Raw genomic sequence first — 141,839 nt, 5'->3', positions numbered from 1 at the left:
GGACACAAAGTTGCAAGGAAGACATATATAAAGTATACCAAACATTTATCCTATTGCTCCTTCTTAACAAAGTATTTACATACAAGGAATCAAGCATCCATGTTCTTCCTTCTGAAATAGAAGAATATGGAGATGAGGTATGATTGCCCATGAAACAACTATCCACCAGAGTTTAAATGATGTTGATGTAAGCAATTATAGGCAACTGTACTGCCTTCAACCATGAGAAAACCCATACTGTATGGTTGGCTTTACAAGAACCCTACTTGAAAAATATGAACAAATTTAAATGAGAAAAATTAACTTCTTAACTTATAACTATGCAATTTACGGACATGAACCCACAATAACCACTCAACTACATGCTCCTATAAAGCTTTATACGTTTGGTTTAAACGGAAGCCATACAGTCATCACTGTCTTGCATACTGCAACTTTCATCACAGGTGAATGAAATAAACTGTTATCATAGAGACAAATACATGTCAAATAAGCAAAAGTTTCAAAGTCAATAGACCATGACTGACAAGTCTGCACCAAATATTTTCCATGAAAATGAGGTGCACTTATACTTATACATGTACAACTGAATACCAACATTTGCCTAACACTAATGGTTTCATTTGAAATTAACTGACCTAATCACAAACTAATACATGTAAACTAAGAAAAAAAAAATTAAAGTCAAGACCAGGACTAAGAGGGCGGAGCCAAAAGAAATTCCATGGAAATGAGTTATTCCAATGCTTATACAACTGCATACAAAATATTATTGATCTACCACTTGATGTTCTCCCTATACTGACCTTATCACAAACAAGTACATGAAAACTAAGCAATGTTTTTGAAAAGTCAATAGACCATAACTGAGAGGGCAGGGTCAAATAATCTCCATGGAAATTACATGTGCCAATCTAATACTACTACATACCAAATATCAACGACCTAACACTTGTGGTTCACCATAAGCTAGACCTAATCACAAAATAATACATTGTTGCCCCTGTCGTGGGAAACAGCATACCTATGTCTTGCTTTTTGACTCAAGGAGAGATAAACTAAGCATTATCCCATGAACCAGGAAAACAGTCAAGGACAAGGTCAGACAACACCTGCCATTTAGCCTTTACACCTAATAACCATTACATACACCAAATATAGTAGTCCTATAGGTCATAGTATCTCAAGATGAGGACTTGACCACAAAAATCTTGTTCACTGATATATAACATGAGGTTGATCAAAATGCAAATGTATACCCATGGTTGATAACAATTCCAATACAAATGTATACCCATGGTTGATAACAATTCCAATACAAATGGATACCCATGGTTGATAACAATTCCAATACAAATGGATACCCATGGTTGATAACAATTCCAATACAAATGTAAACCCATGGTTGATAACAATTCCAATACAAATGGATACCCATGGTTGATAACAATTCCAATACATGTACAAATGGATACCCATGGTCGATAACAATTCCAATACAAATGGAAACCCATGGTTGATAACAATTCCAATACAAATGGATACCCATGGTTGATAACAATTCCAATACAAATGGATACCCATGGTTGATAACAATTCCAATACAAATGGAAACCCATGGTTGATAACAATTCCAATGCAAATGTAAACCCATGGTTGATAACAATTCCAATACAAATGGATACCCATGGTTGATAACAATTCCAATACAAATGTAAACCCATGGTTGATAACAATTCCAATACAAATGGAAACCCATGGTTGATAACAATTCAAATACAAATGGATACCCATGGTTGATAACAATTCCAATACAAATGGATACCCATGGTTGATAACAATTCCAATACAAATGTAAACCCATGCTTGATAACAATTCCAATACAAATGTATACCCATGGTTGATACAATTCCAATACAAATGTATACCCATGGTAGATAACAATTGCAATACAAATGGATACCCATGGTTGATAACAATTGCAATACAAATGGATACCCATGGTCGATAACAATTCCAATACAAATGTATACCCATGGTCGATAACAATTCCAATACAAATGGATACCCATGGTTGATAACAATTCCAATACAAATGGATACCCATGGTTGATAACAATTCCAATACAAATGTAAACCCATGGTTGATAACAATTCCAATACAAATTTATACCCATGGTTGATACAATTCCAATACAAATGTATACCCATGGTTGATAACAATTCCAATACAAATGGATACCCATGGTAGATAACAATTCCAATACAAATGTATACCCATGGTTGATAACAATTCCAATACAAATGGATACCCATGGTTGATAACAATTCCAATACAAATGTATACCCATGGTTGATAACAATTCCAATACAAATGTAAACCCATGGTTGATAACAATTCCAATACAAATGTATACCCATGGTTGATAACTATTCCAACACAAATGTAAACCCATGGTTGATAACTATTCCAATACAAATGGATACCCATGGTTGATAACAATTCCAATACAAATGGATACCCATGGTTGATAACAATTCCAATACAAATGGATACCCATGGTTGATAACAATTCCAATACAAATGGATACCCATGGTTGATAACAATTCCAATACATGTACAAATGGATACCCATGGTCGATAACAATTCCAATACAAATGGAAACCCATGGTTGATAACAATTCCAATACAAATGGATACCCATGGTTGATAACAATTCCAATACAAATGGATACCCATGGTTGATAACAATTCCAATACAAATGGAAACCCATGGTTGATAACAATTCCAATGCAAATGTAAACCCATGGTTGATAACAATTCCAATACAAATGGATACCCATGGTTGATAACAATTCCAATACAAATGTAAACCCATGGTTGATAACAATTCCAATACAAATGGAAACCCATGGTTGATAACAATTCAAATACAAATGGATACCCATGGTTGATAACAATTCCAATACAAATGGATACCCATGGTTGATAACAATTCCAATACAAATGTAAACCCATGCTTGATAACAATTCCAATACAAATGTATACCCATGGTTGATACAATTCCAATACAAATGTATACCCATGGTAGATAACAATTGCAATACAAATGGATACCCATGGTTGATAACAATTGCAATACAAATGGATACCCATGGTCGATAACAATTCCAATACAAATGTATACCCATGGTCGATAACAATTCCAATACAAATGGATACCCATGGTTGATAACAATTCCAATACAAATGGATACCCATGGTTGATAACAATTCCAATACAAATGTAAACCCATGGTTGATAACAATTCCAATACAAATTTATACCCATGGTTGATACAATTCCAATACAAATGTATACCCATGGTTGATAACAATTCCAATACAAATGGATACCCATGGTAGATAACAATTCCAATACAAATGTATACCCATGGTTGATAACAATTCCAATACAAATGGATACCCATGGTTGATAACAATTCCAATACAAATGTATACCCATGGTTGATAACAATTCCAATACAAATGTAAACCCATGGTTGATAACAATTCCAATACAAATGTATACCCATGGTTGATAACTATTCCAACACAAATGTAAACCCATGGTTGATAACTATTCCAATACAAATGGATACCCATGGTTGATAACAATTCCAATACAAATGGATACCCATGGTTGATAACAATTCCAATACAAATGTATACCCATGGTTGATAACTATTCCAACACAAATGTAAACCCATGGTTGATAACTATTCCAATACAAATGGATACCCATGGTTGATAACAATTCCAATACAAATGTAAACCCATGGTTGATAACAATTCCAATACAAATGTGAACTCATGGTTGATAACTATTCCAACACAAATGGAAACCCATGGTTGATAACAATTGCAATACAAATGTAAACCCATGGTTGATAACAATTCCAATACAAATGTATACCCATGGTTGATAACTATTCCAACACAAATGTAAACCCATGGTTGATAACTATTCCAATACAAATGGATACCCATGGTTGATAACAATTCCAATACAAATGTAAACCCATGGTTGATAACAATTCCAATACAAATGTAAACCCATGGTTGATAACAATTCCAATACAAATGTATACCCATGGTTGATAACAATTCCAATACAAATGAGGTGACTAATGTCACTGCGCTAAAAAATAACAAATTGTACATTTGAAACACATTACCAGTGTTTCTGGGCAGAAATAACAAATATATGTTTTTGCATAACTTTATTGTCAAAATTTTATTTAACCTAGAACATGATATGCGAAAAATGCTGTTTATCTGGCAAATGTGTCTTTTACATAGACATGTATGAAAACAACATGAAATAAATAGAGTCTCCTCTTAAACCATTCAAAAAGCAAACAAACATATCAAATACTGATCCACTGCCTCACCATCAAAGCTTTATATTAACCCACTAACAAGTGAGTGTTACATAGTTATACACTAGTCAATATACACTAACAGGTTGTGCCCCATTACCATGACATATAAGTGAGAAATATATATGGTAACAACAGTAAACAGTCAGTAAAAACATAATTAGTATCAATATAATCAAATTATTATAAAATGTCAGAAAGCTACAAAAATTAAACAATTTTCTAGATCTGCATTCTGAGTTTTTTTACAACAAGATTAAATCCTTCATTTTGATGAGGGCCAAGCAATATGTTCACGTCTTATATCCTATACTGTCAAACTTTTTTATGCTTGAGTGACTACACAATTAGTTTATGTATTTGGCTAATTATATGAAGCAGACAGTTTTTATAAGTTTCATTATTGTGACTGCTAAATACAAACTTGGCAATTCTGTAAAAAAATTCATCAGCTGTGGACAAACATTTTTGGCCCATTTGCAATTTGAAAAGTTAGGGAATCTTGCACAGTTAATGTCCTGTTCTATTTTTAATTTAGATTATTAAACTAACAATGTGTAAAGGATGTACAATAATTAAGTAAGTATTGAATATAAGAGTAGTTTGGAATTTACAATACTACATGTAATGAAACAATAATATTAAACAATAGTTAACAGCAAATAACATAGTGGATTAGGCTAAATACTAGCTAACTAAAATAATATCAATATATTTTTGGTTTTCAATACACTACTGGATTTTTTTTTTTTACAAAATTGTAGTCACTATGATGTGTCCAATTTGTGTTCAGTAAAAAGGGCTAAACAGATTAACTAAAGGTGTATAATACATAAGTGATGAATGTTAATTATGTAAAAACACAAGTCAAACAACTGTCTGATACATTATGGAATCTCATTATCCATATGAGCATGTCTCAGGATAATCTGTTTTACAGATCAGTACAAATTTTATACATTTGGTTCTATGAAGACAAGCTCTTTTACGATTTAGACTATTTTCTAATTTGTCATCCCAGAGTAAAATGAATGATTCAACAATTTAGAACACATTTTTAAAATAACTAAATTTTGCTTTATTAGTTCTATATAAGAATAAAACTATTTTGCATCAGAAAACACAAGCTATTATTTCAAATTAAATGCTGATGCGACCACACCTTGATTGTAAATTACCTGCTTGTATTTTATATCTATGTTCAGTGACATGAAATCATGGTCAAATCCTTATTTAGCATATAATTTGAAACGTTCACATAATAATGAAATGCAAACAATAATGTCATCTACTATCATAGGTGGGGGTATGAAAAAAGAAAATGGTGCATCTTGAGCTTATTGTGCAGCTGTTTATTCAACTACTAATACATGTAATAGTCAATGGACCTGAAATAATCACAATAACAGTTTATGGTCATATAAACCTGTTGTAAACCATGCAAGGTTTAAAGTTTTATATATTACACTGTACCAATACATTATTGCATGGTAATAACAGAAAGTCAACACTATATCAAACAATACTTGAAATAAAACTATTGCCATTTCAGTGGTGTGTATTATCTAAAATTCATTCAAATTTATAATGACAATAACTACCAACAACAAAAAATAATGGAAAAATATTCTGGCATTATGGAATGGAAAAAATTAAACACAGTTTCAATGAGACAAAAACTAAACCAGTTATTGGCAAGATTACATTATTGTTATTGCTATCAAGTATGATTCTGAAAAAATAATTCTGAGGGCATTCCCTGCCTTGCCAATTCAAAATAATTAACAAGAAATAGTAGCAAGTTTTTTTGCAGTTGGACAGTAATGATTGGGCACCATTCTGAGTACAACGTATGACAGTATGTGCATTTTGTTTAAATGATTGTTGAGAAGAGGTCTTAAAAATCATAATTCTAAACAGGAATGAATGGAGTTTCATATAGTCTAGCTTAGGTTTATTTATAAAAAAAAATATTGAAACATTTAGATAAGAAAGCCAGATAACGAGAATAGCAACATAAATGTAGTTTGCTATACAAAAAATTTGCAGCAAAAAAACTAACTGTCATCTACATGTACTTAAGTTAACTACCTAAGGTCTAGAAAATGAAATATGAAAATAAAGCACTTCAATACCTATACATTTTTTATCAAACTGTTCTTTGTCCAAATTCTTTCATATGTTTATTTAATTGTGAATGAACATCTAAACGATTGCTCTAACCTTCCACTATACATATTCTAGATAGGTAATATTTCCTGTTCTTAATTCTTAACAGGACTCAAAGCTGAATGTTGCATACCCCCAAAACAATTTGAGATATGCATTTACCTAAATTATTTAAGAGTAAAAGTCGTTCAAACTTAACAATATTTTCATGAATCAAAATCATATTTTACCATAATTGTATAGTTATAATTCAGTTAGCTGATATCAATACCCTACTGAACTTTAAAAACTCACTAAAAGCATTATTTTTCTCTCTAAATTTTCATTTTTGTATCATATATATGTCTTTGTTCTCATCAGCAAATTTATTGGTTGAGAGAAGATTTGTTTTTAATTCAAAATATGGATTTAAACTTTGTTATTAAAGAGTAAAATAAAGTAGAAACTTAAAGCATTTAGAACTTTCCATTGATGAAATTTGCAGAGAGCAAAAAATTAAAATTGAACAATGCAAAAAGAAGAATTCTAATGTAATGTATACCAGTTGATAACAATGAAAATCTTAACAACAAATCACTTATTACTATATATAAATTTAGTAAACAATAACAAGCCACTATATAAGGTATACATGGCACATTTCTCTACTATATTAATCATGGATGGGGCACACGTTTGATTTCAATGTTTTTTCTTTCTTCGTCTTGTTTTCTTGCCTGGAGCTGAGGAAGGCTGGCTTGGTTGTGAAGGCTGTGGGGGTTGCCATTGTGTATTGCCCTCTGTATGCATTGCTTGTTGGAACAGATTATTGATAAAGTCCTCCAAGTCTGCTTCACTGTAAATACATTACCAAATAATTAGTATAAAAGTTTAGTTTATTGGTATTTCTTACTTGTACATTCTAAAATCAAACCAAAGTATTTAAAAATCTCTCCATCTATAATTTGAAATTCACCACATTACTGAATGCACATGTATATAAATATTTCCTGTTTGAATGGTTTTACAATAGCTTACTTTTGGTGCCCTTTATAGCTTGTTGTTTGGTATGAGCCAAGGCCCTGTGTTGAAGACTGTACTTCGACCGTTATAGATTACTTTGACAAATTGTGACTTGGATTGAGAGTTATCTCATTGGCACTCATCTTTTATATCTATATAATACATACCCAGTCCTGCCTTGCTGTGCACCTCCTCTGTTTCCTTCTGTGGCTATTCTATAGAACACATGGTGGGCACTAGCCTGCATATGTTTAAAGAAATCTTTCTACAAAATAAAATTAAACAAAACAATTAAGCACATTTTTACATTTTTCCAACATAAGAATAAGTGTAGACAAAATTTTAATGATTCTTTCTACATATAATTTTGTACAAAATTAACATATGAATTCTCATAACAAATAACACTTAGTTCTATCATTTACTGGACTTATTTTTTTAAGAAATTTCATAACATAAGAAGTTTATCAAATAATTACCTTACAGGCCACCCATTCAGTTATATCATATATTTTTCCTTCCATACATGCATAGTAATGCCATAGGAAACCAAACATTGTTGTCTCAGCCCAAACATCACCCTGTGAAAATAAAACATGCATCTTCTTTAATATTGACATGATTACTTTGGTATATATATTAAATCACTTGACATGAAATTTAGCTAAGATGATGTTACATTCTAGCCTCTTAAAGAAGATGACGTACAAATATCTTTCTTTATCCTCTGGCTGATAATTTTGTTCACAGGGTCTTAAATTTGGAGAGGCAGAATTTCTGAAGAGCAATTTTATTTGCCTTTTGTGCACATGTTTTATCAGTGTCTACGTAGCTATGTTATAGAAATCAACGTTAGATGAAACCTGTCCCATAGCCTGTATAGAGAGTGACAAGCTATCTGCACATTGAAGAACCATTGCAACTGATTTTTTTAGGAGTCTAGTTCTGTAGCTTATCTGAGGCACTGCAAATTTTTGTCCCCTGCCAAAATGTATTTATTTTTAGTAGCTGCCCGAAGTTTTTTCCATTCTTTATTTCATATATCTTGAATTCTCAGACATTTAAAAACCGTGAAAAACTACTTATATGAAAATAGATGTTACCTCTTTGGCAGAATGTCTAACATTACACCTTTTACAAAATCTGGAGCTATACCATGGTCGATCTATAAACACTCTCTTATGTTTTCCTCCACAATTATCACAACGCATCATATTGGCAGCCTAAAATAAAAACTTTCTACTTTAAAGACTTGAAAATATAATAGCTTAGTAAAATATCCTTCCTTATTTAGATTTTTTTATCCTGATAATTATTAAGGTTAATAAGAACTCGGTCTTTAAATGATCCCTTGAAAATGAACTGTCTTCAACCTTTACTAGCAGTCATATCAAGACAGATGGACAAGGATAAATCTGTATAACAGGAGTTTTTCTGTACAGTACATTTATAATGAAATGTTTTAAGTAACATAGGTAATGAACCATTCTTACCTCTTGCATTTTGTCTTGCAGTTTGGTCAACAGATCATTAAATTCCTTCTGTAAACAATAAATGATTCAGATTATAATTAAATGTTAAAGTCACATGTCAGGACAATATATCATACAAGCCTTTCTGATCATAACTATGTTATAGTCATAAGTTTTTCAAACTATAATCAATTAGTTGTAAGATGTTGAAAATTTTACTAATCATGTATGTGAAAATTTATCCTATTTATTTGTTGCTATGACCCTTACATTAATAATTTTTCAACTACTTTTGTTTAGCCATACGAAACTAAATATTTGATATTTTTAAAAAAGCATCATCCAAAACTGGTTTTTTTTGGAAGTGATTAAATAGTGACATTAACAGCAATAATAATTACTTATCTGTACAAAACACCTTGTTCATTACAATACACCTTATCACTATTTGGAAATATGAAATCTACCCCAGTTGACCAGAGAATCTGTTCCGCTTGAACTATTGACGTCATACAACAATCATTTTTCCATTGCAGTGAAAAGAAATTATGTATTTAGTAGCAAAATTTTATGGGACCTTTGTGATGTCCAGCAATGGCAGACAAATAGAGATAAGGTGTATATATTTCATCACTTTAACTTATTGATGTAGTCACTTACCATAGCAGCTTCAGCTTCATCTGCCTGTCTGAATTCTGTGTCATACTTTATTCTAAGATCCTACAAAAAAATAAAATCATCATATTTTTGTTTTACTGAAATTAAAAATTTCAACATCTTTATGTATACTGTCCTTTTTCATAGGCAAAGTAGATTCCACCAAAATTATAATAAAATATATCTGGCGTTGTGTGCTTGTTTTTCATTATAAAAATGCTTTACTTTATCACTTTGTGATTGCTAGATTTGACTGTCATTGTATTTTTCTACAGCAGATAGTTAAAATTTCAGACCAGTGGAAGTTTGGTTTGAAAAAGCAAACTGCAACTCATTCAGAATTTTAAATGCACTGCAATCAGGGTTCATACACCTTTTTAGTTCCATTTTTCCATGACTTTTCAAGGATGTTTTATGAAATTTCCATACCCCAAAACTATAGACCAAAAAGTCATCCCTAATGCTATAAACATGCTTTTGTGTCCTTTCCATGCAACTAAATAAACAATATTTTTAACATCCAATAATGACACAATTGCACTGAAACACAATGAGAAATACCAACATATTTATGAATGACAATACTGAGTTAAGTTTGCTAACAATGATGTAGAACTACTTGTTATCAAAGATTCTATGAAAGAGTATGACCTACACACTCATTTGAATGTCCCCTTTGGTATATGTTCTGCCTCTTTTTACAGTATAAAAGAATATATACAAATTTTGAAATATTTTAATAAACAAAGTATTAGAAAAGGTTATTTGGCATAATCCTCTTGACTGGTTGGACTCAAACAGATAATACATTGTAGACAAAAAAACTATCACCTTCCTACTTAGAGGCATCATTGCCATTTCAGAAGTGACATTTGTCCACTATTCAGAAACATATTCTTAAATACCGAGACGATATCCTCACAACTTTTGTATGAAAAATTGCTCTTTACTATATGTAGGACTCTTATCATTTCAGCTCCTCTATCCATACATTATCATTAAAAGTGTTTTTCAACGGCTGTTTGGTAGCAATAACTTCGTTTTCGAATATTCCGATAGCTGGTTTCTTATAAGCAAATTGCACTATGAAGGGAACCAGATGCGGTTGCATATTTTTATAAACAATTTTGAAGAAACGAATTTTAAATTCTCATTTTACACTTACCACAACTGGGGCCTTGTTTCTAGCATTCGAAAAAGAAACAGTTTCGACAAAAACTACGGGGATCATTTAATTTTAAATGTTTGAAGACATGCAATAAAGATTACAGTGCAAATAATCATTTTCCATGACTATTCAAGGACTTGTCACTAAAATATAGCTTTCCATGACTTTTAAAGGCCTTTCCCCCCCCCCCCCCCCCTAAATAAAAATCCATGACTTTTCCAGGATTCCATGCCCCGTACGAACCCTGTGCAATAGGTGGAGTGGAACACTTACAGTCAAGTCACAGTAACAAAGATCATCACCAGATTAGCCATAACATTATGGAAGAAAAGAATCATTTACATATTCTACATAATTATAAATGATATTTATCATTGTTAATTAAAGTGACATCTAAGAATTTTTGAAACAATCAAAGGTGATTGTAACAACATCATCAATACAATAACATGTAGCATAGTATCATTAATTTGAATAAATCTTTTTTGTAGGAATACTATAATGTTTAGTAACTTACAGTAGATCCTATTAATTTGAAAGCCCGTCCTAATATCTTAAAAGCTTCTTCTGCACCAGGCTGCTTGTTCTGTAATAAATTTGATTAAAGAATATAAAAGTAGTGACATTTTTTTATTTCAACATTACAGTATTTCATGTATTAAACCACCATCTGTAACCGTATGCAATTTAATATATTTGATAAAATTTTAAAAGACAGATTCTTGCAAGATTAAAATAAACAAGAGGCTCTCAAGAGCCTGAATCGCTCACCTGAATTTTTTTGGTTTAATCTCTCATCAATGATTATTTTGGCTTTTCAATTTATTTAAATGTTCTTTGAATCGTCCTATTTTCTTCAAAAGCAAAAAAAAATCATTTTCTCCTATGTTCTATTTTAGCCATAGGAGCTATGTTTCTTGACATACAAGGAAATGAAATATAAAATTTATACTAGATACTCTGAAACTCTGAAACTCATTTAGCCTAAGTTTGGCTGAAATTGATACAGCAGTTTCATAAGAGAAGATTTTTTAAAGTAAGTCAACATGGTGAACAAATTGTGAAAAAAAGTCTTTAAAGGGCAATAACTCCTAAAGAGGTCAATTGACAATTTTGGTCAAATTGACTTATTTGTAGATCTTACTTTGCTGATCATATTTGCTGTTTACAGTTTATCTTTATCTATAATAATATTCAAGATAATGACCAAAAACTGCAAAATTTCCTTAAAATTACCAATTAAGTGGCAGCAACCCAACAATTGGATGTTTGATTCATCTGAAAATTTCAGGGCTGATAGATATTGACCTAATGAACATTTTTACTCCATGTCAGATTTGCTCTAAATGCTTTCGTTTTTGAGATATAAGCCAAAAACTGCATTTGACCCCTATGTTCTATTTTAAGTAACAGCGGCCATGTTTTTTGACGGATCAAAAATCAAAGCACACACTTTGTGCAGGATAATCTAAGGAACAATCATGCTAAGTTTTAACCAAATCCATTCAGTAGTTTCAGAGGAGAAGATTTTTAAAGTTAGCAAATATGATGAACAAATTGTGAAAAATTGTCATTAAAGGACAATAACCCCTTAAGGGGTCAATTGACAATTTTGGTCATATTAACTTATTTGTAGATCTTACTTTGCTGATCTTTTTTGCTGTTTACAGTTTATCTTTATCTATAATAATATTCAAGATAATGACCAAAAACTGCAAAATTTCCTTAAAATTACCAATTAAGTGGCAGCAACCCAACAATGGTTTGTTTGATTCATCTGAAAATTTCAGGGCTGATAGATCTTGACCTAATGAACATTTTTACCCCATGTCAGATTTGCTCTAAATGCTTTCGTTTTTGAGATATAAGCCAAAAACTGCATTTGACCCCTATGTTCTATTTTAAGTAACGGCGGCCATGTTTTTTGACGGATCAAAAATCGAAGCGCACATTTTGTGCAGGATATACTAAGGAACAATCATGTTAAGTTTCATTCAAATCCATTCAGTAGTTTCAGAGGAGAAGATGTTTAAAAAATTGTTAACGACGACGACGGACGCCAAGTGATGAGAAAAGCTCACATGGCCTTTTAGGCCAGGTGAGCTAAAAACAAGAATAGATCAAGTTACTCAACAGAACTTTATATGTTGTTGATGTTTACATCAAAACTGAAGCTATGCATAAAAAGATGACCATTTGACTAAACATACGGATTACCACTAAAAAATGTAATTATTTCAGTACACAGTACCTGAGGAAAAAACCTCAAATGTTAAAACATTTTGATCAGTAAAAGAGTAAGAAATCAGGCCTTTTACTCACTGTCAAGCCAGAATCTATATAGCCATACAGAGGGTAGGAAGATTGCTCATTGTTGAGGGTCATTCAGTGACAGATGGTTGTCTCATTAGCAATCATACCAAATCTCCCAATTTATATATAATTAAAGATGAAATGCATATATCTAGGCATCAGTGAATACCCATCTTGATTTCCTGACATTATTAAGTTAAACATGGGAGAAGACTAACCCTAATGACATGAAGGTCAATATTTCATTTATCAAGGTCATTATAGTTGAAGATTCAAACAATGTATTCTCTTTCCAACATCAGATAACATCCATGTCTTGTATTGAGAAAAAATGATCCTTAAATAATATACATATTCAGGCACTTAAAGGGTGAAAATATCTGCATCCAGACAAATAATAATTTTTTGAATGCTCTTGTTTGAGTGTTCCAGGATTTTGTTTGGCATAGTTTTATTGTGACTTACTTTATCAGGATGTACCAAAATAGCTTGTTTTCTGTAATATTTCCTGATATCATCATCACAACAATCAAACCGTAAGCCTAAAATACTGAAAACAACAAAATTAATATTGTTAAAACAAACAGATGGTTATGCTAATTATGATGCAAAATATTTCAAAGTTAATATGTTGAAACAGAATTTACATTATGTTTACACAACTGATTCCCTTTTCAAAAATTTCCTTTTTGTCCACTTGTAAATAGATTCTGAACTATCTTCTTATATTTAATTGTTTATAAAGGTGATTGACAAATATTTTCATTCACCAAATTCTATGATCAATATACATGGAATAGAACATGTTATCAAACAATTTGTCAGTCTTTCTAATGACTGGCTGTCTTATATGGAAAATATAGAGTCAATTTGACAAAAAAGGAATTTTTCTAAATCAAACTTATTTTAGATGCATGATTTTAGATTAAACATTTTCATTTGTAGTGGATTGGGGAAACAACTTATATGAATTCCTTTCCACTTTGCGGGTGCGAGTACTGCCTTATAGCAGCATTAGCCTGCTCTTTTTTCAAAATCTTACAAGGATGTCTTTTATTGTCCCCTTCTGACCAACTATCATAGTTTCCTCAAGACCATACTCGTAAATGGTGTCAAAGGTAAATTAATTAACTCACCTGTAAGGGTCTTTTCCTTTACAAGCTAGAAGTCTCTGCATGGCCTCTGAACCTGAATATTAATGTAAAACTTATAATATAGCTTGAGGTCAAATATTCAGATTTTACCTTGAACAAAAACTAACAACAGTAAAGATAGTATATCTTTGAGGGTTGAGATCTAAAAAAAAAACCTGTTTAACCCCACCTCATGTGTGCACCTGTCTCAAGTCAGGAGCCTCTGGCCTTTGATAGTCTTGTATGTTTTTTTTTAATTTTAGGTCATTTATATGTTGTGGAGTTTAGTGTGACATCAATTTTTTCATTGAACTTGTACACATTTTGTTTATGGACCAGCTGAATAACGCCTCCATTTGTGGGATTTTCTCGCTGTGTTGTTGACATTTAACTATTTTCTGCTATTTGATTGGGTTGTCAGAACCATTGTCTTTATGACTCTTTCCTAATTTCAATAATTTTTGTTATTTTTTTTTTTTATCATGCTTATTATTGTGCATTTTAGTACTGTCTAATGTCAAATTTCAATACTCTGTACTTGCAAAGTAAAAAGTCCATCAACAAAAATAGCCATTCAGATTTCTTACTGAACATTCACGGACTAGGCATTCCCATTGAACATTACGCAAACAATCTACCTTTGTCCTACTCCAACAATCATCTAGAGGGAGAAATCTTACCTGTTGAGGGTAAAGCTATATTTTCATCTACTCCAAGTTTTCTCCTTTCCAATTCAGATTGTTTAAAAAACCGTTTGAAATATTTGTTCAGTATTCTTGTCTTAACAAAATGTGATACTTTCCCCCAAGTCCATATCACATAAAGCACTATATTACTGACTCTGCAAATTGAAAAAAAAAATATATAGGTTTTAATTAAACATATTTTCTAATTTAACAAATTGATCTAAATTGTTTTGTGGTATAAAAAATGATAGCAAGCTCATTGCTAGGACAATTTCTGACAGCTTTAGGATAATCTTCATTTATATGACAGGATTCTGTTTAAACCAGAAGTCCATCTAGTACTTTAATATACAATGTAAAGGTATGCAGTTAGCTCAAATAGAAGTACTAACACAGTTATGCTACAAAACCTAACAGTTATCATGGTAACTAAAGGTATGCTTTAAGCCACATATACTTGTAAGTGCCTATCAGTAGGCTACCAGTATATGAGTCTAAATTTACAGGTAGACCCCAAGTAGTTGAACTTTCATGTATGTTTTGGATTTCAATAGAAGTTAAATGTAGATGTAAACTATAGGTTTGCTGAAAGTCCAAATACATGTTACAAAAGTACTTACAGTTATACTAAATCTCTCAATATAAATACTGATTATCATGTGCAGGTATTATATGTATATATATTCATGTCAAACTACAAAAGTACTTACAGGTATGCTATTATTCCAAATAGAAGTAACAACACTGTGATAAAGCCTGACCAAATGAAAGACACAAACGCTTTGGACTTCTCAAACAGAAAATTGATCCATTCATCTGAAAAGAAATAATAACGTTAACAGTGTCACATGTGGAGTTCCACCTGATCTATGATATTTTTTTCTAATCCAGTCCTTTTCAAATTTTGATTGCAGTTGGCTGGTAATTTCAGATGTATGACGGGGTTTAAGCTAGCTTATTGAGGGCTATAGTCACTTCATTTTCAATAGAAGTGAACACAATCAATGGCCCCCATATATAAAAAGTGTTCACATTCAAAATAACAGAATTTAATTATATATATATAAGCAGAACTCTTTAAAAATATTTTTCTTTATAATACAAATGCAAGTATCAAATTGATCAGAAATGCTTTTGTTATTTTGAAAAATTGTTGCCTAAATGGCGAAAATTAAGAGCATTGACAAAAACACTGCTTAGAATGATGTTCTCCTATATCATGTTCACACATGCATGTACATTTTATAGAATATAATTAATGTTTGATTTCATACATTTATTTTTCCAAATATTTACCTATATATTCTTGATCAAATGGAGATTGCAAAGGCAAATGCCCTTTGTTGTCTTTACTGCTTTCGTCTGATTTGGACTTCTTATCAATTTTACCATTCTGTACATAGTTATCATGTTTCCTACTTTCACCATCTCTATTTTGAGCACTGTTTCTTTTGTAAGAATCACTTAGATCATTGTTAATATAAATATTGTCTGTTGATTTTTTGTGAGCTGATGATGACGCTTTGCTTCCTACTTTTCCATTATTAAGAACGGTTGCATTGTCATGAGAAGGCTTGCCTGATGTGGATTTTTTGGATGTCTTTGATTGAAATATTCTTCTTGCATCAAAAAACGGTTTGTTAGGGTGTAGTGTTTCTGCTGGTCTAGTAGGCAGTTTGAAGTCATCAGTTGTGTCTGTTTTTGTTGAATAACTCTGTGGGGCAGGTTTGGTCAAATGTATCTCTTCGATTCCACTTGTTCCACTACTAACACTACTTGTGCTCCCCTTTCTACTCAAAACACGTGGTATACTTTCTGTACTATCACTACGTTGGTCCTGACTAACAGCAAACTCTTCAAACTGGTCAAGACCATACTTAGAATCTGGTGTGACATTGGATGCCATATCATCTGAATGTTTATTATTTATAAGGCCTTTCGACCCTTGTCTCGTATAATATGGCTTTCGGATAGGCTTGAATGGCTTTGCAGATAGAAATGGTGAGGAAGTTTTCTTCTTTGAGGAATCTGTCTCTTCCTTGTCCTTTGGTGCTTGCATAGGTTTTCCTTTTAATGTTTTTGCAACGTCTGAATAAGTCATTTTGTTACTAGACTGTTGGTCTCCGGAACTAAAGGTACTAGACACATCACCATTAGATTTAGAAATGACTGTAGGGGATCCAAAGGGGTCATAACTTTGAGAAAATGAATTCCAATTATTATATGTGTCTGCATAAATGTCTCTTCCATCATTGCTTGCATCAGACATGCTTAAGTTTCTGTGTGGTGATGGATCTGTTGCACGTAAATCATGTTCAAAAGATGCAGTTGTGGGATTGACAGACAGTAAATTTTGAATGTTTGCTAATAGATCTTTGTTTATCTGTGTACTGTCTATTGCTTGATCATATGTTGATGGACTACTTGGAGGGGTGAAGGCATCCCAGTTGAACATTCCAGCTTGCTCATTAACATTTTGATTATGTATAGGCATTCCACTAAACTGTGTCCAAGTACTGTACATTGGAGCTGCTTGACCTCCAAGGTCAAATCCTCCTGATACTGGCGGAAGTTCATCTGTTTTTATCTTCCTGGCCTCTGCCATAATTCAACTACAACCTGTTAGTTAGAAATTAAAGAAAAAATATTATAGGGTATTATTACATATTACATGTATTATAAAACATAATAATCATCTTTTATAAGTTTTGAAAATAATACTTTCTTTTCGTTTCAACTTTAAATTGAACTTTGCCAAGTACTGATCAGATAGTATATATTTTTTCTTGTCCACGGGCAACCCAGACAAAAATAGTCTGGTTGTTCAAATGTACAAGTAAGGCGAGTCAGGCATTTTTATTAAAATTTGATGGGTGTTGGTTCCATTGCTTGAACATCTAAAAGAAATGTCTAATCAAAAATGTATGCATGGTGCCTGGTGGGGTCAGCTACAACAGGAAAACCAAAGGTCTTATATCTATATAACAAACAAGAAACATGAAACACTTATGAAACACATCAACAACAACCACTACTGAACATCAGATTCATGACTTAGGACAATGGGACAGGTGCAAACAATTGCAGCAGGTTTAAACATTTTAATGGTACCAAACCTTCACCCTTATCTGAAACAATAGTGTAACATCACATTGAACATAGAAAGACACACTATAAAATATCAATTGAAATGGCATAACTCAATCACAAGACAATTGAAGACATATGAACACAGGTAAAGTGAATTAGACCGTTGGTTCTCCCGTTTGAATGGTTTTACACTAGTCCTTTATAGCTTGTTAATCGGTGTGAGCCAAGGCTCCGTGTTGAAGGCTGTACACTGACCTATAATGGTTTACTTTTATTAATTGTTATTTGGAAGGAGAGTTGTCTCATTGGCACTCACACCACATCTTATATCTATGTTCTTTTGATCAACCAAGTTTCCTGAAATTCTGTTGTGTGGTTTCAGTGTAGTCAAAGCGACAAGAACAGAACTGATAGGAGGGTGAAAAAACATTATGTGTGGGGTTAGCTACCTAACCGTAGCTCTATAATGAGCAGTATTACATGTACACTATGTAAAAATAGAGATTCTGGGTAATCGCTATAAGATCGCTCAAGTTTTTTTATTAGTTTTTTGGTGAGTTTTCTGGATATTGGTATACTCTGCATATTAAATATAAAAATCAGCTAAAAAGGGCTTAACTCATCAGATGGATACAAAGCAGAAAACGTGTATAACAAACACATACCGGACGTGGCAGGGTATTAAAACATCCTTGGGCTACAACAAAAAGAGACAAAGTACAGTACACAAAGTAATGACAAATCAAAGAGCTGATAGCTCTGAGGTGGAAGAAGGTGAATAAAAGGTAACTTGAATTACCATAAAAGCAGCCCCACTAACCCAGCCTGCTTTGTTCCATTATCGTTATGACATTTTTTTTCTTATAACAAGAATGTGTCATAAGTACATGGATTTCCCATCCGTACAATCATTTTCTATGTTCAGTGGACCGTGAAAATTAGGTCAAATCTTTAATTTGGCAGAAAAATTAGAAAGATCATATCATAAGGAACACATGTGTACAAAGTTTCAAGCTGATTGAATTTCAACTTCATCAAAAACTACCTCGACCATAAACTTTAACCTGAAGCAGGACGGACTGACAGACCAAAAAACATAATGCCCATTAATGGGACATAAAAATAGTAAAACTTCTTAAGTCTGTTTGCATGATTCTAGTTATTAAATCAGTAGAAAAGATGAACATGTAGCTAGCAGACCAGGGTTTATTTTCTTGTGTAAGAATATATGATGCTTGTTGAAATTTCCAATTTTGAATTATGCACAAAGATGGACATTCTACAGGTTGGTCCTAACCTGTTTGTTGGTCTTTGTGAAAAAAAGAGTAGTACATTGTGCTTTTAATGATTTAATTGAATACAAAAATAACGTATTATGTCAATAAATTAGTGAAAAAAACTACTATTCAGTATTATCTTTATGGTAGTAATGCATCATTGAATTTTGTCAATCAGCCATGCTTTTATCCTTAAGCTGTGTAAGAACCCACTTTGTAGATGAAAATTCACCTGGGGCAGTGCCATGTTCACGATTTTACAAGATGAAAACAACAAAGTTCAAAATCTAGCATGTTAGAATAATCATCAGAGAAAACGTTTTAGATTGGCTTATTAATTTGCTCATGAGAAACACAGAATTTGATTGGCTGAACACAATTTTTTTACCTTGGGAACAATATAAGGAACAGATGATTTTCACTAAATCGTGTTTGATAGTTTTTTTAACGCTTTTTAATATTTTTTAATAAATGCAAGGACGTATTATAAACGTCCTTGATAAGAGTGAAGAGAATGAACATTGGGTGAACGTACTATAAGGTCGAAAGAACTCAGGACGAACGGACCAAGTGCGAACATATAAACAGGGCGAGTCGACCTGATCCAAATTCACGCATGCATACTACAAATATCTACATTAAAAACATCCGGTTACAAGTAAACAAACCATGTTCATGTAGATGAGATGAAATCTTATAATTTACATAAATAAAAGAGTACATATTTACGATAGTGATTGTTTTTCAATCCTAATTTACAAATAAAAAGATTCAAATGCTTAATCATGTGTAAAAATCGGTGTCAATAATCAGAAGTTGTTATGAAATTGTAATGCACAGAAACGTATGCGGCATAAGGAGGTTGTAACGGTTGTAAAGTCAACACCATATGTCTTCAGAAGACTTGAAGTCTTCTTCAACCATAACATAAAAATGAAATATATCTATATAAAACATTGAAGGGGTTGCATAAATTTGCAGTTCTCCTTGTCAAAAATTATTCATGAACATAAAATCAAACTCATGTCTATTCTCTGCTTAAGTGTTACAACAAAAATACTTCAATCTTCACTGAAACGAAACTGCTTCCCTAAAATGATGTACAGAGTGTTATTTCATTTTTCCGCGAAATGTCAAAAATTATTCTTTCGTTTTTACAAGAAATACATGTTTTATATTGATTCATGTCAGATTTTTCTATAATTTTGTATGTGTGACATTATGCAACACCAATGGGAGTGGCTGAACAAACTAGTAAATGTGAATAAGGAAATGAAATATGATCGTACGACAAAATAAATTCAGTTGTTTTCCTTCTTTTTCTCTCGGCCATCGGCATGGAGTTAATCTCGCCCTGGTCACGTGATAGGAAACCGATGCGAGATTCAAATATAGTAGCTTTTCAAAACGCTTGTTCTACTTAGCACTGTGACAATACGCACGATATAATATCCGATGTTTATATTGCGTCTGGATTCGATGATCGGTAAACACGAAATTTTATGTTTTACGCCGATAGAAATAGGCATTTTATTTGCAAAGTTTTTGTAGTTAAAGAAATAGACACAATTAAGCATCCATGATCTCGGCTGAATCATTTAATTTCACATTCAAATGTATTGATGCTGTTCTTTCTATTATCAAACTATTGACAATTCTGATTGGGTACCATTAATATACCCTCCAGAAATCAAAGTAAAGAAATAGAAAAGGCTTCTCCCACTTCTTTTTTCGACTTAAGCGAATTTGACATAATTAAGCGGTCACATCTCAGTGCCACAACTTCTATGACAAACGATACAACTATAATTTTGAAAAATTCCAACCTGTATATGGGATATACTTTTCCCCAACTCATTCTGTATTCAAGAGCTTGCAGTTGATCAATATACTCAAACTGATGTAAAAGAACGTTTCTTCCATATTCTAAAAAAAAAAGGTTACAGGAAGCTTATTAAAGATACCAAGCCGACCTTGTTGATAGATATTCAGTATCAACTTCACAATTAATAAATGATATGGTCTTAATATATAAGTTATTGATTCTAGGTACTGACGTTGTCTATCATCTTTATATCAAAGTGCCATTTCGTTTTTCTTTGTTGACATAGTTATATGTTTTTATATAAATATACACAATGTTGTTTGCTGTTTCCCATTTTTTTTAATATCTAGTCAATATGTAGGACTCTAATCTATGGTGGGTTCCAAATCTATGGCAGATTCCTAATCTATGGTAAATATTACATCGTGTTATCCCAAATCCATGGCATATTTTTTAGAATTCTAATCTAGGGCATTTTTTAGTTTCCTAATCAATGGTAGTTTTGTAGTTTCATAATCTACGGTATTTTTTAGTTTCATATATACGGCATGGACATTCATTGAATAGTTTTTGTGAATTTCAGTGCTAATCCATTTCTCATTATTTAAAACAAAATATTAATATTGGACTTTTTTGTCACGTCTTTGTCAGACAGTACAAAAAATCGAGAAGACACGTCAAGTTATTATCGCTGATCTTTAATAAGCCACACATATAAGTATCGTCAATTCAAATTTATAAAAAGCTGTTTAACATAGTTCGAAAATGTATAATCAAGGATTTGTATAGTACTATACAAATCCTTGGTATAATACAATTTGAATGAAACTTCAGTGGCGGATCCAGCCATTTTAAAAGGGGGGGGGGGGGGGGGGGTTCCCAACCCACAGTAAAAGGGGGGGGGTTCCAACTATATGCTCCCATTCAAATGCATTGATCGGCCAAAAAAAAGGGGGTTCCCACCCCGGACCCCCCCCCCCCCCCCCCCCCTGGATCCACCACTGAACTTGAAATCTCTCGATAATTTTTCATTTCACTCTACTGGGTGGGGGGAAGAAATTATTAGTCAGTAAGACCAAGAACATATATATTAGATATACTGTTCCCAGGTAAGATCAAAGAAAAAATTCGTAAAAAAACGATACATTGATGTATCAGTCGAAGCTGTTTTGTATAATAAAAATGGTATATGATGTATATGCGGACCGAGAAACAGTTCCAATTTTGCATTTAAAAAAAATGCTATAAACATAAACATGGTCAAAACAGGCTATCATCAGAAATACGCTATTGAAACTTACAATTTTTGTTTACCATACAGACATGATAAATTATTATTCCTCACTTAAGGTGGCTCACCCCAATAGTGACCCCCGGTAGAATTTTTTTATTTTCACATATTCTGTAGATTTTTTTATGCTGAATCCAAAAATGCAAAGAAAAAAGGGGGTCACCAGGCTTGTTTTCTCCTCAAATTGAAGCGAAATGTGCGATTTTGACCCTATTTCCAAACATGCCCACCCTTCCAACAATAACTGTTACATCAAATTCAAAGACTTTTAAAACCAAGTCAGTATGATTTTTATGTGAAAAAACATTAGAATTTGAAATGTAAACCTTTCCCTTGGTTGTTTTTGACTTAAAAATCCTTTTATTTTCAGATTAATGTCTAAATTTTGCATTTTCTAATTTTAGTTTAAGGCAAAAATATTGGTTTAATCGATTTTTCGTAAAATTTCCCCGGTAGATTTTTTTTTAAAAACAGATATGTCAAAGCTATGAACTTTTCGAACATTTTAAGGTAAAATAAAATGGGGGTCGCCAGGCTTTTAAAAAAGTTACGAGCTTTTGTTTAACCCCTCTACCCCATAAGGTCTGATTTCATTGCACTCCATTAATTACTTAATTGTGAATTCTTTATTGATGGCTTTAATAAAATAATGTTTGTAATTATATCAATAAACGACCCTTTTGTGTCAACCAATCAAAATCTACCATTTGAGGAATTGAATTTATATTTAAAAGACAATAATGACAGAAATAATAGTATAGAAAATTAAATAACACATAGCTGAGAGGGTGATACAGCTGAATGAACCCGAATAAACATAGTCAACCATGGCTTAGCTTGTTTTTTCTCGGGTTAAGAATCTGCTCTATCATCTATATGAAAATTTAAGATATATAACCACGATAACGTATCGCCCGTGAGTTCAGACACAATCATATCGTATTGGTCAACCAAGATCTTATTACAGTAGAAATATTGTGATGAGATTTATCCAACGAGAGTGATGTCAATCAGATGTCTACTTAGTAATCAAAATGATTATTAAAAAAATTCCATTAAAACCTTTACAACTTTGCAGTAATATAAAAATAAAAATGGATTGCCCTCCGTTCTTTACTATTTCCCATGCTCAAATTAAAGATCGACAAAAATTTCTCAAAAAGAAAGCTTTTTATGATTAAATATATGTCATGTAATGCCATTTTGGGGGTATATTTAACATTGCCATAAAGCGCAAGGTTTTGCTAGCAGGTTTTAACCCACAATTGTTTCTTAAAATATCCTGTACCGAGTCAGGAATATGGCAGTTGTTAACTTATATAGTTCGTTTCTACGTATGTTGCATTGTCGTTTGTTTTTGTTGCACTTCGAATTCAAGGTTTCTGTTGTTTCGTTGTTTTCCTTTTGTACTTTGTGTATTTCTCTCAGTTTTATAGTTTGTTACCCGGATTTGTTTTATCTCAATCGATTCATGACTTTTGAATAACGGTAAACTACTGTTGCCTTTATTTATACACAAACTGGAAATCGTAGATCTATACAATAAACTTCCTTCTTTTAAGTGACGTGAAGAACCTAGCTGATTTTAACAACAAATTCGCCGGAGATGTTATCATAGATATTTAGGACGTTATGATTGACAAAACATTCTCGAGATGGGTCAATTGCTTTTTTTCAGCAGACAGTCGGTTTATCGATAGGTATTTATTGTGCAACCTATTCGCTGACTTGCCTTTTGTACTATAAATACGAAGTAGATTTCAGACAAGGCCTTCTCAACGACAAACCAAAACGTTTTGCAAATAAACTCATCATAGATACCAGGATTACATTTTGTATTTACGCCAGACGCGCGTTTGGTCTACAAAAGACTCATCATTGACGCTCGAATCCAAAAAAGTTAAAAAGGCCAAATAAAGTACAAAGTTGAAGTGCATTGAGGACCAAAACTTCTATATTTTGCCAAATACAACTAAGGTTATCTATTCCCGAGGTAGAAAAGCCTTAGTATTTTAGAAATTCAAAAGTTTTGTAAACAGTTAATTTATAAATATGACCATATCAATGATAATTCATGTATGTCAGCACAGAAGTGCAATATTCTTAATTTCAAGTTTACAAGGATGTAATAGAAGCAAGCACTAAGTAATACTAAACTCTTGTTAATGAATGACAGGACATACTCAGTATATCTTCATCAGTATATCTGAAGATATACTGAGCAGGTCCTGTCATTCATTAACTTCTATTACATCCTTGTGAACTTGAAATTAAGAATATTGCAGAATCAAAGGTCTGTTTAACCTCTCTATCTTTTCCTCGATATTTACACAGAGGGACGAATTTTAACTTATACCAAACCAAATCTTGAAATTATAACGCTAAGAAAATGATTGAACCGATTTATTTTTTGCATTTATCACGGATAATTGACAAAACCTATTTTATTAGTGAGAGGTTTGCCTACTAATCAACTTTCGTGCTTTATTGCCAAAGTTTACCGAACGTTATCTTAATTACAATCAACATAGAATTATTTGGAGCAAGTGAAAATTAAGGGTGATGATAGGCATGATGCAATGGAGCGATTTTTTTGATTTTTTTTTCTATATGTATTTTTTTATTTATTTTTCTATGTTAAAACAACTTTTATATAACAGTTGTCAAATGGTTGGGTCAAATATTTGTAACTTTATATACGTCCTTGATTTGGTGTATTAAGATTAGTCTAACTTCTACGTGTGTTTATTTTTTCTTTCACCACGGTTGTTCTCTCGCATTTGTATTGTACGGTTTTACAGCATACCGAAAAGCTGTCGGCGAATACAATGACAGTACATTTCTGAAGATTTTGATAATATAAATGATTATCTATGACACACATGATGATATCAACTTTCCATTTCACAGCATCAACATATCATATGGCGTATACATTTATAACTTCATTATCATTCTTTCGGGCACCATCACAAATTGGTTTATTGATACTATGGGTCTGTGTTTGAACTCACTAGTGACATGTTTTCCTTAGGTTACAGAAAATTGTCTCTTTGTTTCTGTAAATTTATCTTTAGTGTCTTATCTCCGATTGTGACATTCAGTTGACTGAATAAATATCCGCGTTGCTAGCAATGCGCGCAGTGTTGACGCATCCTGTCTCGCTACTTTTATAGTTATTGTGACTTCCTCAGTTTTTTGTTGTTGTTTTTCTCTGAATCTGATTTGTACTGTACCAAGTCAGAAAAATGGCCATTGTTATATTATAGTTCGTTTCTGTGTGTGTTACATTTTAATGATGTGTTTTTGTTGTGTCGTAGTTCTCCTCTTAGATTTGATGTGTTTCCCCCAGTTTTAGTTTGTAACCTGGATTTGTTTTTTCTCAATCGATTCATGAATTTCGAACAGCGGTTTACTAATGTTGCCTTTATTTTTTGTACTAGTATCCTTTTTATGGATTTATGAAACTTGAGCATCTGTAAAAAGTAAAATAACTAAAATACTGAACTCCGAGGAAAAATTCAAAAGGGAAAGTCCATAAACTACTGTTGTTTTTAATTTGTTAGCTTGACACTCACTATATGAGCTTACATCTACTACATATGAACTTTGGTTGATAATTCTATCATTGACAATCACATCACATCTCCTTATTTTCATTCCTTAACTTTCGCACATGCTTTACTCATTACTAAAACAAACAGTCAAGACGTTTATTTTTACTGGTATGTTCATCACCTTTCCTCTGTGTATACTCTGGTAACTTGATAAGAATCATAACTTAAAACCGTCTAACATTAAAAACTCTTTGAAGGGAAAATTAGGAATAAAATGTAAGAACATTACCAGAACTTACTAAATGAGGGACGAAAGATACCTAAGGAACAGTCAAACTCATAAATCTAAAACAAACTGACAACGCCATGGCTAAAAATGAAAAAGACAAACAGACAGACAATAGTACACATGACACAACATAGAAAACCAAAGAATAAACAACACGAACCCCACCAAAAACCAGGGGCGATCTCCAGAAGGGTAAGCAGATCCTGCTCCACAAGTCGTGTTATCATAATGTATGTGATAACAAATCCGGTAAATAGTCTAATTCGGTAGGTATCATTCATGAAAGGAAAGGGAATTGTAGTTACGACGTAAGGAACATATCCGATATCATTTGTGAAACGGTTATTCCATATAACGGCCAACCAACTACCTGCATAATATGGACACTGCGACAATAAATATATCTTCAGTGATTGTCGAAAACCAAAACATTTAAAACTCTAAAGCTTATTGAAAAGATGAAGAGCAAGCATCCAAAAAAGAACCAAAAAAAGTGTAGCCGTAGCCGGACAAGGAATCACCAGAGCTTTTCACGAGGGAGATGTATTCCTTATATACGTAAGACGTTTTTAAAGGAAAAACTATTTCTGGAATCTAGATATTCTCGCTTATATTGTGATATAATTTTAGTGTGTCGGTTAGTCACTACAACTTATTTATTTTAAATATTAGAATTGAGAATAAAACGGAAAATGTGTTAAAGGGACAACAACCCGACCAAAGATAAAAAAACCCAGATCAAAACCACAAAATTTAATGGGTCTTCAACACACAGAGAAAATGCCGCACACGGAAGCGGTCTTCAACTGACCCATAAACAATAATGTATACTAGTTCAGCAAATGAACACCGCACTCAACTCTCAAACTTATAAATGAACCAAAAATATATATATATAACACAAGAGTAAGAAAGGTAATAAGTTCTTTTCTTGGGACAGGCACTTGTTTATTCTGTAAACTTGAAACGTTTATTGTTTACTGAAATTCGTAGCGGTTATCGGTAAAAAATAATCTAAACTATTACTCGCGTTCACTCAAGATATAGTTTTTCACATTCCATTCATAAATCGCAAAAAGAAAAACCAATACTGACCTGTATTTTAAGTGATCGCACTGTAATAATCCTGACCTTCACATTTTCCAGAATGTTTTCCATTGTAATTCCGCCATCTTCGTTTCTATGAGGATCATTTGTTTACATATGACATTCGTCATTTACGCAGTTTCCTGAAATGTTCTTTTCATTAATGTGATAAGGTTTCCCGCGCTTTATGCAAATTTTATGAAATTGAACTCCACGGAAACACTTCCGGTAAAAACAATGGCGGATTCCACCATTCAAAATCGTCTATGAAAATGTGAAGGTCAGGATTATTACAGTGCGATCACTTAAAATGTAGGTCAGTAGTGGTTTTTCTTTTTGCGATTTATGAATGGAATGTTAAAAACTATATCTCGAGTGAACGTGATTGATAGTTTAGATTATTTTTACCGATAACCGCTACGAATTTCAGCTGACGGCGACTATAGTATTGTGATTCTCAATCCGGTGCTCACACGAGAAAAAAATATATAGAAAACATTAATTGTGGATTTTGCAGACAGTTTACAATGAGAAATTGTATCACACATTTTGTTGTTTCAAAGAATTAATAGAAAATATAAATTTGGGAGAATTGTATAAGTGCATGAACAAAATCACACTTTCATGTGATGAATATGCGGGAGATACAATTTTATATAAGTCTGCTAAACAACTATTTGATAAAAGAATGATTTCTTTTCGTCATCTTTCGAATGCGATTTTATTGTGGAATGTCAAAAACTATTTAACATGTACTGTAATCGTATTCTGAACCCTGGACATTGGAACAGTGATTTCTCCAACCATACCTGAAAAAACAGACATCCAAGATGAGAAATTCATGCAGCATTGCAATCAATAGACAAGCATGTAACATAACAAATATATCGATGGAAACGTATTGTATTGGTTATAAAGTTATTGTAGTTCTAAAACACAATTGTATCTCTGCGTGCATTACATCTACATTATGATTGGAAAGCCCTTAATTATTTTTAAATGTATTTTGATAATAGATTAACGTTGAAAATGTTTGATTAAAATAAAATTGAATACTAGTACGTGATAATAAAAAGAAAAGACAAATACAAACAGAATTGTTTTCGTGGCGCATGTAATATAAGACATCGAACAGATCCAATTTGAAATTCGCGATCAGGCCGAGTATATTTCATAAATCAGGATCACTATATGAAAAGTTAAGTACACAGTTTTATTACCACCTCAAAGTAAAGTATATACCCAAACTTACCATTTTCCAAAACCACCACAATTTTTAACCCTAACAGCACAATTTGCATCGTTTGATATGTCCGAGTTAGTGAATGCTGCAACGAGAAACAAAAAACACATACATTCCTGGATCTGTACTGCTGGTGGTGGACTATCAATCCCCAATGGTATCATCAGCTCAGTAGTCAATACTTCAGTACTGACATGATTTACAACTAAGCTTTCTAAAAAAATCTCCAATTATAAATTATCAACTATCATTTAACTGAGGTTTAATCTACCGTAGGTGAAGTTGATCGTTGATGGATTCGAGTAATTGATTCGGCTTTCATTTTTAGGTTCTTTTGGTCATATATATTTTTTACTCATATGTCTTAAATGTTCAATTTTGTATACAGGGTTTAAATGCAAACAGCACTGTATGAATTTTATACGGCAGGTGCGCTTCAACCCTTTCGATTCTTATACATCAACGCCTTCAAAATATTCGGCTTTGATAGTTCCTGGGTAAGGAAAATATAAAAAAAAAGCGCTTCGATTGCTTAAAAATAATATAGTGCTGTTTTCTTTATACCCGTTATATCAAATTGAAAATTTAAGAAATATATGCACATATAGGTATAAAAAGATGTATCCAACTAACAATCTACAAAAGTGCTTTGCATATTATGACGTTAGTTACAACGAATTTGATATAGTTATTCATATATTAAAGTTCCGACCAAAATTCGATATACATTCAACAGATATGTGTTTACACAAGATATGATTAAGGCCGCAAATTATTCTTTTGTCATTTATTTCATATGGGAAAAATAATATAATAATGGGAGAGTTCACTGATGCTTTCCATAGATTATATAGCTAGCAGAAATCAAGGTGAACTTACAGGTGCAAGAGTCGGCACAGCCGTAGGTATTAACTCGCCAACATGTGGAGGAACTAGTGCCGCTTGGCCTTCCGCAAAAGTAGTTACTGTTCATCTGGAAAATACCATAATCTTTCGAACCATTAGAATTTGTACCTACTACGTCATATCTGTAGTTACTTTCGTGTTTAACTAAACACAGCCCTGAAAGGAATTATAAAATATATTTGTCAGTACAGCAGACCGCACCACTTATTAATACCTTAATATCTCCTTCGATAAACAGATATACCAACATCAACATCATCGACAAATACATTAGCCAAATTGTCTGCTGTTTGTTTGGTGTGAGCCAATGCTCCGTGTTAAAGACCGTACTTTGACCTGTAATGGTTTACTTTTATAAATTGGAGTGTTGTCTAATTGGCATTCATACCACATCTTCTTATATCTACTTGGTACATACACACAATGCAATTGGGTTGAGCCATTCCAATAACATACTGCCAGACAAATTGAATGTTTAAATATGTTTTAAAACAACATGTCCTACTAGAAACATGAGTGGTTCAAACTGAAAATATATTTTTTAGATTGCATATATTATTATTAATTTTGATCCACTCTTAGTCATGATTTAACGTTTTTTGTTGTTGTATATGCTGCATTTTGTATTCTCGTTTTCATTGCAAATCTTTCCAAGAGTAAACAGTTTGAAATTCTATGGCGGCATATATATCAAAATCAGAAACTTTAATCAAACCAGTATCAAATTGTGTGCAAAATTGTAGTAAATAAGGAAGTACATCTTTTCATGGTGTGAAAATCGTTTTCAGGAAGAAACTGTACTGGTTCTGCTTTTTATGGAATGATCACAATATTATTCCAAAAGGTAATGCATTGTCATATGATCTGCAATGCATCAAAATATCGATATATATATCATTAACCTATAACCGACTAGGTTTAATCCACCATTATTAACATAAGTAAATAACTATACCAAGTTATGAATATAGCAGTTGTTTCTTAATGCATTTGATGTATTCGAGCTTTTGATTTTGTTATTTGATAAGACTTTCCGTTTTGAATTATCCCTTCAGTTTTGTTTTTTTTCATTTTACTTCGGATTCCAAACAAGCGTGAACTTGCAGTGAATAAGCAAACATATTTTTGATATTGTGAAAATCGTTCTCGACAAGAAACTATTTTGCCTCTGTTTCAAAAAATAAATTATGGATTCAAAATTTTCAAAACCGATACATTGTAATACGATCTGCAAAGACTATTAACAGCTGATCATACTTACAGTCTCTTAGATCACTGTCTGGTACATTCTGATTGCGTAGTGCTTGTACAACTTGGCACTTCGTTTTAGTAGCTCCATAGGAATACCCCACAAGTGCCAAGACAAGTAAGATTGGATACGAAAAATGCATCTTGAATTCACTGACCTCAGGCTACAAAAAAGGGCTATTGTAAAAAAAACCGTAGTAAATGAATCCCAGATTCTTATTCGTTGCTACAAAAAAACTTTAAAAAATAATGTTCCTATTTTCCTTATTTTGCCAAAATGGTACTTAGAAAAAATCTAATTATATATTTTCAAAAAAGTTTGATGATACTCTAAAACGTTTTAATAGTTGTATAAAGGCAGCATCATATAACCGAATCGTTTTTCCTAAGAACATAAAATTGTTAAACGAAATGTATTTGTATGCATTATTATAACATGATGGATGCAGTCAATTTGCAATTTTGTTTTTAATATTAAGCCATGATAGATGTAATCAAATTGTACATTTGTCCTTATAATATTAAGCCATGATAGTTGCACATCTGAAATTAATGACACTCTTTATTTAGAATTTTTTTTATCTAAAACGAGTTTTTATAATAAAAAAAATTATCTAAAAATTAAAACATTTAGCTTACCTTTAAGATTCTATAAGTATAAAAGCAAATAATTCTTCCCGACTATATATAGTAAAATTATATCCGGCAGTAGATTTCCATAAAAAATAAAAATGACAAAAATAACAAAAATACCGAGCGCCAACCACGTACACAGCATCGCAGTTACAACTTTGTTGTTGGAGGTCAAGGGAAAAGGTTTAAATAGATCGACAGATAGAGGTACTAAAAACAAATGTACGCAAAACACTTCATGTTCTATTTATATTAGTTTAAAAAAATAAAAACTGTCATAATTTATTTTCTGTAAATGCCTTTATAATTGCACCCAGTGTGGTGACCATTAATAATAAACCAAAACTTTTCACAGTTTGTTTCGCATTTCTCTCTGAGAGACTCAATGTCGCTTAGTCACCTTTGCTACTTTTTTTATTTTGATAAACATCTACATCCTGTTGATTCATTCAAATAGTAAGTACAATAAATAAGCAAACAAAGTTTAAACGAAAAGAATGATCACGAGAAACTTATAAAGCTTTATTTGTCATTTCAAATCGAGACATGCTTCAAGAACACATAGTTACATTGTGTATGCATATGTAACGGTGTGTTATTACCCAGTTCATTTATAAGATTATTGTTTGGGGCAACTACTCTTACACGATGTATCTGGTTTACAGTTTGATTTAGAAGAAATGCCGACATAGCTAGATAATACAATTAAATATCTAATTATATGCACAATTTTATATTAATAGTATTCTTATTTTCATTATTATCAAATACATCGAGTATCATAATAACTTAACTAATCTTGAATTATATTTTATTTTTTGGATTTTATTTTCGAAATTTACCATTTTCTACATTTGAAAATGCATGCACCAATTTAGGAATATGACGCTTGTTGTCCATTTGTTTGGTGTGTTTTCTTATTTGACTTTGCCGTTTTAACATGTTTAAATTTTCCTCGGAGTTCAGTATTTTTTTTATTTTACTTTTTACCTGTGCCTTTTGTTCGTCTATCTAGTCGGGTGAAATACAATACGTGGTTCGGCTGGGCTGTTTATGGGCTGACCTAGGTTGTTTCAGGGGTTCGTTTTTATTCTGTAGTTAGTAACCACTTCGGTGTTGACATGCATATCAATTATATTTTTATAAATTTACTGTTTGAAATGTTATATTAGCTAAATACGAAGGTTTTTTTTTTTTATCCCAGGCAGATAACCGTAGCCGTACTTGGCACAACTTTTTTGAATTTTGGGTCATCAATGCTCTTCATCTTTGTTTAGCTTTCTTTACTATTTTGAACTGAGCGTCACTGATGAATGTTATGTAGACAAAACACGTGACTGGCGTATTAAACCATAAGCCTGGTACCTTTAGTAACTATTAGCATGTCGTATTGTTTTATTGTTACAGTATTGTTTATTTGTGTATTTCTCTGTCCTGTATGTTCTTCCATTTATTTGTATTTTAGTCCTGTCATGTTATGTTGTCATTTTAGTGTTATATTTTACTTTGCAATAAAAGCATGACGTTTGGCCAGCCAAAAATCCAGGTTCAACCCAATATCTATTTTTCTTAAAATGTCCTGTACCAAGTTAGAAAAATGCCGTGTATTATTTTATAGTCCGTTTTTATGTGTGTTGCATTGTCGTTTGGTTTTTTGTTGCACTTTAGTGTTTCTGTTGTTTCGTTGTTTTCCTCTTATATTTGATGCGTTTCCCGGATTAGTTATTTCTCAATCGATTTATGACTTTCGAACTGCGATATACTACTATTGCCTTTATTTATTTCTATTTATTTTGGGAAATAGGTGTATGTTAGTATTATTTATAGCTCCGTAATTCTTTCTCCCGAGACCGGCAATGTAATTATTCTTGTCCGGACAGTCTACCGCTGAGGATTTTAAATGTGCAGACGCTGATACTTTGGCTTGCAGATATGGAACCTTAGTTATACAACAAGTAGACTAGCTGCCCTTTATATTATATTAATTGTATGGAAACTTGTGTTCTGAAACCATATATAGATATAAGAAGATGTGGTATGAGTGTTAATGACACAACTCTCTATTAAAGTCACAATTTATAAAAGTAAACCATTATAGGTCAAATATATATGTTTTTTAAATAAACATCTTTTTTATATACGTAGTTACTTGTCCAATAACCCAGAACGTAGTTAGACAACGGGAAGACAAGGAAGTCATAAGGAAAACGAACTCCCGTTACACATATGGTACGTAACTGAACGCGTGGCTATAATCCATTTATAGATTTTTGACATTGAAATAATACACTGATTAATGTCCACTGTATGACGAAATTAGACAATAATAAGTGTTCATCCTTGAAATATAAGACTCAGACATTTAAATTTTGTCAGTGCAGTAACAACTCATTTGAAACCCCTTCCGTCACAAATAATTGGTAAACAGTTTGCTAGACCATGTTAAGCTTTAAATCTTTTAGTTTCTGTGCATACATCATTGTCTTGTCTGATCAACCGTCAGTTTTTTAGTTTAGATTTAAGACGGTTTCGTTTGTGTGATTCCCTCTGAGGATTTGTATTTTTAGTTAGCTGATTCATCTACTGGCTGTGCGATTCTTTCATATGTTACAATGTCACACTAAATCTAAAAGGAGAGCGTAAGAGAAAATGTTTAAAATAAAAAAAGAATAAAAAATGGAAAATCAAAATTACAATTTATAATTAAGGTGTGTATGAAATTTGTTTCTGGATGAACATTCATTATGAACTGTTTAGATTATTATTTCATGTAAAATGTATATTCCGAACGAAAAGAAGTTATAAATATTGATGAATGTGGTTGAACTTAACAGAGGATGTCGATTTTTTTTACCAATACTAAAGTACGATAAGTATTTGGTAGGGTACGAAATTAAGCCTCATAAAAGGTTATTCAAAGAATTCTCCAAATAGTAAAGTTTGTTTTCTGTTGGTGCTTTGAATCAAATGGCAATACTTATCAAAGGTACCAGGATTATAATTAATACGCCAGACGCGCGTTTCTTTTACATAAGACTCATCAGTGACGCTTAGATCAAAATTTGTATAAAGCCAAACAAGTACAAATTTGAAGAGCATTGATGACCCAAAATTCCAAAAAGTTGTGCCAAATACGGCTAAGGTAATATATTCCTGGGAAAAGAAAATACTTATTTTTTTCTAAAAATTCAAAGTTTTGTCACAGGAAATTTATAAAAATGACCATATAATTGGGATTTAATGGCAAATGGCAAATCACATGATATCTCACAAAGTCATCAGGTCTCCAATTGTAAAATTAATTCAAAACCATTCTAAATGGAAAACTAATGTCAACTATGGATGAAAACTAGGTCATATTAAAAATATAATATGATAAGGATTTCAAAAGAAACATTTCATAATGAATAAAGGTAACAGTAGTATATCGCTGTTCAAAAGTCATAATTCGATTGAGAGAAAACGAATCCGAGTTACCGAGGGAAACACACCAAGCGTAAGAGGAAAACAGAGGAACAACAGGAACACAGAGGTGCAACAAAAACAAACACTAAAATGCATAGAAACGAACAATTTGGCAGCAACTGCGATATTCAACAAAAACACCGCGCGTTTTGACCGACAATATATGTTTGAGATATATGAACATACAGTCGGATTTACAATTTGTACTAATTTTCCACCAATCTCGCTGACATTTTTTTGTACTCGTATGAAATATTAAGCAAGATGTGATTGGATTTTTTTTTAAGAGTATGTGGTTTTTAGCGTTTTTTTTTGCGTAAACATATATTCTGATCTTCCCAATAGTTGATGATTTGTTTCGATTTTGTTCCAATATTCTATAGGATATAATGATTGCATGTTGGAATACTGATGAGAAAAAAAACCAGTGGTGTAACTAGGTTTCAGTGATCAATTTATCAAACATAACATCATGCGTGTATATTACCACTTTAAATCATTTCAATTTCTTGCGATGTTATTTTGTACGCAACTGTTACCTGCAAATCATTTCACATATAGTTTTAGAGTAAATTAGAAATGAATTTGACTTTATGAGCATCGATAATAGAGACATTATCAACAAATACACCGGACGTTTTGATCGACAATATATGTTTTAGATGGTCAAATGATATTTCAACAGACAGTCGATTTTACATTATGTGTTAATTGTGCACCCTTCTAGTTGACATTTTTTTGTACTGATATGAAATAGAAGGCATATAGAGCTTTCTCAAAAGACAAAAGTCCATCTTGTTTAATATTTTCACCAAGTCGGAAAGACGAGAGTTGTTTTCCATTCATTTGATGTGTTTGGGCTTTTGATTGTGCTATTTGATAAAGGACTTTTGTTTTAAATTTTCCTTGGAGTTCGTCATTTTTGTTATTTTACTTACCTTATTTAAATATACTTATTTAGTGTTTAGTTTTCTATGTTGTTTCTTGTGTACTATTATTTGTCTGTTCATCTGTTTTTTTTTTTTTTAATTTTAGCCATGGCGTTGTCAGTTTATTTTCGATTTATGAGTTTGACTGTTCCTCTGGTATCGTTCGCCCCTCTTTTATAATGTACTTTCACAAAATGAACACATTTACGTGAGATATTGCATCTCATACATCCAGTGAATTTGAGATTAAAGAAAATACCAAAACCAGAAGGTTATTTTATATCTTGATCTTTTCTTCGATATTGACACAGAGGGACGAAAGTAAAATCACAATAATACAGAACTCCGAGGAGGAAAATTCAAAAAGGAAAGTCTCTAATCAAATGGCAAAATCAAAGCTCAAACACATCAAACGAATGGATAACACCCTTCTATCTATGAATACGTTATTATTGAAACTTTCCATTTTTCAAATTCCCATATCCTTTGGTGTAAACATATTTCATTTTATTCAAGACTATACGGACTTTACATTAACAGCGGGTGGTCTACTAACAAAAAACCATATACTCAAACAAAGTTATCGAGGAACGAATGAAATCGACATTTTTGTTAATTTTCCGTTTTTTTTTTAAATGGTGATGTTCCTTTGGTGTTTATACATGACAATTCGTTCACTTTGATCGTGTTTGTAGTGAGTTTTTGGATTTTAATTAGCGCAGCCTATGTTTTCATGGCTAATATCAAATTATTAATATTAATCATTTTTCAATTGTTTTTTTTTATAGTTTGTTCGTATGTTGTATTGTTACACCAAGGTCCCAGGTTAGGGGAAGGTTATGGTGCCACTATACCAGTTTGAACCCCCGCCACATTCTATATGTGCTTGTCCCAAGTCATGAGCCTGTAGTTCAGTTCAGTTTAATTTTCAAAATTGAATTGTTTCATATTTTTCATGTAGTAGCCTTAGATAGCCAACGATACGGTATGACGAACTTTCATTGTTGAAGTCCGTACGGTTTTCGATAATGGCTTAGGTCTACTTTATTTGAATCTTGATTGATGGTTGTCTCATTGGCAATCATACCCACATCTCCTTATTGTTATATTACACCAATGTTATAGTCACCATCACATATATGTCTGTGTCTCAACTCTCTTGTGACATAAACATCTTTAGATTTCAAAATGTAGTCTAATCCATAACTTTCTTATTGTGTCGAATTTCTAATTGTGACACGCTTACAGTGTTTTAAAAAGTAAAATCACAAAATACTGAACTCAGAGAAAAATTCAATCGGAAAGTCCCTAATCACATGGCAAAATCAAATGACAAAACACATCAACATCGAAAAGACAACAAATGTCATACTCCTTACTTGGTACAGGCAAAATCAAATGTAGAAAATGGTGGATTAATCCTGGTTTTAAATCGCTAAACCTCTCAATTTGTACGACAGTCTCATCAAATTCCGTTATATTTACAACGATGCGATAATTTATTGGTGGATGATACATGCATGGCAGGAGACGCTTGTCCATGCTAATATACATTCGGCCCCCGTACTTTTGGAGTTCATGCAATTCCCTCAGGTTGTTTGGTTTTACCTTGATATGATGCTCATTATTAATTAATAAAATTAACCTAAACATATCAATCATTTCATTTCATTACATTAAATCGTCATTTTCCAAAATACATTCTTTTACTGCATCAAATAAGGAAAGGTCTATTATTTGTCATGTTATCTTTACAGAACAGGATCAGAAGAAGTAGTGACTGATTTTCTCATATTAAGTATAATGATATAATGAGAAACTTCGGTCAAACTTGATACTCATTGTTAAGCATTTTACCTCAGATAGTTTTGGTTATCTTATATTTCGTTAGCCGGTGGTGCATACACGGGAGAAAAATATCAAATGTTGGTAAAGACCGTCAACAATACGAAATCGTACCTCACATTCGGTTTGTTCAAAGGACTTAAACATATCAATTAGGAATCAGTGATGTCAAGTGCAAAAGTCAATTCCTTGCGATGAATATTCAGGAGATATAATGTTTATATAATTCTTTGTGAAAATAATTATTGGCAAAATAACATTATTTGTTTCAGTCTTTATATGAACTTTATTTTATTATGAAATGCAAGAACTAGCATGAGCTGTAGTCGTATTCTGAACCTTGGACATTAGAACAGTGGTCTTTCCAACCATACCTAAAAAATAGACCTCAAGATAAAAAATGTATGCATCATTGATATTTTATTTGAATAGACAACATGTCACATTACAAATAAATAAGTGAAAGGATATAATATTAGCTTTATACACTTGATTACAAAATATCAATAGCAATGGTTCTTAACAGTACATATATAGAGGAATGCCCCCTTATAAGATCGTCTTTCCTATTACATTGTATTACACGTTTCAGACTCTATTTTAAATAACAGTTCTAATATGACGACCTATATATCGTCATCCAGTATATTCATAGTACATGCATATCTACTTTTAGTGCAGACACATTAATTCAGGAAATAAACTATTTCGCGTTACGGCTATATTACTAAAACGACACGGGTCACTCAATTTTTGACAATAAAAGTTAATAAAAACGTAATAAAATCAGATGAAAATAACACTTGTATTTGAAAATGAGAGATATCTAAACTTTTTGTCCATGTCCATCAATACAGCTCACTTCAATTATTACCTGTGGGGAAGTTCTTAAACCTATTTCCAAACTTAGTTTATTTTGGCACCTTCTGGAGAAATGCAAAAAAGTGCACTGCAAAATCCTGTTAAGTTTTTATTTATCTAAAACATAAAACATATTTGAATCTTATTTATCTAGGGCATGCTACTCATAAATAAAAAATAAACTGACAACGCCTGGCTAAAAATGAAAGAAAACAAACAGACAAACAATAGAACACATGACACAACATAGAAAACAAAAGAATAAGCAACACAAACCCCACCAAAAACTAGCGGTGATCTCATGTGCTCCGAAAGGGTGCGCATATCCTGCTCCACGTGTGGCACCCGTCGTGTTGCTTATGTTATTACAAATCCGGTAAATAGTATATTTCGGTAGGTCACATTTATTAAAAGGAAGTGATTATATTTACGACGTAAGGAACATTACATATCCGATATAAACTTATTACACTATAAACATAAACTTACCATCTGCTAAAACCTGCACAATTTTTAACCCTTACGGCACAATTTGCATCGTTTGATATGTCTGCGTTCTTGAATGCTACAAAGAAAAAAGAAGTATATAAACGTTTACATAAACTGGTCTAAATCATCTAAATCTTCATCATTGTCAACTCTGTATTATTATGATATTACTGATTTGCAACAAAAGTAGTCCGTGTACTGTCAAAACATTGCAATACAATCATATTCAAGAGAAAAAAAAATCAATGCTCAAATGAATAAATCAACGATTGATAAGCATGTTACTGCACTTTAATATTTTAGACATATATTTGTATATCGGTATGAAATGTTATTAACTATCAATCTACAAGAGTACTTTCAATATTAAGTCATCACTATAAAAAATTTAAAAAAACGGATATATCATATGGTAATTCAGTTATAAAGGTTCCGACCAATATGCAATGCATGTAAACTCTCCTAGATATCTTTTTACACAAGATATAAGGTTTATATAACTGGATTGTATTGTTGTACTTACAGGTGCAAGAGTCGGCACAGCCGAAGGTATTAACTCTCCAACAGATAGAGGAACTAGTACCCTTTGGATTTCCACAAGAGTATTTACTGTTCATCTGAAAAATACCATAATCTTTCGAATCAGAATTTGTACCTTCTGCATCATATTTGTAGTTACTTTCGTGTTTTACCAAACACAGCCCTGAAAGAGTAAACATTGATTACATTACTATTTGTACTGTTAAGGTGGTATGGGTGTCTTCCGCCATCTTAGATTGTAAAAAACCGAGAACCTAACGTCCAGATTTTCTATCAAGTTAGCAAAATTTGATGCAGGAATGCAGATATTCAATGTCAATTTTTATTTAAAAGAACCAATTTATAAGAATATAACTTATACATATTAATATTTTACATGTGTAGATTATTTTTGGTTGTTTTCAATATTCCTATTTTGTATTTTAGCCGGAAAAAAATGTACGGTGAAACTATGTTTTCTTTTGATATTCTCAAAGCATTGTCTGAAAGCTATCTTTTCCTAATTCATTTTACAATTCTATCATTTTATTTAGTTTCTAATCACAAAATGTTTTTTTCCTGTATAATCCTTACAAAATATGTTCTTTTGTTACAACCTGTAGTTTGAGAAATTGCACGGTGACCTATCATTTTTAATATATTTTTGAACATACATCAATAGATACTATGAACATATTCTATAATTTTTATGTTAGACTCCCATACCACCTTAACTTAATTGTAAAGTGTTGTAATATTAAACATAGAGAAATATCACAGTAATTATAATAATTGACAGTCCAACAGACCACAACAGCGACTAACACCCGTATCCTTCAGAAAAAAGACGCATAACGTCACAAAACTACATATGAGCTAAGCAGTACTGGCGTTGATATATGCAAACAATGTGATTGGGATAAGCCAGTTTTACACAAAGACAGACAATGTATACAGCATGACCTCCATATGTTATAAAAGAAACGAAATGTCTTATTGCATGAAAACTTGTGGTTCAGACTGAAATATACTGCGTTTGCAAATTCCATGTTTCAGTCATTATACATGTGTCCATGTTTATTTGTAGATGCTGCATTTTGTATGCAATTTTGAATGCAAAATTATTTCAGGAGTAAAAATTCTGAAATTCTATGTCAGCACTTTTTTTGACAGTTTAACCTATTATTCTTTTGAATTTGCTCACACGTCGTCGTCAATATTATGGCATTTTACGCGATGTAATAGTGAGAGGTTTAGTTAGCTATGAAACCAGGTTTAATCCACCATAATCTACAGAAGTAAATAACTACACCAAATTATGAATATAGCAGTTGTTTCTTAATGCATTTGATGTGTTTGAGCTCTTGATTCTGTTATTTGATAAGGGACTTTCCGTTTTGAATTATCCCTTGCGATTGTTATTTTTTGTTATTTTACTTCTTATTAAAAAAAATTGTTAAATTGCAGTGAATAGGGAATATGTTTTTGATATTGTGAAAATGGGTCTCGACAAGAAACTATTTTGCTTGTGTTTAAAAAAATAAATTATGGATTCAAAATTTTTCAAAACTGATACATTGTAATAAGATTTGCAATGACTTTTAACAGTTGATCATACTCACAGTCTCTAAGATCACTGTCTGGTACATTCTGATTGCGTAGTGCTTGTACAACTTGGCACTTCGTTTTGGTAGCTCCATAGGAATACCCAACCAGTGCAAAGGCAATTAAAATTGGACACAAACAATGCATCTTGTATTCACTGACCTGTAAAAACCCATGTAATAACAAAAATAATCTAGATTGTTATTTCTCGTCTCGATTTGTTAAGAGCCACATCAAAATTTGATTTTAATTTCTGGCTTATTTCTTTATTTTGCTTGAAGTTATTCGCAAAAACGGTAAAAACAATATGTTCAAAATAGTCTGCGTAGAATTTTGATTTTTTTTCAATTAGCACATATAGGCAGAATCATGTAATCGACTCTTGTTTTCGTTAAGAAAATAAAATTAATATACAAAATATATCTTTATGCGGCAGTTTTACATTATAAATGCACTTGATTTGTACATTTTTTTTAAATATTTAGGCATGTTTAAAATAACATCGTTTCGCTTACCTTGATGATTCTTTTAGATATAAAATCAAAGATTTTTCCAGACTATATATATTGTAAATATATTCGGTAGTGGAATTCCCCTAAACCTTTTACACCGGATCACAATTGCCTTAAAGTCCCATTGGTATGTAATTTTCTTGAACAACATGATGTTGATGTAATTGATTGTTTCACTTTATCGTAGGGGTTGGGGAGGGGGTAATCCTTACTGTGATGTAACCTTTTTTCTGTCTTCTTAAGTATTTAATTTCGTATTATTTTGGATAGTATCAGAAATGTTTACCACTATGGTAAATATATGTATATTCTTGTAAGATCGTAATTTATATAAGATAAGTTCAGTTTAAGATCAAATTAACTCCACAAATCAATCCTAGGTTTCCAAACTATATAACACTACATTATAGTTACATTATAGTTACATTTATAATATAGTAAGCACTACTTGTAATAATTACAAAGGCATAATTTTGGACCTTAATTGCGAATTAATTTGACTTGTTCCATGCAGTCACAATTACATACAAGTTATATACCGACAATATAAAAATGTATGATAAAGTTATGAAAGAATTAAGTGTAAGTGGTGAAGTGATGTGACGTGTTTTTACCACTTCAACTTCGTAAAATAAAAAGAACAATAAGATATACTGTGAACAGTATTTCAAATATATGTTCCTGGATATACTAATAACATTTTGAAAAACTAAAAATGTGGATTACGCCTCATTTCAACAAGTGCCGTTAAAATACAAATAAAAATAAAAGCAAAAACAAAACATCTAAAATCAACTTAATCTGATAGATTTAGTACCTTTTTTTAAAAATAATTTCTTAATTTTTTTCTCAAAATTTAGACAAGAGTGCACACCCTGAAATAATTCGCCTCCTTTACTAACCATTGATATTATATTGATAGCTCTAAAAATAAAGCTTTATTACAACTATCAAATTCAATTAACATGATCCAAACCCAGACTGAAGTATGTGTATACACCTTACAATCATTCCTTACACCAAATATGGTTGAAATAAAGTCGAGCTTTTGCAAATCGAAGAAACCAACTTAACCAGGAAAACTTAACATTGATCAATGAACCAAAAATATGAGGCTAAAGTCGAATGAACACTGCCAGACAGACATATACACCTTACAATCATTCAATACCCCAAAAATAGTGAACCTATTACTTTAAAAAAATTAACATTGACTCAATAAACCGTAAAAAATGAGGTCGAGGTCGAATAAAACCTGCCAGACTAACATTTACACTGTCAAATATTTTCATACAACACATATAGTTAACCTATGTAGACCTTACAATTATTCAATACACCATATATAGTACACTTATTGGCTACAGTATAAGAAAAACAGACCAATACATAAAATCTTAACCAAATCTACTGAACCACGAAAATGACGTCAATAGTTATCAAAGGTACCATGCTTATAATTTAATACGCCAGACACGCGTTTAGTCTACATAAGACTCATCAGTGACACCTAGATCAAATTGGTTATAAAGCCAAACAAGTAAAAAGTTGAAGAGTATTTCGGATCAAAAATTCCCCCAAAAATGTGCCAAATACGGCTAAGGTAATCTACATATGGGATAAGAAACTTACTTATGTAAACAGGAAATTTATAAAAATGACCATATAATTGATATGCATGTCAACATCGAATGGCTGAATATTGGGCTGGTGATACCATCGGGAACGTACACCAACAATGGCAACGACCCAGTCAGATGACGCCAGCCAGTTGGACATGTAAACCTTACAACCTTTCCATACACCAAATATATTGCTTATACTAGTAGTATCTGAGATATGAACTTGACCACCAAAACTTAACCTTGTTCACTGATCTATGAAATGAGGTCGGGGACAAGTGAAAACATTCTGACGGGCATTGATACCTTGCAAAGTACGCACATACCAATTATCCTATTACTGATGATAAGAGAGAAATTACAAACATGTTTAACCTTTTTATTTAAGTAGTCACTGAAACATGAAAATGAGGTTATGAACAATTGGACATGTGACGGATACTTCATAACGCAAGGCATCTTTATTTAAAGTATGAAGCATCCAGGTCTTCCACCTTCTAAAAAATAAAGCTTTTAATAAATTTCTAAACGCCGCCGCCGGATCACTAATACTATGGCGAGCTTTCTGTGACAAAAGTGGACCGCTCGACAAAAGTTATGCGATAACCCCTTTCAGTGTCTGACTACTGATATGACGAAACTGCTTAGAACTTACAGTCCATCATTAGTAGTTTTGACCCTATGGTTAACTTAGTAAACACTACTATATAAAAAGAACAGAACCCTTCCTATTCGAAAAAGAAAAGTATATCATACCTTGTCTTAATGCTTAAATTTATAAAAAAAAAAAGACCACATCTTTTCGAACTTATATATCAACGCTTAAGTTATAATTGTAAGGTTGTTTACCCCTAGAACCATACAGTTATACACAATATCGATATAACAACTGTATCGCCCGAGGGAAATGCAGGGCTTTTACTTGAAAATAATTATGTAATGTTGACCATCAAAAGAAACCAAAGATAATGTAGTATATAATTACCAAAACAAACATATTTGTTACTTAAATACTAATGTAACGGTAACCACCAACAGAAACCACAGCTGATGTAGTATGTATTTATTTAGACAAATATTGTTTGTTTTGTATAAAATTCTTAACGAACTTAATGTACTCTCTTTTTCACATGCTGAAAGTCATAAACACATGTTTTTTCATAAGAAATCCATCATTTGAATACAATTAAATGATCACGCGGTTGTTATGTCCGAACAAAACGTTAAATCAGTACCACACATATTCATTGTAAGAAAGTTTTAACAATGCATATAGTGAAAATTGGTCTACCCTAATTCATCATTAAAATAACAAACTGATATAATACCGAAATGTAATTCTTCGGTTACAAAAACTGTTCTGTAATTTCTTATTCCACATGTGGAGCAGGATCTGCTTACCCTTCCAGAGCACCTGAGATCACCCCTAGTTTTGGTGGGGTTCGTGTTGTTTATTCTTTAGTTTTCTATGTTGTGTCATGTGTACTATAGTTTTTCTGTTTGTCTTTTTCATTTTTAGCCATGGCGTTGTCAGTTTGTTTTAGATTTATGAGTTTGACTGTCCCTTTGGTATCTTTCGTCCCTCTTTTTCTAACAAGGTATTAAATAAAACTGGAAATTAACATCAAGTTTAGAGAACCTCCATTTATTTTTACCGCCTAATTTCATGATGTTAGTGCATTTTTTTTTTAATTCGATGTAACTATCTTTTTTTTCTTTTTAGTTGATTTTTTCATATTCAACCTTTTTATTATGATTTAAAGACATATTGTGCATTGTAACTTATCTTAAGAAATAAATTGCAAACACTTTATGTAAACATGAAAACTTAGGAACTAAGCTTACTCCATGCATGCATGGACGAAGGCAACTAGATTATTTCTTAAGGTAAGTTCTAATGCACAATATGTCTTTAAATCATAGTAGATAGGTTGAATATGAAAAAATCAACTAAGAGGAAAAAAGCCTTGTTTTCTGTACATATATGTATATGAAACATACGAATTGTAATGTTATGTTGGTTAGTTGTCTCATTGGCAATCATACCACATCTTCTCTTTTTATATAGTCCTATCATAATAGAGCCTTTTGACAACTTTTATTACTTATAGCCGAACAAACCACTATGTCTAATATCAACGGTGTTTTCAATAAGATCATTATTTAATCCGGTTATGCTTTATTTTGTAGCAGAATTTGAGCAGCGGACTGTTTGAACATGTAAATCGTCGAAAAGACCATTTTCAAGCCATTGGATTTGTCAAATGATAAGGTCCTATTGTGTAAGCATACTAACAGAAAGTATGTAGTCGGTTTGATTTTTTTCTTTTTTTTTACAGAGATTTTCGTTGTGAAGTGATAAGATTATAACACATTATTGACTGCTGTACCTCAATTTTTCGACAATGCTACCTATGATGGGTTTTTTTCCTGATCACATATTGTTGTCAATATCATGGAAGTATATGCGACTGTCAAACAATTGAGGGGTTAAGGTAGCACAATACAAAGATTTTTTTTCTCCCAATCTCAGATTTCCAAAAACATCAATAGAACAAATTTTATACCCAATTGAATTTAGTGGTCTCGTATGAATTGATGTTGAAAACTTCATTGAAGATTTATGAGAGAATGAAATGCAATAGGAAAAATCTGAGACAGAGTTTTGCAGGTCAAACTGTGTTGTGCAAGAATCTATAAAATATTTTGGGATGCTATGAATAACAAAGAAGCTAAATTCATTCAAGTATGGACATCACAATATGGCAACTAATTACATAACAATTAATTATGTAATAATTATGTCATAATGAAATTATCACAATTTGAAAGATTAATCCCTCTTCTTTCTTTTGGTACCTCATTTATAAAATTTAAAGAAAGATGAGTGGAATTACATCAGTTTAAAGATGTCTGATTAGGGATGAAAACTCTTTGTGTTGTGCTACCTTAAGCAAGCTATAATAACATAATTGAGCTATCACTTTCTACATATGGACATGCCTGTACCAACTTAGGACAGTGTTTTTCTTTCTTTTGATATGCTTATAGATTTTCAACCTTGAAATCTGGTACTTATACGCGTCTATTGTATGACAAAATTAGAAATCAACAATTTTTTAATCTTGAAACCAAGGACTTAAACATGTACAATCTGGTCAGTGAAGTAACAACTCATTTTGAAGGCCAATATATCGTGACAGGATATTTGAGGTGCTTTTAAGTTCATGTAATTTTCTCTGATTTCTTTTAAATAACAGCTAGATCTCGTGGCTGTGTGATCATTTATGTGTAACCATGCCACACTAAGTTTAAAAGCCGTGAGTAACACTAAATGTGTAAAATCATAAAGCAAAAGATGAAAAATGAAAAATTGTCATATATAATTTTGGTGCGTATGATACGATTTTTCGGGATAAACCATTTTTAAAAACTATGTGGAGCATTATTTCATGTATATTCAGTATAGAAAGATGTTATGAAATATTGGTAATTGTGGTTGACTGGGCAGAGGGAGCATTTATTGACTTCAACTTAAGTACGAGAAATATTTTTAGGGTACGAATTTTAGGCTTATAAAAGGTCATTCATCGAATTCTCCAAATAGTTCTGGTATTTAATGATGTCGTGTTGGCGCTTTGAATTTAATCAAATCGCAAATTACATAGGAACCAACCGTCCCCTTCTTGCTGACTTGTCCATTTACTTTCCGCTATATAGCTGCTGAATAACCAGATAATTCAAAAATTGTGACTTTGTTGAATACATCTACATCTATCACTTCAAAATTGAGATAAAGAATACAATAGATGCAGATGAGTCGGCCTCATATCTTGACTTACATATATAAGTTTACAACGAGGGTCGGTTCATAACAAATCTATTTTTCGTTAACCTCTCGTTTCACAGAAAGTTCTGACTCTTAATCGTAAAATTGATTAAAATCTAGGCCAAACGGATAATTAATGTCAAATAGGGGCTCTTTTTTTTTTTTATTGAAATGAGATCATATATAAATCGTTCTCAGAATATCATTTGGAAATAAAAGAAACATTTGTATTATATAACAATATGGGTTTGTTTTAAGAAATAAGCTCCTATCGTTTGATTTTGCCATTCGATTAAGGATTTTCCGTTTTGAATTTTCATCAGAATCTGAGTGATATTACTTTTTTCCTACGGATAGTTTGCAATTGAAATCCCAATGAATGTCTTTTCAGCAAAACATTACATTTTTTTTGCTACAGCAATTATGACATGGATATACACACAATTGTGTAAAAAAAAAACAACAAAGAAACAAAAATTAAAAAACCAAACAAGAAACAAAAGTCATACCTTCCAGAAGTATTGGTCACCATCATTTAGTTTCATCAACAACAATTTACTTTTTATAACAAAAATGTATAAGCAAATGTTTTATCCGTTAAACATGTGTCGTTTCTAACATTCTGTTAAAATAGGATTTATATTTTTGTTTTGTTTTGTTATGCATTTGTAATCGCTTGCAGTTTGAACATGACGTTTTGTATAATTGTTCTATTATTTCATGTTGTATCAAATATGTTGTGTAAGTCTTAAGAGGATTAGCTTCGAGCATCTGCTTTAAATGTAGTTACCACAGATTCTTGCATAATATATCAACGCTATAATCTAAGAATAAATTGAATAAAAATGCAGTACACTAAACGTTGAAAAGAGAAAAAGATCCCAAAGAGTCAAAAACAAGCTGACAGTGCCATAACAAAATGCGAAAAACCACATAACGATAAACAATAGTACACAAAACACAACATAGATTACTAAAGAATTATTTTGTTGTTTTTTGGAGAATAGAACGCGATTCTGATAACAACGATTGGAACGTATCAATCGTCATCTGTAAAACAGATATTCAATAACGCTCAACTAACTCGTTATGTTGTCCGTATAATTTGCAGAAGGATAGAGTTACCTTCACCTCTTGGAATCGTGTTTCAATAGCTGCCCTGTTTTTATTACAACAGTTTTTTTTGGACTATTGTTTTATATTCATTTTTATTTCATCATGAATGTTCAGATGAATATGTAGCATCAACAGTATGATCGTTTTCTGAACCATGGACATTGAAACAGCGGTTTTTCTATTCATTTCTAAAACTATACATACGAAATAATCAGCGTCTTATTAGAATGACAAAGTGATGTATCAATAAAATGTTATATTAGTGACCCCCTGACGTTATCGGGGTAAAATGTTAATTTCAACGGAAAAGAGGGTGCAAATATTTATGCAACTGTTAACCAAATATCACGACCTAATCACAAATTAAATATGTAAACAAAGCAAAATACCATGATGGGACACGATCAAATAATCTTCATAACTTAGAAATGACACATACAAATACTGAAACAACTGCGTACCAAATATCATTGACTAAATGCAACTGAGTGGTTCTACATAAACTGACCTGAAACTTAACTACACCAACGGGAGCAGCATGCTTTCATCTTTTTTTGAATTATTGTTTCAATAGTATTTATACCGGGTGCGGGAATTTCTCGCTACATTGAAGACCTGTTGGTGACCTTCTGCTGTTGTGTTTTTTTTATTTTGGTCGGGTTGTTGTCTCTTTGACACATTCCCCATTTCCATTCTCAATTTTATCCATAGATCAAGACAACAATCAATTTTATTATGTGTATAGTTTGTTATCGTGCAAGGTCAAATGTCAGTAAAGAAAAACCGAGCGTCGCATTATAATATCCTCTTCAAAAGAGATGATAGACCTTAACTTATCATTGCCGAAAATTAATGCAAATATGAATTCTGACAGCACTGTTTGATCGTTTGATATATTTAAGTCTTCGAATGCCGCAACTAAAAAAACCGAGCCATGTATTCAATCAACGATCGATGTAAAACAGTCTGATATGGTTAATCTTACTAGCCTTACTAAAGCCATATATTGTTTTAGGTACCGTCATTTGGCTATGTATACAATTCCAGAGTATAGCAAAAGTAAAAAAAAAAAGAGAATATGCCAGAATATATTTTTATTTCACATAATCGTTTGTTACGAACCAAATCTAATGTGCAATATATTATGGATTTGTGGCCTCAAAGTTTAAATTGAATCTCCTAAAGACTCGCGTAAAACGAATGATTTAGAAGAGCTGTTGAAAATTCTACATGTTCAAGAGAAATACAACCATAAACAAATGACTTGGTGGGTGCCACAGCTGCTGAAGATTTTCTTCATAGGGCACCACTAGCCTAGTAGTAAGAATTCTGTGTGGACTTGAATTATCATTGATATGGTCATAATTCATAATAAATCTTCAATTTCGAACTTTATGTTTCAGTTTCCCGATTCTAACGCCTTTTGGTGAGTAGTCAAAACCTGAGACTACTATAACACGTTATAGTAGTCTCAGTCAAAACGTACAAAATGTTAATCATGGAGTATATGGAAGCAGGACAAGTCGCCCCACTGGCAAGTCGCCCCACACCTAATCGCCCCACTTTTTCACCAACTCGCCCCACTTTAAAAAAAACCGCCCCAAACTGGATCACAAACTCGCCCCACTTTTTAAAAAATCGCCCAAAATGTGAAATTGGTTAAATCATGTTTAATATTACTCCTGCCAACTCGCCCCACTTAATGGAAAACGGTAATATTTAGATTAATATAAAATTAAAAATTAAAACTCGCCCCACTTAAATGAAAACTATTAAACACGTCACAAAAATGCTGTTCCTAACCTTCTATCTGCTTTATTTCAACTATGCAGAAGAAAAGAACAAAAAAAAGGAAGCATTTCAAACATTCTCATAAGTGGGACCAATTGGAAAGCCAACACACATTTCAGTTTAATTATTCTATTCATAAGTGGGGCTAGTTGGTAGCCTTTAACTCTATTCATACTTGTACTATTCATAAGTGGGGCTAGTTGACATTCACATTACCGAAATATTAATACTCACTTCTTACTGCTATATTGAAAAAAAGGAATAATATAAGAAGTTTCTATAAGGTTTTCAATGGGATAGCATCTTTTTCCATAAGTGGGGCGAGTTGGCAGGAGTAATATTCACAGAATTTAACTTATATACAACGGGATAACATCTTTTCCATAAGTGGGGCGAGTTGGTATTACTACATTCATCCTGGTTAATAATATAATATAAATCTAGATATTATCGTTTTCTTTTAAGTGGGGCGAGTTGGCAGGAGTTGGCAGGAGTAATATTCACGGAATAACATCTTTTTCCATAAGTGGGGCGAGTTGGCATTACTACACTCATCCTGGTTAATAATATATTAATCTAGATATTATCGTTTTCCATAAGTGGGGACAGTTGGCAGGAGTAATATTCACGGAATTTAAGTTATATACAACGGGATAACATCTTTTTCCATGAGTGGGGCGAGTTGGCTTTACTAAATTCATCCTGGTTAATAATATGTTAATCTAGATTTTATCGTTTTCCATTCAGTGGGGCGAGTTTTCAGGAGCAATATTAACGGGATTTAACACATTTCACAAGTGGGGCGATTTTTTAAAAAGTGGGGCGATTTGGTAATCCAGGTTGGGGCGTTTTTTTTTAAAGTGGGGCGAGTTGGTGAAAAAGTGGGGCGATTAGGTGTGGGGCGACTTGCCAGTGGGGCGACTTGTCATGGATTCGAGTATATGATGTGTTAATTAAAATAAACTAAACGTTGGCACGTTTAACAAAGAAACAACACTGTCGAAAGGGGGGAGGGGGTGAAATATACCTGAGGGACATTCAAACTCGTATAATGCATTTTTTATTCTCCGTTGAAGCATCTACTGGCTATGTTTTTGAAAACTTTTAAATTAAGAAATAATTCATGGAAGCTTGAATTTATACTTTTTTACCATGGGTTGATTATTTATGCTTAATAGTTTACTAAGAGCGTTAGTGAGGTATGAAGTGTCGATATATAGATCCAATTCATGGGGAAATCAGTACAAATTCAAGCCCGAATATTTTATTCATTCTAATAAGAAGATCGGCATTTTTTGCATTCTAGGTGGCGGCAAATATTTTCTATTCCTTACTTAAACACGCTAGGGCGAAAAAAAACCTTATTAAACTACGTACATACTCATTCTATTCACAACTACAATATAAGAAAATGCATGGGTATCCAACAAATTCTTGACTTCGTTTGATTATCTTTTCATGTTTTGATGACCTTCCAATTCGTGTTTTTCTTGTACAATATCCATGTTATTATACGTCATAGTTCGAGCCGATCGTCCAAAGGCGTCATTTGACATCGGATAACTCGTCCATTTGAAAAGGCAAACAATGTGGTAGGAGAGTGATTGGAATTGCCAAAAGACATCACGACGATGCCGATCAGCTGGCAACCAATGTATTCGTATTTACAAAGAGTGTGTACTCTGACACGACATTTAAAGAACGTCATTTCATAATTTAAGTGTGTAGTGTGTGAGGTAGTGTGTGACGACCACGAGGACCTTGCAAGGTACGCACATACCAAATACTAGTATAGTTATCCTCATGATGTGAGAGAAATATAGATTAAGGCAATTAAATTGTTATACTCATTAAAATAAAAAAAAAAAAACTGAATGTTTCTTTGAACATATATGCTGCATATATCTTAAAAGACCTTAATGTTGCTGTCCGAATACATGACAAATACGTAATTTTCCATCGTGTAATTACCATAACAATATATACCAATCTAACTGCACCAGATGCACATTTTTATAATTTTGTCTCTTCATTGAGGCCATAATAGTTGAAATTCAAAACTTAAAACAAACAATGGAGAGCTATATTAAAACTATAAGGGATCAAAAGGGTAACATATATATTACTGGATTGAAATTGCTTTTCAAAATTTTATCAACAGCAATTTCAATAAAACAATATACAATGTTGATGCCAGTGCAAAAGTAATGACTTTTTGGCTGGTGATAGTCTTGAACCAACAGTCTCCCAGCAGAGGTATCGACCCAGTGGTAGTAATAACGATAACGGTACCAGTTTTCACGTACAACATCCGAATTTCAAAAATCAATCTCCCCTCAGTGATGCTCGAGGCCAGACCATTTGAAATCCGAAAAACTTAACTTAAACGATGAAGAGCTAATAGAACTATTTAAGGGACCAAAAAGTGTCAGGCTAAATTCGGATTAGTAATCGGAGCTATGAATGAGGAACATAAATAAAAATACATAAACTGCTTGATAACGGAATTATATCATGATTGAAAATTTCATTTTGAAACTCAACATATACTCTTGCATTATTTACAAAAACGAAATTCAGAACAACCATAGGTCCTTTACATGTTCCTTCGTATTTTCAACCAATGATAAAAAAAAATATGTCTCCATTCATGTAGTTGTAAGTGAAATTGAATCAGTCCTGTTCTGGCATAAACAATTCTAATCCTGGTATCTGGAATGAGTTTATTTGTCAACTTTTTCATTTCTTAAGAGGCACCTTCGTATCAGAGCTTTTGAAGAGAATGAAAAGAAACAGGTCCTTCTGATATACTAATGTAGATGATGCCCTTTACTGAAATAGTCAAAATTTGGCAATGACTATTGATCCTACTAACCCCATTGAATTTGAAATAAATAAAACATCAGAAAAATATAAGGTCTGCTTCTAACTTGCACATATAAAAAAAAAATTGAATTTTCATATTAACAGTTACATTTTCTTTGCAATGACTTTTAAGCACAGCATATAAATTATAAATCTATCAGTTGATACAATATTTCATGATTTAGTTAACTGTTATGGAACATATGTAAAACAGTTGACCACTCGTCATACCTACAAATTGGTTCCCAAATTATGACTAAACTTGATTTGACTTGTCACTTATCAGTTACAAGCAATGAGTATAAATAACTAGAGGTACAGTTACTACTTATACTTACAGAATATCAGATTGAACCAGGTTTTTTTTGTGTAAACTTTTATTCTTTAATGCTTGTGATTGAAATGAAATACATGTGTTAGCCAATGTGAATAGTAGTAAATGCTAGTTGTTCGATTAACCCACCATTTTCTACATAAGGCAATACTTGTACCAAGTCAGGTATATGACAGTTGGTTTCCATTCATTTGACATGTATAAGCTTTTGAATTGTATTGAATTTTGGTATTTTTATAATGTTATTTTTACTTTCTGATATCAAATATCAAGAAAATATAATTTGTATTTTAATGCATTATAATTTCTTACATACATGTTTAGTGTATGTAACCATTTAAACAAATGATTAGACATAAGAAAGCAAGAAGATCAGTGACATATCTGAAATCGTGTCACAGCTACAAACAAATATAATGTCTCGAACCAATTAGCTTACAAATATGAAGCTTTGAACCAAATATCAAGTACCTTTGAATTGAGGTAAAGCAAGTTGTAAAGAAACGTCTTCTATATTAAGCAATGCAAATTACATATATATACATTATTTGGCCTTTTCAACTTTTTTGGATTCGAGCGTCACTGGTGAGTCTTTTGTAGACGAAACGTGTGTCTGGCGTATATACTAAATTTAGTCCTGGTATCTAAGATGAGTTTATTTATATGAATGCAGAAAACAGGAATGAATGTGAAAATATGTAACAATGTGTAGCTTACTGATATACATTGTATACCATATATATCACAAACTCTGCTTTGTAATTGCTGATAGAAATGCAACAGAAATATTAGACAGACATACAGATGTAGAAAATTACACCCCTACTCAGTTGGAACAGGGATTTTATTAGTTCAGTCTCAAGAAAATGTTTTAAAATCAACCTGATGTTAAGACTGTATCTATATGTTTTACTTACTCAGTCACCGAATTTAAGTTGGCTCCTGAACAATTATTGGAAATCTCAAAATTTAACAAATTAACAAAAAAGTTTCTATAAATTTATTTGTTTGATCCCATAAATGTCATGTAACCATATCAACGATGTAAAAAATAAGACTACTCAGTGTATCTATAAAATATAATAAAACTTACTATCACATAAACATAAGCAAGATCTGGTTCAACAAATCTTTCGGTTATAAAACTCCTCAGCAATGGAAATCAAGGGAAATGAAAGCAATATCTTTCATTAGAAACATTATAGAAAACTACTATTTAATTTTTAAACTGTGAGGTGGATTTTATTTAAAATAGATTTTTGTTGGAAGAATCAGTGTAAGATATAAAATATGGCCAATAATACCAATTCAATTTCATTTAGGGAGTCCAGAAAATGTCTGTTTAAATTGTAGTTTTGGGATGCATTAGTTATAAAACTATTTTCAATGTAGTGGATAAATGTGTGATTCAATAAAGCCGCCCTCATAGCTTAAGGATATAATATACAGCATGAAAGTAATGATTCTTAAACAAAACAAACTGAATATTCCTTATCATCAAATTTAAGGAACTTCAACATTTGCCATACAAAATTACGCCTTGAACAAGTAATCACTACAATTTATCATCTAATGTTCTTTATTGAGGAAGAGTTCATAAAAAGACAATACAATATTTAACAAAAATAAAAAAAATTAAATTTAATTCATTAAACATAATATTTGGCATCTTATAATTGTGGACGGAATGAATCATTGTATAAAAAATGTCTAGTATAAAATATCTTTGACACACCACCTATTCATATAATAGTAACAATAACATGTTTATATATGTTTATCTATACACACTAACAATGTATTTATATATCATTCTAGGATATACAAGGTCATGATATCTGAGCGAGCAATTAATCAACAATAAATACACACACACATAAAAAGACAAACATTAAGTAATGCATCTGCTTCAAGAATCTATATTAGCAACAGCCTTACTAAACATCTTTTGAAAAGTGTCATCAAATAAATTAATAACTCATTTATAATGCAATGAACAAATGCTCTGAAAGACACACATGCAGCAATATATAAACTACCAAAATTTAGTACAATTGTTTCCAATCATAAAAGCATCAAATTATTATTTGCAAAAATTGTATGACATCTATTCTACATTATGAAATTTGTCATGTTTTAATGTATAAAATATATAAAAACATTCAAAAAGAATGTATCATTCCACTTTAATTTTTCAAAGCAATGAGGTCTTGTTGCGATTAACAGAATACAGAAAAAAGGGCTAAAGAAGTGAGCCAAACAAATTCAGAGAATCTTCACTAAGGGGGCATTAAAACATAAAGAACAGAGAACAATGGTCCAATTTTTAAAAAAGAAAATGGACTTAACAATTAAAGAAAACATAAATAAAGATCCTCAGTATGGATTATAAAAAGATAATGAAATTTAATAAAACACTATTCAATATCACAATGTGGACAGTCACACTTATTGACAAAAATATAAATAATGTAAATAAAAAAAATCCATAAACTTGATAAATTTAGTGCTTGAATATATAGATGATAATCATAATTTTTTTAATTTGTTTTAATGAAGAAGAAGAAATACCCCAATAAAACAGGTAACAAATTGATGATAATATTAGAGATTAATGATCATCATAATGAATTGATGAGGTATTTTTATATTGGCACATCTTGTAGAGTAGGAGTTTCTGCTCTGGAACAGAGTGCTGTATCTTCCGTCTCAATGATGCAGTCCAAGTGTAGAATCTTTATAGGGCTATTGGCACGAGGACTACAGGGGGGAGTGCTGAAAGTATATAAGGTAAGATTGATCTGACTGTGTTTCACAATAATTCTGGCAATGTGCTTGAAATTCAGTCAGCAAAGAGAATAAAATATTTCTGAAATGTATAATGATGTTGATAGTTAAAAAAATATTAACCAGAGACTATTTTTTATCTTTTAACAGTCTCACTGGTATTTAGAAAACAAAAATGAACACTTTGACAAGTTTTGCACTTCTTATCACTTTTCTGGATTTTTCTTCTTCAGAAATGCTCAAACCTATTAAACAGTTTGAAAATTATACCATGTCTTCTTATTTTGTTTACATTTGAATGCTAATAATGTACAAATATGTTAAAATGTTAGGAGCTATATCATCAAACTAATAATTCAAAAGCTTGACCTTTCTTCTGTTTTTTTTCCAATTATTTGGTGCTTTGCTTTTTCTGTAAATTAATTAAGCCATATTTCACTATTTTTTCAAAAACTAGAATATTTTTCTCAACCTTAAAAAGCTTTACATGGTTTCTTTAAAAAAATCGCACAGTGTCATATTTGATGCAAAAATCTTTTATACCTACTAGCCCTTAAGCTCATTTCAAGAACATACTTTTACAGGTCTAAACAACTTTTTATGAACTTTCACTAGCCCAAACCAATTTTTATAATTACAAGCCATAGGCTTAGGGCTAGCATTTTATTTCAGTCTTAGACTGCAGTGAATGCCTGCTTAAAATTTGTTTGCATGTTGAAAAGATAGTTCTTTTGCTTATCTATTATTTTGCAAGCTGCATTTGTTGAATTTTGTTGTAGTTCTTGTGAAAAATAAGATATAACTGTTTAGTTAGTACCATGCTACCTATGAAATATCAACAACACATTTACATTTTTGCAGCCAAGAAAAATACTCATTCAATAAAAGACAAACTAATTATAGAATTGTTAGTTCTGAAAGTTTCAAGAATCATGCTTTCTAAAAAAAAGTTCTTGATTGTTGCCTGAAATTAAAATGTATTGCAGAAAACCTTAAATAAACATCTGTATTATATTAATATAATAATACTACAAACATGCTTACCATTGATGGATAATGAAAAACTATCTGATGAAGAAATGACAAAGGCACAGCACTCGGTACAAATTGCAGATCCCACCACCATAGAATTCACAGTCAGGCACACACCAACACAAGTTAACAATGTCAATAGGTTAAGCTAAGAAACACATCTGGTCAAATGTGACCTTAATGTTGTGCACAAATACTCTTCATGGTTTCATGTCGCTTGAATTTAAGTTTATAGCAAATAAACTGTCATGCTTTTTCTAAATATTCAAATATTTCAAAATATTTTTTCCGTCATAGATTTCAATTTGAGCAAGCATGATTATCAAATGATACTTTAAAAATTAAAAATCAATAAATTTCAGAACTGCTTTCTCAAGGCTTCAATCCAAGTTTCTTACAGATTCAAGACTATTATATCTAAAACAGTGTACTTATACAAAATAGTAAGCTATAGTTTAATCAAATCCAAATTAAAAACTATAAAATGCAGCATAAGAAAGGAATATATATAATTGTATTTAAAAATAGTGATTATCACAAATGAAATTAACACAGCTAAATTAAATGAAAATCATTTTAGTACAAAATGTTGCATGACGATGTATCTTAATGAAAGGCATTAAAATATGAAGAATAATGCAAGCATTACTACAAAATTATTATTCACTTATATTTGCTTTTAAAAAGTCAAATGCAAATTTGTCAGTATAAAAAAGCGTCATGATTTAATATGGCACAACATTATTGATGTGACTAGCTCTACCTATAAACTGTATCTTGTGGTGGCGGGTTATAGAAGTGTGATTGGCCTATCTGTGGTGATGAACCGAGCATCCGTGAAAGGTGTTGTTGATGAGGGTGATAGTAATCAGAAAGATCAGTTAATTCAGGTAGGGAGCCTTGAGGGGAACGCCAACCTAGTGAGGAAAAAAGGAAAATTTATTAGTGTTTGTGCAAATCTCGAAAAACCCAGTAACTCAAACTTGACTCTTTTCATGATTTTCCATTCAGTATTAATTCTGTGTTATAACCAATTCCTGAATTGCCCGAAAACATCAAATTGAGGATTTTTTTTTACATTTATTTCAGTAAAATTTATGGGAGACTGTCAAGTTTGAGCTACCTATGATCTGAAAAGATTTTATTTAGATGTGAAATGTGCTTTAAAAAAAAACAACTTTTAAAACTAACATGTGCATTTAGGTTATGGTATTTAGTACAATATCTTTCTTAAAAACTTTCAACTCTTTAATAATACTGGTCAACATCATTATAACATTCAAATGTCTAGATGCAATTTTAGTGTGTGTTTTTTTTTTTATCTAGACAATTTCCCACCTTTCAATTGATATATAAAACTATAACCCCAAAAACATTCTGCTTAGTTTCCAGCAAAAGGGAAAAAATGTAATTCAATAAATCATAATAAGGGAGATAATATCAAAAGTGCCAGTGCCTGGTGAATATGAGCAAATGAGTATATAGTTGTAACACTTATCCAAAATCCAACATAATATGTTCATGCATAAATATAATAACTGTAACTGTAACCAGTGCTGTCCATGTATACCAGAAAATTAATACAAACTTATAAGACTTACAATCGAAAAATATCAGTTTTCTGAAACAATGGAATTTTTAAATACTGTTATTCAATAAAGCATTTCCTTTGACATATATACACAAATAACAAGATGGAATTTAAAATGACCTACAAGACAACCTCCTCAATGGTCAGAATACTAGAATGTAAGCTTTAAAATATTTTTACAGGGAAGATATATATGGAAAAATTTATACACAAATAACAAGTTGGAAGTTAAATTACCAACAAAGACAAGACACTTCAATGGTAAGAATACTAAAATGTAAGCTTTAAGAATAGTTTTACAGGAAAGCCATAAATGGAAAATTTCACTATTGTCAAAGTTGATTTGAAAATGTCTAATTAACTGATTTCATACTGTAAATTATAGTGAATAATATTTGACTTTTAGATGGCTTCTTTGAAGATTAAGACATATACTTAATTCAAGTTCTCTCCCATTTGTATTAAAAAAAAGTCTTAAGATGTTCCGGGTTATTTCAAAATGTAGTACTTTGTTTGATTTTATGTGCTTTATTTATTTCAGACAGTGCTACCCTCTACAACACCTAAAGTTTAATAATGTATAACTTTTTACTTCCACTACTATTTTTTATTTATGATGATAATGAGTTGATGCAAGCATATACTGTGCATTCAGCCAAAACAAGTTATGATATGCAAAGAACTAAATTTATCCTCTAAACTGTATCCTACTACAACTAAATCTACCCCATTACAAACTTATGAAGTACCTTCCATTCAAATTTATGCTTTAAAACTGTAACTTGCTGAAATATGAAATTATTAAGATTAACTTCCCTTTATTTTTATATTAAATACTGAACTGTATACTGCTCAATATTGTTTACAACACTATTTCACACAGTCAAAATCCTGAATTGTATACTGCACAATAATGTTTACAATACTATTTCACACAGTTAAAATCCTGAACTGTATACTGCACAATAATGTTTACAACACTATTTCACACAATTAAAATCCTGAACTGTATACTGCACAACATTGTTTACAACACTATTTCACACAATCAAAATCCTGAACTGTATACTGCACAACATTGTTTACAACACTATTTCACACAATCAAAATCCTGAACTGTATACTGCACAACATTGTTTACAACACTATTTCACACATTCTATACTTAATGTCCTCGGTGCTATGGTCCTAACCAATGAAATGGTTGCATGCTGTCAAATCATTTGTCAATTCTGGTGCATATGTCAAGTGTTTTTATTGTCTCCGTTCTGTGACTCAATATTTAGGAGATAACTGTATTGTATTTCAGCATCAATTGGTGATTTGATGGTCACAAATAAAGTTTACTGGCGAAGCATTAGCAGAGATATTAAACGGGTATTTGCGACCATCAAATCACCAATTGATGACCTTGGAGCTTAAAATCGATATTGTTATCTCCATTCTAATGAAACTGACTGAAAACAACGTTAAAACATGTATTCAAAATTTGTCATATATCGTCTGCGCTTGCGCATACATTCCATAGCATCAACTGTCAATTTTGAAAGTTAGTGACTTTATCCAATTAAAATGAATGTTACAAACGTTGTTGCATTAGAATGCATTTAAATATGACTGTGCACAGATTGAAAGAAATTATAACTTCTAGGTAAAATGTTAACTCTGAAGTTTGTTCAAGGGGCTACCAGTGTTAGCCTTTGAAAGTAAAGTGACTGACAAAAGAAGCAATTATGACAAAAAGTGCAGATATGAGGAGCACAGACCAGGGAGAAAATTTAAGAATGAATATAAACAACATAAGCTTAATTAATAGATTTTTGTTTATGGACAGACAAAAATCTGTTTGGTCAGACACAACCTACAATACTGTCTTACCGATTGTCAGACAGAAACAACTAGAGGCTCTAAAGAGCCTGTGCCGCTCACCTTGGTCTATGTGAATATTAAACAAAGGAAGCAGATGGATTCATGACAAAATTGTGTTTTGGTAATGGTGATGTGTTTGTACATCTTACTTTACTAAACAGTCTTGCTGCTTACAATTATCTCTATCTATAATGAACTTGGCCCAGTAGTTTCAGTGGAAAATGTTAATAAAAATTTACAAATTTTATGAAAATTGTTAAAAATTTACTATAAAGGACAATAACTCCTTAGGGGGGTCAATTGACCATTTCGGTCATGTTGACTTATTTGTAAATCTTACTTTGCTGAACATTATTGCTGTTTACAGTTTATCTCTATAATAATATTCAAGATAATAACCAAAAACAGCAAAATTTCCTTAAAATTACCGATTCAGGGGCAGCAACCCAACAACGGGTTGCCGATTCATCTGAAAATTTCAGGGCATATAAATTTTGACTTGATGAACAATTTTACCCCTATGTCAGATTTGCTCTAAATGCTTTGGTTTTTGAGTTATAAGCCAAAAACTGCATTTTACCCTTATGTTCTATTTTTAGCCGTGGCGGCCATCTTGATTTGATGGCCGGGTCACCGGACACATTTTTTAAACTAGATACCCCAAATATGATTGTGGCTATGTTTGGATTAATTTGGACCAGTAGTTTCAGAGGAGAAGATTTTTGTAAAAGTTAACAACGACGGACGCAAAGTGAGGGGAAAAGAGTTTGACACAGACTGTTTACACAGTTTAAATCCTGAAGGTACTAATCCAACATCCTTTTTTAACCAACACATTTGCATGGTCCGAAAATATGCCTATCCTTGCAGAAAAAAACTGAGTATTCCAACACCCTGCTTAATCCAACATTTTTTTCTGGTCCCCCAGTGTGTCAAATAACACAGGTTCCACTGTATACTGCACCATATTGTTTTCAACACTATTTCGCAGAAACAAAATCTTGAACTGTTTACTGCCCAATATTGTTTACAATGCTTTTTACACAATTATACATTACAATAATTTAATTTTGGATGTAACACGTCTTCTGATTGGCTGACATTATTTTGTTATCAGCCCATAGACATAATTTAGTCATGTGACCGTGACATCATCGACGTTTTTTCATGGTTTTCTACGGTTTAAAATGGAATTTAGAATTAAATTATAAGAAATGACTGTAATATTTTTTCTGTCTATTCGAAATAACATAAAAAATGTGGTGCACACTGTTAAATAACCCGCTACGCGCGTTATTCAGTGTGCACCAATTTTTTTATGTTATTTCTTCATAGACAGAAAAAACACTACAGTCATTCCTTAAATATTGATTAATTTCAGACATAAAATCATAATTCAGAGATATAGACTTACAGATATCATATCATGGTGTACCTAAAATGCATTTAAAGTCATTTTGCTGTAATGTTTAGTACTATTAAAGAGTCCATTGTAGTCTTGTTTAGTACTATTTTTTTTAGTAAGATATTTACAGTGGTGACTTTTTAATATATAGCAGTACATCTTTTAGATGCATATACAGCCCCTTGCTGGATTTTGACCTAAAATATTTCCAAACAAGAATGTGTCCCCAGTACACGGATGTCCCACTCGCACTATCATTTTCTATGTTCAATGGACCGTGAATTTGAGGTAAAATGTTACTAAAAACTCTAATTTGGCATTGAAATTAGAAAGATCATATCATAGGGAACATGTGTACTATGTTTTAAGTTGATTGGACTTCAACTTCATCAAAAACTACCTTGACCAAAAACTTTAACCTGAAGCGGGACAGACGGACGAACGAACAGACGAACAAACAAACGGACGTAAGTGGGGCATAATATTGTAGGTGGGACATAAAACTATCAAACTTTACCAGTGTTGATGCTAATATAAAGGTTTTGTGAACTAGGAAAAAATTAATATGCTGAATTAGGAAAATAAGAAAAAACAGGAACAATGTCTTTTGTTTCATTAAAAGAACTAGAATTTATTCAAATAGGGAGAAGGTAAAGGATTAAAATTTCAATGAGCCTAATGCAAAGCTTAACCACACTGGCTGAAGCATAAAGAGCAGGAATCAACAAAACACAACATCACATCTAACTTTACCTAAGAAATGATGTGATACAATATAATTCATATAATCATCAAACTGTCTACAGACAACATCCCCCCCTTAAATAGTATTAAGTTGTATCTGTGAGAACATAAGTACCTAAATGGACTTGGTGTAACATAAATGATTAGTAACTTATTAATTGAGGAACAGAATATATTCATAATTTAACACACTTAGTGTTACCTTGTTGAATGTACAAGTACAAATCATTTCCTCTACTTCTGCTCTCTTTCTCACTCTCAAAAAGGGTGTTTGAAGATTTCATGTACATAAGAATAAAAGTAGGTTATATTTTTTGTGCAGTAAAATTAATAAGTGGTGAATTCTAAGTAAGCATAAAAGTTTATCAGCATGTAAACAGTGGTTACTTCTATAACATTTCAAATATATGTGTCAATTTAACTTTTTCAACTTCCATTTTAGGTCTTAATACTATCGAAACTTGCCTACCAATAAACCTTATTCTGGTAAAGGGAAGATGCATAAATACTGTCCTAAGAGCACTAAAAATAAATTATTCATAAAGAGGGGCAAAATTTAATAAACTAGTTTGATGCATTAACAGTAATAATATACAGGTAACCATTTGAAAATAATTATATATCAAAATTAATTTGCATGTTCCATTTCATTTACAGGCAAAAGAATTAAAACTGGACATGGATTGTTAAAAAACAAAAGTAATTCCTATACAATGATAATAAATGACACAAGTGTTTCAGCCTGTCTAATTGTTACTTTGGGTATAACTTTAGGGTTAAAACATTGGGATTTATCTTATACCAACACAATAAGGTATACATCTATTAAAAACAACCACTGTTTAGTGCTTTAGTAATACTAGTGTGGTATAAAAGGTGATATTTCAATGTCAAATTACTAAAGGTTATCAAATACCAATTTTCATTGATTTTAAGAACGCAGTGAGTGAATTCTTTTAAAAATCCTAAATATTTATCAAACTGAACTAAATGAGGTTTAAGAATAACTTCAGATAGAAAAAACTCTTTAACGCCAAAAACAAAAAAAATGTGAAAAATGAAATTATGTCAGACATAGTGATTGCTTATTCAGTTTTCTTCCCCTCATTTATTTTATTCAAAGCCTTATACATTGTATCTCCATTCACTTGTTTATCAATGACAACTGGTATATGTAGAAAATTATCAAGAATAAGGTAAAACTTGTACGTAAAAAAATAACAAAACATCTGCTACTTACAACATTCACAGACTAAAAATACAAAATAAATGGACATCTTTATACATAAGCTTCATAAATAACCCATTGCTCACCTTGCATATACACATTTTTCTGAATTGAATTGGGAATTTTTGTCACCTCCTGTTAAAACATTGTTTTAAAGTATCAACTTCAAGTACCTTAGGTTTTGATTTTACCATATAAAGCAGCTTGTGTAATGGTGGCCATATTGCTTGCTGTACACTATTATCTGAATGTTTAGGATATTGTTGTCAAATAGACTTGTGATAAAGCCAACACGAAAGCAAAGAAAGCTCAAAAGTAGCTCCTCTACAAATAGTGGAAGGTTTCAAACTCTTTATCATATTTGTTTGGCAAAGTGACTAAAATGACTGTTATATGTTGGCTTTTGACCAATAATAAATTTTGAACCTCCAGGAAAATTTCAAATATGGTCATATCCTACCCAATTAAGGTGAAACCTCAATTCCAGCAAAACAACAGGAAAAAAGTGCAAAGCTAATAACTGGAAAACAACCCCTCTCCCCTAAACTATAAATAGATAAACAATAGTTATCAAGGCACCACTACTCATAAAGCTTTGAAATATTCAAATTGTCTATTTATAGTTTCTGTACAAAGATTATTAAATCTTTTAAAACAAAACTGGAAATAAAAATAGAAATGCTATTAAAAATAATATCTATGGCGTAAACAACAAAAGGAAAATTTAAAAAAAAAAATGTGATTTTCCATAGTGAAACCTAAACCTCCATTGCCATACTGTACAGTGCCAAAACCCTATCATAACTGGTAATAGATAAACCAATGCAAATCTAAAATGCATCTACATCAATGCCCAAACCAAAGCAGTAAATTCCATACCAAAGTTTTTATTTTCATGTCTTCGTCTACTTCAACAGATTGGTCAGCTAATGAGCAAGAATCATATTTACATAGTTAGAACAGAAATTTTCATGTGATAAATACACCATAATAAATATTCCAATATGCAAATAATTTTTTGGTTCTTCTGTATTCAACAATAATCACAATTAGATTAAAAGATACATCCTGCACCCATGCTTTGCTTACAAGGATTTACAATGATCTGTTCTCCTTTCTGTTCTGGCAATTTTTAAATCAGCTGATGAAATTACTGCTTCTTTTTAAAAAAAAATGAGGAATGTGTCCATGGGACAAAGATGTTGCTCCTGCTTGCATATCATATAAAGTTATAAAGGGACATAACTGAAGAACGGTTAGAGTGAGCAGCTAAATTTGTACTTAATTTTTCCAATTTTTCCATTTGTAAAGGGGCATAACACTAGAACAGTTAACGTGACACCACCAAAATTCAAACTTCACATGTATATAATAGTAATAAGCATTGTGTATAAGTTTCATGGCAATTAGTTGAGGCAAACTAAAGTAAGAGAACAGAGACACATTTATCAATTTTTCAATTTGTAAAAGGAGGCACAACTCTAGAACTGCTAAAGTGATGCCACCAAAATTCAAACTTAATCTGCATTTAGATAGTACTAAGCATTGTGTACAAGTTTCATAACATTTGGTTAAGGCAAACTTAAGTTAGAAACGGCAACTAACTTTGGGACGTACGTACAGACAAGGGTAAAACTAAATGCCCCTTCTGCTACTGCGATGGCATAAAAATATGTGCTTTTTTTAAAAGAAAGAACCAGGCAATGCCAAAATGTCTTTAACACAGAGAGTACATCGGAGCATTGTCAGATCCTTGTAAGCAAAGTGTGAACACAGGATATGTATTGCAGAGTGTAATAAGAAGGATTTTTTTAAGACAATTCACATATAAGATTAATTACTATAGTGACAATAAACTTGAATAATTTACAGGAAAATATTGTTTATAAATTATTCCTATTTGAACGACTTTTTCTTACAGTGTATTCTATCTTACCATGTATCATATTATCATAGGCAAGTGATGATGGTGTGACTGGAGTTGAGGCCCTTGATCTTTTACTGAAGTAAAAAAACAATATTAAACATTTGATACATATAGACCAATAAACTATTTAATCAACAAAAATGCTTTAACTTTCTCTTTTTATCATGTGGTAGCATGCTGATTTTTAACACATACAAATATTCAATTTGATATCATTATGCCAAGAAGCATAAAATGCTTGATTGATTGAAAAGGATATGCTGCAAATTCTGTGAAGCAGATTATCAATAAAAAATGAAAATATAACCTTATCACAATTTGAAAAGAACTAGTTTTACTGTTGTGTTATTATTAGTATAAACTGAACCCATATTCAAAATCATAGACATACTAAGTCCTATTGGCAACAGCTGATCTTGGCCTTTGAAAATTATCTGGTAATCCATCTTTCCAGCCAGGAACATGTGAATTTCTAGGTCGTTGTGACATCTTTTCCCAGTGAAGGTCACGTCCTCCAGCCAACCATTCAGTTCCAGCTCTGACCTGTAGAACAGCACTTTTAGGTCTGTGATGAGGAGGTATTCCACGGCTAGCAGGAGAGGATGGTCTTTGAGGAGGAGGTGACTTTCTTCTTGCTGTAAAACACAATTTATCAATACAAAAAGCTTAGAGAGAATTATTGCCTAAAAGCATGATTATTATAACGGTGAAATACAGATGACTAGCTGTAATCTTCAAAGAAAGGCTACAGCTTGTTTCCATTTCTACTGATCGATGTGATGGATTACCAGAAGATAAATGGCAAAAGCAGCAGATATAATTCAGCAGATTCAGATAATCATGACATCTTAAAATAAAAATACATTTGTAACAGTGAACAAATATACTTCTGTACAATTTCAAAATTGTACAGGAATGAATGAATAAATATGTTTACCTGTACATACTAGTGACATTTTATAGACAAATACAAGACCTACACCTCAAAACATGTTCTGTTTACATTAAGGAAATAACAGCACTAAACTTAAAAGAAAATTGTTCTTGATATAGCTTAGAAATATTTTACTTGATAAAGGTTCTTATCAAAACACACACAACACACATTTAATAGTACTTTGAGGTATTTTATTAGGTGAAAGGAATAAAGATGCATGTCTGGAAATGGAAATTATAACATTGGAGATGTTTTATTATTAAGTGTGATAATTATTCAAAACTTAAGTCAAAAAGAGAAAAGATAATGTGACATTAAATTCTTATCAAGTGCATATCCAAAACCTGGTCCCACATCCGTGATATAACTCTCACACATCTTACCAGATCTCCCACGGAATCCAAGGGCTGGCATGATCACTAACATTATAAAAATAATTTTCAATTTATATTACTGACAATATACATCTATGATAGAACTTTCATTTTGTAGTTAAAAGTTGACATTATAATTTTTTTTTAACAACAATAGACCCTTTCGTTTATCATAACAGTGACCATACAAAAATTGAATTCTAAAGAAGAGATAAATTTTACATACATTTATTTTAATATTTTCTCATATAAACTTTGTCAACAATTTTCAATTATTAAATCAATTTCCATTGACTTTCAAATATTTTCTGCAAACAGTTTAAAAGGAAGACAGTTAAAAGATTATTCAAGTCATTGTGCCGTTTATGTAATAAGGAGATTCAAAAAATAAAACAGATGAAGTGCATCTAAAATGGAAAACAATGTAAACAGTGTGCTGGTCTAGATAGTGACACTTCTGTATCAAAATATAAAAATTTCACTAATTTGTGAATGTTGCTTTTTACCCAATTACACAGCATTTTGATGTGATATTTAACGATTATCGTTGATCATCTCAACAAGATTGATTTTCTCGCTTGAGCCGATACAGTGAAAGTAAGAAAAGCAATCGAGTTGAGATGATCAATGATTATCTGTTAATCACTATTTTACCTATGACGACATTGTCAATTTCATTGACAACACCATGTGCCCCCTTAGTTTCTAGCGATAATCTCCATATAACTTGATTCCGCTGAGAATGGAAATTATCAGTCAGCATGATCAAAGGAAAGTTTCTTAAATAGCGATAATAAAGGTTACATCACTATTCTAACTTTCCCCTTATCACTCAATAATGAAATGTTGGTCATGATGATCAAAATGTTTAAGTGTGCTATACAGTTCTGTGTAAGAGAAATGATATAGTGAAATTTCAGCATTCTTGGATTCTAATAACCAAGTCAGATACAACTAGATGTGTCAAAGCGACACGAATGGCCCCATCTCAAAAAGTTGAAAAATCCTCAATTTCAATAACACATGCATGACATGTGGACATAAACATGATGGTAGTCTCACATATCAAAAATCAGCTCAAATCTGGAGGCGTATAGAAAAATGTTTATATAACTGTGATTTTCAACAATTTTCAAAAGTTGTAAACCCTTTATTTTGTCAAAAATTAGCAGAGGGGAATGAAACTTAAACTTGATCTGTAACTCATCATGAGTAACTCACATACCCAAAATCAGCCCAATACCTGAAAGTGTTTAGAAAAAAAGTTTGTATAACTGTGATTTTCAACAATTTATCAAAGTCCATAGCCTGTAATTTCGGCAAAAATTAGCAGAGCTGAACAAAACTTAAACTTGATCTGTAACTCATCTTGGTTAATTCACATGCCAAAAATCATCCCAATATCTGAAAGCCTTTAGAAAAAAAGTCTGTATAACTGTGATTTTCAAAAATTTATCAAAGTCCAAAGCCCGTAATTTCGGCAAAAAATTAGCAGAGCGGAAAGAAACTTAAACTTGATCTGTAACTCATCATGGTTAACTCACATACCAAAAATCAGCCCAATATCTGAAGGTGTTTAGAAGAAAACTCTGTATAATGGTTTGTTGTGGAATGATGGATTGACTGAATTACAGAATTTCGGAATTACTTCGTTGCGCGCCATAAAAAAGCTTTTAGATTGTTACCATATGGTGTATGGAAAGATTGAAACTGTAAATTTAGAAACAAGCAAACTATCAAACTAGAGTCTAATGAAAAAAAAACCAATTTCAATGTAATATAAAATTTCCTTAAACAGAAGACAAATGATGATTTTACTTATTGCATTGTAATTAATACCTAATTGATATTGTGTGTATGCAATGAGTGTGTAATTTTAACTCTTGTGTACATGTCACACGTATATATAACTTACCACTAGGAGCAGGTGTTGCGATAATACTCAATAAAACATCTATATAATATATAGGTTAAATAACCGCTTAGTTCAACAATGCAATACTTGCAAGCAATACACAAATTGTGACAATTTTTGAAATCAATGGTTTAACTTTACTGTTGGCACAGTTTTGTCAGTTCTATTTCAGTTTTCCAAAGATATACATGAAATGAATGAAGAAAGTGTCCATGGGACACCAATGACCATACTTGAAAACATCCGTCAAATTCTACAATTTTTTAATTTACAAAGGTACATAACTTGTGAAAGTGAACGTTGATGCCACCCAAATTCAAAGTGGATCTATGTTTGGCAGTAATAAGCATTTTGTATAAGTTTTATAATATTTGGTTGAGGCAAATTTAAAGTCCTTCACCTTTCAACGGATACTTTACCTACTAAAATATTTGCTGCATAGTTTAAGATTTATACCTGTGTGTAGGAACTATATGTTTTAAATATGTACTACTTTCCAGATTGATTTTTTCTAACCAGGCCTGATAAGTAGGTGTTACATCTTACATAGTCTATCCAAACTATTTTTGCAAAGAACTCACTGTGACTTTGAGATGAAGAACAGCAATAAAAGTGCTGTTCCTTTTCTTTTTGTATGTTTTCTTGCTGTGTATTTACTAATTTTGTGTCATGGATGAATATCCCATATCCTTTGTTTTTCTATTAAAGATACAGAACAAAAACTATTTTTGGTTCAAACAGACATACAGCCAGATAAAACAAAATGCTCCCTTCACTTATCTTATTTATCATATTTGGCACAACTTTTTGGAATTTTGGGTCTTCAACTCTCTTCAACTTTATACTTGTTTGGCTTTCTTCCTATTTTGATCTGAGTGTCACTGATGAGTCTTATGTAGACAAAATGCGCATCTGGCATATCAAATTATAAGCCTGGTACCTTTGATTACTCATTATACAGGTTTTAAGATCAACCCATTTGAAGCCAACAGCAGATACTTAAAAAAACATGAATACCTTTTACAGTTTAACTGTAACAAAGGGTTTAATTAATCATGTGTTAGATAGATACCTGTAGAAGGTGCAGTAGTATTAGGACGTGCTGTTACATTCTGTTTCCATGATTCTGTTCTCTGTTGCTGGTAAGATGTTGAGAAGCTATTCTCTGTTGACCCTGTCGTCTGTCTTATAGGGTGAGCCACAATATACTTGTATGCATCAACTGCTGAAAATGGTCTTGTTCCTGTTACAGGCTTAGTACTAAAATAAAAAAAAAATCAGCATAAAAACATTTAAAATGTTTCATGGGTGTCATCATGATTGGTTACCGTTTAAAAAAGCATATGTGTGACATGAATATCTTCCATTTGTCATAGCCACAATAACATCCTCTTTTCCTTAATATTTTGCTCTTTCCTGGTGGTAAGATTTTTTTGATGGAGAATAATAAAACATCTGCGATCATTTGAAAACTTTGGTCAGTAGTTTCTATATTCGATAAATTAGTAATTAAAACACAGTTCTGCTATTTCAACACCAACAAGAAACAAGATAGAGGTATTTGTTAGTGTAAAAAGAATAAGAAGATAACTGCAAAACAAACTGTCAACAAGATTTGAATGAAAGATTTTCAATTTTTACAAACAAGTTCACTTGGCTATGTATCTTTCTGCACATCAAGTTCAATCAACATTATTTTTTTTTTATGGTGGTCTGTACAATGTTTGAAAGCATGCTTAGTGTCAGACTCACAACAAAATCAATATATGAAGTGTTATGAGTGAATGGACTCAGAGATACTGAAAAAGGCTAAAAAAAAAAAAACACCTTGTATAGATTATAACCATGAATTGAAGAAAAAAAGTATATATTTATTAACTCTTATTGGTGTTTTGTAGATGAATACATAAACAGGTCATATATTTAACTTGAAAATGTTGTTCGTGCAAAATCTTCCCCTCAGCTGTCATTGGCAGGTATTTTGTTGTCTCATGTACAACTATGCAATATATCCTTTTATCATATACTTAGACTAAATAACAAATGAATTTTACCGTATGATAATAGCATTAAATTAACGTATATTTCATATTTTTTCCAATTAGTGCTTAGCGGGCTGATATGAAAAGTTTATCACATGCTTCGATTGTTATCACATGCCTTTCCGTAACGTTATCACATGGCATTCCGGTGATACTCGGCAAATTCCGGAAAATACACCTCAATACTACGTTTTCAGTGAAAAACATTACAAAGTAGTGTAGAAAACAATTATTTGGATACTGGAAAATATATTGTGTAAAATAATATAAAAAGTAAAAAAAAAAAAAAAAAAAAAAAAAAAAAAAAAAAAAAAAAAAAAAAAAAAAAATTATTTAATAAATGCATTTTTAAAAAGTTTCAAACATAATTTAGAAAGTTACTTTAAAAAAGGTTGACTTTTCCAAACAATGTTCATTATGTATATTGTTGAATTATTTTTTTTTTATCGATTCGTCCATGTTAAAATGTTTTTTTTTTTCTCTGTTGAGGCATATGTTAGAAAGACTCATATCGAATGTACCAAAATTTGGGTCCGACGTCCCTGAACTTTTCACTCTTTGAACTTCTTTTCTAAAAGGATCATTATATGAATCTGTTATTTTTCTTTACTGTTGAAGCATATGATAAAAAGATCATAACATGTCATTTTTCATATCACATGTATTATCAGCCCTCGAGCCATGCGGCTCTTGGGCTGATATTGAACCTAGGGCTGATAATACATGCGATATGAAAAATGCCATGTAATAATCTGATATTATTTCCAAGTAAGGATAATTACCCTGAAATCATGAATGCTGCCTTTCCTCTGCTGGATGTTTGTGGATGAGTACTATCAGGTGACATACTCTCAGTTGGTGGGATATTACTGGCTCTTGTGCTTGTAACCTCTTTAGATGGACTTCTCCCTTCTTTACCTTTGACCTCTTCCTTGATATCAACTGAAGATGGAATCTGAATCTGTATAGTGGGAGCACTTGTACTTTCCCTTGGTGAATTAGTGGTCTTAGTTTCTCTTGGTGTGATTTTGGATTTTTCATATTTTTCTTTAAAAGTTTTTGGTTCCTTGTTTTCTTTGTTAGATAACTGTTCATTTGTCACATTTTCAGTTGATGAATTATGTACTAAATTTTCTTCTGATCCCATCTTTTCCTTATCCCTGTAAATACAAGAACTTAAATTTCCAAAACAAATTAAACAACTTATGCATTGTAATTAAGGACAACTTAAAAATCACTCTGTAATTATCAACTTAAAAACAATGACAAACAGTTATTTGCAAATGTTTCAATGCTATATAAATTTTTCAATATCTTTAATAAAGCAATAATTGTGATAGGATTAGTTTGGCCACAATAAAAAAAAAATCATCTTTAATTTTGAGAACACTATTTATATTTACTATTACATGTACAATACTCAATATAGGATGTTTGTCAATTGTTCAACAAGTATGAGAAGTGATGTGATAAAGTAATATTATTTTCTTTCAATATTTTCTATGTGTTTCACACATACATGTGATGGACTGTGAAACTCAGATCAGGAGATTTGGAAATTTTGGTCAGGAGATTAGGACTCAGTTCAGGAGGTTTTTTATCAACATAAATTTTGTCGTAAATGTAAGCGTATGATGTAGAAATCATCTTTTAAAGTGTTTTTTTTTTTCTTCAAATTTCCATAAATGTAATATGTTTATAGTACCCTTGTTGCCTTTCTATTTGAATGATATCACATTATTAAAAAAGTATTGGGAAGAATCTGTTTCTTGTTTTGTTATGTTTTGATAATTGATTGTTCACTGCTTGCAAATAAATCATTATGACCTTTTCTTTGTGTATACATTTCTTTTCATGTCTACATATCCTTATCATTGGTCACTGTATGTAGAATATTGTATATTTTAACCATCAACTTTTGTAGGTCAGACTTACTATATAAATTTCAATTTAATCCTTGAGGGGGGATAGGACCTTTATCGGGACTCCGGGATCGTGTGTTTTTAAGCTCGGGATTTCGTGATTGACCCTTTCGGGATCCGGGAATCCTTTTTTTCGGATTTCGGGATGTCGGGATTTGCTTTATTTAAATTTGGGACCTCGGGATTCCGTTTTTTTAAGTCCTGGATTTCGGGATCAAGACCCCTCCTATCCCCCCTCATCCTTGAAAAGAAGTCTAGATTCCAAAAATAATTTATAAATTTATATTTTTTTATTTGTCCCAAAACATTTTAATTAATTAAATTACCATCCTTATATGATTATTTGATTAAAATATTATTCATTTATATAATATTAACAATTTACATTTTTAAAAGCAAAATAAATCAAAGGGAAGTAACAACTACAGGCTCTAAAGAGCCTGTGTCACTCACTTGGTCTATGTGAATATTAAACAAAGGACACAGATGGATTCATGACAAAATTGTGTTTTGGTGATGGTGATGTGTTTGTACATCTTACTTTACTGAACATTCTTGCTGCTTACAATTATCTCTATCTATAATGAACTTGGCCAAGTAGTTTCAATGGAAAATGTTAGTAAATATTTACAAATTTTATGAAATTTGTTAAAAATTGACTATAAAGGGCAATAACTCCTAAAGGGGTCAACTGACCATTTCGGTCATGTTGACTTATTTGTAAATCTTACTATGCTGAACATTATTGCTGTTTACAGTTTATCTCTATCTATAATAATATTCAAGGTAATAACCAAAAACAGCAAAATTTCCTTAAAATTACCAATTCAGGGGCAGCAACCCAACAACGGGTTGTCCGATTCATCTTAAAATTTCAGGGCAGATAGATCTTGACCTGATAAACTATTTTACTATGTCAGATTTGCTCTAAATGCTTTGGTTTTTGAGTTATAAGCCAAAAACTGCATTTTACCCCTATGTTCTATTTTCAGCCATGGCGGCCATCTTGGTTGGTTGGCCGGGTCAAGCCACACATTTTTCAAACTAGATACCCCAAAGATGATTGTGGCTAAGTTTGGATTAATTTGGCAAGGTAGTTTCAGAGGAGAAGATTCTTGTAAAAGTTAACAGACGATGCCGGACGATGACGACAGACGCAGTGATGAGAAAAGCTCACTTGGCCCTTTGGCCAGGTGAGCTAAAAATGTATTTCAATTATTTTTCAAAACACAACGGCAATTAGCCAGAGGTAAACATCAGTGATTACCAGTAGTTTGACACCCAAGCTGTCAATTGAAGCCATATAATTATCCATCTTCTTTGATTTACAGGTAAAATTTAACACAGGTGTCAATTACACCCGTACAGTAGTAAAAAATTATCAAATATGGCTGCTGAAAATTTTCATTCATGAAATATTTCATACACCCAATTTTTTTCTCCTAAACGGGAGGACGGGAGGAGACCCCTGAAAACGGGCTTATTGTACTCCTGTCGGGAGGTTCACATGTATGTTCCAATTTAGTAATAAACATTTTTCCTATCAATCAATTGTTATTCAAAAATATTTTTTTTTTGGGGTTAAATTTGAAGACTTTAAATCTGTATTAATAACAAGATTGAATCCAAATTAGATGGTTGTTATTCTAATGTGTTTCTGTTAGTCAACCAATCAAATTGCATGCTATAAATGTGATTTGTTATTAAAAGTGGTGATACTAAAAACATACTAATTTTTGATTATTCTAAAGGGGTTTTACTATGCAATGTATTACAAAACATATGACAGTCTAATTATTACATCTAATCCAAAAAGAATTCCCAAATCTTACTTTTTCTCTTCCTTTTCATCTTGTTTATGGTCATGATGATGATGTGTATGGTGATCTTCTGGTGAGGATTTAATATTCTGAAAATAAGCAAACATTATGTATAACATATAGTTATTACATGCTGACATCTGATTTCACTTATAATTTTTTTTTAAATATATTTACTCTTTTTAGTTCATGATAGTCAATATGCATAAATCATTTGATAATAAAATCTTCTTCTATTCATTAATATGAACTAGAGGCTCTAATGAACCTGTGTCCCTCACCTGCATCTTAAAAATGCCAACTTTTTACTAAAAATCATCATTAAAGGGGAATAATACTATAAGAATTGAACTAACAATAGACCTGTCGAAAATCTATATATAAAAATCGATAAAATGGAAATAGTTTATTTCAGTCATGTTGACATATTTGTAGATCTTAATTTAATTATCCTGCAGATAATATTTCCCTTAAAAGGTTTCTGTTTATGTAAAAAAAATATCTCTTCAGAACAAGAACTCAAATAATGAGTTGACTTCAGAGAAGAGAAGATTTCAGCCATAAGTGCATCTTGTCTTGCTTATCATTTGTGCTATATCAAGTTTCTATATATCTATTACAGTTTTCAAGATAATAGGAACTTGATCAGTTTGTAGAGGTGAATTCAAACTGTAATTGCATGGGTAAACTTTTGTTAGCAATTAGTATTGTGAAAGGACAAAGACTTCCGAGTAAGTTGAATTGAATGCTGGTACAAAATGACTTTTTCAGGGTAAAAAATCCCAATGCTGGACCAAAATGACTTAAAATTCAATACTGTATCATGGACTTAACCTAATATATACATGAATAAAACATAATGACATTTTCAAGGTCAAAAAGTGTGTTCGTAGTAATTCAGGATTTTTTTGGGTCCAAATTTTTGCTTTTTAACAATACATAGACATGACAATCCCCACTATGTACTGTCAAGTTAGGGTAGAAACATACAAAAACATATAAAATGTCTGATATAGACTGACAGCTGAATATGAAATATGTTTTCAAAGTACCTATATCAGTATGGTACATGTGTGTTGATATAAGATTTATCACTTTTACAAGCTGATTATTAAATCTCTTGTCTGAAACAACAGTTAAACTTCATATGTATGCTGGTATTTCAGATTTAAAAGGACTTGTTAAATCTTAATAGGTAACATACTGTCCTAAGGTGACATATCTAACTTTATCAATTTGAATATATTTATAGTGTCAAAATATTATTTAAACATATAAAATAACATTTGATTTATCAAATGCGTCCTCATACAAACAATAACTGTGAGACTTAAGAAGCTTTTGGTATAAAACCTATGTTAATTTAATTTTTTTCTGCTTCAAGAATTAACAACTATACATTTTTCATTCATGCACAGTTTAGAAGAAAATTAATTATAACAAATTAATTCAAGGCCACTTGGATTTATTTTTTAATTCTTTAAATCAGATTGTAGGTGTAATCCCGATATAACCACTTTGACCTTTCAATTTTAATAGTTAAAGTCATTCGAATAATTTTCAATATTCTCAAGTTATGCCAATCTTTTATTCTTGTGTATATGAAAGTTTTCTATAATAATTCAGTACAAATAACTAATATGAAGATCAAAAGAAAGTCGCTAGATGAAAACCCTTAAAAAGTCAGCTATTAAATATATGAATATAAAAGATCAAATATAAATCATTCAAAAATTTATTTAAAATTGAATAAATGATGCATATGTTATCATGGATTCATTAGTTCAACAAAAAAGCTTTAAATAAAATTTGATTTCAATGGATTCGAACTTGTCGTACAGAATATCATACAGAAACATCCTATCTTGTTACGGAATGATGTATCGTCACCAAACAACCTATTTTGTTTAGGTCAGAAAAATTGAACAATCTGTCAAAAAGGGATAAGTAAGCCAGTTTAAATACCTGAAAAATAACTGCAAATTACGGACGTTTATTGTATGTGTTATTAACTTGATACAAAGATTAAATGCAAACGAGATAAAGAACTAATATCATGCTGGATTATGACGGTAGATTTATGTACTGTCTAACATTCAATATTTACAATGGAATAGAATGGAGACATGATATTCAAAGTTAGTCACTAAGGAAAGGAATAAAGCTTCATAGAAACTTACGATTGTAATCAATTTCAATTCAATATTTCTTATTTACCTGATAAACATATATGCAATCCTGTAGTTTATTGATCTAATATATATATATGACATATAAAGATCAGCCATTGAGAGAGAATAAAAATTAATACCATTAAAATCTTCATTCAGATTAAAATATGAATATATAGAAGTGTGATATCTAGAGCATATCTGGAGAAAAATTGTGATGAAAAGAATTAAAATGATAATGGAAAGTTCTATTGGAATCTGAATTATGAGAGAATACAGTTTGGATTACACACGGAGACTAATGGATGTAAATTGTAAGGATTTATTGAATCTATTTTGGAACATTCATTAAACATACTTATATTAATCTTTCTGAATAGAAAGGAAATTTTATTCAAGTATTAGTTTTTAAATGGACAAATATTTATAAACTGTACAATAAAATTCAACCGTGTCATTATTGGAAAGCCGTAAAACAACAATTACAGAGAATAAAACTCTCTACCGTTAAGAGTGAGTAGATGATAGCAACACAGAAGTACCATCTACCTGTCTACCTATAAAATATATGGCATCTATTTAATTTGTTTACAATTTTCTTCAAATCCGTCACTTTGCCTTTCACTCCCATTTGTCAATTGGGAGTTTCTTTGGTAAGTTTGAACAGCGTGTTAGTATACTGGATTATTTAAAAGGATTTCATTGTGTAAAAAGGACATAAAATTAGTTTTGATTGTGCTTTGATAACATGTTAAATAACTATACATAAAAGGAGCAGGAAGCTGAAAGAACTGACGTGCATCAAAATGACAAATTACGAAGTTTTAGATAAGGAAACTGATAAACTAATGGAAGCTGTGTTATATGGAGATGCCTTAGATGTAGTCCGTGTTCTTCAAAAGAATAAGGATAATTGTAATGACTTGTGTACAAATATTAACAGTGAAGGAACAACCATTTTACATGCGATGGCACAGAGGTTCCGTCCTAATGTAGTTAAAATTCTAATAGATTTTAATATAGACATAGACTGTCGTGATCTTGAAGGAAACACTCCACTTTTCAATGCTCTGTGTCACAATAATCTCTGTGGTGCTAAAATTCTCATCGATCATGGAGCTGATGTTAATCGTACTGTCAACAGAAGAAGTGGAATAACAATTCTTCATAAGATTGTCAAAAGTGATAAAATCCGTGCCTCTAAACTTTTACTTGATGAAGGTGCAAACGTGAACATTACAGACAAATCCAAAAGAACACCCCTGCATATCGCTCTTCTGAAAAACAATACTAGAATGTCAACATTGTTGCTAGACAATGATGCCGATATAAATGCTGCAGATGAAACTGGAAAAACACCGCTTCATCTCTCTATTATATATCAACATCCTGACCTTACAAAGTTACTAATACAAAGAGGGGCAGATGTTTGGAGTAAAGATGAGGTTGGTATGACACCATTACACTTAGCTGTAGCAGCAGGGTACACAGACATAGCTAAATTGATACTGAAACGAAGTAATGTTAGCATTAATTTGAAAGAGAAGAGAATGGGACGTACTGCCCTACATCTATCATGTGCAAATAACCATTTAGCAATAGCTAAAGCACTTCTGGAAAGTGGCGCTGATGTCAACTTAACTACCAAATTTCGTAAATCTCCACTTCACATTGCTGCTGGTCACCAAGCACCAGAAATCTGTTCACTTCTACTTAAGAACAATGCCAATGTTAACATGATAAGTACAAGTAATAAAACTGCTTTACACTTTGCAGTGGAAAATAACCAGGATCAACTGACAAAGGATCTCATTCAATATGGTGCCAATATCAATCTCCGTGATTTACACGGTGGAAGTCCTCTACATTACGCTGCATCCTCAGGAAACAATAGACTGGTCTCCTTACTCATTCAAGGTGGAGCCAACATTAATAGTATAAATGGAAAAAGACAAACACCATTGCATGTGACTGTCCATGAAAAACATATAGACACTGCTATCTTCTTGATGAAGAATGGTGCTAATTTTACTTATCTGGATGAAGATGGTAAGACTGCTATGGAATATGATAAAACTGGACAGCTCACTGCCATTTCCAAAACTCTGCTCAAAGACACTGTTTAAAATATTTGTTAATTCTAAATTATTATTATTACTATAAAGTTTCTATTTATTGTTTTATAGTTTGTTTTTTTTTTCAATTCATTCAATCAAAAATTCTGAAATAGAGGCTCAAAGTATACACTTCTTTCAAAAAACGTTTACAAAAAAATGAGCAAGTGTGGACACACACAAATGTCTTTCGTACATTTAAGAAGATGAATTAGTTAAAGGTTAAGGAAGTTAAATGACATGTGTAAAATTATTTATTTTTGTTGGTACTAATATTTTTTTTGGGTAAATATTTGATTTCTTGGTTTTGCCAAGATTTTCATGTTATATACATGTAACAGAAATATGATGATGTGGTATGATTGCCAATGAGACAACTCTCTATGTAAGCCTATAAAGAAAATCTGTACTTCATCAAACAATCAAATTCAGGTTTTATCTACAACCATGAAATCCATGAAAATTGGTACATGTGTAATACCATGAAAAAAAGGGAATCCACAGTACCTTTAAACAACCTCTAGAAATAACAAATAAACATTTCATGGATGTGATTCCTTATGCCATGAAAACTAGTAACTTTCCGTTATGTAAAAATTAAATGTGTTACAAGAGTTCACATGCTGAAATGTCTCACCTGCTTTACTATTATGATTTATGTTGATTTAGTTACACTACAAGTATCAAATACACTCAACATAGCAATGATCCATGAAAACAAGGTCAAGGTCAGATAGACAAAGCCAGACATATATGTTAACCATACAATCACTACATACCCTAAATGTAGTTGACTATTGATTATGTTATCCTAGAAAAGGACCTTATTAGTGAAACTTAACATCGACTGATGAACCAAGAAAATGAGGTAAAGGACAGATGATACCTGCCAGATTGATGATGTACTCTGTACAATCATTTTATACACCAAACCTTGTTAGCCTATTGTTAAAGCATCAGAAAAACCTGCCAGACTGACATTAACATCTAGCAATCATTCCATACACCAATTATAGTTGATTTACCACTAACAATATCTGAGAAACAGACCGAATCATGTAACCTTAACTATGAAATGTGGTCATTGCCGTCAAGTCTAGATGAACCCTGCATGATGGATACATTGTTTGTAGCTTAATACAAATTGTATACACTGCTGCTGGACTTACATATTCATGTCTTGCATTCTGAGGTAAAAAAACATCAGGCCAGATCTGGGGTTGAAGTCATAGTACTTTGCTCAGTGCTTGGAGCACAAAAATCATGCTCGAAACATTGAAATTCAACGTTTTGATTTTGGAGTACAACGTACAAAAAACTGACTCGAAAGTTTTATGACCTTTCATAAGTTTTAAAAAATTTGTTGGTCTACAAAAAATCAGTTTGTGACTTAAGTTGGAACCAGCTTAAAGAGATTTAAAACAAAAAGAACAGATTTTACTTAGGATTATATTCAGCTTATTTTCTTGATCCTTACAAAAAATTATAAAAAGCATTAAACATATTTGAAAAGAGTTCATTTATTACATCCTATGAAATCAAAATTAAAAACGACATTTAGGAATGGCAAGGGTAAAACTCAAATGCTCTCAAACAGTGATAATCTTCGGATATTAATGGTATTAAAAAATTAAAGTACTATATTTGTATTTTTAAACATGGCAAATAATCAGGGAAAATCCCATATCTGGTGTAACTTCTTGAATTAGGTAATGACAAAATAACTATGATTGTTTGTAATCATGGTTACCGGTATTGGAAACACATCATAGGGGCAAGACTTAGGGGTCTGTTCCTTCGCTATATGAAAAAAACCCACCAGTTTTGAAGTAAAAAAGGTTCCAGTCTGAACTAAAAACCGTTTAAAATTATTGAATATGAATTGAAAAGCCAGTGCATAAGGACAAAAGGCATTCCTTCTCCAAAAAAGAAACATGTGTCTGCAAAGAGGTGTCTCTTAAATAAGAGCCAAATAAGGTAATTTACTGAACTGTTAAGTATATGATATATAATGAAATGCACTAAACTCCATAAACAATTTTTATCTTAAAAGGACAGCTCATATAGTTTTAAATATATGATGTTTGAATGTACTATAAAAGCTCCTCTTCAAGGTTCAACATGACATAAATTGGGTAATGATATTGATGGTAACATACTTCAAATACATTGAATAAGGCAATATAATTATTCTCTCATAACATGTTAATACTCCTTCCATCATCCGGTACAAAGGGACCAAATGTCAATACACTCTCATTTTTAAATGGTGATTTGCATATATATCTGAAAGTGTTAAGTTAATGAATATTTAATGGACAATTTTCCCTAACACAAAGATTTCATATAACATGTCCAAACTACTCTCTCTATGCATTTACATACCTTCACTATTGTAAGGATTTTAAATTGACAGAAAAATTTATAATTAATCAAAACAATCTATTATGAGTTACAGATTAGAGGGATACTGTTTTCCCTTAGAGAGGTAAACAATATGTCAACAAAGACCTCATTTTATTTGATTGAAATAGATAGTAACTACAGGGGGTAATAAACAACAGTTTCATTTATGAACCTTTATAAAATATTAATATTTGTGACAAAGAGGATGTAGATACACACATAGCAACTGACTGACTATTTTGGTACACAATATCATATTCTTTTATTAGACATTACAGATCACATATACAAAACAATGCATGTAACCAATGTGATGGGGAAATTAAAATAGAGTAACTGTAAGCAAAGTCCCCATAATTATACCTACTTTATACACAAAAGTATTGAGTTTGTAAACTAACATTTCACTTATTGAACACACACTCTTTGTAGGTGGGCAACAACAAAATCAAGCATCACTATATCCTTCAAGCCATTCAAAATGTTCTGAGTGGGACATTTCTTTGGACAGTTAAACTTTTTTCATAAAATACCTTCTGGCAGTGTGAACTTTTATTTAATTTTATTTTTAAAGTGAGTTCTCTGATACTGTATAACCTACACCAAAGTCAAGTGATATATAACTTGTAACTTATCCACACATCTTGGTATGTCTGTCAGATTTCCTTCAGATTCAGGTCACACTGATCTACAATTCTTCACTTATTGACTTTTATGGAGATTTATATTAGTGTTCATACAATTCACATTTCAATAACTTTTATTCATAAAATTACTGTCAAATTTTATAGTTCTCAAATATATCATAAAGTACACTGTCACTTGGTATCCTTTGAACATATTGACATCTATTTTACTTTTCATTGCATTTGTTAAGTTTTACATCTAACTTCAGTTTTTAAAATACTTTGATCATGTAACTTGGTTAGTTGACACATCAATTAAGATATAGTTAAAGAATAGTTTCAATGGGCCATAATAACAAAACCGAGGTAATTATGGTTACCAAGCGGACTTTGTCATTGTTCTACATATTTAACACACCTTTCTTTAAACTTCAAGGTCAGATGTTAAAATTCATTTCACAAATTTAAAAAAATGCACTATACCCTTATTATGTATTCTTTTTAACAAGGGTATGACAGTCATCTTTCAAAATGAAATAAGCTAGACAATCTGCACATGGCCATTTGCTAATTTGTATTTTGTTAATTTATTGTCCCATTTTTTGACTCTATAAAATAAAGCATATTTTGTTAAATATTACGTGGGTGCATTTTTTTAGATCTATATGATCTATATACCATAGATATTATGTGCAGATTTAAAATTAAATCAATTTAATACATGTATAGCTGATAACTAGTTCGTAATTAAATATTGCCATTGTTATCTTATAACAGGGGGAAATAAAAACACACCAATTAAGATATGATGACCTTAATTATACCAATTATGTCAATTTGTTAAATTAATGAGACGTAAGCATGACAAAAGTTTTTTTATTACAGACACACTGACCAATTTTAATCAATGAAATACAAGTGTCTATAGGAGATAAGATGATATCAAATTGTTCAGTGAAGTCTTATTCCTGTGAGGGAGAAGAATTTACATAAGTTCTTCGTGTTTCAGAATCTCTGTATGCCTATAGTATAATTGAAAAAAACTTTTGAAAAAACAAAATACTGTTTAAACTAATCAAGCCATAATTTACCACTCTCATCTAAATTTGGAATTTTCATATTTTTCAGGTTTTTTTTTTACAAATATAATTATTATATTATGTATTGTTGCAATGCAGATATTTGAGTATAAAAACAATAAGTTGACTATCAAATAACAATGAATATGTTAGGTATATCAATAAAATATTGATTTTGACTAGAAGTTACACCAGATTAAGGTATTAAAGCTGTATTGCTGAAGTGTATAGCATTCATTGCTTTTTAATACCATTTTATAGATCTTCATTAGCTAAGTGATATTCTCTTTATTTAACTGTCAAATAAAACTCTTACGCATGTCATATACATTGTATTATTGTGTTTACTCTAAGACCTTTTGTATGAACCCTGGCAGAGGTCAAAGTTTTACATATATGAAAAACAAATTAAAACTTAACAAGAACCAAGCAAGAGTTAGTAATGATTGTACTAAACAATGTCTTGCAAACAACTAAAATGGACAAAAAACATTAACTATGACACCAATTCATCTATTCAGCCCAAAAAAAAAACCACCATGCCAATTTACATTTCACAAATCTTATCTACAAATCATTAACATGATTAAGATTAAAAAAATAAATCTTAAAATTCAAGATTTAAAATTATGAATGCAACTTTTAAATGGATGGACAAAATGTACATCTATCCCATTAAATCTCTCCAAGTTCCTTCAAACTGGTCTGCAAAAAAATCAGGGGTTTTACTAATCTACTAAGCTTAACAATTTTTTTTAAAGCAACTGGGTTCAAAAATAGAGGTCACTGTTAGGGCCTGAAACAACTCTCTTGAACTTTAATTATCCCAGTAAATAGCCATATACCTACTATCCATTTCAAATGTGACATCTCAAAAGTCATTAGCTATAATGTCCATAAAACTAAAATTCTATAATAAAATAATGACATTCTACTAATGAATAAGCTATAAAAATGTATTGATTTCTGAAAGCTTTCATCTTACAGAAAACCATTTTAAAACCAATATATATGAACGAATTGAAACATGAAACTATACCAATATGCAATTACGGCTTAATTCAAGCTGGAAAATCATTAAAAGCTTTAATTAAATACAATATATGTAGAAATCTAAAATAAATTCAATAAACTGCTATTTTATATTAACTTTATTCTTGCATTATTACAATAGCTGACAATATTCCTTTTCACTCCTTTGTCAATGTTTTTTTTCAATCTTATATAATACTTTTTGAAGTTCAACATATAAAATACTGTTCCATATGTTTCTGTATGTTCTTTTGAAAGTGTTTCATAAATCCTTCTTCATTGAATATTAACCAATTTTAAACTTTGTCACCTGATCTTGAATCAGAACTTTCTATTCCTTCTAAACTAATTTCAAGAAAAATCCCTTTAAAGTTTGACATAGAAATTTATATAAAACTTTCCTTCTTAACCCTATTTCTTTTTAACAGTTTGGTAACTAGCGATGATAGTTCGACAGACGGGTAATATAAACGACTGACCCGTGTTATGAGTGAGCCACATCTTTTGCAGGTAAAAGACAACCTTGTAGATTTCGAAAAAGAGCAGGCTAATGCCCCTACAAGGCAGCACTCGCACCCGCAAAGTGGAAAGGTTTAATATGTTTAAACTATTATTTTTTAGCTATTAAAAAGGTTAACATCCAATTTAAATGAAATTAGAAGATAAAATAACACCAATTCTTTTGAATTTGGACAAAAAACAAGCATTAAATCACTAATCCATAAAACATGCCAAGAAAGTAAAACATGTAGATCACAGAGACCAACTTTAGTCATAATATGTTATGTTCTTCTATGGATCCCTAAACCTAGTTTTTTGGTTATAGGTCATTTAGAACTGATTTTTATTACGTCCCACCTACGATAGTAGAAGGGCATTATGTTTTCTGTTCTGTGCGTTCGTTCGTCCGTCTGTATGTCCCGCCTCAGGTTAAAGTTTTTGGTTGAAGTAGTTTTTGATGAAGTTGAAGTCCAATCAACTTGAAACTTTGTACACATCATGTTCCCTATGATATGATCTTTCTAATTTTAATGCCAAATTAGAGTTTTGACCCCAATTTCATGGTCCACTAAACACAGAAAATGATAGTGTGAGTTGGGCATCCGTGTACTGGGGACACATTCTTGTTCGCATATAATTTAAAAATTTGACCAAAACCAGTGATTTATGATATTTGCATGAATTGACTTTATTATTTTGAAATATGTCCGAATTTCTAAGATTCATTTGTACACCTTACTCTTATAGTTTCCCTTCATATTGCTTGTACAAATCATTTATTTAACCCTGAAAACAAGATACAAATTAAGAATCAAATAGGCCAAGAAATTCAACCATACAAAGGTTTTTTACCTAAATTTCAATCCCACCAAAATCTCTATCACTTAAACATATGGATCAATGTCTTCAATCTATACAAACACACTAGTTTCCCAAACAAGGGGAATTTGATAATGACAAACCACAGACAGGTCCCAATAAAGTCATTTATTTAATGTTATCCCATAGTTATCTCTGTTTATACTATACAAAAGACTAACGAAAACATGACAACATTGCCATGTATGGAACTTTTATTTGGACTAAGAATTAATGCATGAAAGTTTGACAAAGTCAAACACCTCTCTATATAATCCAAAACTATCATTAAAATTAAGGTGAAATTAATGTCAACAAACGTTGATTTCGTGTAGACATTTAAATATCTATGTCTATAATAGGTGAGATTAGAGGTTTTCTTCAGCATGGCAATTAAGGCCTTCTAAAATACACATAAAATATTTATGGAACGATTCATTCTATAAAAGCTTTCTCTCCTAATAATGACAATTATATCACCTTAAATGGTTTAAGTATGTGTTATTGATGTAAAGAATACTTACCTTAACTTCCAAATGAACATTCAAAGTTAAAAAGGAATGTTTAGTTTGTATTTTTTTTATTTGTAATAATTACATCATTAAAGAAAACATAAAATATATGAAGTTGTATATTATATTTTAAAATTTAAAAGATATTCAAAGTTGCTAAATCATGATACATGTATATTAAATCGTAGCAAGTACAACAATTATACTATATTATTTTTCTGGCATTTCTAAAATATCTTTTTAAAAGTTTATTATGTTGAATAAATATGACATTCTTTTTTCACTTTATGGTATGCTGACAATGCAAGACCACAAGCCAAATAATTTATTTTATTGCTATGGTTTTATACACTTGGCAAAGATTCACTCAGGAAAATTTTGACAAACATATTGCCAATCCATTGTTAAATTGTCCAATAAAAGAAGCCCTCAATAGCCCCCCCCCCCAGTAAACAGGAAGTTCTTGAGTGATGAATTTGAAAATAGAAAAGCATCACACGGTATAGATGACTTATAGCTGAATTATATAAACTCTGAAACATTTTCAGAAATCCTGAGAAAAATGTAAAGAAAAATATTCATGGGACGGACGGACTGACGAATGGATGAATGGACTGACGGATCAACTGACAGAGGTAAAACAGTATACCCCACTTTTTAAAAGCGGGGGTATAATGATTGACATAAAATTGAAAATGACAAGAACACATTTCTTACATTTTTTGTCAGCATAACCTGATCAAAATTTCATAAGAGATTAAAATTTTATTTTAAGGACTAAAATATGGAAAGATAAACAAAAAATCTTCAGGTTTTTTTTTATTGATTATGAAGATGTCCAAATTTCTTTAATTGATGTATAAAAAAAAGATCTCAGACTTTCACCATATTCAATACAAAAAATAAACTATTATCAGTAAATTTAGGAAATAAATGTATGAAAATAAGATATTTTCAGAACTTTGCTCTGGTCTTTTAATCAGGAAAAAGCTTATATGCAAGATTCCTAAACTTCAATGAAGGTTTGACAAAAGTTGTTGAAGTCTAAAAAGCTTCAATAACCACAAACTGAAAACTAGAAAGTTAAATCACTAAGTCTCCCTTTCATGATTTTCACAGGTGAGAGAAAAATGGTCTAATTATACAAACTTACAACAGTTTAATTACTGATGCTGGGAAATAATTAACTATGACGAAATGAGGTAAAAGGTAATATCACACCTGATTTAACATCCTTTATGGTACACTAATTAGATATCTAAAGGTGTTCTGTGTATTCTGATTTCTAATCTCATCAAAAACCTTGTGCAACAGGTTCAATTAAGACCTTAAATAAGGTAATCAAAGTGCTTGTAAGCACTGATGGGTATATGTATACTGGAGCATAATGATGTCAAAAAACTTGCATGAAGTTTTCCTTGTACATTGTAGAATTTCAAACTATCAGCAAACAGGAAGTGGCTAAATGGCATATGTTAAAATTGCTTACTCACTAAAACTCAATATTTTCAATCTGTAGACCAAATATCAACTCATTCCCTTCAATAGGAGCAGAGAAAACTTTGACAAAAATTCTCCTAGTACAATGAGTATTGACAAACAGGAAGTGGATACATGGCCATTGTCTAATTCATACTTATTACATCTCAACATTGCAAAGCTGAAAACCACATATCAAATTTTTCCTTTTCATAGAAACCAACTGTCTAACTGATAGAAGGACTGAAGGAGAGAGGAACAGAGTTGAGCATTTACTAGACCTGCTTTCCCCTTCAGCTGCACAGCCACAGGTTTAAATCTGACATACCTCCTTTTCTTCATTTGTCCTTGCTGCCTCTAGAGCACAATGGTAACATTCACCAGGACCATCTGTCTCTCCTGATATACTCTACAAATATTAACAAAACAATACATATTTCATTGAAAGTAGATTTAAAGGCCAAGGGTATCTAGGGTATAAAAACTAAAACCCTTGATAAAGTAAGGCATACATTTCACTATGCCTGGATGTATCAAATTCACAGCAAAGTCTGGTCAGAAAAGGGATGTTAAATCTGATGACTCATGTACACAGAGTGTCATGTTCTCTGCACATCAACGACTCTTGCAACAATTTTTTGAGAGGTTTGTGTGTGACCTGTTTCAATGTCCCTATCCAACATATTATTGGTTACTAATGGCAGTCAAAATTTTCAGCCCCTATCTCTGCCATCCAATCTGGCCAATCCTACTTACTGTATGTATTGTAAATAGTTTTTCCGTCTTGAATATAAACGGTACAAGAAATGCTTTCTACTACAACCAAGCAACAACTATTCAATCAATAATGATAAGTTTCAACAACTATAAGGCCAAACAATCATTAAAGAGTAGTTTTTTTTTCTTGAAAAACTTATATTTTTACGCATTTTGTTTTGTGTTCAATTGCCACAGTTAAAAACTAGATGTCAAAACAACACGAATGGCCCCGTCTCAAAAAGTTGAATAATCTGCAATTTCATTAACACATGTGGACAAACACATGATGGTAGTCCCACATATAAAAAATCAGCTTAAAATCTGAAGGTTTTAAGAAAACTAGAGGGTCCAAGGACCCTGAGTCGCTCACCTGATATTTTTATTTACAATTGATGCATGATAAATGCAACTGTTGTACTGTCGTTTAGTTTCAGAGATGTAATACTAAAAAGTGCGTTTGAAACCTATGTTTTATTTCAGCCATGTGGGCAGGCAGGGTCATCATACACAGTGGTCCCTGGATATCCTAGTGGTGATTTAAACCAAGTTTGTTTAAATTTGACAGTTGTTTCAAGGGAGAATTTTTGTAAAATTTATCTAACGAGAAATGCAAAGTAATGAGAAAGTTGTGAAGTTGTTTTGTTGTTGCGCAACCCCCCACCTCCCCCCTTTGCCAAAAAAACCAAAAAGGTAATAAAAAATTATCATATAAGGGCAATCTATCCTATTAATGATTTCTGCAAAATTCAGTTGATTGTGCAAGGGTTGTATAGCCAGCTGAGGTCGTTAAAAGCTCTCTTTTGTTGTTGCAGATAAAATCTTGACCTGATAATCAATTTTACCACATGTCAGATTTGCTCTAAATGCTTTGGTTTTTGAGTGATAAGCCAAAAACTGCATTTTACCCCTATGTTCTATTTTTAGCCATGGCGGCCATCTTGGTTGGTTGGCTGGGTCACCTGACACAATTTTTAAACTAGATACCCGAATGATGATTGTGGCCAAGTTTGGTTTAATTTGGCCCAGTAGTTTCAGAGGAGAAGATTTTTGTAAAAGATAACTAAGATTTACGAAAAATGGTTAAAAATTGACTATAAAGGGCAATTACTCCTAAAGGGGTCAACAGACCATTTTGGTCATGTTGACTTATTTGTAGATCTTACTTTGCTGAACATTTTTGCTGTTTACAGTTTATCTCTATCTATAATAATATTCAAGATAATAACCAAAAACAGCAAAATTTCCTTAAAATTATGAATTCAGGGGCAGCAACCTATCAACGGGTTGCCCGATTCATCTCAAAATTTCAGGGCAGATGAAATGCTTTGGTTTTTGGTTCTATTTTAAGCCATGGCGGCCATCTTGGTTGGTTGGGCGAGTCACCGGACACAATTGTTAAACTAGATACCCTAATAATGATTTTGGCCATGTTTGGTTAAATTTGGCCCAGCAGTTTCAGAGGAGAAGATTTTTGTAAAAGTTAACGACGCCGGACGACGCCGGACGCCAGACGCCAAGTGATGAGAAAAGCTCACTTGGCCCTTCGGGCCAGGTGAGCTAAAAATCTGTATAACTGTGATTTTCAACAATTTATCAAAGTCCAAAGCCGGTAATTTCGGCAAAAATTTAGCAGAGCCAAATGAAACTTAAGCTTGATCTGTAGCTCATCATGGTTAACTTACATACCTAAAATCAGTCCAATATCTGAAGGCGTTAAGAAAAAAACTCTGTATAATGGTATGTTGCGGAATGACGGCATGACGGCATAATGACAGAATGACATAATGACAGAATGACAGAATGACAGAACAACAGACAAGGGTAAAACTATATGGCACCAACAACTTTGTTGCGGAGCCATAAATAGTGGGACAAACTGACATTTTCAAGCAAGTTATATCACCTAAGGCAACAACTTCCTCAAAAAAAGTATTAACCAGCTAATTCTATGCCTTATTATGTTATGTGATGACTACTGGGGATTGCTTTATTTTTGTGGATACCATTTCTTGTGGAACAAGGAAATATTTGTTTCCGGTTAATTGGTTTATTTGTTTAAACAAATTCTGCAATCAAACCTATAATTCATTGAACATTTAAATCATGGTTTACCACTACCTAAGAAATCTACAAATAATGGTACCCCTCAAATGATAATTAAACCAGAGCTTTTAAAAAACATTTCCAAATGGAACTCTAAACACTGATATGAAGGTTTAAGTCGCTAAAATTTTCGGAAAATCCAAAAAAATCTTGCCAGATGACTGATTTCATAGCGACGTTAAGCCAGTGTAAGGGAAACAATTCTTGATTGCTGTGTACATATAAATCAAGATATGACCTCTCATGAAATTCAAGATTTCTCAAGAGGCCAAGGAGTAAAAGTGTAGGTGACTGAATGAAATAAATACCACAGCAACCTTTATACGTCTGCGACCTAAAAAATGAGGAAGCTTGGACCTTTTTTTTAGTTACAATGTTGGTACATTGTGTCATGAAGGAAGATACTTAATCACTACAAGTTGACAAGTGAGAAATTTTGTCCCAAAAACTAACAAATGTGCTTAGCCAAGCACAGCTGGATACGACCCCAAAGGTCAAACCCTGGTCCGAGTACACAGTTATACTACTTTGGGGACAAATTATATCAAAGTTAAAGAAAACTTCATCAACTCTAACTCAAAATATGGACAATTTTATGTTAAGGGGGTCTTGAAATCGTTTGACAGCTTCCGAAGTGCTAATTTTTTACCTTTTTCAGCTGGACCTAATCACTACTTTACATTAATATTTGTGATCCAAATTTTTTTTACAGTGTCATTTCATCCCCCCTACTTGCTATATGAGGCATAAAACATGGAGAAATAAATTTGGAAGGGGTATAAAACTAGAGGCTCTCAAGAGCCTGTATCGCTCACCTGACTTTTCTTGGGTTTTTGAAATTATATAAAAAAAGATAAAATTTGGCTACAAAGTAACAACACTTGGCCAGCACCTCAAAAGGAAAGGAACAAACATGTTTGGCTTCATTCAATTCAGTGGTTCTCTAAAAGAAGAAATTTGTATGTATTTTCCATAGGGTCCTATGTTAAACTAAGTCTCCTGTTGGCGGCCATCTTCGATGACGGATCGGCTACAAAGTAACAACACTTGGTCAGCACCTCATAAGTAACATCCATGCTATGTTTAATTTCATTACATTAATTGGTTCTCTAAAAGAAGTCATTTGTATGCATTTCCCATAGGGTCCTATGTTAAACTAAGTCCCCCGCTGGTGGCCATCTTGGATGATGGATCGACTACAAAGTAATAACACTTAGTCAGCACCTCATAAGGAACATTCATGATATGTTTGGTTTCATTCCATTCAGTGGTTCTCTAAAAGAAGTCATTTGTATGCATTTCCCATAGGGTCCTATGTTAAACTAATTCCCCCCGCTGGCGGCCATCTTGGATGACGGATCAGCTACAAAGTAACAACACTTGGTCAGCACCTCATAAGGAACATTCATGCCATGTTTGGTTTCATTCCATTCAGTGGTTCTCTAGAAGAAGTTCAAAATGTAAAAAAGTTAATGACGAGGACGACGACGACGTATGACGGACGCCAAGTGATGAGAAAAGCTCACTTGGCCCTTTGGGCAGGTGAGCTAAAAAATAGGCAAGTAACACACTGTCCGCACTAAGGACTATATTCGTGGACAACGAAATCAAAGGACGATTACTGTGTACTCGGACCAGGGGCAAAAATGGACAAAACATTAAAGCTTCATACAGGTCTGAATTTGGATTGCAATTAAATAATTGACACTTTATAGGTTTAAGACACAGAATAAATGTAGTCAGAGAACTTGAAATTGGTTATATGATTTCAATTTATATTCAATCAAAGATTTCTTGCTGTTGTGCAATACACTGTGTTTTACACAATACAAAGTAGATCATAGTAAATATGGTTTCAGACTATTTACAAAGACCAGCGAAATAAATTGTGACCCCCAATTTTTTTGGTTGGAAAAATGATAATTTCTTAAATCTTGAGGGAAAACAATTGACCACCCTCCCCCTAGCATCAAAATCAAACATTTAAAAAACAAGAGTGCACACACTGAAATGTCTCGCCTTCTTTTCTTATCATTGATATTATGTTGATAGTCCTAAGTATAAAGCGTTATTACAACTGTCACATAAACTTAACATTAAACAAGATAGTTAAACAAAGACCAATGAACCATGAAAATGAGGTCAAGGTCAGATGAACCATGCCAGGCAGACATGTACAGCTAACAGTGCTTCCATACAACAAATATAGTTGACCTATTACTTATAGTTTAAGAAAAATAGACCAAAACACAAAAACTTAACACTGTCCAATGAACCGTGCAATTGAGGTCATGGTCAAATAAAACCTGCGGGACTGACATATAGATCATAATATATTTCCATACACCAAATATAGTTGACCTTTGGCATATAATATTAGATAAAAAGATAAAAACTTAAAAACTTAACACTGAACCATGAAAATGAGGTCAAGGTCAGATGACATCTGCCCGCTAGACATGTACACCTTACAATCATTCCATACAACAAATATAGTAGACCTATTGCATAAAGTATGAGAAAAACAGACCAAAACACAAAAACTTAACTATAACCACTGAACCATGAAAATGAGGTCAAGGTCAGATGACATCTGCCAGTTGGACATGTACACCTTCCAGTCCTTCCATACACCAAATATACTAGCCCTATTGCTTATAGTATCTGAGATATGGACTTGACCACCAAAACTTAACCTTGTTCACTGATCCATGAAATGAGGTCGAGGTCAAGTGAAAACTGTCTGACGGGCATGAGGACCTTGCAAGGTACGCATATACCAAATATAGTTATCCTATTACTTATAATAAGAGAGAATTCAACGTTACAAAAATTCTGAACTTTTTTTTCAAGTGGTCACTGAACCATGAAAATGAGGTCAAGGACATTGGACATGTGACTGACGGAAACTTCGTAACATGAGGCATCTATATACAAAATATGAAGCATCCAGGTCTTCCACCTTCTAAAATATATAGCTTTTAAGAAGTGAGCTAACACCGCCGCCGCCACCGCCACCGTAGCCGCCGGATCACTATCCCTATGTCGAGCTTTCTGCAACAAAAGTTGCAGGCTCGACAAAAACCCCCAAAAAACCTGAAACAGTCATCAGGCTGATATGTACTGATAGGAATGCAACATTATAAAAAATATCATTGATCTATAACAACTTCAGAAGTAGTACTTTTCAAACTGACTTAAGTAGAAAACTTTAATTAATTCAAAGTCACTGAACCATGACCTAGGGAGTAGGGCCTCAAGCAGTTGTCAAACTGATATATATCATTGATAGTGGTTATTGTAACAGACACATACCGTTGGTGGTGATGAAGGTTTAGCTATATTCTCACTGCTTTGTCTGGCTTCCAAGTAACCAGCAGCTGACTCTGTTCTCCTACTCATATCTAATTTTAGATCTAGTTTTTCTTTTAATAATGATGACATTGGCCTAGGAGTGCCCTGATTTGACTGAAAATAATGAATAACTAGCAAATGAAAGAGCCTCATGTATCTAATATGCAATAAAACTATCTATATATATGCATTTAGTTATACATATACCGGGTTCCTGTCAATTAAGAATTTTGGTGTGGGCACAAATTTTACCCACTATTCCTGATAATTGCTCAAAAATTAGTTTTACATGGCTGATCTTATGAATTCAGTACATTTTAGTGCAAAATAATCAAAGTATTCCAATAAAGGTGGTGGTATGGGTGTCTTGGCTTTCTTGGAAGTCAACAACTTTGATGCAAGAATGCAATGTACTAGTCATTTTTTTTAGCCATTAATTTTCATATATATGATTTTATCTTTTAATAAATTATATGCTTACAAAGGTACAATATTTTTTCTTTGTCTAAAAGTTTTAACTTACTGTATTAAGGGGAGGTAACTCAGAAATTGCACAATTTAAGGAATCTATAAAGAATTTTTCCATTTTATGTTTAAGGCAGGAAAAACATATGGTAACCATTTTTCTTTTAATATCATGAAAGTACTGCATGACAGCTATCTTCTCATGAATTATTTAAACATTGTATCTATAAGTTTACCATAAATTTACATAATGGTGTTTTTCTGTGTTATCTGTAGAAAATGTGTCCCAATTTTCACAATCTGTAGCTTGTAAAATGTTCTTTTTTAATGCAAAATATCAAAAACATTGTTCTCTTCTTTGGCAACTGAACTGTTTGACAACATAAGTATTCTTTTCGCTTCAAATGTGAACGCAAAGCATTTTTGGCTTTGGGTATGCTTCAGAATTAAAACGAATTGACAGAGAAGACTTTTTTGTGAAGATATCTAGTATCAATAAATTTGGCACTTGTATTCATAATGTCAGCCTCCCTTATGTAAATGTACAATTTTCAGCTATTTCCTACCCAATCTAATCAATTGATAAATAATATGAGCTGAGTTGGATAGAAATCGACCTAATGCATGTGTACGTAAATATGTAAATGTATAAGACTCTGATTGCTTTTGAACAGTCGTATACATATATATAAAAAAAAAATGAAATAAAAGGTTGGTCTGTTTTGTAGCATTCAATTAACAATTCAATTTGCAAACAGTCCCAGACTTTCAGTTAAATTTTTTTTCGAAACCAAAATTGTTCAACAGATGTATTGGTGCTGATTTGCATAAGGTCAATTTCTATCAGATGCAGCTCATATTATAATTTGTGATTTGGCACCGGCAAATACCTACTTCTGCAAAATACCATACACAAATACCTACTTCTGCAAAATACCATACACAAAATCAACAACATTACCTTAGCCTATATACAAAAGTATTCAATCTAAGGCTATTAAGGGATGGAAACATTCACAATTTGTCTGTAATTGTCTACTCTAGCTTTATAAATAACAAACTCAGCAAAACTAAATAGCCAACATTTGACTACATAAAATATATAAAATGTGATGAAATGACAGCTGACATCTGACTTCCATTTGCATCACATACAGAACCAGTCAGCATGGTCAGAATTCAAACAAAACATAGCCTTCTAAAAATAACTTGAATCTGGCTTCAATATTACACAGAATACTTACCATAAAATAATGTTGAAACAGTCTGTCAGGCAGTATACCCATAATCAACTATTTATATCAAAATCAAGATAAAGTTTGCCTAACCACTAAGCTTTCAATTACAATTATGCAAAATGTTATAACTTTACTCTAGTACATCTGGTATATTGAAAGTTATTTATAAAGAATGAAAGATTTCAGCATTTTTACATCAAAACCGTTTTTTTCTAATTATGACAAGCAAATTATCTTGAATCAGGATATTTCCTATTGTATGCTACCTTTTAACATTGAAAAAGTACATTTGTTTATGGCTCTGAATTTTCTACAGAAGACCTTTTGAACTGAAGACTTTTCTCACAAAACTTCAGTGAATCATATGCATGTTGTAAGGAATTTCATGATGGGATTTACTTCACTCGTGACAACTGCTTACCAAATAAGGCATATTCCATTAAAATGTATGTGGGAGGGTAGGAAGGGAAGTTTATTTATTGAATGTGGGTCATGGGTCTTTTTTCAGTATGTATCTATTACCATTATGCAAAATCATCAAAAATGGTTCTTGGTTGTAGGGATATTTTGAAAGTCCCTTCCTACTGTCCCACATACATTTTAATGGAATAAGAGAATACAGGAAAAAGGGAATAAATTTACATTATAATATTTTTGCTTCTCATTTTTCATGAAGAAGATTTATTGATTGCCAACATAATGAGTTAAACTGAAGTGATAAATCAAGGTATTTATGTGTGTATGACACTTGATTGTGTAAACTTACCTTTGGTCTAGGTGGTGCTGATGAAGGTGTAGGATGTCTAGGGGAGTAAATAAGAGGTTCTGTGCCATGACTCGCCTGCCAATCAGGGGAATTAGGTCTCAACTGTCTGTCTGCCATGTTGGCTTTTCTTTCTAACTCCTTTTGTAAATCTTCAACTGTGTGTATAGTTAACCTTAAAACAGTAAAATGAAAAATCAATGACATTCTACAATCAAGGAGCATAGCATAATAAAATTCTACTAGAAAACGTTGTGAAAAAGTGTTAAACATTAAAGCACACATATTAAAATAGCCTTTCTTGTAAAATACACATCTTACATTTATACACCTTGAAATAACAGCAATGCTGCACTGTTGTAAGTGACAGTTAAAAAGATTATTTTAAGAGATATTTGATCTGTCTGTTGTAAGAGTATTTCATTATAAATACACATCTTATTCTTCATATCATTATTTAACTTAAATACAGAAAATAATATATAGATATTAATTGTGCTATATCAGAACTAAAGAATATATTATGTTATTTGTTCTAAATGAAATTAGTTTAAAATATAAGACAAAGATACTTCAAAATGTGTATCAGGAACAAATAATCTGTCTAGACAAATGATTTGTATGTATGACAGAAAGGGGCTAAAGTTAAATATGTATTCTACTGATGTGTATGTACTTTCATAGCTTCTCACATTAAGGTGGCACCTAACACTACAGGGAGATAACTCTATAAATTCAGCTAAACATTTTAATTACATTGTGTTGTTAAGGGAATCTTAAGCTTCTCAATGATCAAAATTAGTGTTTGTCAAACTGATAGATAACCAGTGTAATTTTTCTGACAAAACGGTTGGTTCAAAATTTTAGAAATTTTTATATTTTTGTCTTAAAGGGTCAAAGTAAATACTTTTTCAAAATTTTATCAAAATTAAACGAGCCAAATTAATTTTAGTGAAAGTGTTAGGTACCACCTTAAACAACCATTTACTGACATAGCTAACATACATCAATTTGTTTATAATTGTTTGGACTAATAAACAAAAGGAAGTAAAAACAAATGGAGTTCCTCCACATAAGACAACATTATTACAAAAACATCTTTCAACAGACATTTAACAAATAAAGGCAAACTGTTCTGTCAAATAAATGTAAAGAATATTTCCCCTGAAAAGAGCTTTGTTGTTGGGACTACTGTCATCAGATATATAACAGCATATTTCAAAAACAACATGAAAACACAATTAAATGAAAAAGAGGCTACATCATTATATGGAGGATATACCAGTATAGAGGGGATAAAACATAATGTGTAACACCATTATATAGAGGATACAATCAACAACAGTGTAATTACAGTATACAGCTGTAAATTCAGAAATTACTGAAATAGTTTAGCTAAAATAGCATAGGAGTATTGTGCTAACTGCTAATGATTTGTTCAGATTTTCATTGAAATTAGTAAATTTTTATGCAATAAAACAGTTAATCATTTAAGAGACTTTTTCATTTGAAATGACTAAATACAGCTGATTCTATCTCAAAATACTCATTGTGTTATACAATCGAAGAATTTTATCTAATTCATTAAAAAAAAGTTCAAGAATTCCTAGATATGGGAGATAACTCAGATAAATAATCATTTAGTTTTCTTTGGCGAAGCACATTCATGTGTAATCTTAAACTAAAAATACATGAGCATTTTGCAATGTAAGTAGCTTAAAAACAAGCATGGTGACATGCACTTTTTATCATATTTTTCAAAAAATTTCAATTCAAACTACATTTGAAAAGTTTTAAAAAATTATATAAAATTATATTTCTTCCTTATTAATTTAAGTAACAAGAGTGCACACGCTGAAATGTCTCGCCTTCTATACTAATCATTGATAGTATGTTGATAGTCCTTAGTATAAAGCTAAGCTTTATAACAACTGTCCCATAAACTTAACATTAACCAAGATAACTAAACATAGACCAATGAACCTTGAAAATGAGGTCAAGGTCAGATGAACCATGCCAGACAGACATGTACAGCTAACAATGCTTCTATACAACATATATAGTTGACATATTACTTATAGTTTAAGAAAAATAGACCAAAACACAAAAACTTAACACTTTGCAATGAACCGTGAAAATGAGATCACGGTCAAATAAAACCTGTGCGACTGACATAAAGATCATAAAATATTTCCATACACCAAATATAGTTGACCTATGGCATATAGTATTAGATAAAAAGACCAAAACTCAAAAATTTAACTTTGACCACTGAACCATGAAAATGAGGTCAAGGTCACATGACATCTGCCCGCTAGACATGTACACCTTACAATCGTTCCATACAACAAATATAGTAGACTTATTGCATATAGTATGAGAAAAACAGACCAAAACACAAAAATTTAACTGTAACCACTGAACCATGAAAATGAGGTCAAGGTCAGATGACACCTGCCAGTTGGACATGTACACCTTACAGTCCTTCCATACACTGAATATACTAGCCCTATTGCTTATAGTATCTGAGATATGGACTTGACCACCAAAACTTAACCTTGTTCACCGATCCATGAAATGAGGTCGAGGTCAAGTGAAAACTGTCTGACAGACATGAGAACCTTGCAAGGTACGCACATATCAAATATAGTTATCCTATTACTTATAATAAGAGAGAATTCAACATTACAAAAAATTTGAACTTTTTTTTCAAGTGGTCACTGAACCATGAAAATGAGGTCAAGGACATTGGACATGTGACTGACGGAAACTTCGTAACATGAGGCATCTATATACAAAGTATGAAGCATCCAGGTCTTCCACCTTCTAAAATATAAAGCTTTTAAGAAGTTAGCTAACGCCGCCGCCGCCGCCGCCGCCGGATCACTATCCCTATGTCGAGCTTTCTGCAACAAAAGTTGCAGGCTCGACAAAAATTGAGACAATAAAAAATCTATAATAAAAGTCAAATTTTTGTTGGAAATATTTTACTGAATGCATATTAATATCATTTGCATTTAAGTAGAACACACATACAATTCTAAATTTACTGTTACCAATTAAAAAGGATATAAAGCATAATAAGAACACTGACAAAATCAACAATATTTATACTTAACAAGAAAGACATCATAACAATACCTTACAAAACAGCTATATGATACATGGGCTCTAACTGTCAGTAGACTTATGTGATCATAAACAGAAATTTTATTTAAAACAGCAATAAAGTAAACTGTAATAAAAAAAATTTAATGTTTATGCAACTCAAAAAATTTAACAAAAACTCGTTTATCAATCAAGCAATAATAAATGTTAAGAAAAATTCTTAATTCAAGCTGAACATAAAAGTAAATATGCATGTTGAAATAGACCTTAAAATGGAACATTAAATATCGGAGGACTATTCCACATAATATACATGAAAACAAAACAAAATTACTTTTTAGCAGTTTTAGATTGGGTCCTTTATTTTTTTCAAGAGTGGAACAAATATGATGATTAAAAAACAAGAATGTGTCCATTAAGCTAAGGGCCCCACTCGCATTATCACTTTCTGTGTTTTGTGGCCAATGAATTTGGGATCAAAACTCTAATTTGGCTTTAAAATTAGAAATATAATATCATAGGGAACATGTGTACTAAGTTTCAAAGTTGATTGGACTTCAACTTCATCAAAATCTATCTTGACCAATAACTTTAACAGGAAGCGGGACAGACGGACAAACCAAAGGTCGCACATAATGCCCATAAATGAGGCATAAAAATCACTACTGAGGTGGCCCCATGATTAAAATAAATTTTATCTAAGGGAGATAATTATCTACAGGGATTATATATACAGGAAACAAGAATCCTTTAAATGTGCACATATATTTGATGCATTATAATTGATAATAATTAACTATGTAATCATAAAAAAAAGCTGAAAGATACAAGAATCTGTTCCTTTTATTCAGGATGAAGGTAGATTTATATTTGAAGAAACCATACTGAATTAGGAAAATTTAACAGTGTAGACACCAACTGCTGCACAAAATGATATTCAACAGATAAGGAAAGTTATAATTACCAAGAACAGTGGCTTTATATACTTTACAGACTTTAAGTGAAAAACAATTTTAAAATAAGTTATCAATGATAATAATAATAAAATACCAAATGATCAATGAATAAGTTAAAAGTATTGTGGTATAATTACATGATAATAGTACAAAAAATACAGGAAAAAGCAAAACATGCATACTAATACATGTTCTTAGATGTCAATGTACAGCTTAAACATTGAATGGAATTATAAAACTTCTAATTAAAAAGGTTTGTGCAACAACCAGTATGATCATGCTATATATTATAAAGGATTCTTTAAAATGAACTAACTACTGGTATACAACATAGTAACATGAGAATACCTTGATGATGATCTACAGTTGGTTAAATACTCCAACAGTATACTGAAACACAAATCCAGTTAGGTTTAGCTAGCTGTTTATAGAACTAGCAATTGTATGGTAGGATGATACATTTCAGGAGGAGGGGCATAAATTCAACCATAGGGAAGGTTCAAACTCAAATATATGTTAGGGGAAATCATTTTCACAAATTTTTCATTACCTGTTAACTTCACACTGAATGTAATATAAGCTGTAAAATTTATGAGAATATGATATAAGGGAAAATATTTACCACAACTTTACTGAATTACTGACAACAGCTGTATATGTAAACCAAAGATTTACTTTTAATGATTTTAAAGAAACATTTTTAAGCCCAAAACTTTAACAAAATTATTTAAATGTGAAATATTGGTCATGCTGACCAAATTGTACTGTATGAGGGGAAAACTATTGAAATACATCATTTTATTCCTGAAGGTTACTGAAAACCAAATACCAAGTTCACAGAAATGCTATTGATCAATGCTGTAGACCTCAAGATAATTATATGGTAGGGATATATCATCATTGAACCACTATCATTAATTTTCAGTAATGAAAAAACACTGAACTAAAAAAAACCCAAAGGACGATATATATCCCAGCAATGTTCATGATATTTAAATATCTATGCCACAGTAACATTCATTATTTGTAAATCTATATCATTTTATATAATGGCATTGAACCAAAAAAACAAACCACACTACAAAACCTATTCCAAGAACAAATATTCTAGTCTAATTAAGAGACCACATTAACAAATGTTTCTGTAAAACTATTACCTGTCACCAATAGCTCCTTTGGGTTTCCAAAAGTGCATATTGTGGTCCCATAGTAACTGGTCCATGTTAACGTAAGTATAATGGTCCTCACTACTCTTTAGTTTACTCTGCATAGCACCATTGGCAGCTAAATGGATAAATTCACAATGAGAAGGATCAATGAAACATGTGGCATGGATAAGTTATATAACAGATATAGGAAGATATGGTATGTGTGCCAAGAATTTATTAATTCTGTCCATTCCTTTGATGTGTTTTAACATTTGATTTTGCCATTTGATTAGGGACTTTCCGTTTTGAATTTTCCTCAAAGTTCAGTATTTTTGTGATTTTACTTTTTTCAGAATATAGTTCAAGGTTTCATGCTATGATCCCTACATGTGATACATCATTGGAAGGTTGGAATAAGAAAATACACAGGAGTGAAATATTTTTTATACATTCCCCAGATTTTGGAAAACTTGACTGGCAATGATATCAAATGATCTAAGATAAACTTGATTACAACACAACTAGTGAATGGTGCAAAGATTCTCTATGGTTAAAGATGGTATTCTTTGTACTTTTGTGTTGTTCAGCTACAATGCATACCCAAGTTTTCCTTTATTCATACTGAGGAATGTTACATGTCAGATCCAATAGATTTTATTTCAATATTGAGCACAAAGACTCATTGGAAAATATCATTTACTCAAGTAATAACTTACAAACCACTATCTAAATCAGTGTAAACCTATAATTTCGAAAAATATGAACATTGATATATGATAATAACATAATCAATTCAGGAACTGATTGAAACAAGAATGTGTCCTCAGTACACGAATGCCCCACTCGCACTTTCATTTTCTATGTTCAGTGGACCGTGACATTGGGATAAAAACTCTAATTTGGTATTAGAATTAGAAAGATCATATCATAGGGAACATGTGTACTAAGTTTGAAGTTGATTGGACTTCAACTTCATCAAAAACTACCTTGACCAAAAACTTTAACCTGAAGCGGGACAGACAGACGGATAAACGGACGGACTGACGAATGGACGCACAGACCAGAAAACATAATGCCCCTCTACTATCGTAGGTGGGGCATAAAAAACAATCAAAACTAAAATTATTTGATCTTACCTGGGACAGAATCCATAGCAACAAGAGCAACAAATGGTTGTGGCAATGAAACAATTTTACCAAGAGTCTGAAAATACATGATAAATATATACAAGTTTATAAAAACTACTTGCAAGAAAATTGAAGAAATACAAAAGCAAAACACTATCATTACAAACAACTTTTAGGTTCTTTTGTTCTCATTGACTGAAGTTTAACTACAATATCAATTTATTCATAACTAAGTTATAACATTCCTAATTTTGCCATTTGAAAGGCCTGAAAAAGATCACAATGTCTGATGATATTGCACTAAAGTAAAAGTTGGCCTTCATATTGTCTAGAAATAATCAGACAAGAAGTGTTCAACCTCTGCATAGCATGTAGTGCAATATGTTAGAACACTGAACAGTTTAATTTGTAAATATTTTCGAAATGATTATCAAGAACCACATATCTCAATGACAAACAGAATGTATATTTGTTTTACCTGTGGTCCAAGTAACAAGGAATCACCAAGTTCTGAAAAGAAATTAAATTACACAAAAAGTAGTTGAGTTGATAATACAATTTTAAAACATTTTCTTATAATATCATCTTTTTCTTTAAGAAATACTACTACTATCTCTGAAATAAGCCCTTAACTATATGTGTCAGAAACTGGTCTTTGGCCACAAGGTTTTATGTTTTTCATTCCTTCTACATTTAATTTGTATAAATTGATTCAAAAGACACAAATTTCTGTGTTACAATTACTAGAGGAGTGAAGTGTGTATACTAATGACACTACCGTAGAAACTTTCATGGTTTTGTTTTTAAATTTGATTTCATGTGGATTTCTTTTGCGATTTTAGTGTATGTGAAAGTTATATTTTGAAATTTCATTAGGTATAATTTCATAGATTGTATATATTTCCCCAAAAATCAATAAAATTTACTATTAACAAGAATGTATCCATAGTACACGAATGCCCCACTCGCACTCTAAACTGTGTTTAGTGGACCGTGAAATTGGGATAAAAACTCTAATTTGGCATTTAAATTAGAAAGATCATATCACAGGGAACATGTATACTAAGTTTTAAGTTGATTGGACTTCAACTTCATCAAAAACTACCTTGACCAAAAACTTTAACCTGAAATTTGCACTTTCATCAGTGGCGGATCCAGAACTTTTCCTAAGGGAAGGGGCCCGCTGACTGCCCTCAGGGACCCCGCTCCAGTCATGCTTCAATGATTCCCTATATAATCAACCAAATTTTTCCCACAAAAGGGCCCCCTGGATCCGCCTATGATCATTTTCTATGTTCAGTGAACCGTGAAATTGGGGTCAAAACACTAATTTGGCAATTAAAAACGCATGGAAGGACAGATGGAAGGACGAACGGATGCACAGACCAGAAAACATAATGCCCCTCTACTATCGTAGGTGGGGCATAAAAATTATGCTTGTATAGTAAGATTAACATTTTTTTCTAAAGTCTTATCTACATTGTCTTTTGAGTTTGAGTTGTGGATATATTGTTATGCCAGCTCCCCGTAGTTATTCAGTGTTATTTTTAATATGCATGTTTGTTGTTGTTATGATCCATGATCAGAAGTTGGTTATCGAATGTGTTTAATAAGTCAGGAAAGGCTTATTCTTGTACATATAAAAACTATTAATTTGTATGATTTAATCCTGTGTATTATTGTTTTTGAGACTGATAACGTTTATTCTCGTACTGTTGGAAAATGAAAGTAGGCCATAAATTTTTATTTACGGCTGTAAATAATAATAATATGGTGATTCTTGTTGGCATAATTTTACATCTTTTAATTCTTTATGTTTGGGTTTCTTTTGTGTATGATTGCTAATTTCTCGGAACAGTTAGAGACTGTAAATAACTCGTTCCGATTTTTAATCTTTGTCACCGTTCTAGGTGATACGTACATGTTTGATGTGTATTGGTTATAATGCTCGTTATTTGTTGACTATCGATTGCTATATACAGTAGTTTGTATCTGTTTGTATCCATTACAAACGTTATCCAAGCTTTTAGTTGCATTTTAAATACATAAATAATATCTATTCGTGAAGAACATGGCATTGTTTACTATTTTGTCACCGTTAAGGGAATTTCCCTAAGAAGAGTGATGACTCGTGATTGGACGTCTCTATATGGTCAATTTAGAATATAAATAGGTGTGGTTGGCTGCGTCAAGGGAGATAGCTCAAACTTGTGGAAAGAGTCATATCAAATAGCTAGATAAACTAAATACAATTATGTCGGATGTAATGAGTTTAAAAGTTAGTATTGTGAAATATATTAAAGGATTATAATTTAATTAAAGGTGACGGTGACAAATATAAGACCCAGTGATTAAATTTCAGTGATGGTGACTATAATATCGGTGACGGTGACTATAGCTGAAGGTGACGGTGACTATATTTGTGGGTGACGGTGACTAAATATTTTTGTCACCAGATTCGGAGATTCAGATGTGTATATTATAAATTAATGAAAATATAACCGGGGATATTGAGATAGTAATATAAATAGTTTTTAATATAACAGTTTGATGAAGATCAAGCCTTTTGATCTTGTTTAGTAAAAGTAATTATAACTATGATGGAAACCTTTGTATAAAGGATTTGTGTTAAAGAAAAGCTATACATATATAGCTTATGAGTAGTATTCACCCACGTGAATAGTTGTTAGACCAACCATACCCGGGGGCACTGACCAGTGACAGCAGCGAGAGTCCAGACTTGTCCCAGTATTTTATCTCATTAATAAAATGTTGAACTTTATAATTATTCTATTTTATTTTAATAATACTCATGAAAACAGGACTACGATAGCACATTAATACACCTCTATTGGTATATAATTCCTTCGTCCTATTTCGGGTTTAGATCGGTGGTTTAAATTAAGACACCTTTCTCGACTTCTAATAGATTCCTTTTTATGTAACCCTGTTATCTCTGGTGACCGACTCTAACGCCAGAGAGGCACATAAAAATATGTTTTATTTTAAAGCAATTGTGAAAATTCTATGTAACAGCTGATGTAAGCATGGCATGAATTAATAAATTATGTAATTTCTTTTCATATAATTCTTAACTAAGAATATGAAGCGGCAAATGTTTTCATTAACAGTAACAAAATAATAACTGCATTAAATAATACAGGTTCAATTTTGAATCTGAGAATCCTTCAAAATCAACAAAAGTGGTTATTTACATTGTGTCATAGATCAAATTTATTTCTTCAGTGTATGTTCACTTGTGTTAATATGTCTTTTGATTGATTTAAGCCATTTCAATTGGTATTTGATAGTGTGTCTTTCTATGTTGTGATGTTACACTATTTTTTCAGATATGGGTAAATATTGGTACCTATTAAAATGTTAAAACTGATCAATTTGTTTGCACCTGTCCAAAGTCAGGAATCTGATGTTCAGTCGTTGTTGATTGTTGATGTGGTTCATAAGTGTTTCTCATATCTTGTTTTTTTATATAGATTAGACAGTTGGTTTTCCTGTTTGAATGGTTAAACACTAGTCATTTTTGGGGCCTTTAATAGCTTGCTGTTTAGTGTGAGCCAAGGCTCTGTGTTGAAGAATGTTCTTTGACCTATAATGGTTTACTTTTACAAATTGTGACTTGGATGAAAATTTTCTCATTGGCACTCATACCACATTTTCTATTTTAAAAAAATGAAGCCTTTTTATATTTGTTTACTTGGGAATCTTTCTGCAGGTTTTCTGGCACTGATGACTCTAGGAGGGTCTTTCTCAGGACTAGTTACTCCTCTCATGTGGAAATCTGCTACATCTACGGGGTTGATAGATTTAACAGGAGATAGTTTGGTTGGCTGAAACATTTAAATACAAAACATGATTAATATCCTGTCCACTAATTCAACATTTCTATTCCTTTTCATCTGGTCTTGTATACACATGCATATATATTATATGTAGCCTAAATTTGATGACATTTTATACATTTTGTATAAGAAAAGATCTCTGATAACAGATTACATATTTATATACCTTAAAATATATTGTATAGCTATCTAAGGTATTAATCAAATACTAGTACACATTTTTGTTTAAGGGCAAGCTGAACCCAGTCTATGGGCGTGGGATTATCTTGCTGTGTTAGAGACCAATTTGTGGCTTTTGGGTGTTTCCTGCTCTTTGAACGGGTTGATTTCTCTTTGAAACATTCCCCATTTCCATTCTCAATTTTGTCATAATTCATGTCTATAATAAAAACAACTTACACTGAGAATTATATCAGATGATGATAGCCGTGGTGATTGATTACTGATATTTTTAGACTGTTCCTGAACTTTCTGCAGCAGAAGAGCAGATAGCTCCTCATACATTTTGTTGACATCTCCCTGTAAAAAAATGTGCCCATCAGATAAAATTCACAATAAACAAGAATGTGTCCATAGTACACAGATGCCCCACTGGCACTATCATTTTCTATGTTTAGTGGACCGTGAAATTGGGGTAAAACTCTAATTTGGCATTTAAATTAGAAAGATCATATCATATGGAACATGTATACTAAGTTTCAAGTTGATTGGACTTTAACTTCATCAAAAACTACCGTGACCAAAAACTTTAACCTGAAATTTGCAGTCATTTTCTATGTTCAGTGAACTGTGAAATTAGGGTCAAAACTCTAATTTGGCATTAAAATTAGAAAAATCATATCATAGGGCACATGGGTACTAAGTTTTAAGTTGATTGGACTTCAACTTCATTAAAAACTACCTTGACCAAAAACTTTAACCTGAAGAGGGACAGACTGATGAACAGACGGAAGGACGGACAGACGGACCCACAGACCAGAAAACATTATGCCTCTCTACTATCATAGGTGGGGCATAAAAAGTTCTTTAAAACAAGAATGTGTCCATAGTACACGGATGCCCCACTCACACTTCCATTTTCTGTGTTCAGTGCTTTTTTATTGTTGAAGACTGTAGGTTTGAACTCAAAATGTTTTGTTTGTTTTGTTGATTATTTGTTGCGATGCTGTCTTATTTAACGATGTCTAACATCTTTTATTCATGTTTAAATAGGGCCTGTTTTAATTTGCTAATTGAGCAAGTCTCACAATATTATCCTTGTTCCGTTAAAGGAAGAGATGCATTTTTTCCATTGACTCACCCCCTCTTCTTTAACAGCTACAGAAATTTTGTTTATTTTTTCTGTCACATCTTTATCACCAGTTGCTGTTATCACTAAATTCATAACACCTAAAACATGAAATTGTTTATCATATTAATATATTCATCTTAAACCTCGTAAATTTGAAAGCTTTAAATTCTCTCCTAACTGGTGGTTATGCAGTTCATGGCATTGCATCTAAATGAAATCAAAGTGAAAGTGAGAACTTAACAGTAAAGATTGCATTTATTTCCCAGTTGAAGCTAAATATTTAACATTGTATTGTATTCAGCATTTAGAGATAATATATTGAATCAGAGAAATGACTACTGTTGGTTTAACTACAATTAACAATTAACACCAATTTTAAAATGTTTACTAGTTAATATAATCAACTTAGTATAAATAACATACCTATATCTTTTGTTATGTAGTCAAAGAATGTAGGAACTATACACAACAGCTGTACAACTTCTGAGGCAAGTAAACATTTATAGTCTCTATACCTGAAAATAAAAAGTATACAATGTAGAATAATTCATACACAAATAAAAATAAAATATACAGGGAAATATACTATAACTAAATTAAACAAGGTCACATGTAGCAACATCATCTTATAAGATAGAAGTCCCCCTCAAAACAAGATTCACCATTTATCATGCTAATGATTAATTCATTGAAGATTTAGGCAAACCATCATTCAATGATTACAATAATTTCCTATTTAGATGAAGTCATGTTATGAATAAACAAGAGGCAATTGTAACAGAATCCTCATGATTAAATTCATTTCTTATCCAACTTATTGTTCCAAATAAAAAAATCTACATCTCATTCTACAGATATTTTGGCAAGAAATAGTGTTTTAGTTGTATAATTACAATCAAGCAAAAAAGTATGCTTATTACATACTGTAAACTAAGAAATTATTGTGAATCCTCAATCCTCAACCTCTGGCAAAAATGTGAAACGTAATTGATGCTATTGCAAAAATTTATTAAAATAAGCACTTGTGAGTTTTTGAATGCAACATTTTATTATTTATTCTAATATGACGTGCTTCATTCGCTTTGTGAATAAACCCATGCTCTAAATCCAATAAAATTAGTTTGCACATGCATATATTGACTACTGCAGAATAATGAATTTTATCAAATAAGCATGCATTTAGTATATTTGATTAAACTTAAAACACTTCCAGCCTCTTAAAATGATGCACATGTTGTTACTAATTCATTAATTTTGACTGCAACATGTTGTAATTCAAAATTGACATATATGACCTAGATACGACAACCGTTCATGCTGGCTGTTCAAAACTCCTCCCTCTAAAAAATCACATTGCCAGTCGTTTGCTTGTTTACAAACAAAAAAGGGAGGTTCATGGAAGAGTCTATACAAATGCGCTACACTTGTACAAATCAGACATAGAAATTACTTTAATTGTACTAATCAGAATCGAAATAATTGATGCAAGCTATACTTTATTGTAGTTTTTACATGGGTAGGCATTATATTCGTGTTATTCTAGCCCTCGCAATCGCTCGAGCAAAAATAATCACGAATAAAATGTCACTCTTGTTAAAACTACAATAAAGTATAGCTTGCATCAATTATTTCTTCATTATTATTTTTGCATTTTTGAAAACACATCAAAATAATTTTTGAATATATAGTACTGTGTATATGAAGGTGTACATACAAATCAACTCATATACCTCATAATATAGGTGCAAAATCTTGCTGTTGTTGCATATCACCTATCATATTACACAAACGTGCAACCAAAAATCTATATTAACTTTGCTTAAATAGAATATATAATTACTCACATTCTATTTAACTTGACTTTTGGGCTTTAATAGTTAAAATCAATAATGTTTATGAAAGCTCTTCTACAAGGTGACAGAACTTTGTTAAATTCAGATTTAAGATCTATTCAAAATCGTCGTTTCATATGCTACAACTTACGTTCCTAAGAGTTGAATGTAACTTGTTTGTCAGTGTTAATGCACAATGACAATAATTGCTTACAGATAAAATTAAATTGTGTAGCCTTTAAAGAAATATGCAAACAAGATGTACTAGGAGCTTTTGCTCACTAATCATACCCCTGCTCAAAGTTGTTGAATATTCCTTGAAATAAATTAGAAAATCAATGTAAAATTTAAAAAAGCAAAATTGAGGAAGCCAATAAAATGGTATGAAGACAGCATAAATGTGACAAAACTGTTATATATGTACATGACATAATAAAAATATTAGTTTTTCTTCTTCTTCTTCTTTGGGTCAGCAAGGGTTCAAAACTGAAGAATACACGCTTTTTGACAAACAGGTATATCCAAATGAATCAAAAACAGGTCACATGGCATGGCATAACTAGAACAAGCTTGGTGCAATATATCAAGATAAAATAAATTGCATGCTCCAAGAAAATGAAACAGAAATGTGATAAAGACAAAAAGAGGTAAACCTGAGTATACCAGCTGTCCCTCCTTAGGAGCAGGGATAGAAAATAATCATGTTCTAAAATAAACCATCATGGGATCATAATTATTCAACACATTTTCCATTACAAACTTTCTGGATCAAAGAACTGCCAGGTCAGTTAAAAACTAGTCCTGCTTCCAGATCTATTTGTTATACAAAATCTAAAATTAGTCAGTGTCAATCAAATGTTCAAGCAAGACACTTAACACTTGTCTCATTCTCTGTTTTTTTTTTTTAGGAAAGTGTTGAATACCTTTGTCAAGTTAAATGACTTTTTTTAATACTACTGATCTGTTTTCAACGCTATAAATATCAATCTTCAACAAAGAAAATGGGTATACCTTTATGAAATCATTAAAAAACACTATCTATTAAAAAATTAGAATAAATTACTTTGCATCATTGCAAACAGGCTGGATACATCATATATGTAATGAGTTGTCACAGTTTACAAACCCTAGTTTTTCTAAGTTGAAACTTCTTCACAATTTTTCTTTTCTTCTTTTGATAAAATATTTCAGAAACTTTAAAAAAAAATCATTCTTTTTTGCCTAACACTTCATCAGATAATTGGATATTTCCCTTAAAAATTTAAACCAGTACACATTATGCTTCATAATACTCTTTACAAAAGTCTCGTTTTTTTTCAATGTCAAGTTTTCGTATGCAAGAAGGAATATTAACCTTGTATGCATGTACTTACACAGTATTAAGTTTAGATTTAATGGCACATTCTCTTTTATCAACAGCATGACTAAGTTTGGTAAGTTCTGATATGGTATAAAATAGACACAAATACAACTTGTCATAAAGTCCTCCATCCTATAAAAAAGAAATAAACAAATTAATTAGTTGACTTAATTCTGATTTAGAAAACATGTAAATGTTGAGTAATTAGTCTAGGCATTTTTCATTATCTAAAACACTTAATGAACAAGAATGCATTTGTTTAATTCATTCAACAAAGAAAAGCAAACATTACTTTGGCTTTGAGCAATTTCTGAAAGTTACAATTATCAAGGACAAATATTTTTTGTATTCAAACCAGAATCATATAATTATAGAATAACTAATCGAAGAATTCAAATAGAGAAAAATATTCAACGAGTGACCGAACAACACATTTATTCACGAATGCACAGGAGTTAACTATCAATGTTGTTCGATCAGGAGTTGAATATTTTTCGATATTTGAATTTTTTAATTAGTTATTCTTTTTATTACATTGGCAAATGGCTTTTTAAAGAAATTAATGTAAAACATGTAAGGAACTATATCTTTTTTCTACTCATTCACAATTTGTTTTGATCTGCATATATCGACGTCTTGACAATGCCTATTATTATACCTTACGTATATTTCAAACAATTCTATTGGGTGAAACGTAATCATGTGACATGGAATAATTCAGTTAATTTTCATTCAATTGAAGGAAGGACGAATAACCCTAAAGAATTTACACCAGGGGTGAATAACCCTAAAGAATTTACACCAGCGGTGAATAACCCTATTATTCACCGGTGAATAACCTGTTGAGTTTGTTTATTTGTACTTGAGTTACCTCCCATAAAAATGACGTCACAAACGTAAATAAACAAAATGGCAGCGTTCACGTTACACTGGAAGCCCATCGAGAGACGAGGAAATACGACATTGGACATAGATAGAGCTGAGAGTGGCAGCAGCCGATGATGTCTCTTAGAAAAACGGTCCTTTTCAGGGCCATCAATATTTTACAAAAAGATTCTACTTTTGTTGTATATTCGAGAAAATCGAACACAAATGTATTTTCAAACGTCAGTCTGTGTTCGAAATGCACTTCCACTGTTAGTTCGGTATAATAAAACAATTGTGGCCCCTTAGAATCGATGAATATCCAAAATTGTCAACCCTCAAAAGTTATTTCACTTCGGGCTGCGCCCTCAATGAAATAACCTTCTCGTGTTGACAATTTTGGATATTCACCTCTTCAACGGGCCATAATTGTATATTGTTGTATGACGTCAGAGAGTGAAATAACCACGTTTATTTCACATGTGAAATTATCGTTTTTTATTTAACTGGGAAATCAATGTTATTCATTGCAACCAATGTAAAAACAACATTAATTAATACATTACATGCCTCTTTGTCATCTTTGTCCACCTTAACAGCTCCCAATAAAATGGACACGATATAACACCGAACATCTCGCGATAATAAAAATATGTCCATGGTAAACACATTCCTGGAAAACAAAGGCACATAATTAAATGTCTAAAACTTCATATAGAACAATCTTGCATAATAAATTGCTACTTAAGACAAACATCACAAAAGCACTATGGAACTTAAAAAAAAGTTTCTGACCAATGAAAGAAAAGGACATATTAAATAAGTTTTGTTAAGAGTCGAATAACGTCCTTCTGTATATTTTGCAATGAGAATTTATTAAACTGTCATTTTAATGTGTATTTGTATTTTATTGTAGAGAATCGTTTGTTATGATACTAATAGTATATGAAGCCAAAATTATATATTTTGATGAATAAAGATACTTATGTAGATTAAACCGCCTACTCGACTTATCGCCTTATTTGATGTCTTTGATGTGATCCGTTACAATGGCAATAGAAATGATATTTATAGATTATTGATGGTCAAGTTTGATTTTCTCACTTGAGTTTCTTTTTTCTTTTTTTTTAAATAATGTTGATATTTTTTATCTGAATATTAACATTAACAATAACATTGGCGACCATCTTAATCAGTAGAAAAGGAGTTTTTACAGAGGAAAAATGCTATTTGCTTACCCAACTTTACTAAGCTTCGTTGTTTCTAATGTATCTTTCATTAAATGGGTTGGCATAACAAATTCTAATGAGGCCTGGAAATATTGTAAAAATGTAAAGAATTACTAACAAGGAACAGTGAAGTTTGAAAAGTTTTAATTTCTATCAGAAAAGTTAGACTGATTGAATTCTTAATATAACCATTTTCAGAAGATTACCTTTCACATGAGGAAAATTCAAATTTACTTTATACTGAACATTGGTGAAATTATGTTGAATTTCTATAATTCATTCATTTCTTCAAGTTCAGATATTTGGTTTTATACTCTTCAATCTTTTACTGTCATACTTAAATGTAATATATTTTGCTTCTTGAGATCTCTAATTCAGATGAAATTTTAAAGAGAATGCTTTGTTTTTCTATCTTGGTAAATTGTCTACCTTGATAAAAGTGTTCTAATAATTTTGTTCCAGAGTATGTTATTATGCATGCATCACGTTTTGAAGTTCTTTGTGTATCTTGTGCTTAAAATATTGAAATATTTACTACTTTGGATATAGTTTGGGAAATATATTTATTGTGAGAATGATTCCTATGGTGTTTATCTACTAAATGTCGCATAATCTAGAGAACAAAGGTGAAAAAATACCAAGATTAAGATATCAGACGGAGAAACTCCAAAACCAGAAGGTAAACTATACAAAATGTTTTCTGACGATGATGATATAAAAGCTCAGTTCAAAACTATTATAGAATCTATGAATGATATAAAGAAAGGCCAATCATCTATGCAAAAGATGTTTGAAAGTAAACTTGATAAAATGAAAACAGAACTTATGTCTAGTATAGATGATAAAGTCAAAGTTTTGAAATCTGATATTGATTTACAATGGGGACAACAACAAACTAAGATTGAACAGTTGTCAAACAGTGTTGAAAGTGTTATGAATAGATTAACGGTAGTATAAGGAGTTGTTGCGGAAGGCAGCATTAGTGGTGCAACGAACGTGAACCAAACAAATCAGTCATACCAAAACAATCAAGTTAATCCACCTAACAATGATGAAATTACAGTTATTGCGTCTGGTGTTCCGTTTGAAGAAGTTGAAGATATTTTGATTAAGGTCAAGCAAATTGTTGCCGAAATTAACACTGAAATTTCTGAAAATGATATTGTGGCAGCATTTAGATTGAAAAGTCGAAGACAAGACCGACTTGGATTTGTTAAAATTATTGCTACGAATGTTGATACAAAAAGACGTATTTTAAGAGAAAAACATAAACTCCGCAACTCGACAAATTTCAAAAACATCTATTTACACAACAGCAAATCTCATGTTGAACGTATGTTTGAAATAAATACAAGAACTCTGTTGAAGGAATTACCACATGGTTCATCGTACAGATTGACTGCTAACAGATGGATAATAAAGAAAACAACAGAAGCAGCAAGTGAGAATGAACAAACTGATGGTAACAAATAGGATTTAAACAGGTCTGTTGAACATTCCTTAAAGTTTTAGTCAAATCAATATTGGTGATTGGACTGTAAATAACAATAATTTGAGAAGAGTCTTAATCTGTAATATAAATGCAGATATTGTTAGTGTTTGCGAAACTCATCTGTCGGGAACAAGTGAACTAGATTTAGCAGAAGATGGATAAAAATGGTATGGATCTAATAGAACTTTTATTCACAGAAATGCCCTGAAAGCTTCGGGGTGTAGGATTTCTTGTAAAGCATTCTATCTTGAAAAGTTTTGATGTACATATTATAGATAAAAGTGTTGATGGTACATGTATCTTAGGGTTACTATTTAGAAACGAAAGAAACAGATTTCACTTGTGTTGCATTTTCATGTTATCTTCCACCGGAGAATTCACCTTGGGGGCGCGACGCCCAAACGTTCTATTCACATGTTCTTTCCCAAATCTACTTGAATTATGATGTTGGTGTTATATTTCTATTAGGTGATTTTTAACTTGAGATTAGGAAACCTAAAAGATGTCTCTACCGAATTCGATAATGTTACTACGGGAGAAACTATTGACAAGACTCATAATCAACATGGACAGTCTTTTTCTGAATTTCTAAATGATAGTAAATTTTGTGTTCTAAATGGCCGATCAGGAGAACAGTCGAACAAATTCACATCAATTTCATTAAAAGGAAAATGACATAAAAGACTTTTAGAAGATAATATGCTTGACCCGTTGTATATACCAAATGATATACTGAATCAGGACATTCATATAGATGAAATACAAAAAGTCGTTCTACATTTGAAAGAGAAAAAATCTCCTGGAATAGCTGGAATTTATAATGAAGTGCTTAAAAATGAACCAATTATTAAACTATTGCAGGTGTTATTTCAGTTCTGTTTCAACACAGGAAAAGTTCCGTCGTTATGGAGGAAAGCACTAATTCGACCAATTCCGAAAGGTTTTGCTATTGACACCAGAATTCCACTGAATTATAGAGGGATTAGTTCACTCTCGGTAATTGCGAAATGTTACAGTTCTACTTTAAATAACCGAGTGCAAATTTTTTTTAGAAGACAACGGATTAATTGTTGATGAACAAAACAGTTTCAGAAGAGATAGGTCATGTGAGGATCATGTGTTTTCTTTGAATTGCTTTATTCAGGATAGGAAATCAACATTTGCTACCTTTGTGGACCTGCAAAAAGCATTTGATTATGTAGATAGGGATTTATTACAATACAAACTGCAATTAAACGGTATTGACGGAAACATGTATAATGCTATTTCTAGCTTATACATTGACACAGAATCATGTGTCTGCGTTGATGGATCAACGTACAAATTGGTTCCAGTGTTCAAACAGGGTCCGCCGAGGGGATAATTTATCGGCTTCATTGTTCGCTTTATTTGTCAACAATTTAGCTACTGAAATTAAAGATCTAGAAACTGGAATACCTTTTGATAATGAGTAAATCTGTCTTCTATTATATGCTGACGACATTGTTATTCTAACAGAGAACGAAAATGATATACAACTTTGCTTAGATGTGTTATACAGTTGGTGCCAATGATGGAGACTTAGTGTTAACTGTTCAAAATCAAATGTCATGCATTTTAGAAAACAGCATGTCCCACGAAGCAACTTTAATTTCAAGATTGGACCAAACAGTTTACAATATGTAAGTCACTACAAATATCTTGGCATTATTTTCAATGATAAAATGGATTTTAGTATTGCCACAGAAACATTAGGTAAAGCTGGAGGACGGGCACTAGGAGGGATGATATCAAAGATTCACAATTTTAAGGATGTTGCATTTAAAACATTTGAAACCCTTTTCGAGTCGTGTGTTGTACCAGTCATTGATTATTGTGCAGGTGTTTGGGGATATAAAACATACCACTCCATTGAAGCTGTACAAAACCGTGCTATTAAATATTTTTTGGGATTACAGACTTGCACCAGTAGTTTATCTAAACAGCTAACTAAGACGGTGGATTTCTATGGTTAGAAGATGGAATTGGCTTGTTAAAGTTAAAATGGACAATGATAGACTAACGACTAACGAGAAAGCTTTTTCTTTTAAACTATAATAAATCGGGCCAGTGGAGCTCTCAGATGAAGGAAATTTTTACAAAGTGGACATGGACAGTTGCTATGAATATGTAAATTTATAAATGCAACATTGAACTTTTTAAAACGAAGATTATGGAATACTGTGAAAACTATTGGACTGGTAAAATCCCTTCTCTCCCCAAATTAAGGACTTACATTACTATTAAACAGAAGTACGAGACTGAACTTTACGTCAAAATGAACATTAAAAAACAAGAACAATCAGTTATGGCACAATTTCGCTGTGGTATTCTACCCTTACACATTGAAACTGGACGATTTAGAAATGAGGCTCCTGATGAACTATTTTGCACTTTCTGCTATGACGGATCTGTTGAAGATGAAAAACATTTCTTATTGTACTGTAAAGCTTACCATAATTTAAGACAATTATTATTTGAATCAGTGAACCTTGATAGACATTTTATTGATAATAGAACATTTGCTAATTTAATGACACTTCATCAAAGACAAACTGCTAAATATTTAAATTTATTTTTCTGTAAAAGAAAGGAACTTCTTTATAAGCAACAATCACATTGCGTAATGCAAATTTGAACATTAGGTTTAAAGTGACTTATAGGTCCAAAGGGCCGGGTGTAAATTTATTTAACTATTGTATTCTTATTATGTAATATTATATATACTGCACATGTCACTATAATAAATGATATACTTGCTTACTTACTTCTTAGTTATGGGAAATATCAAAATCTGTATTAATAATTTATTTTCTAATCAGTGGTCAATTTAAAAGAAAAAAAAACTAGGTCTAGAAGGTCTAATCAAAATAAATGTCACAAAGCTACTTACAACTAATAACATTAACAACATATTACATCTTTCACGGTCCTGTGGTCGACTAGACAGTATGTCTTCCATGAAGCTTTTGTGATACCGTAAAATCTGATAATCACTGAAAACAAAATGCAGTTCTGGTTAACTGGGGCAGTTAATAAAATGTGCCTTAAATGCCTAAAAATTTCATGAGTACTGAATGTAAAATAATTTGACTAGTATGTCTAAAAATTAAATCAGATTTAAATTGTGTTATGTAACTACATTTCTACAAAGGTTTTGTGTCTTAAATGCTTCAATATTTTGTGACTTCTTAAAAAAGTAAAATAACTTTTGAAGTGGACAGTAAAGTAGATTCAAATTTTGTCTTGTAACTTCATTTCTATAAAGTTTTTTGTATTGTATCTGTATATGACATAAGATGTTTAAATGTTTTCTATGTAGTGTTTTAAAACTTTTTTCTTTTTTCTCTTTTTAAGTGTCTCTGGTATCTTTTACCTCACTTCAAATGGTATACTTAAAGCTAAACACAACATGAGAAACTTCCCAGTTCAAATGGTATACTTAAAGCTAAACACAACATGAGAAACTTCCAGTTCAAATGGTATACTTAAAGCTAAACACAACATGAGAAACTACCAGTTCAAATGGTATACTTAAAGCTAAACACAACATGAGAAACTTCCAGTTCAAATGGTATACTTAAAAGCTAAACACAACATGAGAAACTTCCAGTTCAAATGGTAGACTTAAAAGCTAAACACAACATGAAAACTTCCAGTTCAAATGGTATACTTTAAAGCTAAACACATGAGAAACTTCCAGTTCAAATGGTATACTTAAAAGCTAAACACAACATGCGAAACTTCCAGTTCAAATGGTATACTTAAAAGCTAAACACAACATGAGAAACTTCCAGTTCAAATGGTATACTTAAAAGCTAAACACAACATGAGAAACTTCTAGTTCAAATGGTATACTTAAAAGCTAATCACAACATGAATAACTACCAGTTCAAATGGTATACTTAAAGCTAAACACAACATGAGAAACTACCAGTTCAAATGGTATACTTAAACTAAACACAACATGATAATCTACCAGTTCAAATGGTATACTTTAAAGCTAAACACATGAGAAACTTCCAGTTCAAATGGTATACTTAAAAGCTAAACACAACATGAGAAACTTCCAGTTCAAATGGTATACTTAAAAGCTAAACACAACATGAGAAACTTCCAGTTCAAATGGTAGACTTAAAAGCTAAACACAACATGAGAAACTACCAGTTCAAATGGTATACTTTAAAGCTAAACACATGAGAAACTTCCAGTTCAAATGGTATACTTAAAAGCTAAACACAACATGAGAAACTTCCAGTTCAAATGGTAGACTTAAAAGCTAAACACAACATGAGAAACTTCCAGTTCAAATGGTATACTTAAAAGCTAAACACAACATGAGAAACTTCCAGTTCAAATGGTATACTTAAAAGCTAAACACAACATGAGAAACTTCCAGTTCAATTAGCAGTGATGTGGATATTACTTAAGTGAAAAGGAGGAGTTTGAAGTTGTGTTAGGTACCAGTTTCCAACTACTGAGTCATAAAGTAGTTCTTCTTTTTTAAACTTGAAAGTGATAAGTTTTGAAAACATTTTTCTGTCTACATATAATAAAACTTTTTAACTATAGTCAACTTTGAATAATGTTGTGCTGATATTTAATAACATTACCATAGTAATTTCCCTCAAATTATAGGACTATAAAAATAGTTTACTTGTGAGTGTATTTCTTTTCTATGAGTAAATCTTCTTGTAAGCTATAGGCAATATACTTTAATCTTCTCCGGTCTGTTTCTGAAAAAAAAGTTAATAACTACATGAATATTGTATGTTATAGGAATTAAAAATTAATCTAAACCTTTTTTATATTTCCATTCAAATACACACAAAGTTCATTCCCTTTTTTCCTAATTTTGTGTTTCAACCAACTAGTTAAACCAAAAGTATCAAGTTCACAAAAATATCCAGATTCTCTTTCATCATTAATCAGCATTAAGCACTTTAATGTGAAAAGGACAAGTTTAAAATGCACATCCTTGTTGATAATTCTACATCTGAAATATTAGCAAGTGCATCAATGGTCTATTGTTTCTGACAAAGACAGGGAATATATCTATATATATATATATATATATATAACTCGTCTAAACATCAACCCAACAATGTTAGATCTGTAAATTTGCTTTCACAAATTTGTGGTTCTTCCCTCGCCGGGATTCGAACCCATGCTACTGTGATATCGTGACACCAAATCGCCTGCACTGCAGCCGTCCTGCTAGACCACACGACCACCTGGGCTCTAAAAAAGAGCTTTCGCTGGCCGTGTGTTACCTTTCCTCGTCAGTTTTAATCTAGCGGCGTACATATATATATATATAAGTACGTCTGAGTCAGTGACAACTCTACAACAGATGTATCCATCGGATCGCCATCAATGATGGTGATACATGGCTGTGTACATAATGTATATACAACTCGTCTAAACATCAACCCAACAATGTTAGATCTGTAAAGGAGTAAGTTCGGTAAGTGCCATATTTGGCCCCAATTATAAAGTTCATGGTTACAAGACAATAATTGTTTTAGGTTGCCTGAAAGACATGTGAAAAAGTTAAACAGAGCTGTTTTTGTCAAAGTTTAATTCTAACACAACGATTTTTACATTCCAAAACGGTCAAGTTAAGGGATTTTGGTGAAATTTGACAAAATCAGCGGGATTTCAACCAAATAAAGGACCAGGAAAAATAGAGCGCAGGCGTCGACAAGCTTAAAATTCAAATAAGACATATTAAATGTCTTCTCAAACATTATTTTAAAAGATCTTTGTTGTCGACGTAGGCGCTCTATGTTTCCTGTCAAATAATCTTTGGAAATTTACCCATTTTCATTGATTTTTTCGTGAAAAATCAATATGAGTACAACTTGTGACGTCATAATGAAACGCAGAAACGTAAAATTTTAAACAAAATGGCTTATATCCTATCTAGTCAATGTATTAGCTATAATTTATCGTGATATTGGTCAATAAATCCGAATTTGAAATTTACGCTAAAAAAGTGGGCCATTTTAGGACCTTATCGAACATACTCCTTTGCTTTCGCAAATTTTTGGTTCTTCCCTCGCCGGGATTCGAACCCATGCTACTGTGATATCGTGACACCAAATCGCCTGCACTGCAGCCGTCCCGCTAGACCACAACATTAATTTGTAGGATCCTTTACTATAGATAATTTAGCTGATCTGTAACAATAACATCTTCATGCCTTATATATCATGTACTGTAGTACGCCGCTAGATTAAAACTGACGTGGAAAGGTAACACATGGCCAGCGAAAGCTCTTTTTTTGAGAGCCCAGGTGGTCGTGTGGTCTAGCAGGACGGCTGCAGTGCAGGCGATTTGGTGTCACGATATCACAGTAGCATGGGTTCGAATCCCAGCGAGGGAAGAACCAAAAATTTGCGAAAGCAAATTTACAGATCTAACATTGTTGGGTTGATGTTTAGACGAGTTGTATATACATTATGTACACAGCCATGTATCACCATCATTGATGGCGATCCGATGGATACATCTGTTGTAGAGTTGTCACTGACTCAGACGTACTTATAAATATAATTATTTTCTGTGACTGTATATTACATTAATTTGTAGGATCCTTTACTATAGATAATTTAGCTGATCTGTAACAATAACATCTTCATGCCTTATATATCATGTACTGTAGTACGCCGCTAGATTAAAACTGACGTGGAAAGGTAACACATGGCCAGCGAAAGCTCTTTTTTTGAGAGCCCAGGTGGTCGTGTGGTCTAGCGGGACGGCTGCAGTGCAGGCGATTTGGTGTCACGATATCACAGTAGCATGGGTTCGAATCCCAGCGAGGGAAGAACCAAAAATTTGCGAAAGCAAATTTACAGATCTAACATTGTTGGGTTGATGTTTAGACGAGTTGTATATATATATATATATATATATATATATAAAATTGAGTTTGGTTTTTTAAGTAAGACAGAATGTTTCTGCTGTTGCATGTCAGGTAAGTAATGTTTTATGTATAACCTCGTATATACAAATAACTACAATGTACTTACCAACATTGTGCATTCCATTCACAGGGAATTTTGTCATTACATGAGTTGCCTAGAAAATGAAAATGAAAAGTTTAATAACAATCAAAACAACTTTTTTTTTAAAATTCTGTGACCTATTAACTTATTAAAATATAAATAATCATATAAAATTTGTTTACTGCTTACTGTCAAAAAACATAAACTTTACTATCTAGTAAATGTTATTGCCCATATATCACATAATTTGACAAAAAGTCATTTTTTTATCATGTAAGAGTATATAATGTCAAGATATCAACAAAATTGTATCTCCAAAAAAATTCTCCATAGTGTATAATAATTCTTTCTTTTAATTCATTGTCTTTTTTTTAAGGGAGTAGCAACGATTTTACATAGCATTGTTCCTTTTATTATTTTTATTGTTTGAGTTTTGGTGTTTTAACGCCACTTTTTATTGGTGGAAGAAGCTGGAGTGCCTGGAGAAAACCATGACCTTTGATAAAAATGACAATCCTAGTCAAATAAGATTGGAGTTGAGTGCATCCGCACGAGCGGGGTTCAAACTCATAACCCCAGGGTTGACTGGCTAGTGATTACAGTATTCACTACTTAGACAACTCAGCCACCTAGGCCCTTTTAATATTTTGAAGATATAGATTGGACGTTTGAACTAGAGTGTACATGATGAAATGTCTCAACAATGATCCATGAAAATGAGTTCAAGATCAGATGAAATATGTCAGATGGAGATGTTCAGATAAAAACTAGTCCTGTGAATAGCTTACAAGTTACCCTGTTAAAACTTCATAATAAATAAACTAGTAACAACAGGACATTGAATTTTCATTTAAGTGTTAAGTTATCTCCCCTACAACTGATTCTCCTTAATTTACTTTTTAGTCTGATTTAATTTTTACGATTCCATTTCAATGAAACTTAATTAAAATGTTACCTTATCACCAAATATTCCTGTCACGTCTATTCTCTTCATTGCTGTAGGTATGAACCAGTCTTTTGATAATTTGTGTCTCTGAAAATATTAATATACATATATGTATGTTGCTCTATATATCAGTCATTCAATTAATGTTTTTCAACTTAATGACTTTAATAGAATATTTAATTAGAATTTCTGTTTCTAGATGTCTTTAAACACTTTTAACTTTTATAAAATTCAAGTGTAATGCATTTTTTTTAAAATAATTACTGATTGCTAACTTGTTAATTCTTATGATATGAATTTGTATTAACAAACATAGTACAATGATACATATTAATTTAAACAACTTGAACTAGTTTAATCAGAGTTATCTTCCTTTATGCCAATGAAATAACTTTGGTAGAAAAAGTCTCACTGAATTCCATCAAAGGATCCGAGATGAGTTAGGCACAAGTTAATAAAAAAAAAAGCTAAGGCCTTATCAGGTCATAGTTACATAACTGTGAGTACTGCTATAAATGGCATTATAGATAAATTATTCTTTACAGTTAAATACAATCCATCAGATCCTGTCAAGAGGTGCACTAACTGATCCAGGCTTTTTGAACAGATCATGATAGATAAGACTCTGAACATGTACTCTATGACTTTCTTTAATAGGGCTTCATTTATGTCACAATTGTAAAATATATCTGGTACAAATGGGTTTTTTTTCCCGCCAGAGATTTTGGATTTGTTGGTGTTTTCCTTTAACTTACAATGGGATGTTCTGTTAATGCAGATTCATGGAAGAAATTCTTCACTTGAAGTCGCTCTCCAGCTGCAATAGAAAAAATTCAAATGTGAAATATTGGTTCTATTATGTATACTTAGTAGTAAATACAGATAAATTGCATGTGTAATACGGTCAAAAGTAATTGCGCTGTATCAGCTATTCCTGATGATATTGATATCAGTAGCAGTTGCAAATCTGTATCTTAATCTGTATGACACCATGTCACATAAAACAACTACTTGAGGTATATAATAAAGTGTATATGATATGGCTTTTTCAAAATTGCTCAATGTATCAACCCTCAACCAGAGCTCTTTCTATTATATATTGGTGTCTCATTTTGATGCAGATGTGATATTGAAATGACCATATGATATTCTGTTTTTATGTATTATATACCAAAACAAATTTTACACGAAACATTTTACCATAACGTTGAATGTAAAAGCGTGTGACGTTTAGCGCGGTGAATAACACTTTCTCAAGTGAATAACACTTTCTCAAGTGAATATGCTTTTTTATTCAAAATCCAATTCATATAGAGAAACCTACTAAAATAATTCAAATATAAAATAAAAAAATTTACTCCCTTTATTCGCACCAAAAGTCAATGAAATAAAAATTATTCAATGTGTTGTTCTATCAAACATTGAATATTATTCAGTAATAGAATTTACCAGATAGAGGAGATCGCTTGTATCCCTTCACTATTAACATTCATCAAGGGTCTTAGTGATCTTCAGTGTGCAAGATAAACAAGAAATAATGTTTGTTCCGTAGGTACTTAATCAAAATTCTGTAATGACAGCAGTGCTATTGTCAATTATAAGAATTCAATTTGCCAAATAAATGGTGCAATATAGCATCATAGTTTTCCAACCAATTGCTCAACATGGGAACAGAAGCCCCTAAATGCACAAATGAAGTTCACTAAAACCAGAGTTTTTGACAGACAGGTATCAAACTCAAAAGTTGCCTATTGCTTTACATATATTTACAATGTAAATGGAATTGTGTGACAAATATTATTACATGTATAATAAGACAGCCGGGGGATTTGTATATCATTATTCAGGGTCAGGTAAAGAAAATCATGCAGAATTGACAATCATAAGGCTCTAACCTGTCAATTCTAATCTTATTCCAAAGTTACCTTATTTTAGCATACAAACATAACAAAATGGCATTAAAAGGAACATTCTCAAAACACACAGTTAAACCTTAGTTGAGGGTTGCCTAATGAGCTACTTAATTATAACCTCTGTTCCATAACTAGTTCGATTGCCTTGAAATATACACATATTGTGACATAACAACTTTGAAGACTGATAAACTGCTAACAAAAAGGGTATGCAATCTGATAAAATTCTAAAGGAGATCTATCATTTCATCGATAACTTTATTTAAATAAGAAGAAAAACACTCAGTTTATACGCCATAAAATGTTGTATCAAAACCTCTTAAGTCAATAGAAATGGATAAATTGTTTATCAATCTATACTGAAACCTAGGTACTTCAATTTGAAAAAGGTTAATAAAACATTGACTGGTTTTTCAGTATTTATTCTGAGTAAACAGGTAAACAGTTTTAAAGGAAGAACCAGTGAAAGGTTCACTTAATCCATTAACTTTTCCATAACACATTTAAAAGCCATATTTTAATGGTAATTTGGTCCTGTCAGTTACATGCTAATGATGTCATAAAGTGGACTGAATGGTAACTGGAATTTTATATTGGATGGGAAATATTCCTACAAATTTTTTTTCTCACTTTGAAAACATAATCTTCAATGTACAATAGAAAATGCCTCTGCCTTGAGGTAAAATGAAATTAACTGATCTGGACAACAATTACAAACAATAACTCTGTGACACCCAATGTCTTAACTGACTTATAAAATTAAAAACCCATGGTCAAACACACCTTTATTTCCCACAAAGTTTACTATAGTCAATGCTGAATTGCTTTTATCATTATTGAAGCTTTAAATATCATAGTATGCAGTAAATCATTGTATAGGGTTTTCTCATTGTTGAAGACTGTACATTTTAGGTCTAAATTTGGTAAATTTAGGTCATTTGGTTTCTGGTGAAAAGTAGTCTCATTGGAATTGGCATCTAATTTTCAGTGGCAGATCTAGAAATTTTCATAAGTGGGGGCCCACTGACTGCCTAAGAGGGGGCCCACTCCAGTCACGCTTCAGTGATTCCCTATATAAGCAACCAATTTTTTTCCCAAAAAGGAGAAGCCCAGGCCTCCTGCCCCCACCTAAATCTGACTCTGATTTTTATAGCATTACAAAGATGAATTATGGTTAATCAAGTGTAAAAATGTAAAAATTGTTCAATAGGATGTCAATGAAACATATTAGACATATTTGCATAGATGAACAAAAATGTCCACATAACATTAAGATAATTATGTTCACCAATAAAAAATTTGAAAAAAAAAACTTTTATCAAAAATAATATTCCTCAAATCTAAATATTTTAAAAATAAGATGACCTCAAAGAGTGGTAATTTTGACATGGTAGAACAATGTACTGTGATTAATGGACCGATTTTCTTTGAAATATTTGTTATACTGTTAGAATTTCAAATTGGAGCCCCGAAATAAAAATTCCTTATCCAAAAAAGACACATGCCAAAAGAAGAAGTGAAGAAGAAATGAAAGACTGATCCGTAATATGTCAGAACCAGAAGTTAATACTGTCAGATTTTACAATATTGAAATAAGATTTGTGTGTGTGAATAAAACAGCATAATCAATAACTCTGGTGTTTTGAATTAATTTATGTATAGAATATGTAACTCAGCATGGCATAACATAGAAAATCCTTTTCAGATATCCATGCAATATGTTTAGAATTTTAAACCTAGTGTTGATAAAGAAATCAATATAATCCAAAACCACAGTGTTGTTGGCCTTTCTTCACAAATAATTCTGTTAAAGTAAAATATCTTAAGTAACCAAATAGAATGCAATATTTCAATAACAATATTCAGAAATTGTATTTTTCATTGAAATCATATTCTGTGTTGAATGTTTTAATCTTAATTACATGCAAATGGATTTTTTTTTTAAATTTGTTTCTTGAGTAGCTGCTTTGTATTATAAAATTTTGAAAAATCTATGGATTGATCATTCTACATTTATCAAATAATTTTTTAATTCTTTAACTACCAAATTCAACAGCTTTCAGCACTCAGAAAATTTATTAACCAAATTACAAAGGTTAAACTATTTCTAAATATCTTGATGATATACATATTATATATTCCTTTATCATTGTCTTCTGCTATAGAACAAAAGAAATTTTGATCTAAAAATAACCCTCCTCCCTTCATACAAAGAATCTTGATTATCATACAGATTTGTTTATTTTATGTTTTATCAAACGATAGATTGGATTCCACCCAATATATATATATATATATAGTCCTTTAATGAATGTATTGTATCTTAGTATCTCTTTTCAATTCAACAATCTCATTCTAATTGTAAAGGTGTGTAAATATTTACACTTCATATGCTCGGCAGACGACAACCACATTTGATCCCTTTGTACTATTATTTACTCAACATTAGAATAAATTGTACTAGTCAATTCAAATATATAAATTAGAGTAGAAAAAATAAATTCTGAACTTATAAAAAGCTTTGAAAAATTATATAATAAATAAAAAAAAAATTTAACAAAGACATGTACATGGTCTATATGGAAAGGAAATATCATCATAAACTGTTCACATAGAGATCTATATGTCTCTTTTTGTTATTTGTAAGTAAAAGGCAAATGTTGAAATTGAAATGGTAATATATTAACATGTAGAATATGCAAAACATTTAAATTCAATGAACCATGATTGAAGGTGCAGGGCCAAATAACCTCCATGGAAAATGATAAAAGCCAATGCTGATAACATCACACCAACTACTTGTTTTAAATGAACAAGCATTCTGTGAGTATTGCATAGCAATACATAGTCCCCTACCAGTTAAACCAGATGCTCTGCAGGGTGCAGCTTTATACGACCGCAGAGGTCGAACCCTGAACAGTTGGGGCAAGTATGGACACAACATTTAAGCTTGATACAGCTCTGAATTTGGATTGTGATTAAATAGTTGACACAACATAGGTTTCTGACACAGAATGAATGTGGTCTAAGAACTTAAACTTCAAAACTTAAAAATTTTAAATTGGATATTTACCTATTATGGTCCAATATCCAAAATCTAAATACATGGTTAGATTCAGCATATCATAGAACCCAAAGAATTCAATTTTTGATGAAACCAAATAAAGTTCAATTTTACATCCTTTAGACCTCAATGTGGACCAATTTGATAACCGGGCCTAAATATTAAAAATCTAAATACATGGTTAGGTTCAGCATATTGAAGAACCCCATATATTCAATTTTTGTTGAAATCAAACAAAGTTTAAATTTTGACCCTTTGGACCTTTTAATAAAGACCAATTTGAAAACGGGACAATACTGTGCAATTGAATATTTCTTGCTATTGCGCAAAACTGTGCAGTTGAAAATTTCTTGCTATTGCCGATACTGTGCAATTGAAGATTTCTTGCAATTGCACTGTGCAATTAAAGATTTCCCAACCTTCCTTTTGTGGTCATAGACCTTATGTTAAAATTTCATAGATTTCTGTTTACTTATACTAAACTTATTGAGCGAAAACCAAGAAAAATTCTTAATTTGGCCCTTTTTGGCCCCTAATTCCTAAACTGTTGGGACCAAAACACCCAAAATCAATCCCAACCTTCCTTTTATGGTCATAAACCTTGTGTTTAAATTTCATAGATTTCTATTTACTTTTACTAAAGTTAGAGTGTGAAAACCAAATGTCTTCGGATGACGATGCCGACGACGACGCCAAAGTGATACCAATATACGACCAAAAATTTTTCAATTTTTGTGGTTGTATAAAAATCATTGAATTGAAATAAAATTCTAAATTGCTCTATAACTTGGCGAAAAATTATATAACAAAAGTCAATATCTTCAAGCATGAAGAAAAAAGTTTTGAAAACTAATTATTCAAGTGAATTTTTAATGTCAAAGGACCATAACTCTGTACAAATTAATAAGAGCCGATCAAAATTCAAATTTGATCTGTCACTATTCATGAGGAAACAAAACACCAATTTTCAAATCAATATCTTGTACAAATGTAGTATGACAAAAAATAAGTACTGTATGGAAAGTGATTATTTAAGTAAATTTTCTAAATCCAAAATCATCAGACAGGGACAAAATTTAAACTTGAACTGTAACTTGTCACGATAAAACTATATACTAATTATCAAATCAATACATTCAAGAATGACAAAAAAAAGAGTGGAAAACCAATTATTTTAGGGAAATTTTAAAGTCAAAGTACCATAACTCTGCACAAAATCATCAGCCTGGAACCAAATTTGAACTAAGTCTGTAACTTGTCATTATGAAACGCTATACCAAATATCAAATCAATATCTTCATACATGGACAAAAAAGTGTGGAAAACTGCTGTACTGACTGATGGACAGAGTGCAAAACTAAAGTCCACTTCCATGATGCTTTGATTTTAATTTGTGGACGCTAGACAAAAAGTGGTCTCCCAAATTTTTCTAAATGATAGTGATTCAAACATAGAGCCATTTTGTAATCTAAAGTGGGTGAAATTCAAAGTCTGCATGGTGCTTTAATATCGGGAAAAAAATATTTCCAGACATACTTGCTAAACTTCAAAGTAATTTTCATGAAAAAAATTGAGTATAGAATGTCATTGTCCTGAGGGTTCCGCGACTTTCTAAATGTACTTTTAAATGACAGTAAAAGTTTGAACAAGGTTTTACAGTGCACTGGATTTCTAACTTCAAAGTTGAATGACATTTAACTATTTATCTCTGTGTCAATGTGCACAATAGCATGTTGCCATGTATTAATCTTGCCCAGACAAAAGAATGTGATTCAGTAAGCCTCAGTGTATTTCTATATAACACACAGAAAAAAGATGCATATAAGCAGAAACCAGATGGTCTCTTGTACATATGTGCTGCATTTAGAAATCCAAGCATACTTCAACATATATAACTTAATTACCATTCCCAATTTGTTTACCTCTGATAAATATTTATACATCTCCCATTGTTATAATTAGTAGTTCCTTAAGAAACACATTCAAAATAAGGGGCAGAATATACATGTATTCAAACAAAGGTACAACAAAATGTGTCATTGTAAGATAAACTGTCAATAATATGACAAAAAAATAAAAAACGACAAACAGCAGTCTTTTAAACACCACATAGAAAATTAAATAATGATATAGTATAAATGCAATTGCTTTAAAAACTGGGGATAATCGCAAGTGATGCCAAAAGGGTGAACAATAGTCATGATGATCATGGCAAGTACAAATTTGGTGATGTCACAATCAAGGTAAATAATACTTATATAATCAGTTTCTACAGATATTCAATTCTGTAGGAGTGATTACACAAATCAGGTTCCAAAGTTCCCCCTCCCACCGTCTCAACACAACCATAAAGTAGCAAAAATTGAACATGAAATGATTGGTTTGGTCGGTTTTAATCATGTAATGCCCAATATTTTTAGTGGTGTCTGTTATAGTCAAAAGATCTTTCCTTCTTACCTGTTATTAATCTTCCATCTAACATCCAAACATGAGGTAAACAATCTACTATATGAATGCGATCTGAAAAACAAAATATAATCCCATAAAGCAATGGATTGCAAGACTATTTTACATTGAGTGTGGCAAGAAGTTGTGGCTCTATGCTTAAAGTTCACATGTGACCTATGCATGTTGTAAACAATATTCTAAACAGATTTGAAAAGAAACAATTGTTATAAGGCACTGAAGTAGTCGACAAATTGCAAGTGCAGCAAGTTAACATGAATCTATTGCAACTGGAGCTAGCTCATTTAGTAGTAACAAGTGTAAGAAAAATAAACTGTTCAGGCAGATATATGTCTCACAGAAAATTCAGAAAAAAGACAATCTGATGGACAGCAACATTGCTAATCAATTCAAAGTTGCTGGGCCATGATATTGAGGGCAGCACTCCAAAATGACATCAAAATTAGGTGTTCTGATACTAGTCTGATAGTAATGCAACTTTATAGAAAATATCACTGATCAATCACAAGTAGTTCCTATCAAGTCAACAAACAATTTTTGGTGCCACCAGAAAAGTAACATGTCTTGCATTCTGGTACTTTTCATGTGCATGTACATGTAACACAAAATCTATTTTATCTTAATTTCTATAACAACCAATACTTACAATAAGGATCTTTCTCGAGCTGACGATTTCCATGGAAACTGAGATTGAGGATGTGTAAATGTCTGATTTTTCCAAGTTCATGCCATGTCAAGTCATTATTTGACAAATTCAAGTTTCCAAGAGCGACAAATTTTGATAACCCATCTAAGCTCTTCAACTGCAAAAAATAACAAGTTGATAAAAATGTATTTGTTTTATTAATTTTAAATATATACTGTGCACGTGATACATGAAGATTTCAGATTATAAAATGAAATGATAAGTATGTCATGTATGCGACTTGGAAGTACTTTCTTGCTATTATATCTTGGAAAAACTTTCCTACATTCTATTTTCATACTATTTTGCTGCTGTTTTTAATGTACACAACAGCCCGGTGGATTTTGCTTTTTCCACCGGCCCACCGTGGACAGTCCACCCGTGCCCACTCCAGCTATAATTTCTTTTTTTTGTAAAAATATTGATTTCAAATGCTTATCTGCTTTTTTCAATTGATTGTACTTGCAAGTCTTTTGATAAAACAATAGAAATTACATGCCCACTCCTATGGGTGGGCAGAGTGGACAAGCTAGAAATTTTGCCCACCCAGTGCCCACTCCCACTGTGGACGGGTGGACAAAGCAAAATCCACCCGAGCTGTAGTGTATGTCATGAATCATTATCATATACAATGTATCATGAAAAAAAGCATCAATAGCCTTCTCACTTTTATATGTATATCATCAACAAGTTAAAAAATGAAAACTATCAGATTGGTACATCTACAACATATCATTGACTACTGAGTTTAAACTATGAACATGCACAGCATAATGGTTATGATGACTACAGTGCCATTGAACTAAACACTAGGGAATGTACATGTACTGTCATGGATAATTCACTTTTGTACCTTAACATGCTTAAAGCTTGTATACTTTTAAAATGTAATAACTTTAAATAAAATTAATAAAAATCTCCCAATTCATTGTCAATTTGAGGATTGAATGAAAGAAATTAACATAAAAACTATTATTAATGTACATGATGTACAAGAAAACTCTTAACAGTCTATTATTTGAACTTGGAATTATTTTTAACTATGGAATTTGCAGTATTTCTTGTACTTCAATTTTTTAATAAATTCCATGTTTATTTGGTATTAATGTTTTAAGCAGTTCATAACACTTTCCATATATGAATTTTGTATAGATAGTGTTGTGCACAGTGCATTCAATAGACCACTTTCCAGTTCATCCGTCACCGGAAAAAACTCTTCAATTATGCGCGCCTTTGTGACGTCATTTTTCAGATAAAGGGGGTCACCTGTATCCCTGCACTATCAACGTTCATCAAGCGTCTTAGTGATCGTCATCGTGCAGGATAAACCAGAAATAATATTTGTTTTGTAAGTACTTAATCACATTTCCCTAATGACAGCAGTGCTGATTGTCAATTATGAGAATTTAATTTGCCGAATGATTTGTGCAATATAATATTATAATTTCCCAAACACTCGCTCACCATTGGAATGGAAGTGACGATGCCCCTAAACGCACGAATGATGTTCACTAAAAAACTTGTAAGTTGTCTATTGAAAATGTACTATTTTCTTTTTAATAGAAAGTGTTGTGCGCAGCACAGAACATTGAAGTACAAAATAAAAATGGAATTTATTAAAAATTTCAAGCACAAGAAATTATCCAAATTCCATAATTAAAAATAATTCCAAGTTCAATTAATCTCTTTAATCAATCTTTTTTAATCATTCTATTCAAACTCTAAAATTGCGTTTATTCTGAATTTTGTGTAATATGTACATTTGTTTTGTTACATTTTATGTATTTTCCTACCTCATTATTACTTAGATCAATATTCCATAATTGCTGACAAGATTCTAAGTTAACCACTTCATATAAAGCATTTCCTCGTAGATTTAAGGTATGAAGTTTGGCACAGCTGTTTAATTTTTCTATTGTTTCTGAAAAAAAAATATGCAAAAATTAATAATCTGCTTAAAAGTAAGAATCACAAAAGTACAAAACTATTATTCAATGTAATCTGATTGTCTTGCTTGTTTTGTTTTCCTTTTCTATCAATATTGGTAGAATTTCATTAATCATTGTCTTTCTGTATGGAGTTTACAAGTGCAATGTACAAATATGTACATGTATTGTTTGAATCTATAATTCTTCATATATATCTAAACAACTACCTTTGCTTTTTAATTAAATTCAAACATACATATCTGTATTGTGTGAATTTGAGGGGTTTGGGATGAGATAGTATTTTTTATCATGTACATTAGAAATGTTTAATCATGATCATACACATGTGCATGTCATAATGTTCAGTTTTGGGTTGCAAATTAAATTTAATGCATATAAAGGACTTCATGACATATGTTATTGTTTGAAAATGAAACAAACAAAGACATTTACAACAAGGCTTCCAAAACGGTCATATATTCCGGTCATTTGTATAATGTCCGGTAAAAGTCCGGCTGGGCAAAGCATAAAACGGTCATCTACTTTTTAGTTTTCAATGCTTTTTCGGTCATTTTAACATAATTCACGATCTTTTTGACCCAACCTTTTGCCTTTAACATCCACACATTTCCGGTCATAAAAGTGACATGATGATTAATTACTATCAAAACAACCCCTTCTTTTATACTTTCTAATTTTAATCAAGGCTAATTAGTTGTTGGACAGCTGAAATCTACCTGTTCAGGTGACAGGTAAACTATTTTCAGTAACGGACATTGTATAAATTGATCGGTCTATTCACAATTATTTTCTTACATTTCAGCGGTTTGTATCTAATTGATTTATTCAAAAAGATTAAAATTATAAGACATTAGTTTATCAACATGATTTGATGCAAAATTTAAAATGGTTTTGAATGAAAAATCGTCAGAACTACGTTGTGTGAAGTAGAACATGTGTGCGCATGTGCACAGGTGGGAAATTTAATTATGCATCATACATTTCTTCAAAAATGCTAAAATTATCATTGATACCTGTATCTAACTATCATTTCAAGTATTTTGTTGAAAAAATAATGTGGAAAGAGCTTCTTCACTCAGTCGTGCTTTGTAAACGTACACAGATTTTAAGTATCTGTTTATTGTTTCATGTTTTACCATTGTCAAGTCAACATCCAGTTTTAGAAAATGTGATTTTAAAAACGAAAGTAAAGTTTTTGACAATGTTATTTTGCACAAATAAAGAGTCTAAGGAAGATGTGAGCACAGTGATGTGCACACTTTCAATGATGTACTGCCTATTTAACAGTTTACATCAGAACATCAAATTCATATCAAAGTAAAGTTTAAAATTGTTTTTTTTTTTTAATGTAATGTCAATCATTGGAATGGCCATCTGATTACCATAATTGCCTTTTGTGACTAAGTCCTTTTGTGACTAAGTCTTAAGGGATTAAAATCTAGATCAGATATAAAATGTCCGGCTGGCTCAAATATTTTTTGGAAGCCCTGATTTACAACCATCAGTGAGATCAGTAGTCATTTTAAATAATTCTAAATAAAACCAGGCCATTAATAAATGCTCTTATTTTTAAATTATGTTTTTTTCATGAATTTTGAGGAACATATATTTCCTTTAAACTTATAACATATAAACATGTACATGTATAAACAATGTTTAAATAAATTTCTTAAATCTTCAAAGTCATTTTGTGAAACTTCAAATTAAAAAATAATGATGCATAATGTTTATTCTAAATAAAGGGCTAGTTTTTATTATAAAACTGATGTACATGTACTTATTTCTGAAGAAAATTCTTTAATTTGTCCAAATTTAGCGGAATTTTTTTTTTTAATTGTTAGCTTCCAGAAAACAACTCGCCTATATGCTTTATGTATGCAGAAACCTCAGCATCCCCTTACTTGTAAAAATTCAGTGATCACAATACTCAAGTGCAAAGGGGAAATCCAATTTTGCAGAGATAGTCAACAAACTTGTATCCTCGTCTCATCATCATGATCATGCTCATGATGCTCATGGGTTTTTGTACTATTATAATTTATTATTAGAATGCATTGTGACGTCACAATTTTCATTGAAAAGTCACGCATAGTAGGAATTCATATGACATACAAAAACATATGATATGACCATAATTAGTATAACTATAACTTATGTATAAGAAATGCTTTTGCTGTAAAAGAGGACTTCAATGACTTCTATTTAAATTATTCTAAGCGCCCAAAGAATTTTAGTTCAAAAACATACTTTAATGTGTTTGGATTAATACATTAATACAAGTTAGTAGCTATTCTCACCTATTCCTGAGTTTGATAAATCCAAATATTCAACAGTTTGCAAAGGCCCTTTCGCTCTGGAACGAATCAGCTGAAAATAAGTTTAAAAAAAAAAGTTTAAAGGTATCAAGTCATTTAAAAGTGTAAAAAAAGTTATTTGAAAATAAGGAGATTGTCTGTTTAACTTACCTGTGTGTTTAACCTCATCTTTCCGGTTTCATTCACCGACAAAAGCTACGTCCATGCTTTCGGCAACTTTTTGGAAGCACTTGCCAGTTAGCATACAATGTAAATAATACGCTATTAAAAAAGTGCAAATTTATTCAGGCGTAAAAAATGTCATGGAAGCTTTACAAACGTGTGGTGCTTAGTATTCGTTATCTTGACTATTTATTGATTATTTTTATCCGTATGATAAGAAACATTAACGAATACGTACAAGAGAAATTATTACGCGAAAGAATTTCTTGTTGTCCACAATTACTTCCGGGTCAAAATAAATTAGTTTGTTGCTAATGTACACAACATGTGTAAAACATTTATAAAATGATAACTTGACGCTTATACAGCCTTTTTAATAAAGATAATCATATACAACATTTTTACGATTTTATTGTATCAAATCAATCTCAAAGGCTCTCATTACACTAACATGAAGTGGAATGTCAATTAGAAAGGCAGCAATACGCTATGGTGTCCCCAAGTCAAGTTTAAACGACAGAACAACAGGTAAAAAACCAATAGCACTAGAATTTGGTAGAAAACCAACCATACCAATTGAAATTGAAAACAGAATGGTGGAGGTAGTCCTGACATTATCAGAAAAAGGCTTTGGAATAACAAAGAGACAGATGTTGGCACGCGTCGGGACACTTGTCAGACAAATGGATCTAAAAACTCCGTTTAAGAATGGTATTCCTGGAAAAGATTGGTGGAAAGGATTTAAAAACAGACATCCTGAAGTTGTAATCCGAAAGCCAGAAAAACTTTCAACAGTAAGATCAAGAATGCTGAATGCAACTGTTGTTGGCAAATACTTCAAGGAACTGCAAACAGTAACAGAAGAACTTTCCCCTACATCAATATGGAATAGGCACTGGCTACGGTTACATGGAAATGTAACAATAATAAAAATATTATTGTTACATTGGAGACTAAATGCCGGAATGCATGGTTGGGTAAGGACCTGACTAATTACGAATGTAACAATAACTATTGAGGCTACGGTTACATAGCTTTATTGTTACATGAAAAACCAGTAATGTCACTACGATGAGACTTGTAATAGGTACTAAATAATAAAAGTTGAAGACATTTATCTTATATTTACAATACATACAATTATTACATACAATTTCTCTATTATTTTTTTTTATTTACAATGACAGTTTCTACATATCCCGTAAGTGAATCTTGGAGTATGTTTAAGTCCGACACATTTTTGACGAAACCACTCCAAGCCGTCACCATGATCACACACCAGTGGTGCCGCTTTGTGATATGATATGATATGTATTTTTTATCATTATTACAAGTACTATATTTAGTACATGTGAAAGAATTAAGCAACACAACTATAAAAGATTTAAATTTAATAAATCTAGCATGCATAAATTGCTGTTTTTCATGTAACAATAACACAATGTAACCGTAGCCTCAATAATTATTGTTACATTCGTAATTAATCGGTTCCTTACCCAACTTTGCATTCCGGCAATTAGTCTCCAATGTAACAATAATATTTTTATTATTGTTACATTTCCATGTAATCGTAGCCAGTGCCTATGGAATATGGATGAAACTGGGATCAATCTAGAACATCAGCCTGCTGGAGTATTAGCGCGTAGGGGTGCTAAGTCAGTTCCCGGTCGTGTAGGGAATACACGGGAAAATATAACACTCCTTCCCTGTGTCAATGCCGCCGGGGAAAAAATGCCAACATTCATTGTGGCAAAAGGTAAAACATCGCGTTCTCTGAGAGCATACAACATGCATGAAGGACCAGAAAACGCAGAGTGGCGTTTCCAGGCAAAAGCATGGATGGACGATGAGCTCGGTGAGGATTGGTTCAAAAACGTGTTTCTAAAACACTGTGGTCCCCAGCGACCACAGGTTCTAGTTTTAGATTCTCATCATTCACATGAGACATTGGGACTTCTGGAAGCAGCCCTTGCAAACAGGATAGAGGTACTTGCGTTTCCACCACATACAACACACTTCTTGTGTCCTCTTGACAGAACAATGTTTGGACCTTTAATGAAGGAATATGGATACTTATGTACCGAATACATGTCATCTGACCCCAACAACATAGTCAACAAGGAATCAGCCCCGAAATTGATACGACAGGCATATGAGAAGGCCTTCACAAGGGTAAACATAGTATCAGGGTTTGAATCTACAGGAATATTTCACTGGAATCCTTTAGCAATTCCTAAAGAAGCTTTCAGCCCTTCCGATGCATTTGACCGGAACAATAATGGCCAATTCAAAACTGATGAACACCCTCTTCAATGGGTTTTGGCCAACATACAAAGTGTTCCAAACAACCCTATTCCAGTTGTATCACTGCCCACAGATGTGACGCCCATTGCTCAACCAGAAAATGTTCAGCAAAACTTAGAAGTTGTTGTTGAAATTCACAGGTCAGCGGTCCCAAGCTCCGTGCATACAGTGGCAGAAAATCAAGGCCAAGATGGTGAATACACAGTTGATTTCGAAAGCCCTAATAATTCTATTTTGAACACATCAAATGATCCAATGATCTCACAAAGCTTATCGGATTTAGATGCTGCAAATATTTTGGCAGCACTTAATGATGGTAACATGGAAATCACTGCAGGAGAAACCGTGGAATCATCACTTCATCAAGATATCACTGGATGGTCTTCTCAATGGAATTCAGAGTTGGAGAATATTTTCAAATTGCCGCCTATAATTCCAAAACCACCTAAGAAAAACAGCAGAAGGTTAACTTCCCATAGACTGTTAACGAGTCCACAAATACTAAATGAAAAACGCAAGGCTAAGCAGGAAAAGGACGATAAGTGTAAGAAATTGAAAGCAAAGAAGGATGAGAAGTGTAACAACTTAAAGGTTAAGAAGGAGAAAAAGAAATAATTTAACAGTTACATACCTGAACGAATGACTTTTCCAAATTTATTTGCACATCAATCATTTTAACCAGATCGTAGTCATGGTAATGGTATTAGTGTCATATATATATATAAATATATATGCATGACGACAAACAATATTGGAGATGAATACATACTAAAATAGACACGCTATATTTATTAAACTTGAACCTCCTATAGTTTTGTTTCTAAACGAATATGTATTAGATCATAATATTTGTATTAATGAAATATGATGATAGTATTAATTGTTTTGATATTCTGAAAGGTACAGCTACTACATATATAAAAAAGAAGATTTGGTATGATTGCCAATGAGACAACTATCCACAAAAGACCAAAATGACACAGACATTAACAACTATAGGTCACCGTAACTGCTACAGTTTAGTAGTGCCAAAGCGAAAACAAATATAGATCCAGAGGCGGATTTAGCCAGGGCCCCCATTTTTTGTAAAATATTGGTTGTTTATATTGGGAATCACTGAAGCGTGATGGGAGTGGTCCCCCTCTTAGGCAAACATTCTGGATTCGCCACTGAGTTCAATTGTTTGTTGTCAAGAACTGAGAAAAATATTCGCTTCTAAGTACCAGTATATAATTGCATACATACAGTTATTACTGTCATTATACTTTGAACAACGGACCAAAGGAAGATTTTCCATATTACACAATTTGTTTTTAGTGGAAAATATAAAATCTGAGATGCGTTTGAATCGAAACTTAAACAATACCAAGACAAAATGTTTATACAGTTATACAAATGGTTTATTTGCCACTGGACGTAAAAGCAACAAAAATCAGTCAATCACATGGTTTAAGATTGGCTGCTTGGAGTGGGTTCACCAAAAAATGCACAGGACAGAAACATGCTCCAAAACTGCTTACTGGATTTGTAGGAACTGTCATTGAAAATACAAAGTTTAAAAAAATGTATTCAACATAGTAGATGTTACATTAAAGGTTTTATTTATATACATATATATAATAGTCCAATCGTACATTGAAGTCTTTCCTGTAACAACAACACACAGTATAAACTGTAATCTGTAATACATTGTATATATTCTGCCAATGTAGACACACCTCTTCTGAGTAATGGAGTTCACAACATAAATAAAAATATCTTCCACCAATATCACTGTACACTGTTTACATTGGACATTCTTGACGATAAAAGTGTGCTTAATGTCAATATGTAAGCTGCAGTATTACATTAATTACTTTAAAATCTGAAATATTTATGAATATATATATATTAAATATATCACTGTTTGAGAGTAGACAACCAATCGTTGACCCAAATATTGAGGGAGGGTAGGAGGGGTCTTGATCCCGGAATCCCAACTTTAAATAAATTTAAAACAGATATCCTGAAATGGTCAATCCCGAAATCCCCGAGCTTAAAAACACCCGATCCCAGAGTCCCGAATAAGATCCTCCCCCCTCAATCTTATTGTTTATTCCGTAATTAATCAGTTCCATACCATGCCTGCATTCCGGCAATTAGTCCTCGATGTAACAATATTTTTATTTTAATAATAGTCCGGTTCATTTCAATGTAACCGTAGCCAGTGCCTACCAACAACAGGAATTATTCAGTAAAAAATTACGAAATGCATCAACAATACCAATGATATTTCACGTCAGATGTCAAAGAGCAGCAGCTTAGTATATTCAATATAATATTTTAGTTGCCTGGATAACTGATATACACTATTGACACATTGTTCCAAAACTATATAAGCATAATAAGATCGTTAAAATTCCTAACATTCTATAAACCAACGGGCTGACATAGCCATGTCATTATCGTCCGAACTTACCCGAAACATTGTCCGAACATACCCGAAACTGTCCGAAGTTCCCCACAGGTGGTTTTACCCGTGGATATGCATTTTTTTAACTGTTGATAAGTGATATTATAACAAAAGAGGAATAAATCATAACTATAATATGCCCACAAAAATGTGACAAAAAAATTTACACATTCTGACAACGGAAAACCACTTTCGGAGCCTGTTTCTATAAAGGTGTCCGAACATCCCCGGTTGTACCCTATAGGCCCTAACTTCATAGCAGATAAAATCTAACAAAGGGATGAAACTCTGGCATATTTAAAATGACTTAGAACTTACAGTTGTCTCCCATTTATCATTTTTGAGGATAATTTTTGTAGTGTTGTGATTTCTTATTTCACCGGCTTCGTGCTAATTTGAATATACATAAAATATTTGTTGTCATTGTAGAGTGGGGCGCTCATATTCGCCGTGGACACAATTTCGCCGTTTGAGGATTTTGAGGTGTAAAAACTTCATATGATGGTTGAAATAGAAGAAATATGCCAGTAAATTAATTATATTTTTTATAACAAATATGATTATTTTTGAAAATGAGACAAAATTTCGGCACTTACCGCAAAGGACCGAAAAACGGACAACGATTTTCAGCCAATCTCCTGAATGAAAAAAAAAAAGATTTCAAAGAAGTATTTATTATTTATATATGTTGGTCACAAACTGTAAAGTTTATATGACAATAAAATATTTGATTTGATTTGATTATTAATTCTTTGACTGATTGCCCTAAATTTAAGTTTTTTACGCCTTTCAAATGTTTGCTATTCATCTATACTGAAATTTATTTGATAAATATTGTTTAAAGCTGCAGTTATTTGGTTTTAAATAGATGTGTAAAAACGGCGAAAATGTGTCCCCTGTTCACAAAAAATCATGAAATTTCAAACACCCTTTAATCACACTTTTCAGATGATTTTTCTCAAAACAAACACGTTTTTAAGCTAAGAATATTTTGCATTTGAAGTTATCTTCATACATATGTACAGAAATATCAATATACTTCAAAAACACAAAGACCTGAATATAAACTGAAGAAAACATGGAAAGATATGGCGAAAACTCTATATGTCGTATATATTAAGGAGCCCTCATCCTAATATGCTAATGGGATTATTTTCCTTTTTCAACTCATTCAAACTGAGACTACTATAAACAAAGTAGTCTCAGATTCAAAACACAGTCTGTGTCTAAACTTAAGATATGGCGAAAACTCTATATGTCGTATATATTAAGGAGCCCTCATCCTAATATGCTAATGGGATTATTTTCCTTTTTCAACTCATTCAAACTGAGACTACTATAAACAAAGTAGTCTCAGATTCAAAACACAGTCTGTGTCTAAACTTATTTTATTTCGTGCAGTTTAAAGACAAATAAACAGAAACGTAAAACATTGTATATAAAATTGTATATCTTTTATTGCTGTTCATTTTTGCATAGTAACAGTGCAGTCTACCCATAGTATTATAGATTTCTCACAAAACAGGACAACTTACGTTATCCTTTAATTATCGTCACGAATGGCATTTTAGTAGGTCTTATTTGGCTGATCATTTTTGCGGTTTACAGTTTCAGCCTTTCTGTTTAAGTGTTAAAGATAATAGGCAAAACAATATTATAAGTAAACAAAAATAGTTCTTAAAGGATCATTAGCTGTCAAATTCATGTTGACCGATTTGACTCAAAATCTCATATTTGATTTATTACATATTCAAAAATTTATTCAAATTATAAAAAGTATAAAATAAAAAATTCGCATATGATGGGCTCGATAATATGTCTCATAGTTTCGTTTGTATTTTAGTCTAGATGTCCGGTGATGTTCTAATTAACTATTAAGTTGACCTACGAATACTTCCGATGGTCATATGAGCACTATAAACATCAATATAGATACGAATAGACAGCGAATTCGTGCAATTTGATTTTTCTAGGTCTGTT

The 141,839-nt window shown here is 31.8% G+C and overlaps 6 protein-coding genes across 24 annotated transcripts; 2 read left to right on the top strand and 4 right to left on the bottom strand.

Annotated features, from left to right (window-relative positions):
* Positions 1-4,254: 4,254 nt before the first annotated feature.
* Positions 4,255-20,782, bottom strand: LOC139492082 (dnaJ homolog dnj-5-like). Of its 2 annotated transcripts, none has more exons than XM_071280222.1 (13): positions 20,685-20,782; positions 16,325-17,647; positions 15,739-15,844; positions 15,023-15,183; positions 14,346-14,397; positions 13,675-13,759; positions 11,414-11,482; positions 9,732-9,791; positions 9,093-9,140; positions 8,703-8,822; positions 8,079-8,180; positions 7,767-7,864; positions 4,255-7,432 (listed from the first exon to the last, which is right to left on the bottom strand). In XM_071280222.1, the coding sequence occupies exons 2-13, from the start codon at positions 17,631-17,633 to the stop codon at positions 7,279-7,281; spliced, it is 2,364 nt and encodes a 787-aa protein (XP_071136323.1). In that variant the 5' UTR covers positions 17,634-17,647; positions 20,685-20,782; the 3' UTR covers positions 4,255-7,278. The 2 variants fall into 2 exon arrangements, with proteins under 2 accessions (XP_071136323.1, XP_071136332.1); XM_071280231.1 differs by lacking the exon at positions 20,685-20,782 and adding an exon at positions 18,784-18,810.
* A 7,353-nt stretch (positions 20,783-28,135) lies between these two features.
* Positions 28,136-31,037, bottom strand: LOC139492076 (lysozyme-like). The gene is made up of 4 exons (XM_071280209.1): positions 30,854-31,037; positions 29,566-29,748; positions 28,696-28,771; positions 28,136-28,252 (listed from the first exon to the last, which is right to left on the bottom strand). The coding sequence occupies exons 1-4, from the start codon at positions 30,981-30,983 to the stop codon at positions 28,189-28,191; spliced, it is 453 nt and encodes a 150-aa protein (XP_071136310.1). The 5' UTR covers positions 30,984-31,037; the 3' UTR covers positions 28,136-28,188.
* Positions 31,038-37,984: 6,947 nt separating this feature from the next.
* LOC139492068 (lysozyme-like) lies at positions 37,985-47,747 on the bottom strand. Its single transcript, XM_071280196.1, has 5 exons — positions 47,659-47,747; positions 41,204-41,348; positions 39,586-39,765; positions 39,063-39,138; positions 37,985-38,086 (listed from the first exon to the last, which is right to left on the bottom strand). The coding sequence occupies exons 1-5, from the start codon at positions 47,692-47,694 to the stop codon at positions 38,023-38,025; spliced, it is 501 nt and encodes a 166-aa protein (XP_071136297.1). The 5' UTR covers positions 47,695-47,747; the 3' UTR covers positions 37,985-38,022.
* Positions 47,748-54,240: 6,493 nt separating this feature from the next.
* On the bottom strand, positions 54,241-135,403 carry LOC139491997 (uncharacterized). 18 transcript variants are annotated; one of them, XM_071280125.1, is made up of 36 exons: positions 135,092-135,237; positions 134,924-134,993; positions 132,471-132,598; positions 130,639-130,795; positions 129,984-130,046; positions 123,305-123,366; positions 122,559-122,636; positions 121,628-121,676; positions 119,251-119,329; positions 117,487-117,589; positions 113,093-113,166; positions 112,425-112,527; positions 111,004-111,122; positions 109,643-109,666; positions 108,222-108,313; positions 107,808-107,896; positions 106,907-107,026; positions 106,363-106,495; positions 103,126-103,157; positions 102,657-102,723; positions 101,530-101,656; positions 100,721-100,762; positions 96,312-96,483; positions 93,804-93,956; positions 87,955-88,035; positions 74,861-74,937; positions 71,889-72,266; positions 70,137-70,324; positions 69,065-69,103; positions 67,159-67,194; positions 66,230-66,473; positions 65,848-65,912; positions 64,791-64,837; positions 59,415-59,450; positions 57,087-57,991; positions 54,241-56,030 (listed from the first exon to the last, which is right to left on the bottom strand). In XM_071280125.1, the coding sequence occupies exons 1-35, from the start codon at positions 135,107-135,109 to the stop codon at positions 57,956-57,958; spliced, it is 3,381 nt and encodes a 1,126-aa protein (XP_071136226.1). In that variant the 5' UTR covers positions 135,110-135,237; the 3' UTR covers positions 54,241-56,030; positions 57,087-57,955. The 18 variants fall into 18 exon arrangements, with proteins under 18 accessions (XP_071136226.1, XP_071136191.1, XP_071136256.1 ...); XM_071280136.1 differs by having other exon boundaries at positions 55,894-56,030; positions 57,838-57,991; XM_071280090.1 differs by lacking the exons at positions 57,087-57,991; positions 59,415-59,450 and adding an exon at positions 58,676-58,695.
* Positions 76,706-79,199, top strand: LOC139492063 (serine/threonine-protein phosphatase 6 regulatory ankyrin repeat subunit B-like). Its single transcript, XM_071280183.1, has one exon. It carries the CDS (start codon positions 77,826-77,828, stop codon positions 79,143-79,145), a length of 1,320 nt encoding a protein of 439 aa, XP_071136284.1. The 5' UTR covers positions 76,706-77,825; the 3' UTR covers positions 79,146-79,199.
* Positions 135,404-135,564: 161 nt separating the features above from the next.
* Positions 135,565-138,022, top strand: LOC139486865 (uncharacterized). Its single transcript, XM_071271957.1, has 2 exons — positions 135,565-136,007; positions 136,678-138,022. The coding sequence occupies exons 1-2, from the start codon at positions 135,565-135,567 to the stop codon at positions 138,020-138,022; spliced, it is 1,788 nt and encodes a 595-aa protein (XP_071128058.1).
* Positions 138,023-141,839: the final 3,817 nt, after the last annotated feature.

The sequence above is a fragment of the Mytilus edulis genome, chromosome 1 (assembly GCF_963676685.1).
Source record: "Mytilus edulis chromosome 1, xbMytEdul2.2, whole genome shotgun sequence".
In the NCBI taxonomy this organism is placed as follows: Eukaryota; Metazoa; Mollusca; class Bivalvia; order Mytilida; family Mytilidae; genus Mytilus; species Mytilus edulis.
Note: the sequence above shows the minus strand (reverse complement) of the source record. Positions and strands in the feature narration are given on the sequence as shown.

What these genes read in the sequence shown, in the direction of transcription:
- LOC139492082 (XM_071280222.1), bottom strand. Translation starts at nt 17,633, where the DNA reads ATGGCAGAGGCCAGGAAGATAAAAACAGATGAACTTCCGCCAGTATCA. An exon ending in AAAGGAAAAGACCCTTACAG is followed by an intron (nt 13,760 to 14,345) that starts GTGAGTTAATTA and finishes TGTTGTTTTCAG; the next exon opens with TATTTTAGGCTTACGGTTTG. An exon ending in TCAAATTAATAGGATCTACT is followed by an intron (nt 9,792 to 11,413) that starts GTAAGTTACTAA and finishes ATTTTTTTGTAG; the next exon opens with GATCTTAGAATAAAGTATGA.
- LOC139492076 (XM_071280209.1), bottom strand. Translation starts at nt 30,983, where the DNA reads ATGCATTTTTCGTATCCAATCTTACTTGTCTTGGCACTTGTGGGGTAT. An exon ending in AGACAGTGATCTAAGAGACT is followed by an intron (nt 29,749 to 30,853) that starts GTAAGTATGATC and finishes AATTCCTTTCAG; the next exon opens with GGCTGTGTTTAGTTAAACAC. An exon ending in TGTGGTGGTTTTGGAAAATG is followed by an intron (nt 28,253 to 28,695) that starts GTAAGTTTGGGT and finishes CTGTTTTTTCAG; the next exon opens with GTATGGTTGGAGAAATCACT.
- LOC139486865 (XM_071271957.1), top strand. Translation starts at nt 135,565, where the DNA reads ATGTCAATTAGAAAGGCAGCAATACGCTATGGTGTCCCCAAGTCAAGT. An exon ending in TGGAATAGGCACTGGCTACG is followed by an intron (nt 136,008 to 136,677) that starts GTTACATGGAAA and finishes ATGTAATCGTAG; the next exon opens with CCAGTGCCTATGGAATATGG.
- LOC139492063 (XM_071280183.1), top strand. Translation starts at nt 77,826, where the DNA reads ATGACAAATTACGAAGTTTTAGATAAGGAAACTGATAAACTAATGGAA.
- LOC139492068 (XM_071280196.1), bottom strand. Translation starts at nt 47,694, where the DNA reads ATGAAACTAAATGATGGTGACCAATACTTCTGGAAG. An exon ending in AGACAGTGATCTTAGAGACT is followed by an intron (nt 39,766 to 41,203) that starts GTGAGTATGATC and finishes TTACTCTTTCAG; the next exon opens with GGCTGTGTTTGGTAAAACAC. An exon ending in TGTGCAGGTTTTAGCAGATG is followed by an intron (nt 38,087 to 39,062) that starts GTAAGTTTATGT and finishes TCTATTTTTTAG; the next exon opens with GTATGGTTGGAAAGACCACT.
- LOC139491997 (XM_071280020.1), bottom strand. An exon ending in CCTTGTTACTTGGACCACAG is followed by an intron (nt 102,724 to 103,125) that starts GTAAAACAAATA and finishes ATGTATTTTCAG; the next exon opens with ACTCTTGGTAAAATTGTTTC. An exon ending in AACTGTAGATCATCATCAAG is followed by an intron (nt 96,484 to 100,720) that starts GTATTCTCATGT and finishes TACTGTTTTAAG; the next exon opens with GTTAACTATACACACAGTTG.